This window comes from Sphaeramia orbicularis, chromosome 14 (genome assembly GCF_902148855.1).
Source record: "Sphaeramia orbicularis chromosome 14, fSphaOr1.1, whole genome shotgun sequence".
NCBI classification, from domain to species: domain Eukaryota; kingdom Metazoa; phylum Chordata; class Actinopteri; order Kurtiformes; family Apogonidae; genus Sphaeramia; species Sphaeramia orbicularis.
The window spans coordinates 18,290,049-18,434,227 of record NC_043970.1 but is presented as its reverse complement, the minus strand read 5'-3'; the positions used below and the strand labels follow the sequence as shown (position 1 = coordinate 18,434,227).

At 37.0% G+C, this 144,179-nt stretch overlaps 3 protein-coding genes across 6 annotated transcripts; 1 reads left to right on the top strand and 2 right to left on the bottom strand.

The window, feature by feature from the left end:
* Positions 1–26,678: 26,678 nt before the first annotated feature.
* On the bottom strand, positions 26,679–52,201 carry tmem248 (transmembrane protein 248). 2 transcript variants are annotated; one of them, XM_030153652.1, is made up of 7 exons: positions 51,840–52,201; positions 49,146–49,304; positions 46,011–46,299; positions 39,693–39,843; positions 37,258–37,441; positions 34,946–35,127; positions 26,679–33,112 (listed from the first exon to the last, which is right to left on the bottom strand). In XM_030153652.1, the coding sequence occupies exons 1-7, from the start codon at positions 51,840–51,842 to the stop codon at positions 33,016–33,018; spliced, it is 1,065 nt and encodes a 354-aa protein (XP_030009512.1). In that variant the 5' UTR covers positions 51,843–52,201; the 3' UTR covers positions 26,679–33,015. The 2 variants fall into 2 exon arrangements, with proteins under 2 accessions (XP_030009512.1, XP_030009513.1); XM_030153653.1 differs by having other exon boundaries at positions 34,984–35,127.
* Positions 52,202–54,202: 2,001 nt separating this feature from the next.
* lig3 (ligase III, DNA, ATP-dependent) lies at positions 54,203–84,946 on the top strand. Of its 2 annotated transcripts, none has more exons than XM_030153650.1 (21): positions 54,203–54,297; positions 56,434–57,014; positions 59,340–59,468; positions 61,013–61,231; positions 61,310–61,461; positions 63,142–63,308; positions 65,983–66,060; positions 66,145–66,313; positions 74,203–74,358; positions 75,462–75,593; positions 76,901–76,980; positions 77,091–77,178; positions 77,272–77,349; positions 77,467–77,590; positions 78,183–78,325; positions 78,420–78,494; positions 79,623–79,769; positions 82,502–82,649; positions 83,249–83,328; positions 83,534–83,617; positions 84,234–84,946. In XM_030153650.1, exons 2-21 carry the CDS (start codon positions 56,462–56,464, stop codon positions 84,465–84,467), a joined length of 3,036 nt encoding a protein of 1,011 aa, XP_030009510.1. In that variant the 5' UTR covers positions 54,203–54,297; positions 56,434–56,461; the 3' UTR covers positions 84,468–84,946. The 2 variants fall into 2 exon arrangements, with proteins under 2 accessions (XP_030009510.1, XP_030009511.1); XM_030153651.1 differs by having other exon boundaries at positions 83,249–83,330; positions 83,539–83,617.
* Positions 77,344–119,646, bottom strand: rad51d (RAD51 paralog D). 2 transcript variants are annotated; one of them, XM_030153655.1, is made up of 11 exons: positions 119,338–119,646; positions 116,942–117,003; positions 106,529–106,647; positions 94,938–95,019; positions 94,619–94,753; positions 94,441–94,536; positions 94,240–94,330; positions 92,148–92,218; positions 90,043–90,207; positions 86,557–86,671; positions 77,344–77,373 (listed from the first exon to the last, which is right to left on the bottom strand). In XM_030153655.1, exons 1-10 carry the CDS (start codon positions 119,417–119,419, stop codon positions 86,576–86,578), a joined length of 999 nt encoding a protein of 332 aa, XP_030009515.1. In that variant the 5' UTR covers positions 119,420–119,646; the 3' UTR covers positions 77,344–77,373; positions 86,557–86,575. The 2 variants fall into 2 exon arrangements, with proteins under 2 accessions (XP_030009515.1, XP_030009514.1); XM_030153654.1 differs by lacking the exon at positions 77,344–77,373 and adding an exon at positions 84,360–84,485.
* Between the last annotated feature and the right edge of the window lie 24,533 nt (positions 119,647–144,179).

Here is a 144,179-nt window from a genome sequence, read left to right as displayed (position 1 = left end):
AAAATGTCAGGATGCAACACATTCATCAGGCTTGTAGTTCACTGAGCATAAGACATCATTTTCACACATGGATTGACCACCAGAGTCCAGGCCCAGACCCCACTGAGAATCTTTGAAAATCAATTTAAATCATGAATTGGCCATAACAGTGAGAAAAATCCCAGCAATAGTTGCAATATTTCTTGACATTATTGTGTTATTATAATTTTGGCTCACTGCAAACTGGTTCCTGCTGATCTAGTTGTGTGACGACTATTTTGCTTCAGTATTAACAACATATGGAGACACTTTAACACTGTCAAAATGAAGACCAATGGGGTGTCAGACTAATTTGGCAGAGAAAGCCAAACCCTTTAAAGATCCATTTTGAGTTACAGAGTGTGCTTTTGGTTTTTGGCAGTCTTTTCCTGTATAATCGATAGTGCTGGTACACTCACTTTTGGTTTTAGACCCAAAAAAGGGGATTTAAATGATTTATCCCCCTGTTGGCAGTTTAATCCTCCAACTGTTTGCATTTCTTAGTTTCTCAGAGTTTGTAGCAGCAATGTTTTCAAATACGTTTATAAGTTGTGATTAATAACAGAGGTGGTGTCTAAAATTAAAAAAAAAAAAAAAAAAACATTTCTTGCATTATTGCTCAGTTTCTGCTGTGTACAACTGAATCAACCTGGAGCCTTCTAATCCAATGTGTCCTTTCCTCGTTGGATGACATTGCATCTCCTGGACGTGGTCTATCAAAGGCCTCCACGTGTCCGTAAAGCTGCTGTCATTTCCCTTCAACTTGGCACTGAGCCACTCCATTACCAGAACTGCAGTTACAGACTTACTGGAGGTTGAGGCTGAACAGAATATATATTTCCAGCTGAGATCATCACACATCTAGGACTTGGATTTTAGGTGGCTGCCATGATAAAAGCTGACATGAATGTTGTATTTTATCATTGTAGAAATAGCAATAACCAAAACTTAGACATAATGTTTATCTAGATAGATAAGATAGATATTATTATAGATCGGTGTTTTCCAACCTTGGGGTCGGGACCCTACGTGGGGCCACCTGAAATTCAAATGGGGTCACTTGAAATTTCTAGTATTTGATAAAAAAAAACAAAAAACCCAAACAACTCATTAATAAAAAATATATGGTGAGTTGAGAGAGACAATCCCAATACATAAAAGACATGACAAACTCTGAAGCTGAAACTGAAGCACTGTGGTACTGTTTATCTTTCAAATGTTCATTGTGGTCGGTTTCAGATGCTGCAGCTCTTTCATAATTCATAATTTGAGTTATTGTTTGTTCAGTATTAATTGTCAGCCTTGTAAATCCAAGCTGGACTGACTGTACATATCCTGACCAAGGAAAATCAAATTCTCACTTTGTGCAGTAATCTACATCTGGCTTTTCTGCCTCCATCCATTATAATATACATTATATAGACTAAATGTTGTCTAAAATTAATGTTTATTTGCAACACAGTATAGCAAACTTTTACATCACAGGTGTCAAACATGCGGCCCAGGAGCCAAATCCGGCCCGCCAAAGGGTCCAGTCAGGCCCTTGGGATGAATTTATGAAATGTAAAAATGACACTAAGATATTAACAATCCTTTTAGTTCAGGTTCCACATTCAGACCAATTCAATCTCAAGTGGGTCAAATCGGTAAAATACTACCATAATAATATAAAAATAATGACAGCTCCAAATTTTTCTGTTTGTAAATGTAAACATTTTCATGTATTTACACTAAAACAAAGTATAATTTCGTAAGTAAAAAAAAAAAAAAAAAAAAAAAAAGTGAATAACCTGAACAAATATGAACAACCTGAAATGTCTTAAGAGAAGTAAGTGCAATTTTAACAAGATTCTGCCTGTTATTAAATGTTTTGTGTATTTGTAGATCCACTGTGATCTGTAAGTTATAATGTACATGTGTAAATGATAAACTGAAACATAATATTGTTAAAATTACACTTATTTTTTCAGTTTGTTCATGTTATCCACATTGTTTGAAATTATAGTTTCTAGATGTAAACCTTTTCATAATGTAAATTAACTTTTTTCACTCTTAAACATAGAGAAAAGTTTGGAGTTGACATTATTAACATATTATTATGTTATTATTTTACTGGTTCAGCCCACTTCAGATCTAATTTGGCTGAATGTGGCCCCTGAACTAAAATGAGATTGACACCCCTGTTTTACATGATCAAAAAATAATTTTAGCAAAAAATGTCTTCATTTTGAATGTGTGGGGTCACCAGAAATTTGTGATGTTAAAATGGAGTCATGAGCCAAAAAAGGTTGGGAATCACGATTATAGATAGATATTGCAAGATTAAGGAGAACGAGAGAACTAGTAAAAAAAAAAATTAACAAAACTGAATATTCAACATGTAGCAGCATGTATGTGTACATATGGTGTCAGACACAATTATTTACTTAACTAAATAAATAGGAACAAATAGCTTTTTGTTGTAGCTGACAGGAAAAACAGGAATGACAGGAAAAACTCCAATTTTATGAAAAAAATACAAAATGGGAAGGCTGCATTACTATAAAACTTGGCAGCCACAAAATGGTTCTATGACCATAAGACTTAAGATTTTTAAAAAATTAAAACTTTTTTTTTCACACAAAAAACCCCCTGATTTATCCAAAATCTCAAGAATCAGTGTATCATTATCTGTTTTTCTCCATGTTCACACATCTCTGTAAGGACTGTCTATCATCACATTTTCTGTCAAATATGGTGAAGACATCTTGACGGTATGGACATGCATAGGTTCCAACTGCACTGAGTCAGTTTTGATGATGTTGATTGTGATTATTGATGATATGACAGAAGACATGTTTGCATGTTCTCCCCGTGTCTGCGTGGGTTCTCTCCAGGTACTCCAGCTTCCTCCCACCATCCAAAGACATGCACTGATAGGTTAATCAGTTAATCTAAATCACCCATAGGTGTGAATGTGAGAGTGATTGTTTGTCTCTATGTCAGCCCTTTCGATGAACTGGTGACATGTCCAGGGTGTACCCCGCCTTCGCCCCTAAGTAGCTGGGTTAGGCTCCAAGCGACCCTTGTGACCCTAGTGAGGATAAAGTGGGTTCAGAAAATGAATGAATGAATGAATGAATGACAGACGACGGAAGCAGAAGGATTCATTCTGAAGTGTATAGGGAAATACTTTCTGCTCAGATTCAGCCAAATGCAAGAAAGCTGATTGAGTAGTGCTTTACAGTATAGATCACAGGTGTCAAACCTGTGGCCCGGGGGCCAAATCCGGCACACCAAAGGGTCCAGTCTGGCCCTTGGGATGAATTTGTGAAATGCAAAAATTACACTAAAATATTAATCCTTTTAGTTCAGGTTCCACATTCAGACCAATTCAATCTCAAGTGGGTCAGAACCAGTAAAATACTATCATAATAACATATAAATAATGACAACTCTAAATGTTTCTCTTTGTAAATGTAAATATTTTCATGTATTTACACTAAAACAAAGAATAATTTTGCAAAAAATGTGAATTACTTGACGTATGTTAAGAGAAGTACAATTTTAACAATATTCTGCCTATTACTGAATGTTTTGTGTGTTTGTAGATCCACTGTGATCTGTAAGTTGTAATGAACATGTGGAAATGATAAACTGAGGCATAATATTGTTAAAATTACACTTATTTTTTCAGTTTGTTCATGTTATTCACATCTTTTGAAAGGATAGTTTGTAGATGCAAACCTTTTCATAATGTAAATTAACTTCTTTCATTCTAAAACATAGAGAAAAGTTTGGAGTTGACATAATTTTTATATTATAATGTTATTATTTTACTGGTCTGGCCCACTTCAGATCAAATTCAGTTGAATCTGGCCCATGAACTAAAATGAGTTTGACATATAGATGGACACTGACCAAAAACATACTGTAAATCACCAGATCGCAAGCGGATCAAGCTCAAGACAAAACTTAAGATGGAAACAACTAAGACAGCTGCAGCAGAGTCCCAACAAAGCATGACAAAGGAGGAAGCCCAGTGTTTGGTGATGTCCATGGGTTCCAGACATGAGGCAGTCATTAGATTCTCAACAAAGTATTCAAAACTAACATTTTACTCATGATAATGTTAATTTATCCAATTGCTTCTGAGCCTACGAAATAAGTAAATGTTGTATAAAAATGGGAACGATTCCTAAATGTTTCATGGGGTATTTTTGTTCAGCCCCTTGAATTAAACCTGAAAGTCTACGCTTCATTTGCATCTTAGTTGTTTCATTTCAAATCCAGTGTGGTGGTGTGTAGAGCTGCAACCGATTAATCTACTCAAAGTGATCCAAAAAAATCATTCAACCACAATTCTCCTGAATCAAAGCTTTGTTTCCTTCATTTCTCTGCTGTTAAACATTGGTTCCACTGTTGTGTTTCACATGGACACTTACTGTGACGCACAAAGAAGCTTCAATTCAGGAAAACTGCAACAGAATATTTCCCTTCAATCAATTCGAGTTGATTAATGGAATTGGTTGCAGCTCTAGTGGTGTGTAGAGCCCAAATCATGAAAACTGTATCGCTGTCCAAATATTTCTGGGCTTAACTGTATCTGCTGGTCATTTCAGACAATTTAATGAGCCACAGTGGATCATTTTTTAACATCTTGAATGAGAGATAGTCACACTTAAGCTAAAAGATTCACTATCCCTTCTGCACATCTGCAAGTGGTTAAAATTAAATCCTAAAAATCTGCTTATGAATCTGTCTTTTTATTCCTATCTCTACACATCAGTAATCACCTTTGACCGGATACAATGATTACATACTGATTCCCGGTTTCACTTTATCTATTAAGAATAAATCAAATTGTCAAAATCCACATCATGAGAAGAGGTAAAAACATTTTATTCCAGCGTTATGGGCAACAGTGTGTTATCATCATAACTATGTAATGTAGAATCATAAGGCATCTTTTTATACATAACACGAAAACCACCCAACATGTTATTCTAGACCTAGTTTAATATGTAAAACAATTTTATACAAGGGTCTTCGTTCCATCTCTCATCAGTTAAGAATCCTTTGCTTGAAAAGCTCCAGTATACTCTACATATTTGTTGGATTTATTACTGAGAAACAGAGCGAGAGAGTGGTTTTAATAGAAGTACCATCATCATAAATACTCTTCCTTCCATCATTCAGTAGCCTTTCAATATTCTGCCCTTTACAACTCTGCAAGCTATAGAAATATAAGTCTTAGTGGGAATTAATTCTAAACCTTTCAATAAAATAGACATTTTTAGTCCCAGGGAGTCATCCTGCTTGGAAAAAAACAAAGAAAAGAAAATGTGTGAATTTAAAGTATTACCTTGTGCTCAGTCCACCTTTCTGTCTCTGGATGTTTGGAGTGAATCAGCAGCTGCCTCCTTTTAAACAGCTGTGTCCATGATCATTAAGAAGAAAGTATCAGCGGAGACAGAAGAGGTATCAGACTTTCTTAACTCTAACTTCCTCCACAGCTACTGACTTCCCTCTGCTAGTAACTATTAGTTATCTTTTGGACACTAACAAGCAGCTTTGAACACAGCGGACTCCTAAAGCAGTCACTGTTTATTCAGTTGTTCTTCAGACATCTAAACATTCTCTGCCCAATTGCATGCCATGTCTGCAGAAAATCTGATTAATGGTCTCCTAACAAGTGCTCCAGGGAGGCTCTGCCACTGCTGCCACCGAGGAATTCAGTGGAAATGAGCAAGTCAAGGGTAAGTGACCTTTTCAAATATGCTGGTTCATAATGGCCCGTACTGATATGTGAAATTCTGCCCTTAGTTTGGGCTTCACTGTGAGAAACACGGAATGACCAAACTTCTATCAAATCAAATGTCATTAGGGCCATGGGCATTTAGATAAGGTGAAGATATTTTCACACAAACTCTGCAATTTATGTGCAAGATACTAAACTGACAACGGTTATCCCATAAAGACCCAAACATCCATTGTCGACCAAAACTATCTACTGATGTAAACTGTTTAACACCTGTTGATCCACTAATCCTGTCAATACATGTAAATAATTGGTGTCAGGGATGGTGGTGGCTAAGAAGCTTATTCTCCTAAAGTGGAAGTCTACCACTCCACCTTCCTTTGCTCATTGGCTCAGCGAGATATTATCAGTTATTCAAATGGAAAAACTGCGCCTGCACAAACCCAATGACCAGAATAGATTTGAAAGAATTTGGGGACCCTTCCTAGCTCTGTGTCAGGTGTGATGTCCAAGTCAAATTTTCACGTGGTACTGGCTTTAGTTTTATTACTGTAACTATGTTATATCTGTAAGTCTATTTATGTAGTTTATAACTGTCTGGCAGCCTTTATGTTTGTGTGTGTGTGGTGGTGGTGGTGGTGGTGGTGGTGGGGTGTTGTTTGTGGCGTGTTTTGTACAGTTTTTGTGAAGTTAAAAATTGTAAATAAAATAATAATAATAATAATAATAATAATAAAAAAAAAAAAAATAATAATAATAATAATAAGAAGAAGAAGAAGAAGAAGAATTGGTGTAAAATACAGTTTGTCATCTTTTCATGGTCATCAGATACGATCCATTTGGACGTTCAGAGGCTCCAAAGTGAACATGGAAACACCGTCATCTTCTACAACACTGATTCATCAGTAAAACCCATGGAGTTTGATAGTGCATAGAAACACTTGTTTTTATGTTCAGTTAATGACATCCTTGCTGTAAAAGTTCTGTTTGTGATATAATAACTCTCAACTTTAATCTGAATGTGTTTATAAAGATCTACATGATCAGTAATTCAATATAGGAAAATGCATGATTTTCACTGACAAAAGGCAAAATACAGAGGATAATATTATAATAAATTATGATAAGTTCCTTAACCCATAAAGATCCAGTGCTACTTATGTGGCAGTTCGCAAATGAATTTTTCTCCATATTACCCCTTTCTTAAGTGATTTATCACCGTTTACAGGGTGGGGAAGCAAAATTTACAATGAACATTTAGTTGTTTTTTCTCAGCAGGCACTACGTCAGTTATTTTGAAACCAAACATATATTGATGTCATAATCCTACCTAACACTATTATCCATACCTTTTCAGAAACTTTTGCCCATATGAGTAATCAGGAAAGCAAACGTCAAAGAGTGTGTGATTTGCTGAATGCACTCGTCACACCAAAGGAGATTTCAAAAATACTTGGAGTGTCCATAAAGACTGTTTATAATGGAAAGAAGAGAATGACTATGAGCAAAACTATTACGAGAAAGTCTGGAAGATACTATTAAAGAAGAATGGGAGAAGTTGTCACCCGAATATTTGAGGAACACTTGCGCAAGTTTCAGGAAGCGTGTGAAGGCAGTTATTGAGAAAGAAGGAGGACACATAGAATAAAAACATTTTCTATTATGGAAATTTTCTTGTGGCAAATAAATTCTCATGACTTTCAATAAACTAATTGGTCATACACTGTCTTTCAATCCCTGCCTCAAAATATTGTAAATTTTGCTTCCCCACCCTGTATTGTAATATTATCCTCCTTATTTTGCATTTCTTCACTAAAAATCTGGTATTCTTTTCTATATTTAATTGACTGATCATATAGATGTTCATAAAAGCTCAGAGTAAATTCAAAGGTCATTATATCAGACAGAGAGGAAACTGGAGAAAAAGTGACTTTTTCAGTAAAATGTATCATTAACTGAACATAAACCCAGTGTCTCCATCCACTGTCACTGATCCAGCTCCATGGGTTTTATTGGTGAATCAATGTTGTAGAAGATGATGGTGTTTCCATGTTCACTATTGAGCCTCTGAACGTCCAAATGGGTCATATCTGATGAGCATGAAAAGACGATAAACTGTATTTTACACCAATTATTACATGTATTGATAGGGTTAGTGGATCAGCAGCTATTAAACAGTTTACATCAGTAGATGATTTGAATCGCCAATGGCTGTTTGGGTCTTTATAGGTTAAGAAATGTTACATAGAGAGAAAAATTCATTTGGGAACTGCCACAAAAGTAGCACCCGGTTTCTTTATGGGTTAAGCTTCCTCTTAGATTTAGCTGTCACGTCGTTTGAGCTGTGAAATAGGTTCATAAAATAATAACTGGAAAATGACCAAAAAAAATACAAAACCAAACATTGCAGAAAGCACCTCTGGTTTATGGCAGGAAAAATTGTATAGACCCCGAACTGTTTCTTTTGCGGAGAAACATGACAGCTAAAAACAATGTAATAACTGCTGGAGTTTGGGTTCCTGAAAGAAGGATGTAAAAAATAGTGCCAGCAGTACAGTGTAAATCTATTCATTACTCACCAGCAGTTTGCTCGGCTACATGTCAAAGAGAGAAATAGTTGGCCTTAGAGCAGCCAAGTGACTCCTGTTTCTGTCAATACACAACGGTCGCGTATTGATTTCACACATAGCCAGTGAGGAATTCTGGGTAGCTAATGCATTACAAATATCACACTTTGGAGATAAGTGATCTAACATATCTAACGTACTACAACAGAAGACCTGGTATATAGATAGAAGAAACAGGCAACATGACAGGATGGTTATTGTGATGCCACTGATTCATGATGGGTAAGAAATTAAAGGAAAAGTAAATATAAATTGTTCACTCACTTGGTGGATAGAACTGCATAGGATAAACCTGAGTACAGCAAAAAAAATAGTAGAACATCCCCCCCACACACATACTCCTGGGGCTGACCAGTGCTGCACAGATCTGCAGTCTAAACAGTATTCATTTATTTATCACAGGATAGAGCAGACGTCAGGAAGAGCAGAGCCAAAACGACAAATAATTTAATTGTAATCGACTAAATCGCCTACTTACTTAATGAGTCAAATGCCCAGTGTGTACATTTTAGGGGAATTTAGAAGGCTTTAACTGCAGAAATTGGACAACAAAAATAAACTTTTCATCAGCTACTGGAGTAAAAATATCCATTCTGGACTGCATGTTGATTCTAGATGTGAAATTTCTCCAGCACATCAAGATACTGCATGAAGACCCTTCAGTGGGTATTCCCTATTTGAAGATAATATGCATTGTTGTAGGTGAAATTTGCTTACAGTATCCTATATTATAAAAGGGAAGTGGACTATGTCTGTGTGTCTCGGGCATCACACAAAATCCGGAAAGAGCTGACTGCTGTAGTTTGGCATACTTATGTATTTTTGGTCATGGAACAGACTAGCGAAAACAACAAGTTGACAGGACCAGTATCTCCGGAGATATTAGTAATTTTGGAATACAATAGCCTCCCATTGGCCAATCACGTTGCTATGCCCAGAATCATGGAATAATCATTGAAGTGGGTTACCTAGTAACAGATAAACAATAGGGCCCCGTTGCCATGGTATCAAATTTCATGTGCAGAGACAGACATGCCAGCTGAGAGGTTATTCAACTGAAAATGCAAGTGAAATTTACCAAGCAAGTGAAGGAATGAACTGTATCAGAAGATCTAGAATCCATGGTTCCCCATGGGTAAATGCGCTAGTATGAACATAAAACCCAATGAAGAATAAACCTAATTAGCAGAATCCATCCGCTGAGTTGACATTTTTTTCATATTTACTCATATTTACAAATAATTTCCTGCTGTAGGAACCAACAATAGTCACCATCATGTCTGGGTTGAATCCCTTTGGTCATTTGGTTCCATTTCAAAAACATCTGCATGAATCGTTCATCACTTACATCGTCCAAACTGGTTGGAAAAAAAAAAAGGTGCAAGTGGAGGAAATTAATTGTGAACAAGCATCAACTGTTCATATACTTTACTCATGTCTTCAACTGACTGATCATAATTTGAGGCTCTATAGTTGGTCAGAAAATGTTGCACAAATGAATCCAAGCTGTTAATCATAGAGCTGAGTTTTGAAGGGAATACAGATTTACCAGTGAGTTCTCCAATCTGGAGGCTGAATTTTCAATCTGTGGTCCAAAAAATGAAATTTATAGCATTTAGATTTGCATTAAAACATTTCCTTCAGGTCTTGAAATTCACCTGAATTTTGATCACAGAATTGAAGTTATAGAACTGAACCAAACTAGGGGTGATGTGGTGGTGTAGTGGATAGCACTTACACCTCACAGCAAGAAGGTTCTAGGTTAGACTCCTCATCGGACTGAGTATACCTGTTCTCTCTGTGCTATTTGGGTTTCCTCCAGGTGCTCCAGTTTCCCCCGCCATTATGGATGTAACCTTTCTGAAGTGATTTATTGAAATATTATCTTCTGTGTTCTATGTTTTTTGTGCAAAAAAAAGAGTGATATTTTCCTATATTTAATTTACTGATCATGTAGATGTTCATTAAAGTTCAGATTAAAGTTGAAGGTTATTATATCAAAACAGAGAAAACTGAAGAAAAAGTGACTTTTTTCAGCAAAATATATCATTAACTGAACATAAACCAAGTGTCTCCATCCACCGTCACTTGTCCAGCTCCATGGGTTTTACTGGTGAATCAATGTTGTAGAAGATGACATTGTTTCCATGGTAACTACAGAGCCTCTGAATGTCCAGATGGGTCACATCTGATGACCATGAAAAGATGGCAAACTCATTTTACACCAATTATTTATATTGATAGTATTAGTGGATTAGCAGGTATTAAACAGTTTAGGTCAGTAGGTGGTTTTGGTTGATGTCGGATGTTTGGGTCTTTATGGGTTAAAAACTGGTACATACAGGTTAATTCTCCTGTCTGTGTCCCTGACTACAGTGCTAATGAAGATCTGTAGTTGGTCCTAAATGTGGCTCCTAATATGTGCCAATGCTAATGCTAATGCTAAGTACTATGCATGTGTATATTGGGATGGGTAAAATGTAGAGACTGAATTTCCCTAATAATAATAAAACAGGTTAACCTCAACATTTCAAACTACGACTCCATGCTGGAGAAAGTCTGATTTCAGATTTGGAGTCAGTGTACCTGGTTGCAAAACCATTGTTGACCAGTGTAATGTTTTTAATTAGGACTTTGTTAGTGTAGAATTTTGTGGAAAAACGAACTGTTCTGCTTTCATCACCCTTGAATCACCTTTTTATGTCTTCAACAGGAGCAGGTCCATTTTATGGTCAGTAGTATCCAGTGTTATGGGGCTTTTTACATCCAGTGCATCGTCCAGCCTCCATCACTCAGCACTCCAATGATATGGTTTCCAAGGAGACAACATCATTGGTACTTTTTTTTTTTTTTTTTTTATTACTGAAGCATTAGGGGGTAAACTCCCATGTTATTTGTGTTACTTTCTATTACATCTTAACAGCCGTTATAACATCCATTCCTCTAGAAAGGTTTTCCACTAGGTTCCTTGGATTATTACAGTAAAAGTTGTCTCCTATTTGCTCTCTGGTTATTGCAGAACCTTCACAACATGCATCTTAATGATTTTGTCCCCCTGGGTGAATGTAAATAGCTGCTTGGCTTCTTGTTTTATCTATTTTCACTATCTGACTTCCCATCTATTTTAATGTGTATGTCTTTGTCATGCTTTATTTTATGAATCTGTATGGAGCTGTGTGCCGCCTTGACCAGGTCTCCCTTGAAAAAGAAATTTTACTCTGAAGGAACTTCCTGGTTAATAAAGTATAAATAAATATGTAAATAAAAAGTACCAGTCCCATTAATGATAGCGTTACTCATTTTCAGCAGCCACCATAGAGGAGGGTGAGGTGAGAGGTATTCTGTTCAAAGCAATCTGCAATTAAATATACAACACGCAGCAGAATTCAACAATATCTACTGTCCTTAAAATGAACATCTGTTGAAGTAGAAATAGTAATATTTATGATGAATGTTCTTTAAAATTAAGCAAAAATGACCAAAAAATTCTCAAGTCAAAGCTTTTCCCACTTGGTTTTCATTTAATTTCATCCTTTAGATGCAAAACAGACTTACACAGTTATCAGTTTTATTAGTTTTGTTGCCTTGAAAGTTCATCAGATTTCTTCCCTGAGAAATAGGTAATAAGAGAGTGTAATATATAACCCTGCCCTTGCATTATAAGCTGAATAATATACTTGAGCAAAATACTGCTTGTTGAAAATCTCCTCCAACCCCTGGCCTTCACACATAATATTTGTACAGAAAGTCAGTCTATCTGCATCACTGTTTTTTTTATCAAGGAAACCTGACGCCATTGTGAGGGTCTCATCCTATCAATAAGAATGACAGTTCACCTTCAACAGCTATGATTGGTCCCGTTTGATGACCTTAAGGTGTCAGAGATTACATTATTTTTCTTATTAGATTACTGCAGTTGGTATGTATTTGGTATTTTATTTATTTATTTATTTGTTTATTTGTTTGTTTGTTTGTTTGCTAGCTAACTACATTCAATCAAAGTATTTGGATTATATTGTCTGTGGAGTAATCTTATACATAGAGACCTTTACAAACGACTTTTATTAACCCTTTCATGCATGAATTATGAGAACTTCAATAAAGATTTTTTTCCGGAGTGTTTTTATTCCTCTTTAGGCATGAAAAAAACCCAAAACAAAACAATGTGATAGATTTTTTTATGAATCTATTTAATCACAGAGTAATAAAAATGTTCACTCAGCTGGTCACCATGCGTTTAATTTTAGAAGCAAAGAAACATGTATTTACTGATATACTACATGAAAACTATGAAATAAAAACATTTTTAATGCTGCTAATCTGATGTTTTCTCACATTTTAACATACCTGCACGGAGATAATATGCAAAAAAACAAACAACTTTTTGTTAAAAAAAAAAACAAAACAAAACTTTTTATTTCAGTCTAGTAACATTTAACAATATTTTCCATTCGAAACATGTTACTGCACATCAGGTTTATCTACAGCAAAGTTACAGTAATGGTATGAGTTGCAGCGTATGGGATGATGCACAAAACAACAAATCCATAAATATTTAAGGAAACACCTTTGATCAGCAGTCCACTGTAGTGACCACTATGCATGAAAGGGTTAAAACAATAAACCAGGGGTTGTATTGTCTTGAATATCTGCCCAACACAGACTGAACATTGACACTGTTCCAGAAGATCATCAGATCATCAGATCATCATATTCATCCTAAAATTCTACAGTTTGTCTTAACACAATGTTTCATTCAGGTATTTATGGCATTTTTGGTTCAAGGTTGAATTCATCCAAATCCAACACTTCTAAATTCTGTATATTCCAACATAAGATCAATCATTTCTATCGATATTTCATCAAACATATCCCCTTGGTAGCATAAAGCAGATCAGACTCACTTCACAATAGAAGACCAAACACAGAAGCATCTTTTATTTTGATGCTGGTCATATAAGCCTGCAGATTCAGAGGGAACAGAGCCATCAGATAGAAAATAAAACTATGATTTATTGAAAAACAGTATCATAGTGTTCTCAGTTTGGCTCATAAAGGGAATTTCTGTGCTGTGTGCTATCATCTTTTAAACATAACGTGCTGTGCACTAATACCCCTCGGCCAGAATGGACAGACAGGTGGATAGACGGACAGACAAATGACAGTTGGGCAAGGGGTAAAAATGAAGAAGTCATACACACAAAGCTTATCATTTGTCAACTTACTCTGCCCTCTAGTGGTAATAATGGGAATTGCTCTATTCCATATGACCCTGGTACTTGGAAATAAAAGAATAACACATTACATGTACACACAAATAAAAGCAATTCACAATGTTGCAAAGAGGAAGAAACATATGATATTAAAAATAACATATATATCATAACTTGCATCATCATCAAGTCCATCCATTCATTGTAAAAGTTGGTAAACCCACATAAAACGCAGCTGTAAAAGATCAATTAATAGTCCTTCACATGGGAAATTTACAATATTACAGCAGTAAAGAGCAAGAAGAACATAAAGAGTGAAAAAGGTGACCTCAATACAAAATGCAAGGGAATTATACTGTTAAAAATAAAATTAAAAAAACAGCCAAAAAAGTTATTTCACACAATAGTAGACATTGTACAGTATGATATGATGAAAGATTCAAATGACTAATCCTGATTTGTATTTGTTGTCTGATGCTGATATGTTGAATTGGCTTTCTAATGTTGAGACTTTTGTTTTGGCAAGATTCATAGATGATGCTGAGACAGAAGAGACTGTATCCAGCAGCAACATAACTAGACAATGATTTATGTACACTGAAAGTAATAAAATGCATTAATTTGGAATGTTAGGAACTGTAAATTACAACTTTTCATCTAGTTTAAGTGTTTTGTCAGTAACCAGAACACACTTAAGACCAAAACCATCAACAAATCAACAGTATGTATCAACACACTGTATCACTCACTGAATAAAGTATGGAGTTCATTGTTTACACACATCTGTATTATGACATCATCAAATGTTTTCCTTCAAACTAATACTCATGACTGGTAATGTTGACAGTCCATCAAAATAACATTGTGTCTAAGTTTAGTTTAGTTTATTTCAGACACAAACATGATACAAAACATGGGGAAAAAATTAAAACCAAAAATCTTATAATCTTCACATGCTGCATCAGCTGATAGTTTACATTATAGCTGTGTTAGCTTAGCTCTGGTTTTAGACTGAAAACAGCCACAGTAAAACCACAAATCACCTTTTGTTTTCTGTACAGTTTGTGTTGTCAGTAGCTAAACTAAAGATCTGTCAACTCAAGGTCAGAACTGTCTTAGTTAGTTTAGTCTGAACCATGAATCAACAAATAGCAACTTAACAAAGATAATAACATCATATAATAACTTTATACCTTCATAAACCTCATATTCAAACTCACTCATGCAGCAGAAACGTTATAATTTCATCATCAAACTCCATTCTTTTCATTCAGAGCTGTGTCCAGTGGTGAAAACAACAACAGTACTTTAAGCTTTTATCACTTTGTAACTTACTTTGACTCTAAAAGTTAATGGTTTTCATAGTGGTTCTCATCCCGTCTCCTCCCAGTGCCTTTCTAAGGCCATGTCCACACGAAACCCCATCTTTTCCTATCCGATCTTTTTCTTTGTCGTTTTCAAAAAAAGTGTTTCACAAACATGGAGTCGTTTCAGTAAATATCTGCGTCCACATGAAACCACTGAAAACCACTGAAAACGATGTAGTACTGATGCCAGGCCTGTATGTGGCAATTTAATGCTCTTGCAAAAAAACCAGAGAAGACACGGAGCATGCGCATAAAGCTTGCTTGGTTCTATTGCGTCTGATCCCATATTTCCTACTGGTTGCCCCACTGGTTGCCCCTCTCTGCGGTAGATCCAAGAGCATGTAGTGAATATTGTTAGCTATGGTTGTTTGTTGCTCATTGTAATGAAAGAGTAGCTAAAGATTATGATTCAATATTTCCAATAAGCTCAATAGCTGTTGTAGCACGAGCACTACTCTGTAGTCCACCACTGTTGTTGTTGTTGTTGTTGTTGTTGTTGTGAAGTGGCGTCTTGCTTCTGGGATGAAAGGTTAGAGAGGCGGGGTTGTGACATCATCATGTTAGAAAAGTTGCGGTTTGGTTGTACAGACAAAAATGTGAAACCGGTGTTTTATTGATCCACTCTAGGACCCGATTTCAAAAAGTTGCGGTTTCGGTGACTGAAAACGCCGGTTTTGTGTGGATGAAAGGCCTATCCAATACTAAACTTTTGTGGATACGAACGAAACCGTCCAGGGCCTAAGGTTCCTTGGCGTTAACTTTCCTCACCATGAAAGACCGTCAGAGTGACTACTCCCTCTAGTGGTCACACAAATTCCCTCAGTCTATCAGTATGAATAGATTCTGTTCATATCTCTACAATCCAATATATTGGTGTGTTTGGCATAACTTCACATCTCTTTATTCTAAATGTAACAGGGTCAATTATTTAGCAGCAATGTGGGTGTGTGTATTGTATTGTGTATTGTTATAATTACACAAAATCTGTTCATTTTATTTCCATTTCTTTTAGTTGGTACCTGACATTGTGGGCCTCCGGGTCAGTGTGTGGAACTGTTGGTTTTGGTCTGTTCCCTGGCGAGCAATTTACAGTGTGACACTGCATGTATAACCTGAGTTTTCACGCTTTTGCCTCCTGCCTTTTGTTCCGGATTTCTGTGGGAGAGAACAATAAACATAGACTGCCTCCAAGGACACACGTGCGGGTCTCGTCATTTAAAAAAAAAAGAACACAACGCAGAGTCCGACACCACCGGTTACATAAATACTCTAATGAGAACTTTAGGTCAATTTTTAATTTTTTAAAGTACATATATTAGAAACAGCCCCTTTAAATAATCCATCCAATGACATGTACAACTCATACAAGAGCATATGCAGTACAGACGTGTGACAGTAAAATGTAAACAGTATTAACATGACATCTGACATGTACAGTTTTGACATTTAATCCTCACAGGTGCAGGTGTGGGTGAACTATAGATAGTCCTGGAACTGGACCAGCTCTTGTAAATGGGGTGCATTCATGATTGGTAATACATCAGTTGTTTTTCCCTTTTTGTGAGATACAGTATCTGCTGTGAAAGACATCGATGTAATCAATGGTCTGCCTGTCCACTTAAGTCCTCTGACTAATAAGTACTTGAATTAGCTGATACTGTAATTAGCTGAGAATTGTAATTACTGTTTGGTGCTGAGCAGGTGGCGTACAGTGTATTTATCTGGGCCTGTGTTTTTATTTTTCTCAAACAGCTGCCTCCTACTGCAGGAAATGAGGTGGAAGAGTTGTGGGCTGGAAAACAATGAGTTAATTTAAAGGCACTAACAGGCTCTGTGGAGCTGCACAGTGGGGTTATCATCTCTGTGGACTATAGGAAGAACACCTTTTGTATCACGTTACACCAACTCAGCATGGCTTTTGGTCCGGCTTTGGACTTTCATACATTAACTAGTGGAATGATTTATATGGAACGTGGTGCATCTTAGAAAAATGTTTCACTCGTCACGGGCAATATTTAATTAAAAGAGAAACCTAACAGGAGTTGCAATCTAATGCTTTTAACCCATAAAGACCCAAACATCCACTGGCAACCATAAGTATCTACTGATGTAAACTGTTTAATACCTGTTGATCCACTAATCCTATCAATACAGGGTGGGGAAGCAAAATTTACAATATTTTGAGGCAGGGATTGAAAGACAGTGTATGACCAATTAGTTTATTGAAAGTCATGAGAATTTATTTGCCACAAGAAAATGGACATAATAGAAAATGTTTTTATTCTATGTGTCCTCCTTCTTTCTCAATAACTGCCTTCACACGCTTCCTGAAACTCGCGCAAGTGTTCCTCAAATATTCGGGTGACAACTTCTCCCATTCTTCTTTAATAGTATCTTCCAGACTTTCTCGTAATAGTTTTGCTCATAGTCATTCTCTTCTTTCCATTCTAAACAGTCTTTATGGACACTCCAAGTATTTTTGAAATCTCCTTTGGTGTGACGAGTGCATTCAGCAAATCACACACTCTTTGACGTTTGCTTTCCTGATTACTCATATGGGCAAAAGTTTCTGAAAAGGTATGGATAATAGTGTTAGGTATGATTATGACATCAATATATGTTTGGTTTCAAAACAATTGACGTAGTGCCTGCTGAGAAAAAACAACTAAATGTTCATTGTAAATTTTGCTTCCCCACCCTGTACCGTGGACATATACAGGGTGACACAAAAAAACAGGAACTTTTTAACAATCCAATAAAACCAAGAGTGATGGAAGAAAAATATTTTATTCATAGTAATTGAAACCTTAAAACATGCAATTTAAGAAACAATGATGGAATTTTCATTTTTTAAAAATTACTTCCTGTAGATGGCGTCCTCCTGTACGAATGCATTCTTGAAATCTGCTGTTGAGATTCCTCATTGACCGCTGCAACATCTCAGCTGGGATACTGTGAATTTCATCCTGAATTCTCTGTTTTAACTCATCCAGAGTTCTTGGTCGAGTCGTGTACACTTTACTCTTGAGATAGCCCCACAAGAAAAAATCACAAACGGACAAATCTGGCGATCTAGGGGGCCAGGGAACGTTACCGAATCTTGAGATCACATGGTTACCGAACAATCCTCACACAGCCACCAATGGTTACTAAGATGGGGGTGTGTTTACTTGCTCAAGGTCACTGTCTCGCAGTGCTGCCACTTGCTCATGTCTGCCAATACGCACTTCAAAAATTCCCGTTTTTTTTGGGTCACCCTATAAGATGGAGAGACTTACTGCAGAGGTGAACAATAAGAAGGACGTGTTTGTTACGCGCTGGAAGAAATGGATGGAATACATCATGCCACGCAGACCGGACTTTGATGCTTTTATTTTTGTATAGAAGATTAGATCCAGTAAATGCAATAACTGCAATTCACTCCCTAGTTGTTAATGTTCTTTTGTTTGTTTCATTGTTAAAAAAAAATGGGATATTCAGACTATTATACTGTTGATGCATTTAAAATGAATATCTTTGTCAAAATTGATGCAGAATGTCAATAAAAAAGCGAATTAAAAAAAACAACAAAAAAAACTGACCACATCTGGCAGCAATTTGTCAGTTTCCTCATATTTACATGATTTTTTAAAAATTAGTTTTTTATCATTCCACATGAAACAGGCATATGTATATTTTAGTTGCAAACCCGTGAAGACTCATGTGAACTGGTTTCATGCTCCTTATTTGGATTTTTGCGAGAATGAGCCTCCATATTTCCTAACTCCTCTGAGGTATTATTCATCATTCAGGGGCTGAGGACGGACAGACTGTGCCTTTCTCTATCTAATCTAGTGTTTGTAGTGCCTCTCCAGCTCCTCCAGTTTCTGTAAACCAGTATGATGTTGTGTTCATTTGCAGTCAGATCACTCCTTCTGAAATAACACTAGTATGCATGTCCAACCTCACGCCTCTGCTTGGATAGTTCTTCAAATCTCAATCTACGTCATCATTCTGTTACATATGTACGCACTGTAAGCCCGGAATTCATATTTACTAAAATGCTTTAATTACAATGCACTTAAATGATTTAAGTTTTATGATGTTACTATAAAATGTGAAGTATATTCTGCTAATTTGTAGACATAGTTGAAAGTACGAAAAAGTTTAAGTCGAATGGAATTAAATCACTTAGTTTTAGTCATGACCACACCTTTTTATCTTCGCATTGCATTGTGGGTATTGGGCATGTTGTTGAAAATGTGTTATTTTTATGTGCAGGGGTTCAGCGGGGTTGTGGTGTTAGTGTTAATTTGGATTTAATGTGTGTATGGCAGTGTTTATTGGCCTTTTTGTGTTTGTTTTTGTATTTTTGTAGAGCTGCACCATGAGTCAGAGCCATAGGAAGAACAATGGCTTTACTGTTCATCCAAGATTTATAATGAACTCTAGAAATTTAAATTACTTGTCAAATTAAAAACATATCTTGTATTGAAAAGTTACATTGATGTAACCTTCATTACTTTCTATAATATATTAGGTTGAATAGTTTCATAATTACATTGCTCAGGAATAAGATTTTGAGTTTGATTGTCTTAAAAAAAGTTGTTTAATCAATGATGAATTAATATGGCTGTAATTGAGAAAATTAGTCAGTGTAACCTAAAATGCTGAGTTGAATGGTTGGATAGTGGGGTTGATTTTACAACAGATTTACACGCCCAAATAACTTGTCTTTTAGTGTTTTCTACTTAATAGTTTAAGTTCAATACTTTTAGCATTAAAGTTGACCTACTTAAACCAATTGATTAGTCGACCATAACTCAAATCATTTAACCCATAAAGACCCAAACATCCACTGTCGACCAAAACCTTCAACTGATCTAAACTGCTGATCCACTAATCGTATCAATACATGTCAACAATTGGTATAAAATATAGTTATTCATCTTTTCATGGTCATCAGATATGACCCATTTAGGCGTTCAGAGGCTCCGTAGTGAATGTGAAAACACCGTCATCTTCTGCAACATTGATTCACCAGTAAAACCCATGGAGTTGGAAAAATGACAGTGGATGGAGACACTGAGTTTATGTTTAGTTAATGACATATTTCATTGAAAAAGTCACTTTTTCTTCATTTTTTTCTGTTTTGATACAATAACCTTTGCATTTCCTCTAAGGTTTTATGAACGTCTACATGACCAATTAATTTAACATAGGAAAATAGATGATTTTCATGGGAAAAATGCAAAATTCAGAGGATAATAGTATAATAAATGGTGATAAAACACTTAGGAAAGGTTAAATTGAGAGAAAAATTCATTTGGGAACTGCCACAAAAGTCACACTGGGTCCTTATGGGTTAAGTGCAAACACTTGCCTCAAATTTTTTGCGTAAACTCTACTTATCCGGGCTTACAGTGTGGAGTTTTCTTTCACTCACCACAGGAATCATTCTTATTTTTGACAGAAAGCAGAATACTGTTGAGTGTCTGACCTATCTCCACCCGTGTTTGTCCTTAAATATCCTGTTCCTATCAGCCTGAGCTGCTGCTGCTGCTGCTGTTGTTGTTGTTCCTGGTTGTTTACTGAGGGCAGAGAACCATATGTTCTGTACACTCCACTTTAGAATTGTTTATCATCTTTGCCAAGCTTCTAAATACAAGCAGAAATCCAAAGAACGACACCGCAGTGTTTTTCACCAAGACTACATCTTATAATGATTAAATGTTTTCATAACCACGTTAAGTGATGAATCCAATCTTAACCCAGTGTTCCTACAATAGTTACAGCTGATAACCACTTTGATCATTTAATTATGCTGATATTCACTGAAGAATCAAATTGCACAGAGCAGATTAAACATAAATCATAAACAAATACAGGAATAATTCAGATAAAAATCAAATAAATGCACATGATGATTAGAATGAGGATTTGACAGTATGCTAAAGTCATTATCCTTAACCCATGAAGACCCAGTGCTACTTTTGTGGTAGTTCCCAGATTAATTTTTCTCTCTTTTTAACCTCTCTTTTGTTATTTCATTTCATTTATTTCATTCATGGTTGTGCATTTCATCAGCAGACATTCAATAATCATCAGGTGAACAAACATGTACACACCCATGCTTGAAAAGGAGCAGGATGAAGAAAATCTGATATTTCCTGCTCCCTTCTAAATAATAATAGCCTTAATGGTTAGCTATACACAACTAGCTATAAAAATCATACTGTATACAGTCAGACAAACCAAACAAAATACATCCAAAGATAATACAAAATTAATACAAAACCAAGTGCAAAACTACATGTCCAGAAAGTACAAAACAAACAAAACATAGGTAAATATATACCTGATGAAATGATGCAAAACAATTACAATACCAGTCCAAAATAAGGAAATAAATATGTCACAAGATGCAAAACAAATACGAAACAAATGTAAAAACTTTTAACTGTTCATATAATCTCATTATTCTGTCTTAAGTATTTTATCACTATTTATCAATATATTGTCCTCTCCATTTTGCCATTCTTCTTTGAAAATCATGTGTTTTCCTATATTTATTTCAGTGATCATGTACTTTAATCATCATGCTGAGATTACATTTGAGGGTTATTATACCAAAAACAGAGAAAACTTGAGGAAAAATGACTTTTTCTGTGAAATCTATCATTTATTATATCATCCTCTGTATTTTGTGTTTTTAAGTGAAAAATTGGGTATTTTCCAATATTTAATTCACTGATCATGTAGATGTTCACAGAAGCTCAGATTAAAGCTGAAGGTTCTTATATCAAAAACAGAGAAAACTGAAGAAAAAGTGACATTTACAGTAAAATTTATCATTAACTGAACATAAACCCAGAGCTTCCATCCACTGTCATTGATCCAACTCCATGGGTTTTACTGGTGAATCAGTGTTGGAGAAGATGACGTTTCCATGTTCACTACGGAGCCTCTGAACGTCCAAATGGGTCATATCTGATGAGCATGAAAATATGACAAACTGCATTTTACTCCAATTATTTACATGGATTGATAGATTTAATGGTTCTAAGGTTATTAAAGATTTTAGATCAGTAGATGCTTTTGGTCAGTGGTGTATATTTGGGTCTTTATGGGTTAACATAAATACAAATGTATTTGATAAATGAAAAAGCTGAAACAGTTTGGACACCATAAGTCATCAGGAAACACTGCATGACCCAGTATGCTAAATAATAATACATATGTTGATGAGCAGCTATTTAAAGCATACATTCAGATTATATCATTTACATGTTACCAGCTCATGTCAGTACATGTTTTCACTGCTCCTTAATTTGTTTTCCACACGAGAAAATCACATGACTTAAAATCGGTCAGGTCATTAATCTCTGTTGAAGATGTGATAAAATATGGACCAATGGTTATCAAGAATTACTAACTGAAATTTGTGAGGTTGTCACATTCTGTCATTACATTAGAGTCCTGTGTTTTTTTTTGTTTTTTTTTACATTTTATTTATAAAATTTTTCGACATTTATAGAACTTTTCATTTAACAAGTATAACATTTACAGGGTGGGGAAGTAAAATTTACTATGAACATTTAGTTGTTTTTTCTCAGCAGGCACTACGTCAATTGTTTTGAAACCAAACATATATTGATGTCATAATCATACCTAACACTATTATCCATACCTTTTCAGAAACTTTTGCCCATATGAGTAATCAGGAAAGCAAACGTCAGAGTGTGTGATTTGCTGAATGCGCTCGTCACACCAAAGGAGATTTCAAAAATAGTTGGAGTGTCCATAAAGACTGTTTATAATGGAAAGAAGAGAATGACTATGAGCAAAACTATTACGAGAAAGTCTGGAAGTGGAAGAAGCAACAAAAAACGTACCAAACCTTTTATTAAAGCTCTCAAATCCAAAATCCTAAAGGATCCAACCAAATCCATGAGAAAAATGGCAATTGAACTTGAGGTAGACAACAAGACCGTTAGAAATGCAGTAAAATATGATTTGAAGTTAAAATCTTATACAAGAACACCAAAACACTTGTTGACAACAGCAACAAATCCAACTTTAGCAATTTTTGGGACTCATGTTTTATGGCCGCCTTCTAGCCCAGATCTAAACCCTCTGGATTATGCTGTTTGGGGCGTTTTAGAACATGCTACCAATAGAACATCACACAGCAATGTCGACTTTCTTAAAGATACTATTAAAGAGGAATGGGAGAAGTTGTCACCCAAATATTTGAGGAACACTTGCGCAAGTTTCAGGAAGCGTGTGAAGGCAGTTATTGAGAAAGGAGGACACATAGAATAAAAACATTTTCTATGATGTAAATTTTCTTGTGGCAAATAAATTCTCATGACTTTCAATAAACTAATTGGTCATACACTGTCTTTCAATCCCTGCCTCAAAATATTGTAAATTTTGCTTCCCCACCCCGTATAATTTCAAGCAATGTATTCATGATACAGAGATTGACACTGGACATAATAAACAAACAGAACCTAAGGGAAAAAGAAAAAAAAAACAAAAAGGCAACACAAACAAGACACACATAAAGACAGTCAAGAAGAGTCCTGTGGTTTTGATGTAGGAGATCAATCTCCCAATAGAAGTGGGTGGTACCTAGGCTGGAGGAGAACTCAACAAATGAACTGAAAGTCCATATATGACTTCCTATCAGTGCTCAATAGTAACTATATAGATATCTTTATACATTTCCATGTTATAAGCCATTCAAATATGAATCATTATAAGCGAAGGCAAACTTTTAACCCATAAAGACTCAGTGGTACTCTTGTAACAGCTCCCAACTGAATTTTTCTCTCTGGTCAACCTTTCATAAGTGATTTATCACCATTTATTATATCATTCTCTGTGTCTTGGATTTTTCACTGTAAATCATGTTTTCCTATACTTAATTTAGTATATTTAATTTAGATGTGCATGAAAACTCTGAGTAAATTCAAAGATTCACTGAAGAAAATGTGACTTTTTCCTCAAAATATATCAATAACTGAATGTAAAAACAAGCATTCCCATCCACTGTCATTGATCCAACTCCATGGATTTTATTGGTGAATCAGTGTTGTAGGAGATAATAATGTTTCCACTTTCACTACGGAGCCTCTGAACGTCCAAATGGGTCATATCTGATGAGCATGAAAAGATGATAAACTGCATTTTACACCAATTATTTACATGGATTGATAGGATTAATGAATGAACAGGTATGGAACATTTTAGTTGATGGTTTTGGTTGTCGGTGGAGGTTTGGGTCTTTATGGGTTAATATTTAAAAAAAAAAAAAAAAAAAAAAGAATTAGAAAATCTAAATTTCTCAAAACTGTGAACAAACTTTGTAGACATTATCCTAAGGAAGCTACATATACAATGAAATGAATCCAACCAGGAGTTTCTGAGAAGATGATTATTGAAATCTAGACTTTGGCAACCTTGAGTTTGATCCTTCAAGGTCAAAGGTCATGAACCCAAATCAGAGTCCATGTATGACTTCCTATCAGCGCTCAATAGTAATTTATTTTGATATATGTAACCATTTCCATGTTATAAACCATAAATATATGGCCCATTATAAGTAAAGACAAATCAATTTTTTTTACATTTAAGATATTCAACAAAAATCAACATTTGTACAAACACTTAACTTTGTAGACATTGTCCCAAGCTACTTATAAAATTTGAAATGAATCTGACCAGTAGATTCAATATCCTCTTTATCTTATTTTAACATGCTGCTCATTTTTAATCTTGCACTGTAGTATTTATACATATTTATTCATTATTTATTATTAGGTTTTATTGTTTTTATCAGATTTTATTATCTTTAACCCTTTCATTCATACTGGTCACTACAGTGGACAGTTATTCTACAGCTGTTCTCTTGTATATTCATGGGTTTTGTTGTTTTAGTTCCATATCAGCTGACACAGTGGACGCTTATGCATCATCCCATACACTGACATTCACACCATCACTGTAACTTTGCTGTTCTTGATAAACCTGATCTGCAGTAATATGTTTGAGTGTAAATAAATTGCTAATAAAAATTGGGAATATGATAAAATGTGAGAAAACATCCGATTAGCTGCATTAAAAATGTTTTGATTTTCACTCGGTACATCACTTTCTGATGTTTCATTCTCTGCTTCAAAAATTAAACACATGGTATCCAGCGGATTGGACTTTTTTGGAACTCCACGAAAAATTATGAAGGTAGATTTGTTTCTTTATTGCTTTAACCCAAAAAAATATTTTCAATAAAAAAACAAAAATTTAAATCCAAAAAAAAAAAAAAAAAAAAAAAACTTCAATAAAAAAAAAAACATTCTCAATCAAAGAAAAAAACTGTTCAAATTAAATACATATTGTTTTGCATTCAAACACTTTTTTTTAAATTGAATTTTTTTTAGTTATAGCAATAAAGAAACAAATCAACCTTCATAAAAAAATAGGTTCAATAAAAAAATTCAATCGTTTTGTTTTTTCATGCCTAAAGAGGAACAAAAACACACAGGAAAAAAAATCTAGAGTAAGGTTCTCATAATTCATACACTACCAGTCAAAAGTTTGGACTCACCTCCTCATTTAAATGGTATGAGATGGACCACAGATGGCCAACAAATGCTCAGCATCACTGGGAACTCCTTCAAGACTGTTGGAAAACATTTCAGGTGACTACCTCATGAAGCTCATCGAGAGAATGTCAAGAATGTGCAAAGCGGTAATAAAAGCAAAATGTTGCTATTTTGAAGAATCTTAAATATGTTTATGTTTATGCATTTGGCAGACGCTTTTTTCCAAAGTGACTTACAGGGGAAAACCAATTAAATCACTCAATCAATCAAATTTTATTTATATAATGCCAGATCACAAAAAAAATTATCTCATGACACTTTATATATAGAGTTGGTCAAAACCAGACTCTAAGCCAATTTACAGAAACCCAACAGAATCCTCCAGGAGCAAACACTTGTGACTGGTGACAGTGGCGAGGAAAAACTTCCCTTTAACAGCAGAAACCTGGAGCAGACCCAGACTCCTGGAGGATGGCTGTCTGCCTTGACCAGTTGGGGTTAAAGAGAGAGGGTAAAGAAAGAGAAAAAGAGAGAGAGAGATAGAGATAGAGACTGGGGGAGAAGGGGGGAGTAGGGGGAGACACATGTAGGCAGTTGAGGATAAGTGAGTGGTGATGATGAGGGCAGGGGAGAGGCAGGACCACCGCAGCAGGTCCAGAAATAATCCTGGAAGAATCTGTGATAATCCTGGGAAAAATCTTATTAAAATATTTAAGATGGAATATAAAACATACTCTGAGTTATGTCACACTTTTTTTGACTACATAATTCCATATGTGTTCATTCATAGTTTTGACGCCTTCAGTGACAATCTACAATGTAAATAGTCATGAAAATAAAGAAAAAACAGGTGAGTCCAAACTTTTGACTGGTAGTGTACATGAAAGGGTTAATATAGGATTCATTTGATAGGATTTTGCTATGTACATTGCTGGTCCTGAGTGCTGATTTCGTTTCATGTATGTGCTACATGTAATGAAAACAAAGTGAAGCTTGAACCCTGAAGATGACGACGACGAAGATGATGTCGGACACAGTGTCTTCATAACAGCTCATGGCCTATCGGCAAGTGTGATAAAAACCTGAAGTGGTTGGTGAAAAAAAGTCAGCACACAGCAAGAGTGAACTTTAGAGACAGTTTATTTCAACTTGAATTAATTTACAGCAGTTCCACTGGAAAGGAGAAGGGTTTTAATGACATCCTAGCCACATTAAACCTACAGTTCTATCTACTGTATGTACAGGGAGGAAGGATGCAGCTCGCCAGTGCAGAAGGCACAGAGTTGGCTTAATACTTGCCTGTAAGCGCTGCTAACATGACAGAAAAGATAACATTGGAGACTCGAGTGTTTAGCTTTCATGTAAAGCCGCTGGAAGTTGCAGCAACTCAGAAGAACTCGGCTGCTCTGACTTTACCGATATATTAGAGTAGTGTGAAAACTACAACAGCTAACATCAGCTCCTTTAAAACCCCTAAATGCACACCTGACAAAGCATGGGAACGCCAGCTCAGTGTAGCTCCGAAGTGATAACTATTGTGTCTGGATTTGTTTCTGTAAAGCCGGTGCAGTCACAATATGTGAAACTCCTTCAAAAGAAAAGAAAATCAGGACAATGTTAAGGCATTTTGCAATCAGAGGTGCAGATTTAACCAAAATCACACAAGGAGGCAGAAGTAGCAGGTAAATAAATGCAGGACACTGGCATCGTTAATGTCAGTTTGGCAAAAACAGGACATGCTTCATTCACATCTTCAGGTTCCCTTTATTCAACTACACCCCAAACCCCTATGGGATCAAAGAAGGGTCAATATTCCTTTTAGACAATTTGGAAAGTGGTGTGGAGAAAGAATCTAGATTTGCAGAGGTTTGTAAATGCAGAAAAACTGGACAAGACCTAAGACCTAAACCACTGCTGAATTTTTCAACCACTAATCCTATCAATACATTGAAATAATTAAGGTAAAAAGCAGTTTAGTTGCATAACGTGTCTGTTTTTTGGATGTTTAGAGGCTCTGCAGTGAATGTAGAAACAACCTAATTTCCTGCAGCAATGATTCACCAATAAAACACATGTAGTTTGATAAATACCTGTGGTTGTAGATACTTGTTTTTCTGTTCAATTAATGATGTATTTTGCTGAGAAGGTCACTACTTCTTCAGTTTTCGCTGTTCTGATAAAATAAGCTTTGAATTTACTCTGAGGTTTTATGAGCATCTACATGACCAGTCAATTAAATCTGGGAAAATACCTGAAAAAAGCAAAATGCTGAAGATAATACTATAATAAATAAAAAATTACTAAGAAAAGGTTAAATGCAAGAAACACATTCATTTGGAAGTCGCCACAAAAGTAGTTCTGGGTCTTTAAAGGTTAAACTTGCATGTAAATGAACATATTTGAACGTATTTCTGAATTTTTAACTTCCATTTTTCTGCAAATACAAAACCATTAGCTGTTTCCTTTAAGGGTTTTAAGCACATTTTTAAGTATAGCATTTAAAAGTTTTGACACACATTGAGGCTGTCTTTTTTTTTTTTTTTTTTTTTTTTTTTTAAGTAAATTTACTTTTGCAAGTAAATTCTGATGTAGTGAACAGCTGAAAAAGTGATCTGGTTATTTCAATAAAACGCAAAAACACAGCAACATTTACAAGTAGATCAAATCCATCTTAACTGATGGAAAAAAAAATCATAAATTTCACAAGCAAAACAAAATGCACTATTAGTAGGAATTAAGTTCTAGTTGAAATTTTGCTTCAACTGCTGGCCAATTCCATGGAAATACAGCTATCTTTAAGTGCCAATTCTTAAATTTACTGACTTTTTTTTTTGATCCCATACATCCCATAACCTAAATCTACCAAAGCATCCAGTTAGAGCTGCCAAATCTTCCAAAAAAGCATCCAACCATGAGCGCATGGGAGACAGAACAAGACAAAAAAAAAAGCAACAAATACATGCTCAAATATGATACACATCAGAATTAGGAAGACTTGCCCTATTATCAATCAAAATGTGGAAAAAAAAAAACCAAAAACAAAAACAAGGTATCACATCCATTAGGATCAAAACCCAACACGTTTCTCTCGTTCACAAACAAAACATATACAAATGTGTCTGATACAATGATGTGGCAAAGGATTCATTTTTTTGCCACAAGAAAATAAACTTTATATGAATACCACTCGAACACAAACATGATTCAAGTAAAGCCTTTCAAACGGAAAAAAAAAAAAATCAATCTACAGAGTCTAAAATCACTTGGAATTCTGAATGTTGCATCTCAGATTTAGATTATGCTGCTTTATAAAAAAATACATTCAACAGGTACATCAATTATGGAACAAATTTATAACAGAGGTAAGTACAATGTATCAGTAATTGCTATTGAAAAATAATCACACAGATTAAAAGCAGACTTAGACTGTTTTCATGCTCCACATTTTCTTTTTTTTCAGACTTAGGACACTAAATGTTTGAAGTTTTTCATGAGCTCATACTTCTTAAATAGATTTTACTTTTGGGTCAGTGCAGCAAACGGTGGTTGGTGACTCAGGGTTTGGACATTAACATCAGTATTTAGTCTTTTTATTATTGCAAATCTTACATTGGTTGCGTTGGGGCGGGTCACGTACACATTTAGAATACATGATTGTCAAAGTCAGCTCTCAAATTAAACCACTGAACGAACACAAAAGAATTGGTTAAAGCTACGATGAGAAATAGATTCAGAACGACACGAGTCACTACGATTCGAGTGGAAAAGTGCAAATTTTGCAGGAGGAAGTCGGGGGAGGTGAGCTCATGTAAATGCTGTGCCCAGTTCTAATCAATTCAGGCTGGTGTAACGAGAAAAAAACATTACGCAAAACGAGAAAATCTGTTCAATATGGGAAGAAAATCAGAGTCTAAAGCTGCCTTTATTCATCCAAACTTTACCCAAACTCACACACACACACACGTGCACATTAAGTGAGTTTTTGCACATTTTGTTGTACTACAAAATAATAAAAAATAAATGATTTAGTCATAAATACAACATATTAATATAATTATATACATATAATTATAAAGTAATATATAATTATATTGAATTTTAGGGAGATAACTAAACAACATCATAATGTTTACAGAGGATCGTGGACGAGTAAAATTCACAGAAGCAAATAATACAAAATGTGCAAGAAATCTAAAGGTGCACAAACTCAAACACTTGATATGGATTTGCTGAAGTAATTCCAAAACTAAACTCAAAGGGCCGATAGACGTGTACGTTAACGGAACAAACATCACAAATTTCGAGTTCAAACCACAGGCTTGTCAGACGAGAGAGAAGTAACTGAACGAGAAAGGAAAATGGCTTCAGCAGAAGAAAAACAAGGGGCCGATGAGTTAAAAGATGACAAGAGAAAAAAGATCTCTCAGCTTATTTTTCAAGCAGGTGAGTCCACCGTAGGTAAGGCAAGAGAATGTTCTGCTTCATCCAGGTGTAGTGGAAAATGTACTGAACATCACAGAAGTTAAAAAGTGGACGAGGACAGGCTGCAAAATTAAAGACACAAAGGCAGGTGACTGAGAAAGCCACGAAAAAGGGAGAAAAGGCAGAAAATGATACCAAAGTGAGACAGATCTGTTAAAGAACGGTTTGACAGAAACCACAGGAAGATGAGCAGCTCATTGAACTGCCCTTAAAAGTGGAGTAAGAAATTCCACAGCATGACTCGACCTAAACACACCCCTAGTGTTCAGCGCTCCTTCACATCCTCTGTTGGCTAAATTGTATATTACATGCATCACAGTCAATGGCAAGAGACAAGTTATTTTCTGATCCTTTCGATTTATCCCATCATTTGCACGAGATATTGGTTTACTTTCAAAGACTATTTTATGAGTTCAAAAAGTCGCAGTTTTCCCACAAATATATATTTAATGTCCTATTGTTAGCAAGTACGAAAGCGCTCACCAGGAGATGGATGTCTACTGAAGCTCCTACACTTGAAAATTAGATTGCCGTGATCCAAGAGATTTTTATGATGGAGAAACTCACATTTTCTTTACGTCTTGAACAAGTGAAATGTAAAAATTGTTGGGCAACTTGAATTGAATATATATCTTTAGCAAACCTGACTTTGACTGAACACAGAAAATGGTACTAACACTCTTCCCTCAAGTTTTTTTTTTTCTTTTTATGTGCTACTCTTATGTTCATAGTTACCTTTTATACTTGAATATCCAAATACTAAATATAAATGTGCAGTTAGGATCCTTTTTTTTTAATTTCTTTGTACTGTTATTATGAATACTACTTTGTTTGTATACATATATGCGTATTTGTGCAGTTTTCTTTGCCTTATTTCCTAGAGGTGTGATTGGCTATGTGTACAGGCTTGTTATTATTCATTTTCTTACTCACTTATTTACTTTATTTATATTACTTTTTTTTCTCTCTTCCTTTCAGTGAGCATTATTGGTATCCTTTTTTCTTTGCAAAAAAGAAAAAAAAGAGAAGTGTGCTTTGTGCCATTGATGTCCTGTGTGGTATCTTGTGACTGTTCTGAATAAAAATTTGAATTAAAAAAAAAAAAAGTTGCAGTTTGTGGTGAAACTGTTGATGTGAAAAAACAAATATAAAGACAACACAGGTGAAAGTCGTGGAGGTGGCGGCATTGTACCCGTCTCTCTCCACCACCACCTGTTCGCAGTTGCTGGAGGTGTTTGTGCAGCTTCAACATGACCAGACTGTGGTGATTTTCACCTCTTCATATGTTCTACCTCAGTCTCGAACACTGAGGTCAAATGTACCACGGTGACAACCATTTTAGTGTGTGCCAAAAGATGTAGTCCAATGAGCACTTCAACACAAAACCAGATGGTTCTCTACTATCTTTGCAACTAACTGCCTTGTAAAGTTATCTTTTAAACTGACAAACATATGTGTAAATGGTGGCACAATTCAAGCGGGATCATAAAATCATTTGTTTCTCGCCATATTTTAATTCCTATGGGGCACAGTTATAGGAGCTCCATTTATCAAGCCATGGCTGTGTAGAATTTCTTTTTTTTTTTTTGCAAACACAGAGCAAACAGTCCAGGAGATTCCCACTGGTTTAGAAAAACCACTAGGATTAGAATCATTGGCTCCACCTTCAAACCATATTGATGAGCCAGAGGGGCCCTACTGTTCATTTTCCTTGTATTCTGCATTAATGTGCACAGTGCAATCACCCAAATACACAAGTCCATGCTCATTGACATTGCAGACACAAAGGAAATATTCAGACCTCATTAGGGGTGGGAATAAAATCATCTGATCCACATCGTAATCATATGCCTCCAAGCTTATTGTTTCCGTTTAACAACGCTGGCATAAGCATTGTTTGTGTATTGCAAAAAGTCACATCACTCGTCATTTTTTTGTTTTGAGGGGCTGAATGATATGCGACAAAACACATTACAAGTCTAGATTTTGAAGAGATTTTTGCTGAGAAAAATACAAAAATGATCCAAATGAGTTGTAGTAGCTTCATTTTGAGATGAAAGATGACAACAGTCCAAGATTTAACATGTGTTAAACAATAATTTCAAGCAACAGCAGAAACACTAGTAATTATGAAGTTACTTACTTTGCAGGAAAACCATGTGTTTTTCCTATTTTGTTTAAAGAGCGGAAAACTGAGCAGGAATCAATGGTGAACAAAACCAATAATCAAAATAATTAACAGCATTTGTATCAATAAAATCCTATCAATTCCCATCCCTAGCTCTAGTACAGTTAAATTATTGCACAAAACATGTTTTTAATTGATTGTATACAATGTCCAATTCCTCATTAATTCTTTTTTTAGGTCTTAAATAAGTGCTGGATTTATTTTTTATTTTATATCCTGTTGAGGCTGCAATGACAAGATTTAATCACGGCTTCAAGCATCTCATCCTCAAGCAAACATCCCAATCAGAGTATTCAAGCAACTTAAACACGTGACTCAACATCGTGCTTTGTCCCCACGGGAGATTAAAAAAAGAAAAAAAAAAAAGAAATCCTAACATTTACAGCAAAAACACACTCATATGTGATAAAAGCTGCTAAATCTTTAAGGAAGCCGGTTCATTGTGGAGTGAAAAGACTTTACGCTTCTTATGCTTGAGAAATAAGGGCAGCTAATGAATGAACGGCTACAAAAATGGTTAGGAATTATGTGGATCACACCTTCTGTTTTTATGTACTGCATGTTCGGACATGGCACGAGGGGACGCAGGCAGAATAGTCAGAAAAAAAAAAAAGAAAAAGAAAAGAAAAAAGGTTTGCACTGAATATCAGAGTTCCTACAAATATTTACACCACAGATACAGGCACTTGTATATCTTTGGTTGGAGAAACCCAACATTGCAAGAGTAATGCATTCACAGAGCTTTTGCGTCCCTCGTTGTATTTCCAGGGTTCACTAGGCAACTGGTATGTTTAATCCATTTCTTCTGTTTCTTTGAGTTTGTCCACGTTACATGTTAAAGTTCTGATATAGCTTTGTGATGTCTTTTTAACCCTCTGACAATGCCACCTGCAAGGGAACAAATGAAGGATTTAAGGCCATGGACTCACAGTAAAATACTGTATAAATTAATCTTTCACACCCAAAACACAAATCAGCATAAATGAGGAAATATGGACAGTAGCAGTTCAAGAACAAAGCATGCTGACAGAAAAGAGGCTTCCAAAAATCCTTTCACCCCCATTTGGGAAGAACCACAATCTGAAAGTTTTCACATTATCACTAGATGGTGCAGAAAAAAATGATGATTTATGTCCTGTGTGAAGTGTTTTTAACATGTATTTAAGTTGTGTTACTGCACGGTTTAAGGGCTTACATTTAAGTTTTTTTTTTTTTTTTTAAATACCAATTATGCAATTTATCACCTACTTAAGACCTACTGGCAAAAAAGGGCTGTCAAATTGATTACTTTCAACAGATCTTAAGCTAGATATTGTAAAATGTTCTCTTATACATATTATCTGTCTATATCTGAAAAGACATCCTCTCTAACATACCTGTTTTTAGAGATAAACACTGACATATAAGGATTTAATCAGTGAAAAAAAGTTTTCTTCCCCAAAATAAAGGCTAATATCATATATATACATCTAATATCGTATCAAATGATGGTAAATCGGAATAGCCCTGACTGTCCTGAAAAGAACAATACATAGCATGTATGGTTATCTCTGAAAATGAACTTCACACAATGGGACACAGACCTACTGTGGAGGTGCTGCAGGACAATTATGGCAAAAATTATTATGTAAAAAAATGGGTAAAGCTACTCATCTGAAATGGTTATCGTGCCTATTAGTACTAATAAGGACCCTACAAACAAATTAGTACAAGTGAAATTTTGCCACCTTGGGTGTTATCAAATTCTGCTCTAGCCCATGGACTACATTAGATGAAAGTATTAACAGAAGTGGCCTTTAGTCATTACTTCTACTGTACATCTCAACCAAGACATCAAATCAGAGTGCAAAAGCTCAGTGTGCTCTGATAAATTCCTTGGGGTTGCTGGATCTCTGCTGGTTTTACTTATTCATCATTACATTTTTTTACCCTAAAAAGCCAGACTGGAGTTCATAATCCAATCAATTTTAAGCCTTGTGAAAATTGATTTTAAGGCATCTAAAAGTCAGAATATTGGATCTAGGCTTTTTAAGACTTGTAGGGCATGTAAAGACTAAAAACACTTCAACTATCAGCTGGAGGCCAAAGCAGAAGGAGCCCGATCAGAGTGGAGGACATTTTTCAGGATTTTACAGGGAAATTGCCCTTGAAATTCCCAAAACTCTGCAGTGTTTGGCTTGTACCGCAACTCTGTAAATGTATAATTTAGTCCTTCACCCAGCAGAGGAGAGAAAACATCTGCCTGGACTGGCCCAGACAGTGAGTCAGACCCTGGTGCTGTGACCTGTCTTAGAAGTATTCATCTGTGGGCTGGTGTGAATTGGCTCATCGTACGCTGGGATGAAAGGTGATCCACCGAGCCAAAAGTGTTGAAACTAAAGAGGACAGTTTTTGCTCGGCCCCTTGATGTGAAATATGTGAAAATATCACACAGCTAAGGCCCACGAGTCAGACTAAAATGTCTTCACAGGCCTAACTCACAATACAATAAGAATACTTTAACAAAAAAAAAATTAAGGATAAAACATAAATATCCTTATTATGTGTGTAATTAATGAGGGGTTCAGGTAATAATGTGCCACCACCTTGTTAGAAGCCTCGAAAGCCCAATCATTACTCATAGATGTCCATGCATTTGGACAGCAAGAAGGAAAACAAGCAGTGTGATTGGATCGTGTTGTAGACCAATCACTGGTCGGTCAGATGCTTGGCTCAATCTACCTGTCCACGTCATAAAGCACTGCTGCTGTCTGTTGTACCTTCTCAGGGCAGAAATCGGGGTTGGTTTGCCGTACTTTGCCAGGCCGCCCCTTGATGACTGCGTAGCAGAACATCGTGATGACCATGACAAACAGGAAGTAGCTAGTGTGCATCAAGTGCAGGTTGATGAGAGAACGGTCGTCCTGGTGAGAAGAAACAGATGTAAAGACCACGAAGGAGCTGCACATTTTCTTATAAGCAGAAGTCAAAGGTAGAATTAGAAGCGTGTGACTAATGTAAAGCATTAAAAACGTACATAAATCACACTACATGACTACAGATTTAGACAGTGGTCTAAACATGGTCTAACTGCTTTCTGCAGGATACTTTCAAAAGGACAGATGGACAGCTTTCAAAATCTTTCTCTCAAATTTGGACTTGGTAAACATGACTTTTTCAGATACCTCCAACTCCGTGATTACTTCGTAAAGGAAATACAATGTTCTATGACAGAGACTCCCTCTCATCTAATTCAAATACTGGTAGAAGCCTATAAAGGTTCCAGTAACAAAAACATCACTGGTAAAATTTATACAGCTTTGGATTCAAATGACAATGAGATATATTTTCACGCAAAAAAAACAATGGGAGAGGGACCTGCATGAGGGAATACCAAATGAGATATGGTCAGAGGGGTGGAAATCTCAAAACTGTACTACAAACTCACTATCATGGAGGGATTTTTGTTGGAAATGTCTGGCCCGTTTCTTTATTACACCTGCACGAAAATCACATTTTTCTGGAGTTCATTTTTACTGCTGGAGGGAGTGCGGTTCACTCGAGGCAGATCAAGCACATGTATTCTGGTCCTGTCCTGGTATTGTTGGCTTTTGGGGAGAGATGATTAAGTTGATGTATTCAGTTTTTGATGTTCATTTTGATATGTCATTGGCTACTTTGTTTTTTAGCATTCCCCCAGAGGAATTACAGGAAAGTGACATATATTTATTCAGAATACTGCTTGCTGCAGGCAAAAAAGCCATCACCAAATACTGGCATAAAAAGGACCCTCCCTCAATTTCCTTGGTGATAAAAATTGTCAACCAAATCCATTTAATGGAAATGATGACATACAATCTCCGCCGACAACAGCATAAGGGCACTAGAAAAAAATGGGACTTTTTCATTCAATCTGTGGAAAGTAAACAGTACGTAAATGTCTGAATGTACCTGCGACCTGTGACTGTTTCTGTTTGTTTTGTATTTTATATTAAAGCAATAAAAAATAAAGTGGCAAAAAAAAAAAAAACGTACATAAATCATTTGAGCTTTAGTTAAAACCAAGTGGAGAATTTCTAATTGAATCATTCGTCCTTCTTGGAGGAAAAAAACTCAGGTTTGTTTTTCTTAACTAAAGTCTGATTCATTAGTTTGGGTGAAGACTTAAGGCCCATTTATGCTCGATGTTAAAGACACATACATATACAAACAGAGCGTTCTGTCCGTCCTCTGCGTTCATTATGTCCATTCTCTGGGAGCTTGTGGATGCGAACCCCAGCGGAGAATACAGAACAGTACAATCATGGACCAGTGGAGGCAGTGTTAGATTTGAAGAGAATTATTCCTGAAATGGTGAAACTTTTCAAAGAGCGACTGTGTGAATTAGTGAAAAAGTACCAATATATTTATAACAACTACCCTTCTCAATACCAACATTAGTATCAACATTAGTAAAACCTCCTCTGTCGTCACCATGTTTGTTATTATGGAGTTTCTTCTTCTTCTAAAACAAACTCTACTTTTCTTGATGGTATTTGGTCAGTATATTAACACAGAGCGGTGCCCTCTGGTGGATTGATTGACAAACACTCATTATAATGCAATAGATGCATCTAAGTATAAAGGCAGTGACGCTTGACATCATCTAAAACGGACAAACCTATTTACGTATGTAAAGCAAGCATGAATGGGCCTTTACTCAGGACTCCCAGTGTGTGGACTGACATCACATGACAGTACAGGTGAGCATATATATTTAGGTTGTTTTCAGACTCACTGAAGCCAGCAGTGTGCAGTTGTGTCCTGTCAATGAGATCATTGTGTAACACTGGAACAATCTACTGCTGTCAGGACTGTAATGAGGCTTTGTGTTTGGCCACGTTTACCTTGAGTGTGCAATCCTATTCTCTGTCTGGAAATGACACCTGAATAGTACTGCAATAATATTTACTTATTTGTCTTTTCATGCAGCGTTAAACCTCAGAACCAGGACCTTTGTGATATGAGACTGAACAAAGTTTGCAATCTTAAAACTGAGCAGTGCAGTCACTCACATCAGGGACAATGACGGTCAGCTTTGGGTTGAGGGCATGGTACACCTTGCCGATTGCTCCTTTGTAACACCAGAAGGGGTTGTAGTCCTGACTGTACTTGGTATCCGAGTCACGGACTGTGGTAAACACCTTGTACCAAGATGTGGCATTGGTGTAGGTCTCTGGAACGCAGTGTGGTGGCTGCCTGTAAAACCAAACACATATTTGAGTGGTGGTCCCATAAAGGAGCATCTGACTGCTAACGGCAAATGTGACTGTCTCTGTACCAGGGTAATATCACTACATGAGGGGTGTCAATAAATATTCTATAGTTGATTGTGTATTTGAATCTAGAGCAAAATCAGACATCAGATTGTGAAAATTAATGAGCGATTGTTGAGCACTGCCATGGTTGTTGGTCTTGTGAGGTCTCAAGTGGATCTGGGCTGCTACCCTGCATGCGTGATGGACAAGAGTTAAAGCAGGGGTGTCAAACATGCAGCCCGTGGACCAAAAGCAGCCCGCCAAAGAGTCAAATCCAGCCCATGGGATGAGTTTGTGCAGTGCAAAATCATGTTAGTTCAGGGGCCACATATAGCCAAATGTGATCTGAAGTGGACCTGTACAGAGAAAAATAACAGCATAATAACCCATAAATGATGATAATAATGATTATTGTTTGTTTTAGTGTAAAAAAGTCAAATTACATGATGAAAATCTTTACATTTACAAACTATCCTTTCCCAAAAAATGTGAAAAACCTGAACAACCTCCAATTTCTTCAGGAAAATAAGTGGAATGTTAACAATATCATGCCCGTTACTAAATGTTTTGTGCCTTTGTAGATCCACTGCTATCTGTAAGTTGGAATGTACATGTGTAAATGAGAAGCTGAGACCTAATATTGTTGCATTTGCACTTTTAGAACTAAAACAAAGAGAAAAAAATTATTTAATTTTAATTTGCTATGATTTTACTGGTCCAGTCTGATCAAATGTATATTTCTTGTCAAATTCTTCATATTAGCTGAACTTTTAATATTTAACTTCAAACTGCTGTCAAAAATACTGTTATAAAAAAGTATAAACTTAGTCACAGTGTCTGAAATTGAACCTGCATCTCATTAACCCACTGTCTGTTTTTTTAAAGGTTATATGCAAACATAAACATGCATGTGGTCTACCTGAGTATCTTCTTCATTTGCAGTTGCAACGGGATACTCTTGGAACCAATCAATCAATGCGACACCTCCCAGTCACTGACATGGTGCAGTTTCATAACGCACATGAGACCTGAGCCATGAGTGTAGCATTACATACACTGGCCGGAGGTTTGAGTTTAACCACAGCCAACCGAAAGAAAAAAACTTTTTTGGCCACGCAAAATGTTTGCCAGTACCATTTGTCATTCTAGTTGACGGTCATGGAATTAAATAAGAAACCTGAGAAGGTAGACTTCTCTGGTTACAATGAATACACTGACCCAGCGTGAGTCTTCCAGTGGAATTAATTTGATATTTAATACTAACAGAAACTGCAACTGCGTGTTAGCGTGTAACAGTTTCGGTCTGTACACACACTAAGAATGAAAAGAATAGAGTTTGTTCATGTATTTTGGGAATGTGCTCATCTGAAAAGTTTTATTCTAACCACGTAAAAAAGAATAATAAAGCACCTTTACTTGTTAAATGTGCAGATCTAAACAGATACAGACCCAACAATGCAGTTTTGTCCTCTGTTGGGGACATGAGTTTCACAGCTTTAACTGTAAAAACACAGACACTGTCCACTGAAAAGGACATTCCATAAATAAACTAGAAAAGCACTCAGAGAGTGCAGACCTTCGCCAAGGCAGATCAGTGGCCTGGATTTGGATGAAAATTTCAGGAAATGTTGATACTGGCACAAGGAACAAATGATTAAATTTTGGTGGTGGTGGGGGGGAACTGATCTGCCTTGGCGGAGGTCTGTGCTGTCTTTTCTAGAAAAGCACTCATAGAGCACAGACCTCCGCCAAGGCAGATCAGTGCCCCCACCCCCCCACCACCACCAAAATTTAATCATTTGTTCCTTGTGCCAGTATCAACATTTTCTGAAATTTTCATCCAAATCCGTCCATAACTTTTAGAGTTATCTTGCACACGGACAGACAGACAGACAGACAGACAAACCAACACCGGCAAAAACACAACCTCCTTGGCGGTGATAATTAAAAATGAATCTGAAAAAGAGTTGCATTATGCTGTTTCCAAACAAGGCAATTGTTTAATAAAAAAAGTCAAACTTTTACTTTCCTGGGTCACAGGAGAACATAGGACAACAAACTAATCCCAATTATCTTCAGAAATGCTGTGAATGTACCGAGGGCAAATCTGAATATGTGATTGTGTCACCCAACTCTAGGCTGAGTTATACGGTGTAACGTGTCCCTGGAGTCATGGAGGACGTCCAACTCACACTGTGACTGGGAAGATATTGCTGGCTGCTGTGATGGTCATACAAGTGCTGAACACCACCTGCTCGCAGTGGCCGTGCAGCACACAGTCGTCAGAGTTCCAGGATACGGGCAGGGTAAAAGTGATGTTTATTTCTTCATGGGCTTCCCGGCCTGTGTGTAAAAAAACAACAACAAACAAGATCACAACAGATAGTTAGAAAATGAAGCCATGTTTCTGACTTGCACCTCAACATTCTTTCAATTGTTATGTTCACACGAGGGAAAGTTGCGAAACTAGCCTTGTCTGAGAAAAACAAACCTACACGGTGACAGAGCACTATCTCCCAGCTCTGAGGCAATTAAACGAGCTAAGGACGGCATGCATAACAACTCCCACTGCAGAGAGACACAGCGGCAGTGTTTAACAGCATGCCAAGCTGTGTCTAATGAAAACTTTGACCAAAAGCAGTAACACATCCCTGCCCTCCTAGCATGTGTGTGACAGTTGTGTGTAGATGAAAAGTAACAAGTAATATTAAAAAAACTGAAAGGAGCTGTGGGTAATGTCAACCGCACTAGTCAAAGGTCAATGTGTTTGTTTCAATGATTTCCATTTGTTCAGTTAGTACTTATTTCTACTGTCTGTACTTAAACAACTAACACTGTAACTTAGATATTTTGTAATTTTAGAGCTGTACATTTTTACAGTTCACCAAAAATATGAATGACTGTATGTTTAGGCAATGTCATATTAAAGTTAAAAAAAACAAACAAACCCTGATTCACTGTTAGCTTTTTAAAAAGAGATTTAGGACCTTTATTAGCACCATTTATTATTTGTTTTTATTTACAGACTGACTTGTGTTTTAGCAAGTTGTGGTTGTTGGTCAGGGTGTGTCCTTGTATTGACAATGTTTTTTTTTTGTTTTTTTTTTAAATTTTGTTGGTGATTAAACCTTAATTCAAAGGTTCTAGTAAAATCTTTTTGTTAAATTCCACATTAGGCAAATTTGTTCATTTGGATGGAACATTAAGATCATATTAAGAAGTGGATACTGTTTTGCATTCTCATTCACTTACAGCATTGTCCTCTCATCTTTTGTCTCATCTTAATGAGTACTATTTGGAAATGCTTTAAAAGAAACCCAAAGATATATGAAGGAGCTCATACAGTCACAGAAAAAAATTATTAGACCATCAAAAGTCATTAAAAACAATGGTTATGCCATCAAGCATTAACCCCTGTGTGTATCATGTGACTAAAACAGACAGAAAAGAAAACATGGAATGCCTAAAAGCACTGTTTTTGGCAGTACGATGCCATAGCTATTGGTGTAAGAACTGAAGGGATTTTGGTTATTATCAAGAAAATTATTATGAGCTATTTTTGTTGTTATTATTATTATTATTATATTTGTCCAAACCAATGTACCTTTAGTTGTACCAGGCATTAAAATGAACAAGAAATTGAAGAAAAAAAAAAGGGGTGATCTAATAATTGTTCTGCAACTGTATGTAAATTGCAAAACAGTGCAAACATTAGTCGAAGTCTGAGTTATTTTCCTTTGCACTGTTCTGTACTATTAATAAAAAATACAAACCTCTATCAAGTATTAGAACGCAAGTATTGGTACCAAATTGTAACAACACTGATGCATTAATACTTGAATAAAAGTTATTTGTGATTACTAAAGCTAAGCTCATCTCCCTCAGAACCTCAGCTAATATAAAAATACTTTAACTACAGCCAGAATGCTGCCTAACATACAGCACAATTAACTACACTTCATTGCTAATTTTAGTTTACAGTGTTATTTTTGTTAATGTGGAAAAAAAAGAGATGAATTCTGACAGTAGCCAAGAAAAGACATACCTTATCATTTCAATAAAAACTGAAAATTTTAGGCCCCAAATGTTAATTTTCAAAGTATTGTATTGAAGTTTCTAGTATTATTATTAGTAGCAGTGGTAGTAGCCTAATATTCCAGTATTCTCAGACCACAGTATTAAAGACAAGATATGTTTAGACATTTAACCAAAGCTGGGTAAATGTAGAAAATGAATAAAACATCCTGTTGAACCAGTATTAACTTTGTCTTTCACCTTTCATACAGTAATAAACAAAATTGTAGGAAACAAAAGTCCTCCAGACAGACCTAGTGCTACTTTTGTGGCAGTTCCTAAACGAATTTTTCCTCTCCATTTAACCTTTCCTAAGTGATTTATCACCATTTGGTTCTTTTATCCTCTGTATTTTACTTTTTTATGCAAGTCATACATTTTCCTATATTTCATTTACTGATCATATAGGTGTTCATAAAAGTTCAGATTAAAGGTGAGGGTTTATAATATCAGAAATAGTGAAGACTGAAGAAAATGTGACTTTTTTTTTTGCTAAAATCGGTCATTAACTGAAAATAAATCAAGTGTCTCCATCCACTGTCATTGATCCAACTCCATGGGTTTTACTGGTGAATCAATGTTGTAGGAGATGACAGTGTTTCCACTTTAACTATGGAGCCTCTGAACGTCCAAATGGGTCATATCTGATGAGCATGAAAAGATGACAAACTGCATTTTACACCAGTTATTGACATGGATTGATAGGATTATTGGATCAACAGGTATTAAATATTTTACACCGGTGGCTGTTTGGGTCTTTATGGGTTAATGGTTGCATGTGGTCTCAGTAAAAATACTGTTGATAGAATCTCCAAAGTTGTCGTCGTCTTTGTGCTCTACATATTCACACATTAGCATTTACTCAGCCTAACCCAATATTTGCATTGCTTCTTATTGACTTTACTTGTTAATTTGGAACACTTTAATATTTACCGGGCTCTCACAAGTTGCTGATCCTGTTACAAACACAAACACAGCCCTGAAACTATTCAAAGGTAGAAGGTTAAAAACCACAGAGCCAAACCGATTATTATCAGAGCACAGCGATGTAAAAAAAAAATTAATTACCTGACCTTACTGTACCTTGACCTTCTAATCCCCTCTCAACAGATTGAAATGTTACTGTTTAAGCTGCATACACTTTATCCTTTGGCTTAAATACCAAATACTTTGACACAAACACACATTTCATTTGTTTCAACTGGACAGGTGGGCATTCCAGGAAAACAGGCTATTCTGTGCTTCAAAGTACTAATTTGTCACACAGTACAAACAATACTCAGGGTTCCCACTCTTTCCCTGAAATTATTTTCCAGGACATTTTCAGTCGCTACAGAGACAAGTTATCACCTCATACACTAATCCATTCCCTGTCTCACTCATTGTTTGGAAGTGTTCTTCTCTACAGTTGTAACTTGCATTTACCCAGATTATTTCTAAGTTTATTACTCAGACATTTGATTGCAGTCTATGGCTATAGTTTATCTATGAAAAACAATTATGACAAATGTATCATAGAATAATACAAACACACACAGATTATAACATAGCACTTCATTAGCCTGACAAACTAGAGTTACAATGTTCAACTGGGCAATTCCAAACTCAACTTTCTCTTCTCTCTTAATTTCTCTCCTGCACTTCCTCTAAAAATATTTGTATATTTTCAATAAATCAGTGAATAAAACCCTTTCTTTTGTTTCATCTCAGTTTAGGCACACAAGGTCACGAGGCAGGGGGAGGATAAATAATTTTCCAGGATAATTTGACCGTTTCCAGGACATCTGACCTTTTTTTTCATTTTCCATATGTTTTCCATACTGAAAAATTGGTCATTAATTTTCCAGGTTTTCCAGGACGTGTGGGAACCCTGAATACTTCATCTGAAATGTTCTGCACTGCCTCTAATGGTGTTTAACAGACACATGTAAAACTTAGTGGTCACATTTCAGCCAGTCTGCAGTATACAAGGTGACAATTTATTTTCTAGTTTTTTGTCACTGTGGTCAAATCCTCTGCTGCTGACTTGTCTACTGTGTCTATGCAGCTTCATATGTCCAAACACCCCCTAAAACATACATCCTGTTTAGCATTGTGAAGACAGCCTTTCTTAAAGCTGTAATTTGTATGAGCATGACTGAACATTTGTTTTTGGAAATTTTCAAATTCATTACATTTTTAGTATTACTTTTACTATGAAAATGATGACGACAGATTAATGGAAAGTCTAGTATTCATCTCATGTAAAAGACCACAACAGGACGCTTGATAGAAACACAGGGGAAAATGGTGCATGAAGGTTTTTATCCTTCTACATATTTTCTCTCTAAAGCCAAGATACATCAGTCATGAAAGGGCAAGAAAGATATTCGTGCTCTCTAAAGTCCACAAATGTAACCAAGCAGTAATGATGTATTCAGAGGCTCAGAATGAGTGGGATTCACTTTTCACTTTCCTTTGCTTTGTGAAACCTGAAAATCTGAAACCTATAGGTGGACTGTAATGGAATGGCTTAGTGTTACACAACGCCACTACTGTTCGGTCCAACTCAAGTCACCACATACAGAGGAAAGATAAAACCTGTTAAAAAGGACACACTCCCACCCACAAAAGGGGAGAATTACCCAGTCAATAATGTACAGACAATATAGACTTATTCATTAGGAGGAATGTCAGCTACGCAGAGGGGTTTTCTCGACATCCAGGATTCCCACTGAGTGGGTTTTAGTGATGTCTCACTAGATTTGTAAGAGAATTATCAGGTCTAATGAAGATTTATTTTAACCCTTTGCTGCAGCTAATGGTTTGAGTACCACAGCACACCAAGGTAATCCACGTGTATGTATGAGTTAGAGACAATCAGGGTTTTTTTCCCCAAAATATGGCTGTTATAGTGGTCATAATAGCCATAATATCAGGCTTCTCAAATACAATTACTTGTTGTGTAACTTATTTCTGTTTAATGTCATATTTTGTTCTCAGTTGATCCAACACTTGCATCCTTGTATGAGTGCATATCCAGAGGGATGTGAGTAAAATATTTCTTTACCAGTATTTTGGGCAGCATAATTAATGGAACTGTAATCTCAAAATCAGCCTGTGAAATTATATAATCACAAAATGCTGCAATTTATAGGGTCAGATTTAGGAGGATTTAGGGTGATCTGCTTGCAAAATCAGGCAAAAAATAAATCTGAATCTCTTGTCTGGTGATAATGTGGATTCAGAGAGAGCCACCAGAGAGATGTACTGTCTAAAAATCAGTCAGACAAAGCTTTTCACCTACTTTATGCTAGTTTAAGCTTTATGCTGAAGTTAAAAAAATGCAAATATTTCTTTAGAATCAACAACTTGACACATCGCATTTACAATGTCACTTACAATAATCGCAATAAAATCTTTTTTAGCAAATCCTGCAGCCCTGACTGAACTCATTATGAAATAGTTGATGTGATTCTGCATTCGCCGTGCAGATCCATGCAGATGCATACCAGTGAAAATGCAGAATGTATCCACACCACCAGGCCTGAATGGGCCATGATGTTTATGTTTGTATGTCCTATGACTCCTCAGTGGTGTATTTTAGATCAATGATATTATCCATGTATAGTATTTCTTATTTACAACACAGGCTGCATGACAGGTAGTGTCATGTAGAAAATGGGAGGGATTATTATATTCGGTGAGGTAGGTCAACAACGCTGGCGTAAATACACTGTGAAATGACCCACTGAAATAAAACACGACACCATGCAGGAAATGCTTAATGACACGACCGCATTACTGCTCAAATTGGATTCTTCTCTTTTAATCTAAATTGATGCAAATTAATGATGACATGAAATCATATTGATGGCCAGTACTGAGGGGGAGCACCACAGCAGAAACTTGCTGTTGGTGTCGACACACACCCAGGTCCATTTTCAGGACCTCTACCACCCTCCTGGTGTATGCCAAATGTAACTGAAGAGTCTACAATTGCTTTTATCTCAATCCAAGAGTCAAAATGAGCACATAAACACAACTTTATATATGTCAACAGCCAAGGTTCATCTCTGTGGCCAACAGGAAGAGCTTACAGTTTAATCAGTCAAAAAATTCACATGATTGTAAGAAATACTTTGTGCTTTTTACCTGTTTTTAAAGCAGACGGCTCTTGGCTAGAAACCTGTCAGCATCACTAATTTTCAAGCCCTTACAAAAATGTTCACATTTCAGATTATTCAAACTGGGAATGTTTATTTCCTTCACTAGGGGAAAAAGCAGCGTGTCATCCATCTAAATCCCACATTTTCAGCAGTAGCACAATGATAGAAATGCTTCCACATTAATCATCTTGCTAGTATAAATGCTGCTATAGAATATGATGATAAAAAAAGGACTTTTTTCCTGAATAACAACTACAATTCAAACAAGTGATCAGAAAAAGAACCAACCAGTTAAGCCGACTTGCTGGCCGAGCACCGTGGCATAGAGGTGGGTGATATTGCGAGAGTATCCCCCAAATGGGCGCTGGGGGTCCAGTGTGAGTGTGATGGGCACTGAGATATTGATGGGACCCGAGTCCTCCAGCAGGAGAGGAGCCTGAGTGCTGGACCGGGCCTGACCGCTGGTCACCACCATGCTTTCTGGTGTAGTCGACTCGTTCAGGCCGTGCTTTATCGTTTCATTCTCTGACACACAAAAGTCCAGTTCATTGAAGCGCAGAAGAAAGGTGTTCCAGTCCTGAGGAGAGAGGAGGTGTTCAGCAATAGCAATGCCATATGATTTCCTTTACATATAAGATTACATTACATATGCAAGGTACATTTGAGACTTTCTAAGACTCACTAATAATACAATTTAAGATTCAGAGGTTCAGTGTGTAATATTTAGTGGCACATAAATGTAAATGAAAACTGCTGCTGCAAAAAGGCAAAAGCCCTTGTTAGAGCTACTGTCTGTTTGTCCAATCTGGGCTTTTTCGTTAAGAGACTAATAACACTAGTCCACACTCAAACATAGTAGGTGATGATAGGTTTTACCACAGTGAGGTTTACTATGTGGTTTTTGTACCCTTTTAATGTGGATGCATGGCTGAAATTTCTACCTTCTGTAACTTCTGCTGCTGCTGTCTTGGCCAGGACACTCTTACAAAAGAGATTTTTAATCTCAACAAGTCATTTTTTTCCTGGTTAAATAATAATGAGAATAACAATAACAATAATAATAATAATAATAATAATAATAATAATAATAATAATAATAATAATAATAATAATCATAATCATAATACCAGTGCTTCTCTGTTCTGGAAGCACTGGTATGACTGCCTCTTGAAAGTATAGAGGTTTTTTTTTAATGTTTTTATTGTATCTGTATTTATCTGTTTGCTTTTTAATGTGGACCATGAGTCTGTAATAAAGCTTATCCATCCATCCATCCATCCATCCATCCATCCATCCATCCATCCATCCATCCATCCATCTATCCATCTATCTATCTATCTATCTATCTATCTATCTATCTATCTATCTATCTAATAATAATAATAATGTTCAGTCTCAGCTACTACATTAATACGGTGGTGAATATGGATGAATACTACCCATTTAAGGTAATGAAAACATTTTACAAAGGTAAGCATACTTGTGAATGTTAGGTTTCATTTCTGCAATTATATTCCCTGGAAAATAAACATTGGATGTTATAGTTGAGTTGAGCTGGGGCAGGACTTTAATAAGTCTCCCAGTGTGAACAATACTGGATAGCAGGTGTGTGCTGGTGGCTTATGTTTTTCAAACACCCCATGAGACTTAACATAGCTTTATATCCCATGTTCCTCATTTAGTACAGGAGACTTCAGCCAAACACTAAATGAGCCTTTTTAAATCCAAATCTTTGAGATCCTGCACTTACTCAAAATGAAGAAAATAATAAAAAGTGAAAATAAATAATCCATTTTAACTTAGCATTTCTATAAACTGATATATTTGATGACAGGAGATGAAATTTTAGCCAACACAGCAAGTCATGACACACTAAATGTTAAAAGTTACCTTGCCTTATTGTTCCTGTAGTGAAATTCTGTCTGTGTATTTTACCATCCTAACACACATACACAGCACTGAGCATTAGCATTAGTATGACCCATTAGCATGAGCAGTAGGAGCAGTGAGCTGCCATTGAAAGTACTTGGGAACCAACTACAGATCTTCATCAGCATTGTGGTCAGGGACACCGGCAGGAGAATTAACCTGTATGTACCTGCTTCTAATGGAATCAAACCCGCAACTTCCTTGCTGTGAGCTGTAGCTAGGCACTAGCTGGGTATTGTCTAATATGTAATCACTGGACTGCAGTTTTAAAAGCAAGACTAAAGTAGGGAAGTAACATTAACTTAATAATACTCAAATTATCTTTAAAGACATTTTAAGGCCTAAAATTTACAGAATCTGATTTTACAATTTTCAGAACCCATGGAAAATCTGCACAAGCTCCATGCACCAAACATTTAAAGCAGAGGTCCATGTCCACCTAGAGAATATTACTCACTCACTCAATACTCTGCATTTGCCTATTGTATACTTCCTGTTAAATCTACATGCAAAGCTGTCTTTCCAAGAATCCACTCCCCCTTCCATCTGACAGTACATGTAATAAGCCAGCACATATTTGATTTGGCTGTTTGCTGTGTCCAATTAAATTCCACCATGTACAAGATAAAGCCAGATGGAGAAGAGGTCAATGTATGGCTTTCATTCACAATCACATGATCAGTTATTCAACAGATGTTAGCCACTAAATCTAAACACCGCTTTTTCTGCATGAGGTTAATAAAAAGAGGTGACATATTTGGCCATAATCTGCAGCTGTATCAGTTTTAAAAAGTATCGGATGACCACCAAATCATCCACAGTACATTAAGAATTTAACAGACTGAACTAGATGAACCTAAAAATACTACAGAATAAATGCAACATGGTTGAGCTTTTTAAGTGCTGGAAGAAACTGGGAGTCCATCCTAAATTTGCAGACCTGAACTCCATTGAAAATCTCTGGAATATAATCAAGAGGAAGGATGGATAGTCACAAAGCGTCAAACAAAGCTGAGTTGCTTTATTTTTACTCCAGGAGTGGAATAAAGCAGCCAAAAAATATGAAACACTGGTATAGATTGTGCTAACACACATGAAAGCAGAGCCTAAAAATCAGGGTCAAGTATTATGCAGCTTAAAAATTAATATAGCATCTTTTCTTTGCAATATTCACAGTCTGAAAACACCATAGTTTTTTTGTCATGTTGATCAGTTGTCATTTTCTCTAAATAACTGCTCTAAATAATAACAGATTCATTTGAGGAATATTGTTAGTAGTTTCTCAAACACGTACCTAAAAATAGCAAAACCAGTGGTCACTTTAATTTTTTCCCAGAACTGTTCTTCCTTCTGGGAAAAAGTAGGTCACAAAGGTCATGTACTGACATTTACTATCAGCAGTGACTACATCTGACTAGTATTTCTGGGTGGATTCCAAAATGAGGAGCATTTAATTTGATTTTATTTTTAAGGAAACAGGTTGGCGTGCCTTACCTCTGTCAGCTCCGGAGACTTGATCTCCTTAATCTTGAAGAAATAACCGATGGTCAGGAAGGCGATGGCCACTGCACTGACACTGACCATGAAAATGACCAGTGGTGGACGGTTGTTAATGTAGCCTCTCAGGTTCTCTATAGGATTTAACAAGTAAACCTACATATGGACACAAAGAAAAGACCAGCATTAAGACACTAGTCTTCAAACGTACAACTATAAAAAAACAAACAAACGGGCTTCTCATATAAAATTCACAACTCTGACCCCTCACTCAAAAGCCAGATCTAGTTAAACTGAAAGCTCTTACAACTAAATACATAAAAACAAAAAGTAAAAACAAGAGTCTATTTTTAAAATGCCTCTCATAATATGCATTAAAGGCTAGCAAATACTGTTTACTACAAAAGACAGTGAGGGCACCAGGTGCAGAGTTCTATCCTCTGGTAAAATAACATCTGGTGCTGTGAAAACTACCTATTATACAAATGATGACTTTACTTTAAGTCCTAAACTGATTCATCAGGATGTTTCGAGCAGCACAGGTAGTGAATTAGAAATGGAAATACACAGACAAGTATCATACTCAAGTATAAATACAGGGTTACTTGTACTTTATGAAAGTATTTCTATTCCATGTATTTCTGTACTTGTACTCTCTACATCTCAAAAGGAAATATTGTGCTTTTTACTCCACAGCACTTAAGACAGATTTAGTTACTTCTCCAATTACAGTTTGTCATTATCCAAGTGTGGTAATTTCAAATGGAACACTTCATAGATTAGCTTCTAAATGCACTGTTACAAAATTGACTTTTAAAGAGATAAGTGGTTTTCACAGGACAGCTACATTACAAACATCTAATGATCTTACAGAATATGATGCAATGCTGCAAATTAAGCTACCCAACAGTATATGAGGTCGTTGAAATGAAATCCATCAATGCAACACACACATCAATTCAGTAGTGATGTGAATCCAAAAATGTCATATACAATTGTAAAACACTGACAGGGACTACTTTATTGCACAATGATTTTTACTTTTCATAATTTAAGACCATTTTTCTGATTATGCTAACTAGTGAGACTGTGATGAGAGTTTTACATATAGTGGATTTTTAAAGGCTGATAAAGCAACGATAGTTTCTAACCAGGAAAAAAATGAAATACTAAATATTGCTTGTAGCAGAGTATTATCACAGGGTTTTATTAGTACTTTTAATGAAATGAAAGACCTGAACACTTCTCTCACCACTGTTTATTAGAAACACATCAGCGAAACTATATTTTAAAAGCACTCACTTAATATTTCCAATAAACCAGGAGGCGTAAGAACCCAAAACTCCCCAAAGGTTTACAACAAGTTTCCAAACTGGCACATCTCAAGGACCACTATTCATCAAATGTGGTTATGGTTAAACTAGCTAATATAAAAGTTATACAAGATGAGATAATCATGGAATAAATGACAGAACACAAGTTAATGGGGCTACCATAAAACAGACTGTAATACCTAATGTAAACCAAAACACTAATTTGAATGGGTGCTCAAAGAACGGTCCAGTAGTATGATGATTCTGTAGATGTTCCACTTGGTTGCTAGGTTAATTCTCCTCCCAGTGCCCTTGATGAAACTACTGGCTCAGATCTTGAATGGGTCACAAAGGAGCTGCAGCAGTTGACTACTCCTAATGTACTAAGGTGTCTTAAACTTTACTTTTTATTTACCATTAACAGATATCTGCAGCTACCTATTTAAGTAATTCTTAAAATGCACATTTTGGATATCATTTCAGAATTGCATGGACCCTTAATATGTAATACCATCTTTAATTCACCCTTTAAAAAACGGATGAATGATATGCAATGCAAACAGTTATTTTGACAAATTTAGTGATTGCTATATGATTCCTATTTCTAGTGGGAATGGTCATCTTTGGATAGCCTGTGGTCTGAAGAATATGTTTTGAAAGATCTTACCTTTAATGCCAATTTTGGAATAATCAGTTCTACTTTAAATTTGATACTATATGACATTTACACTACTCCCACACAGATGTTAAACATATAAAGAATTCTGAGTGACTGTTGTCTGAGGGGACCCCAAGAATGGGCCAATGTAAGAAACAACAGTCATGAAAACTTTTAAATTATGGCTTATCAACTGATTATTGTCATGTTACAGAGCAGAGATTACCATTTGTGGAGGCAATAGAAAATGTAGTAAATATGAATCTGTTTCTTTATCTTTATTACCTTCACAACGTATTAAACTTTGAATTAGCATTCATGGCAAACATGAAATAGCATGGGAAATACTGTATGGTTTTGATAGACTGAAATAGTTAAAAGAAAAAAAAAACATTAAGTATACAAAAAACACTAATGTGTACTGGAATGCAATAGAACAAAGCATCCATAATATAAGACTAAAAGTATCTCATGGGTCAGATGACGGTAAATAAGCTGCGACATCCTGCAGCCAAGTGTTAGGTATTTCTTTCAAGAGCCCACGGCAGGTGACAGACATTGCCAACCTTTAAACGCAGCTAACGTTACCTGGCCCTTGTTTGGAGATGTGACAGCTACTGACAAACCATGCAAACAGCTGGTGACAATCTGAGAATAAAGACATATAACGGCCAAAACAGCTAGCTAAATGAAACCTGAGTGTTAGATTTCCGTTCTTACCATTTTCTCTTTCTGTGCATGCGACGGATGCTAGCTGGCAGGTTTGATGTGGGCCACAATAAGACGGCAGGTTTGCTAGCTAGCTAGACTTGCTGCGAAGCTAGCTTGCTTGCTTGCTTGCTTTCCCGAAGCTACTGCCTGCTAAATATACCGCTGAAAAGCAAAAGTCGGTGTTCGGTGGAGACAGCCAGGCTTTCAGTATAAGAAAACCCACGGACGCTCCTTCCCATTCTTTGCTCTATTATCCAGTGCTGCTCTGGTGAGAAATATATCTATCGTACACCTTGGAAGAACGTCAATAATGTTACTGGGTCCTCCCTACCGACATCTCCTCCGCGTATCCCGCACTGCGTAGTAGCAGCGTTGCAGCGCCGCCCTCTAGGCATTCCCGTAAAATGTGCGCTCGAAAATTACCGTCCGTGCGTATATTGATGTTTACGACTACGTCATCTGCGTAGGCGACGGACTAGCTTTCGCATGTTTACAAATTGTTGAAGGCTGATGCTGCATTAAAGTACCGTCGAAAATACAATATTCCCCCAAGGTTGGAACAACCATCAGATATAAAGAGCGTGTCTTTCATGTCCTTGACATACAGTCTGTGCTCCTAACGTATATTTTTCTACATTTATTTTTTTTGTCTCCACAAAGTTGCCTACAAACTTAACTATGTGAAGGCCCACTCAAAAAACAAAGAAAATAATTAATATTTCTGTAAAATTTTGCATTAGCAATTTGTCAGTTTATATATAAAACGACAAAACATTTACTAATAGATTTAAATGAAAACAAAGGGTTTTAAACCAACTAAGCTTTGGTCAAGCGTCAAGCAGTAGACAATGCTTCCCGTTGTCGCTGAACGCCACATTATAGTTATTATAACCTGTAGTAACCTCTAATGAGGAAATGAATAGCAGATAGACTAAATAGACTTGTAGTTTATTATAGTATTTATATATTATAGTATATTTATAGTCCATATTTGTACTTGCATCTATCTATCTATTCATAGTACAGGTTTGTACTTGCATCTATCTATCTATCTATCTATCTATCTATCTATCTATCTATCTATCTATCTATCTATCTATCTATCTATCTATCTATCTATCTATCTATCTATCTATCTATCTATCTATCTATCTATCTATCTATCTATCTATCTATCTATCTATCTATCTATCTATCTATCTATCTCAGATTATAGTACTTCATACTATTGGTTTTAACCTCTGACACTGTTCTGTGTGTTAAATACTCCGGTTCACCAGGTGGCAGTAGCTTCGGTCTGCTGTATGTCCTGAGGACTTTCCTTCATTGTGTGGCCACCGACTGCAGCCCATGCTGTAGGAAGGGTATAAAGTTATTTTTTACAAATAATTGCAGAGCTTCCGGAAATGGACACTCTGTCTTTTAAAAGAAAGTAAAATGGTGCTATTGAGTTTAATTAGTGGTAGAAGTAAAAACTATTTGCATTGAAATATACATAAGGCTACAGAAGTAAATTGCAGATTGGCCCATTATTGAAATATATAATGCAGACTAATTGAATATTTATGCATTAATATCTTCCTCTTCAATGGTACATTTGGTAACACTTGGAATAATTTTATTGGATATACTGGATACAAAGATTACTGTACCAAGTGTGTTAACTTAATTGAATTAATTATTTTTGATTTTTGATTATTAGTATTATTTTTTCTATGAATCATTTAATCAAGATAGATAGACAGATAGATAGATAGATAGATAGATAGATAGATAGATAGATAGATAGATAGATAGATAGATAGACTTTATCGGAGTAACAGCAGCAAGACACACAATAAAAAATAGAATACAAGAGCAAACAGGAGTAAAACACAGAGCACAAAAACAAACCCTATACACTATACATAATAAATTAGAAGTATAAAAAGATCTGGGTAAAGAGGCTGGATAACAACTGTAATGTGTCAAAATAAAACTGTAAGGTGCAAACAAGCTGTAATATTTAGAATGAGAAGATACTAAATGAAATTTAAGTGCAAATAGCTTTACGACAAGACATCTGTTTATTCAGTTTTCATCTTGATTTTCATCTGTTTATCTCCCCCCTTTTTTAAAAAATAGTATTTTGTCCTAGTTGGTGCATGTCATTTCTTTGAGTTGCATTTCTTGTGTGAATGTTATACACTTAACACTTCTTTTTTTATGAGTGACTTTTAACAAGGTGAGAGAAAAACAGTATCTCAATTCTCTGTATTTTCTGTGCATCAAGTGAATTAACAATAAAGAATCTTTGAATCTTGAATAGAGGTGATAGTAGTGCTAGCGTAATACTGGTTTATTTTGGAGAACCAAAACGGAAGTGTGGTGAATGTAAACGTACTTGACGTCGTGGCTGTTGGCTAACAACAATGAGGATGGGTAGCTATATAAACTGGGCTGTTATTTTTAACTAATCTAAACCGAGGTAACTACAATATCTAAATATATGCAGAAGTATTGGTGAAAAATTATACTTTTGATTTAGAATTTTCAATTTAAGACACCATTTCGTTTATACAGCTCCTTTTTTTGAAACAGTGTAAGTAGCATTATGGCTAAAGGTGCTAGCTTTAGTTTGGCTAGCAAAGTTAGCTCAATACCTGCCTTCGTGTCATCAAACTTGAATCTTGTGTAAAGTCAGGGAACGTCTCTAATATGTGAAATGAAACTTTAATGAGGATGCTGCATTTATACCGCTGTCTAAAGCGTTCAGGTGTCAAATTAGCACTTTGAGGGTATGTCTGATATACTAGCTTATCTAATTAGCTTCTGTTGTGCACAGTTGTGATTGGCTTAAAAAAGGGCAGATGGTTGATTTGTTTAAAGTAATAAGGCAAATTAATGCGTGTTTTCACCGCGAGAAATTGTGGTTATATCAGCAGAAATATGTTTTTTTTAATCAATGAACCATCATCTCATTTGTCATAGGGATTCAGTTAATTGACACAAAACAGTTGTAAGAGTTAACCGTTTGGTTTCCTAATGTGCAAATTTTAAGTTAATACTTATGTAAAAACACAAATACCACCTTGTGAAAATACTGTAAAATGAGGTATAGTTATTCTTGCAAATCTTTATAAAGTAAAATACTGACCAGTCAGAATGCAAAAGCAAGAAGTAAGTTATATTTTACTGGTACTTGTAAAATGTTTCATGTCAGTGTTTTCCTGTCATACTGCTCATTCATGTTGCTCCTGCATCAGTGTGTTGCATTCTACTGCTGCGGATGGTTGTTTGGATCTGTTGATGTTATTTAACACCAGTCCATCATATTCAATTATAAGCGCATCATATGTCCTGTGGGAAACCTGGATCATGATCTCAGAAACACTGTCCTGTTTTCAACTTTGTGACAATGCATTTTCCAGTTTATCCAAGAGCGTTTTAGCATCTATGAAACTTAAGAAGGTGGAGAATTTCATCCTCAGTCTACAAAGAAATACTTCATTATGCACATTTAAAGTCAACACCTTTGGAGATAATGGGTTGTCACTCGAGAGGGAGTTAACGAAATAATCCAAAATATAACTGAAGAGGTCAGGTAGTGTGGTGTACTGAACAGTCAAGTACAGTATTTGCCTCACATGTAATGGAGTAGAAATATAATGTACAATGGAAACACTCAAATGAATAACAGTACTTGAGTAAAAGTGCATGGTTACATTCCATTGCTTTGTTGTGTATTACATGTATCACCATTTATTGCACTGTATTTGTTAATAGTCATGGCCAGTTATCAGTACCCAATATTTACAATTTTACAATTATTGGTATCTAAAATTTGACTCCATGAAGTTCATTTTTACTGAAAATGTAACATATATGGGGTCCAAATGTTTTACTTTGCTCACTAATGGTTGTTTTTGGACCTGCAAAAACATATTGGTGGACCCTAAGTATCTATACTATTCATGATGTTATAAGATACATGGATGTGCAGTAATTTAATATTTACGTTCTTGTTTATTGAGGGCATGTGTGGTGTGCATATTAAAAGTAGTCGATGAACTCCTTTTGAAAACCTTTGCATGAGTCATGCATTTGTCATCCTGCAATACAAAGGCAGCAGATGTTAAAATAGAACCAGCAAGTGGTGTGCATTTTCAGGTGAAGTAAAGTAAAACTGTGCTGGATTTCCTAAAACATCTTGAATGTTTAATTCACAAAATAAGTGGCTTTAGATAATTTTGGGGAAAGTCCTTATCACAAAGTGCCACTTAAACCGTTCTCTTACTCCTTTATATACTTATTCTTGTCCTATTTCACTTAAATTTTTAACTTAATCGTGATCAAATGCTCAGAAATGGTTTGTGAAAAATACAGTTAAGCACCAAATTTCACTAACATTTATTAATTTATAATTTCTGCTTTGTCCAGATTAGTAAATCCCTTTCAAGGTATGTTTATAGAGCTGATTGCAGCCTGTAATATTTAAAGCATATTCTGTTTACCTGAAACTACTTGAGAATGCACAGTGAAATGCACAATCAATCTTGCCCTTACTCAAATTGTACATTATAATTTATATTTCTGCTTTGTCTCTTTGCTTTGCATTGTCTAGATTGCAGCTTATCCACTGTTGGAACTGGATGCAGAGACAACTCATTTTATTAGCTCACAAGACTGTGTGTGTCAGCCTACACCCTCGTGGACCACTTGTGAGGCGCCTTTGTCTGTGGAACTTGCACAGAGCCTTTTCAGTCCCCTCATGCTTTGAACATCATCTCCCATCTGTCCGTGCCTTTAATTCTTCCCAGGACACTCGTCAATTCGTCTCATTGTCACATAAACACAGTCGTCTTAAAAACAATTTCCCTCAGCTTCCCCCTCGTCAGCGTTTCTCCACCGAGCCAGACATGGCAGAACAGAGGTTCCTTGTGGAATACGCCAAACGCGGAACTGCAGGATGTAAGAAATGCAAGGACAAAATCCAGAAAGGTATAGTGCGCATAGGGAAGATTGTGCCAAACCCTTTCAGTGAGTCTGCAGGGGAGATGAAGGAGTGGTATCATGTGAAGTGTATTTTTGAGAAGCTGGAGCGGGCCAGGGCCACCACAAAGAAGATCGAGGACATCACAGATCTGGAGGGCTGGGAGGAGCTGCAGGATGAGGACAAGGAGCTCATCAATAAACATGTTTCAGGTGCAACACATACGTACACAGTCTACATGTTTTTATTTTTTTGTATAGTACCATAAAGCAGTATTTCACTCTGATTTATGACAGGGAAAGAGCCATGTCTGTTAAGGTATTACTTAAGAACATGAAAGCACATATTTTTATTATTTTGGACACATGGATATTTGATAGTGAAATCTAGGCAGGTTTGAGAGGATACATATAAAAGCTCAATAGTATCATCAGTGGTCACATATTTGCCAAGTCAAACTGACCCAAGGTTGTGATACACAGAACACTGCAGTCAATCATTCATTTATTAATTCACTGAATGAAATGTGAGAAAAACACTATTTACTGACATTTATTAACAGTTTTTTTTCTTAACAGTGCGAGTTGCAAAAATTGCATAGAATGTTTTTTAATGTCACTGAAGAACAACATTCACTAAATATAGAGCAGCCATTGCTCCACAGAAGGCTGTAATTAAGCTGATTAGCTGCTCTAAACATTAAATACGAATATATATGTGATATAATATACCACATACTTCATAACTACATTGGAGTTTTCAGTAACATAACAAGGTGAAGAAAAAATAACAGATATTCAGTCAACAGATCCTCAAATAAGATTATCTTCAGCAAACGGTAAACTGTGATCCTCTGTTAACCAAAGGTTGGGTGCAGGTAAAAGGACTAAATCTGTACATTTTCCAAAAACAGATTTTCATCAACTGTACAACCTTTATTGGTTCTGTGAATGACCCCTGTAGTATGTCATGGGCAACTGCAACATCTGGCTCAAAAAACTTGTGATATCTTGATCTATTAAAGGTCTTACATCAGGGGTCATCAACCCTGGTCCTCGAAATCTACTATCCTATATGTTTTAGATGGATCCCTCTTCCAACACACCTGATTCAAATGATAAGCATATCCTCAAGCTCTGCAGAAGCCTGAAAACGACCGTCAGGTGTGTTGGAAGAGGGAAACATCTAAAACATGCAGGATAGTAGATCTGGAGGACCAGGGTTGGTGACCCCTGTCTTACATGAACAAAAAGCAAATAATTTTCATACATTTAGAAGCTGTCCTGTGGCTCCATTTAATTGAAATTCACACCACCTGAGAATCCCTTGGGAGGATTGAAAAGCTGTAATTATGACACGACTGGAAGAATACCTAGGACTTATGTGTCAAAAACTGACAAACTGAGGTTTTATTCTCCCTGCAGTAACATCTTCCTATTTAAAAGTTCTCCATGTCTGAATCAAACAAGTTGATGGAGCCAGTAGGTTATAACTGATTCTGTAAATATCTTCTCAGTGCTGTACAAGAGAATGTCAGTTGATTCCCTCCTTCGTACCATATGCTGTTTATATCAGTAGCTGGGTTTCCATTACAGTTTTCCGCAAAATAAAAGCGATATTTCTACAGTTTCAACAAAGTATAACACTTGTAGCTGTTTCCATTGAAGAATGTTTGGCTTCAGATGCGTGATTCTAGTAAAGCCATGTCTACCTGTCTTGCGATATGTTGTAGTTGTCGCGGGGGGGGGGTCACAGTTTCACTTTGTCCTAAGGCAAATATTTACAGAATATAATGGATTTCTGGGAGAGAATTGTACAGAATTCACCAACGAGCTTTGGATCCAGAATTTGCAAATGACCCAGGCAACATTTAATGAACTGTTATCTTATTGAACCTCTCGTGGCACTGGACTTGTCATCCCTGTGACTAATGAAAATGCACAAAATGTGTTTCCATTACACTTCTACGCAATACTTCTATGTCTCAAAAACCACCTCATGAGAGCGTAAAAACTTTTTTGTGATCTTTGACAGGTTTTGCCACATTTCTGTGTTTCCATTACCAGTTTTCTGTTGCATAATTTACATTTTGTGCCTTTCTGAGGGTAATGGAAACCCAACTACTAGCCTAATGTTTTTGAAATTTGAGGTAGCAAATAGTTGTTGAATCCTTGTCTGTTATCCACTGTAGGATAATTCCAATTGATTTAATTATGTAAATAAACCCAATTAATAAGACCCACTATATTTCTGTTTGCCTTGTGTTAATAATTAAACATGGCATATATGATGTGACTTCAATATGCAAGGCCCATTAGGAGATATTCACCCAAACTAAAAACTAAACCAAAAATAACAAAAAAAATATTTTGTTCATTCAATCATTTTTAGAAGTAGTTTTGATCCAATTCTTTTGAGTTTTTGGAATGTAAATTTATTTTAATAATGAACATTTAAACCAGGGGAAAGGGAGGCTGCACAGTCTGACACCTAAATATTCTGACATGTTATACCATTTTCCTTTCTTTCTATTGTAGACCTGATGGCCAAAGTCAACGCCAGTCCAAAGAAGAAGGTTCAGGCCAAGTTAAACACCACAGGCCAGCTCATGGCTCCTCCTGCTGACCCTTCTGTCAATGCTCCACGAAAGTTCTCAGGATTCACTGGTAATTTTATGTCTGATTTTATTTGTTTTTAATGCCACTGGAAATTAGACTTGTTGCATTTATGATAGTAAGTAGGATGTGAAAGTATATGCCTCTTCTGAGTCATTATTCTTATGTGAATGAATCCAATACTAGAAAAGTCTCTCTTGTTTTATTAGTGACTGTTTTAAAGGATATACTTTTATAGGCGCTGAATGCCACTTGGGTGGCATTCAGCGCCTACTATGTAACAATGCCTGCGTCTGCATTGCTACATAGTCCAGTGTGGACTTTTCAGTCAGTTTACACGTGACCCCTACATAACTGACAATAATTAACTTTTTATATCTCCAGGTAGTGTGTAGAAGAAAATACATCAGTAATCCAGTTAAACTCTGGAAATGAAAACTACTGTATACATGACGAAGAAAAAGACAATTTTTGTACATAATGAAAGAACTAAACTAAATACATTGCAAAACACCCAAATACTGTATGCAACCTCCAGTGCTGGAGTCCTGTGTGATACGACTGGTAATACAGATGCATAGTGGGGTGCCCTCTGCTGGTATAAAACCAGTACAGGTTACAGGTTTTGAAGATGGGCTTCATGGATTTTAAATGAAAAAGATTGGATAAAGAGAAAAACTAAAGTTGTCGTCAGAAAAGAATACAGAAAGGCTCATTCAGTATTGTTATATTATTATAGATAGATAGATAGATAGATGTACTTATTATTATTATACTCTTCTTATAAGGTGGTTTAAATGTTGTAGTTCATCAGTGGTGAGCCATGTTTAAATACTTTGCTCTCTATGGGGTAGATAACTGAAAAACTTGGTACCATAGATGGAAAATCTTGCCTCCATCTTAGCAGGGGACGACTACATACTGACAAGCTTCACAGCTGACAAATTCTTCACTTATAAGATGATTATGAGATTTGGCAGAACATAAATGAAGGCTGATGTACAGATAGAAACATCTGAGTGTGACATGACATCGTGAATTAATCATTCATTTTTTGGATATATGATGAATAATTTGCAGAAATTTATTTACAAACTCAAAGCTGTCAAATTTAGTTGCTTATGTCAGTGTCACACACTGAGAGGTCATACTGATTCACTTCTTGTTAGATGTTGGTGCTATGATAACATCTAATAAGAGCATATTTCCTGTCTCTTTTCATATCTATGTATAGTATTGCATGGTGCCAGACATTACTGTATGGCATATTTCTTTATGTAAAAAGTAGCAAGTTAGTATACATGTGAAAAAAGTGCAGTAAAAAGTATGGTTCTTCTATGCGAGATGTAGTGGAGTAGAAGAAAGTTGCACAGATTACCCATCCTTATGTAAAGGCTATTTAAATACTATTAAAGCACCGCACAGTATTCATTTCAATCCACCACTGCCAAACTGTAATGTAATGTAATGAGGCTTTTATGCTTGTATTTGTCAGAGGTGTATGAAATGTGTTTGTTTTGCTATAAATCCGAGCTGGAGTTCTCCCTTTGCCAAATCAGACTCATGATTTGTACTGTTCCACCTCACCATGTCAGCCGCTAAAGCCGGCAGCTCCTCCAGCAGCCCCGGACCATCCACACCTCCTTCCAAAGCCAGCCAAGGCAGTGCCCTGTCCACCCAGCTCTGCGACCTCAACCACAAAGACTGCCTGTTCAGGGAGTTCCGTAAGCTGTGCGCCATGGTGGCAGAGAACGCCAGCTACAACGTCAAGACACAGATTATAGAGAAGTTCCTAAAGAAAGGCTCAGGTGGAGGTGAGTATCCATCAGTTACGTGTCTGTTATTGGGTGAAGTAGATTTCACATTTCAACAGTGCTTCTCTTCCATCCTAGATAAGTTCCGTGGAGATCTGTTTCTGACAGTGAAACTCCTTCTGCCGGGTGTGGTGAAAAGTGTCTACAACCTGAATGACAAACAGATCGTCAAACTCTTCAGCCGTATATTCAGATGCAACCAAGATGATATGGTGCGCGATTTGGAGCAGGTGTGTGGATCCACATGTTCTTGCATATTAACATCATATCATATGTCTTTAAATTCTGTCTGGTTTTATAATTAAAACCTGTCTCATTCAGTCATACTTCACTTATACATCAGAAATCACATAAAAAGGAAAAAAGTCTTTGATGAATGCCGCACTTGTACAAAAACACAAAAAAGTATGAATAAACGTCTAAAATCAGGTGGTGTTTATGGACAGGACTGACTCAAATAAAGTTAAAATTCAGAATAAATTAAAGTCCAACATTAAGAGTTTAAGTCCAACTGAATCCTATGGAAAAAACCAGAAGATCTACCAATAATCAGAATGAAGTCTTCTATGTCTAGTGACCTAATTTGCATGTCTTCATTGCTATGCGACTCAAAGCCTATTTCCCTTGGCTTATCCGTGATTTAATATTTAATATAATTGTTCTCAGCACAATCAGATTTCTTCTGACTCCTTTTGGCTGCTGTCTTAGTTGTTTAGACTAAGTCATTGTGCATTTTAACTGTCTTCAACCTACTATTGACGGTCATTATAATTAAGTCAGTTTTAAAATGAAGAAAAGGAAAATATATACAAACAAAAGGCCATTTATATTTTTAAAATAATGGTTTTAGAATAAACAAGTGGTGACAGGCACAACAAACCCCACCCCTCGCACGTATTGTATTTTATTTTGGGATCGATCCAGCTGATGTCATCATGTCTATGCATGTGCTGATGACAGTGTATCAGTTGCCTCTATTTATGTGCCAAGTTTGAAGTAAACTGAAACAAAACTGGGGGGTGGGAACTTTCTGTGTGGAGTTTGAATGTTCTCCCTGTGTGGGTTCTCTCTGGGTACTCTGGCTTCCTCCCACCATCCAAAGACATGCACTGATAGGTTAATCAGTTAATCTAAATTGCCTATAGGTGTGAATGTGAGAATGATTGTTTGTCTCTATATGTCAGCCCAGTGATGAACCGGCGACATGTCCAGGGTGTACCCCGCCTTCGCCCATAAGTAGCTGGGATAGGCTCCAACGACCCCCCTGACCCTAGTGAGGAAAAAATGGGTTCAGAAAATGAATGAATGAATGATACAAAACTGATGTATTTATAGACATTTGAAATTTCGCCCATTATAAGTAAATGGGAGAAGAAAAGATTTAAAAAATTCATAAAAAAATTAAACTTTGTCCTACTAATCCCAAAATGTAACCACATCTATTCTGGATCACTGGGAATCTATAAACCCAATTTGGTATGAATTCAACCAATAGTTTTGCTGCTAGAGTGTTCACAAACAAACAAACCAAATCAAAAAATAGTTCCCCTTGCCTCCCCTTTGGTAGGCGGGGTAATAATGATTAATCTCTAAAAAGTAGAGGTTGGGAGGTTTAATATCAAATATCCAAAATGGCTAAAAGATACGAGTACTGATTTCTGAGATGGCTCTGTATTTTGGTCTGTCACTCAGGTGCACTAAATGTAACAGTCTTTCCAAATTCAGACCTGACTGAGAAGCAATAATTGTACATGAACGTTTTATCGGGCAGTTATTAGTTTGTTTAAGCAGCTTCACGAATAGATTTACATTTAAACATCTATTTTTAGAAATCATCTGAAATGACAAACGGTCTGCTTTGCTTACAGTCTGAACAAAGCCTCATACTCTTTTGATATTGTGTTTTTTAGGGTGATGTGTCTGAGACAGTGAGGATGTTCTTCGAGGACAGCAAATCATTTCCTCCATCTGCCAAGAGCCTCCTCACTATCCAGGAAGTAGATGCGTCCCTGACCCGGCTCGCCCAGCTGACTAAGGAGGATGACCAGCAGAACGAGCTGGAAGTCATCGCCAAAAAGTAATGCAGGCTGTTCATCATCATTTTCATATTACTGCTGCTGGGCAATGAAATAGTAAAGCTTATTTGTGCAGTAAAATGAAATTCCTGTAGCCAGCCTTTTGAAAAGCAGTGTGAGCATGTGGCAGGAATGAAGCATTGGCCTTGTTTATTGACCCAAAGCAACACAGTTAAGTGAGGTGACTGAGGTGAGCCAATGTGTGACCACAAACCATTACTGTGGGAAATACTATCATCTGACAGTGTCACATAACACCCACAGAGCACAGAGCTGCATTGATATGCAAAAAATGACAACAAAAATACTATTATAACCTTAATTTATAAAGCATTAAGATTGCATAGATAAAACCAATATAATCGATGACAGAGAAGATTCCTGATGTACGACTGCTGTATCCTTTAAAGGAGTGATATTTAGCTTTTTTTTTAAAAAAAAAAATGGAATTATACATTTAAAAACATTTCCCTGTGGTCTACATAAACTGTAAATGCTATGCTTGGGCCTGAATTCTTCATTAATTCAACTCCACAGGTCCATCTTCAACTCTATTTCTAAGTAATGACACTAGAAAGGTCGTTTTGAATGCTGGCCCTTTAAATGCAAATAAGCCACTTCATGCCCCACCCCCTCCAGGTTGTTGGCTGTGCTGCTCTGTCCTGTTCAGTCACTTATGTTAATTAATACAACCAACAACCAAACATTTTAAGTAATCGGTTCAAAGTTTGGACATATTTTCCGTTTTTTACTTCAGCTGCTGCTGCTGACAGTTATGTCATACTCGGAGAAATGTTCGTTGGAAGTCTTGACCTTATATGTGCAAATGTCGTGATGTAACTAGTTATAGACCTAACAAATTAAGCAGGAATTAAAACAGGTTGTAGAAATCCACTCGATTTTTGCCAAAATGAATATGAAGAGAGCTTTAGAGCACCTGGAACCTGCACCATTTTGAACTATTAAGGTCCCTAAATACACAAATAAATGTACCAAAGACCAATAAAAGTGGGTTTAGCAAAATACGACCCCTTTAAGGTGAGAGCAGACGGTTAAGCTAAAGCCTGTGTTTCTTTATTATCAGCAAACGTATTAAAACTATTAAACTGATTTACACATGTAAAAATACTGTTATTAAAGTGAAAAGTACTTGAGATAAATGTCCTCAAAGGTAAAAAGAAACTTATTTAAAGGAATAAAAGTTACTTTTTGTTATTAAAATGTTGATCTCTTTAGTTTGTAGCCCTTCACAGCACAACTTCTGTCAGGTCTGAGACTAAGTAATTACAGGATTAACTGAGTTAAAATGCAGTTGATAAAGAAGTCGATTAAAAACAGAGCTAAGGTTTCCCTGCTCATATTTAGAAAATACAAGATATTAATTTATTCTCTGTACCCTGTAAACCAACATCAGAAGAGATGCTGACTTTTACCACTGATACATTTCTAAGTCTGTTACACAGGTTGAATGATTTGAAGTTTTATAAATGAAAGTTGATATATGTTCAACTTCATCCTCAAGTGACTCAGACTGGGATTTAGATTCATTTTACATGTTCACTTCTGTGTCTTTTCATCTTCATCATGAAGCAGCAGACAGTGTCAGATCACATCATGAAATAGAAGTCAGTGAGACTTTGTCACAAGTTAAACTGCCTCCTTCACAAAAAGACAAAGCAAAACTTAAATTTAGTCAGGTAAAAGTATAATTACTACTATAATTACTACTACTAATGAAAAAGCAGTCACAAGTGTAAATGTAATTTCAAACATGTGTATCACTTCTTATTTTAGCTTTGATGTAAGCTGCTCGTTGTTCAGCAGTCTCAGGTTTGAGAAAAAAATAAATAAATCAAATGCTCCAAAACTTTTGATGCAACATCAGAACATTTGAATGAGAAACTCTTGAGGCAGCATAACTAGAAGAAAAAACAATTTGTAGTGCTGCATATTCCAAAACAAAAGAAGTTAACACATACAAATGGATTCCTTTGAGGTTAGGAACATCATAACACCTGTTTTTAATGCATGCACATATTTAAATGCTTAAATGCAAAGAAAAGGAAAACGATGCAAAAGAAACACAAAAAAATCAGAAGCAGTTAAGGAACACAATATCCAGAAGTGCAGCGGAATTTGAGATGGAAAAACTGCCTTCATTTTAATACAGAACATGTGGGTGACTGTTGGATTTCACACTGTTTATTGTTCAGCTGTGTAAATGCTAGAGATGCGGAATTCTACAGATCTTTTCACATTATCAAAATGTTTTTTCACACTGTCTTTTTTGGTGTTGGTAATTTTTGTTGTTTGTTTTGTGCAGTTCTTCTCTTTCCTCAGATTTTCTGCCTTAGGCGTGTCTAACACACACGTCAGACTTCAGTATTAGAAATTCTTCCCTTTTTCCATGAGCATGACTGTGTTTATTTGTTCCAAATTGCATCTTGCAAGGTGTACATCTAGACAATTATTATTTTGTGCTCAAGAGAATAGGCGATTTGTCGCTTTGTGTGTCATGAATATTGGAAGCTGGCGTTGAAGTTGATAGTTATCTAGAAAATGAGAACTCTTGGTCTGTTTTAGACTTTTCCTGCTTGTAGCCATTTCCAAAAACACATATTCGACATATGACATATTCTGACAATTGTTTCACAGTGAATTCTCTCCTCCTCACAGATGCACCAGTAATGACCTGAAATGCATCATTCGACTTATAAAGCATGACCTAAAGATGAACGCTGGAGCAAAACATGTGTAAGTCTGGTGGACCTGTTCAGAAATTAGCAGACGCTACATTCTGTCACTACTTTTAATCTGTAATAATGGTCCTCTCTGCAGGTTGGATGCTGTGGACCCAAACGCTTACGACGCATTTAAAGCCTCACGAAATCTGGGTGATGTCATTGAACGGGTGTTGAGGAATCAGCAGGAGGCATCTAACGGTTCAGGACCCAGGAAGCTCCTGACTATAGAAGCCTCGCTGATGACCCCTGTTCAGCCCATGCTGGTGAGAATCAACCACTAATCTCATGTAAACCTTTTTACAGGACATTGAAAGAGCTCGGGTATGAACCACAAATCTCTGCATTTTTAGTCTGACTGGTAATACACATCAGTGTTATCTGCATAGTGGGTTAAACATTGAGTAGTAACTCAAAAGCACATCTAAAATCCCAAAAGTGTAGAGGAAGGGTTTCATTCTGTTAAAAGTATACAGCAGCAAAACATGTAAATGGAGAAAGAATTATTAAACACAGTTACAATAGTGCATTCCATCATGGATTTATAGTAGTATTGACATTAGAGAAAATATAGAGATCTGGTTATAGTGATTCTTTAGATTCCGTTAGGAGTGAAAGTGTTAGGTTAGTCCACTCTAACCAGCAGGAGTTTATGGATCTTTTTTTTGTCTAAGAAGAAATTATTCTCATCTTTATTTATAAAGCACTTTAAAAACAACACAGTTGGCCAAAGTGCTGCACACAGACATAAAAAGAAATAAAACACATAAAAGAATTAATAAAAACAATACAAGTTATTATACATTAAAACAGTAAAAGCCAGCCTCTCACACTGAGTTAAAAGCCAAAGAGAAAAAATGTGAGAAGATGTAACCTCATAAGACCCAGCTGTGGGTTTTCTGTCCACATTTGCGGACAACAGTTTCACAACTTTATACAAAAAAAGAAAAGAAAACTGTCCACCACAAAGGACATTCCATAAAAATTTAAAAACTGCATCTGAAAAAACTGTTGCATCATGATGTTTCCAATATAGGCACTTACTTAATAAAAGACAAAGAAAGCTTGTACTTTGCTGACATTTCCTGGGTCTTAGGAGGTTAAAAACGTAAATGGAGTCGTTCTGCCTGATGTGCAAAGGTTGTTCATTCCACAGTTTGGAGGCGGTGACTGAAAAAGCCCTGTCACCTTCAGTTTCCTCTTTGTCTTAGGGACGACTAACAGTGACTGATCTGCTGATTTTAGAGAGTGTGAAGGAGTGTACGACTGGAGCAGGTCAGACAGATACTGCGGCAAGGACACTGAGGCATTTAAAAACCATTAAAAGAATTTTAAAATCAATTCGGAAATGAACCAGGAGCCAGTGAATTGATACTAAAATTGGAGATGATATGGTCTTGTTTTTTGGCACCAGGGTCCGATCAAGTGAAAGTGAACATCACCATAATGTAGTGAATTTGCACAGATCATTTATCAAGTGGGCTCATTTTTTAGCTAAAGATCTCTGAAGGAACTGTTATCCTTTTTAAAATACCACTTGTAGAAAAAAAGTTACAACCAACTTTATCGATTGTACTATTTACACCATAGCCATAGCTCGAGTTTGACGCTAAAAATTATATCTAAAAAATGTGGTAATTTATTCAATCTGTTGATTATATAGATGATTGTTAAGTTTCAAGCATTAGATTTTCATTATTTTGTGAATATTATTTATGAGTTTAAACATTTGTGAGTTGCTTAAAAGACCCTACACATGTTACCACTAAAATACCAATTTTTAATTTTCAAGTTACTTATAATTCAGATATTTGAGTGAAACTTTCAGAAAGTAATGATCTTTTAATACATTCTGGGTGATGCGTACAATGGTAAAGAGTCATCCGTGTGTTACTATGGCAGCCTGTCCACGTGTTACCACATTCTTATATCAATAAAACAGAGACTTTTCAATATTTTACTTCAGAATGTATTTTCAGCATAGTTGAACATAATATCTAAAAGGTTTTGTCCTACTTTATATCATTTTTTGTCGAGAATCGCATGTTTTGAATGTTTGTGTAAAGCCTAAAAAAATTGAAGTCCGTTTAGAGTTCACGTGTTACCGAGCAGTAATTTGATATTTTTCACCTAAATATTTTATCTCCCCAAACTTTGTAATATATAATGTTAAAGTGCTTATAAATACCTACTCAGATATTTATAATACATGCATATAAGTTACTCTGCTTGCATGACAGAGACTATTGAACACCAAATGTGCCCACGTGTTACCACTTGATCAGACCCACCAGTTAAAAGTAGAGAATTAAGGCAGACAATAAACATGTTCAGACTGGCTCACTGCAGTAACTCTGCATTATTCCTCATGGAGATACTTTTGTGGAGCGACAAAACTATACAGATGTTTGTCAGTATGAGAGGAATAGAAATATTTTTGTTCCATTACGACAAATGACACCGTTACATGTGGAAAGATGTCAGCACTGTCAGACTATGGAACACAAAATCAAACATGAATCTACCCATTCAGACCGTATACCACCCACTTATAGTCCATGACTGGCTTCTGTAGTAGTATCCATACACTACTGTATATCATTCATGTCCCAGTGGTTCATACAAGACAGGAAAATATGGGAGAAAAAATAATAAAGTAAAACTAGTAGTAGTCAATTTCTTAAAACACTCAAAAACGCTCTGATTATGGGTGGGTGGGAGTGTGGGTAATTTACCAGTGCTGTAATGGTACTATTTGATGTGTGATGTTGTGGTATGTTTGGAAAAAGTTAATAAAAAATGCAAGTCATTAAAAAAAAAAATCTAACCCCAAGCCTTTAGTCTAAATAAAATAATAACGATAATGAAAATTTCCAAACTTTAATAACTCCCTCTCCTGACTATATGAAGCTATTTGGTGTAAACAGGGTCAGAAAGAATTCATGCCGTTGTTTAACTGCTAATTCATTACGCTGTATATGATGTAGCCAGCAGGAGGCCAATACTCTAATATTCCATTTTTGCTTCAGGCTGAGGTATATGGGTTATCAGTGAGAATGAACTAACTAAATTAAAAATAGATTTCCAATAAAAGACTGTAATTGTTGCCTCAATTGCTGGGGTTTTAACACTAGGTTAGAAATAGGATCCGACCTTATGAATTATAAAACTAATTCAATGCGATGTCTTTGTCCTAAAGCTAAAGACACAATGAAATCCCTTTTTAAAACTTACTTGGAGTAGATTTTCATTTTGGTGTATTCAAAGAAAATAAGGCTCTGATAAAACAAATGTGATTCCCAGTTCAGAGCGTCTGCCTTCTCTTTATTCATGACTGTACAACAACAAAGATGATTGTTTAGGGAAGATTAAAGCGTACCCTTTCCAGTTCAGAGTCATGTCAACAACAGGATATTTCCCCTTGTTGTGCTGTTGAGTTTGACCTTTGCTTCTTGAGATCTATGTCATATAAGTGGAATAATAAATCACAGTTTTCCACTATAGCACCACAGTTATAAACAGAAACACTTCAATATGAAACCGTGAAGCTTAAAACATACACAGTAATACTACAATATATTGATTCATTTGGTAAAATACTTACGTGTGGAACTTGGTCCTAGTTGATTTAGACCCTCGGTATAATTTATGTAGTATTCACCTGCTACATTTTGGTAAAAGCTGTAGATGAAGATGGTAATGATTAAACATAATGTAATATGAGACCCTTGTTCAATTATATCTGTTTCCAGTGATGGATGAAGTACACGGATCATTTATTTGAGTTAAAGATGCAAAACCACACTCCTGCATGTCTCTACAAAGCCTGGTAGCAATGCTGACATATCTGGTTTTTAATCCTGTTTTTCTGATATTAAAAGATTGGGATTTTGAAGATTTTTTTTTTTTTTTTACATCTCAACAAGTCAAAAACATGTGGTTATCACCCCCCCAGACTCAACAGTTGGTGTGTAAACAGTCTGGCTGCTTGTACGGGTGCCTTAGGCGACTGTGTTCATAATGAGGCACATAGTCTCGCGGTTATTTTTGACCTTGGTCTGTCTTTGGATGCGCTTAGTGATGAGGACGATGCACTTCTGATTCACTCCGCTGAGACATCTCACCACCAAAATCAGGTTCCATCTCTCCGAGGCAGGTTTAAAAAAAGTCACTCAGTCTGTTATTACATCCAGACAAGATTACTGCAGCGCTCCGTACGGTATTAGCAGGTGAAGCTTTCAGAGACGCCGCTGCTGGGCTTTTAACTCACAACAAGAGACGTGAGCACATTACACCGGTCCTCCCTGCCCTTCACCGGGCAGGGAGGAATTGATTTGAAGATTTTACCACATGTTTTTGAAGCTCTTAAAGCTCCTACTTTATACATATGTGTGTGACCGCCGCCCCCGCCCCCCCCCCCCCGCCCCCCCCCCCCCCCCCCCCCCCCCCCCCCCCCCCCCCCCCCCCCCATCAGACTGACCACTGCCTGACATCCTCTGGTCAGGTCCTACTAATGGTTCTTAAATCATACCAGGTTACTAAAGGGGGGCGGGTCTTTGTTGTCCGTGCTCCTTAGCTGTGGAATATTCTACCAAAGAGTCTCAGCCAAACTCGGTATTTCCCTTTATGTTTCTTTCAAACACTCACCTTTAATGTCCTTTCATATGGGGTAAGGTAGCTGTCAAAATATTCATGTGCATATTAGCTTGTAGTTGTGCGAAAATAAATATAGTTGTGCAAAAAAGAAATATTTGTAAACGCTTGAGTGAGGTGGCTATGGCTTAGGAGGTAGAGTGGGTTGGCGGTTTGAATCCTGCTCTGTCCTAGTATGTGCTGTTGTGTCCTTGGGCAAGACACTCTTTGCCTCCAGTGTCACTAACACTGGTGTATGAATGCATATGAATGTTTGGTGGTGGTCAGAGGGGCCGTTTGGCGTGCACTGGTGTCCATGCTTCCGTCAGTCTGCCCCAGGGCAGCTGTGGATACAAACAGTTTACCACCACCAGAGTGAGAATGTGAGAGTGAATGAATAATGGATCAATAATGTAAAAGCACTTTGGGTGTCTTAAAAAGCGCTGTAGAAATCTAATCCATTATTATTATTATTATTATTATTATTATTATTATTATGAGTTCATTGTGTGTATTTTATCTCTCAGAATAGGAGTGAAAAAGGTTTGACATTGAGAATTACAAGCATGAAATGCAACTTTACAATTCGCTATCACGAATGTAAATTCACCAACATGACTCTACCATCAAAAATACGTCACCACTTCACAGGCATTATTGAGCAGAAGATACATCGATTCCACAGACTGTGCATGAGTTCAGGTTCCCTTTCCGTGGCAAGATCGGGCAGGTCAAATCAAACCTGCATTGTTCTGACCACGGACAAGGGACCTGAACTCATGCACAGTCTGTGGAATCGATGTATCTTCTGCTCAGTAAATACTGCCTGTGAAGTGGTGACGTATTTCTGACAGTAGAGTCACGTACGTGAATTCGTATTCGTAATGGAGAAAGCACAATCATAAAGTTGCATTTCGTGTTTGTAATTCTTGTTGTCAAAACGTATTCATTCGTATTCTGACAGATAAAATACACACAATACATTTTATGTACGACTGAACCCATTGAAGAGTTTACAGATATTAATTTTTTGCACAACTATAGACTAATATGCACACATTTCTATCCTACACACATGAATATTTTGACAGTAACCTTACCCCATACTTTTAGATCTTATATATATTTTGTGTTTTTGTTATTGTGAAGCACTTTGTAACTTTATTTACACAACCACTATGTAAAATACAACATGCTAAAGTACAAGACCAGAAGTATCAAGTAGAAGCACCACAGAAGACCCTCCCATTGAATGAAAGTGTTCTTCGGCGCTATGGAACTTTTTGTGTGATGGCTTATCACTAAGGAGCCAAACAGGCAGCTGGACCTGACTGATAACTGTAAACACTCATGACAATCACAATCCAGCATTTATCCAGCCTGATTTACTGTGCTTTCCAAAAAACCTGCAGAGCATTAAATTGCACATTACCCAGCACACTTTTAATTACACAGGATAAAACTGAACACAAGTTTGCCGCAGCCACAGAACAGTTCAGTTTACAAATGACTGGCACGGTCCACTTCCCTCTGACTGCAGTGTTTTCAGTCTTTCCTGTTCTTTCCTGTCGGCAGCGTTGTCAGACTGCCCTGCTCCGACTCGGTATTTGCAGGGTAGCACAACATGAACACATACCTCATCCACAACGGAACCTACTGTATGATGCTGACTCAGGGCAGGTTTTCTCGGCTGGAAAACAGCTGCTCTCTGACTTTCATTATCATTATGGCTTTCTGCTTTATTGAGAGTGCCTCACCCAGACTATTCAGTGACCTCCTCACAGTTTATGTTCATTTAAAGTGCAGCTCTCTCACTACTTTTAAACAGAAACTTTAACCTACCTACCTACCTACAAATGTTTAGTATACGTTACACAACCCACATAATAATGGAATCACTGTAACTACAAAGGCTTCTTTCTGTTCACTGCATCTGACCTTTTTAGTCATGTTTTATATTATTCTTTGTAAAGTGAATACCATCCTTTGTGATTAAACATGCTTTCTAAATAAAGTTCTAATATATTACTCTTGATAGCATAAAATCCGACGTGGCATGAGCGTAAACTAAAAAGTAATAAAAAAAAAGTAATATAAAAATAAATTAAAAAGATAGTCAGTGGTGCATATACCTTCACTGACTATCAATGCCCCACGGGCCTGTAAATTAATTAAACCACCTACCTTGCAAAGCTATAAAACGTGGAATAAAAAGTCCAGTATCCATTTTCCTGTATCCCCTTGAAAATGTAAGGAGTTACTCCTGTAGTAGTCATTATGATTCTACCGTAGAGACATACTCTTCTCTGTTTTTGTATCTCAGGGATGTATTAATCACCATATCCATCTGTCTGCCCATCAGTATTTTGGTTCCAGACCATAACCTCCCACCACACATGCTACAGTTCTTCACTCATTTGTTGTTGTTTGCTATGTATTGGGTTGTTTGTCGTGTTTATCATTTTATTTCCAGAGCAGGACTAGAGGTATATTCAGTATTTTTCCACTAAACTGCTCAAGAAGAAGAGAGAAGAGAAAACTAAGCGAACATCAGTACCAGTGGGGATCTGCCACCCTTTAATGCAGGCGTGGCAGTCATTTTAGTTTAGGGGCCACATACAGCCCAATATGACCTCAAGTGGGCCGAACCAGTAAAATAATAGAGAAGTAGTCTATAAATATTCTCAATTCAAAAAAAAAAAAATTATGAAAATGTTAAAATGTCTACATTTACAAACATTCCTTTTACAAAAATGTAATGAATAACCTGAACAATCTGAAATTTCTAAAGAAAAATAAGTCAAATTTTAACAATATTATGCCTCAGTTTATCATTTATACATGTGCACTATGGATCAGATCTACAAAGGCCCAAAACATTTAGCAACAGGCATAATATTGTTACATTTTGTAGTTTGGTATTTGGAGTTATTATTTACAGGTTATTCTGCTATTTTACTGGTCTGACCCACTTGGGATCAAATTGAGTGAAAATGACTTTGACACCCTTGGCTGTTAATGTTTTCAGTGCAAATTTTGCACTTTGCAAATTCATCCCGCGGGCCAGACTAGAATCTGTGATGGGCCGGTTTTGGCCCATGGGCCGTATGTTTGACACCCCTGCTCTAATGGCTTTTGTCCTGTTTTATAGTGAGTGGCGTCTGGCATGCATTTCTGTCCACCTATGTTTAAGTAGAGTCATTAGTGTCTTAACTGTAAACCCATGAATAGCTAAAACAACACAAGTCTTTTTGAGTTTTTGCAGCCACTGTAGGGGAGAGTGAGACGAGGGGTGTTACAGTCTGCAGCTGTATGTGTCTCAGGGTTGCATTAGCCGCCTCTCATGCTTTGTACCAATAGATTGTTGTGACTTAACTGTCATAATCTAGAGGATATGATTTAAAGAATAAAAAGAAGCTTGTATGTGAATTTGTGTGATGAAAATGTATGTTGTCACACACTACACTAAGCTATATAGATAGCATGATACTTTGTCAATAACAGTTGTCCTTTGTGGTTTCAGGCAGAGGCTTGTAAATCCGTCGAGTACGCCATGAAGAAATGCCCCAACGGCATGTATTCAGAGATTAAGTATGACGGGGAGCGTGTCCAGGTCCACAAGAACGGAGACAACTTCAGCTACTTCAGCCGCAGCCTCAAACCGGTGCTACCACACAAAGTCAGTGTGATCATACAAACATACTGCACATGCACACACACACACACACACACACACACACACACACACACACAGGCATCAGTGTGACAATACTTGTCGGAAAGGAGTTTATCCCCTGCAGGATTAAGCAGCTTAAAGGTATTCTACCTGCATGAAATTCAGATAATTCTCAGAGTGATGCTGCAGCTTTGGCTTTTTCTGCACGAGGCCAGGAAACATAAACACCCCTCATTGTTTTCCAGAACCTGTTCTGGCCAGTAGAGGTCACTGCTGCACCTCCCAGTAGCCTGAGAATGCATCGACTCACCTCAGTTCATGCCATGTATTGGGTTGAAAAAAATCATGTGAAAAATTCAGAGGACCTTGCAATATTCTATCTCTACTCCAAATGGCTTTTATTTAAGTTTGATCCTCAGGGCTAAATTTCATTAGAACTATTTGTATTTTCAGCTTTGTTCTAAACTTACATTTCCATTAGATTGGGTTGAACATCCATGACACCCTAAGGATCATTCCATGGATTTCTGTTTGTAGTTGTCTGTGCCATCCTTACAGGCATTTTATGGCCAAAGCCTCTTTGCCATCGTGAGCGTTGCCCCTCCCTCTACAACTACACCTTGACATTTTACTGTCTGTATAGAATTACTAAGTTAATTTAACCATCTTCTGGCTTTGGCTTCATATGTAACACACACACACTGAGTTTATGTTCTCATCTAATGCACAACAAGAAAGCAAATACATGCATTTCCTAAAATGACAAACTATTTCTTTTAGAAACTGCTTTCCTTTTAGAAGTGTAATTGCCTGCACTACCATCAGTCAAATAGCCGATTACACGCTTTCATCTGCTGAATGTTTTTGTTTTTTATGTCTTCTTTTATTCTGACAGTCATAATGCTACAAAACATTTCAGATCATCTACCACATGGTGCGAACACAGCAGGAGTTCTTTGAGAGTTAACCCACTGTAGGAATTAAAATGTGTGGTCTTTGTTATGTCAGTCATGCATAGTCACTTTTTTAAGCCAAGTATATTTTTATGTTTTTTTTTGTTTCAGGTATTTGTTGTATAGTACACAAACTGTGTGTTGCTGTTTCAGGTGGCTCATTTCAAAGACTACATCCCCCAGGCGTTCCCAGGTGGCCACAGTATGATACTGGATGCTGAAGTCCTCCTGATCGACACAAAGACAAGTAAACCACTGCCGTTTGGGACTTTAGGAGTACACAAGGTGAGACAGTCGACACTTCAGAGAATGTAAACAAAACATGTATGATATAAAGTTTACAAGAGCAATATCTGAATGTCAACATAACAGGGACGTTAGAGACGTAACTATAGAAAGAAGATTGAAGATAATTCACCTTCTGTGTCTAGAACATCACAGTACACAACTTCAGAAGAGGAAACTCATCCATAAAACATGACGTTTTACAGACACACACATACACCACACAGACAAAACTACAAGTTTTTGGGGCTTACCTTGTATCACAAGCAGTCATTTATACACTTAAAATGGCTTCAAATCAGAGCTTTACATAAAGGTTCCCATTTATCTGCTACTACTGATACAAGTTTTTTTTTTTTTTTTTTTTACATGAGTAAAGGGAATCCACCTTCTGAGAAACAGTTAATCTACAGATAATACAGTACAACACAAGTTTTTTTTTTTTTTTTTTTTTTTTTTTACTTAAAGGGGTCATTTTGCTAAACCCACTTTTATTAGTCTTTGTTACATTTATTTATGTATTTACCCTAATAGTTCAAAAAGTTTGACTTTGAACTCTCCAGGTGCTCCAAAGCTATCTTTATATTAATTTTGACAAAAATTGAGTGGATTTCTACAACCTGTTTTAATTCCTTCTTAATTTGTTATGTCTATAACTAGTTACGTCACAACATTTGCACACATAAGGTCAAGACTTCTGACGAACATTTCTCCGTGATTGTTTGTCAGCAGCAGCGGTTGTAGTCCATACTGAAAATATGTCTAAACTTTGAGCCAATTACCTAAAATGTTCAGTTGTTGGTTGAAAAGGACAGATCAGCACAGCCAACAACCTGGGGGGGTGGGGTGTGAAGTGGCTCATGTGCATTTAAAGGGCCAGCGCTCAAAATGACCTTTCTGGTGTCATTACTCAGAAGTAGGGTTGAAGATGGACCTGTGGAGTTGAATTAATGAAGCATTCAGACCCAAGCAGAGCATTTACAGTTTATGTAGCCCACAGGGAAATGTTTTAAAATGTATAATTCATTTTAAAAAAAGCTAAATATCACTCCTTTAATGATGAATATTACATTTTCTGTGACCTGAAACTCATGCACAGAAAGAATTACTTTTTCAGAACAGAGAGAAAAACCCATTCAGATCAGGTCAGTTTATTCAATTTGAAACAGTTACACAAGAAAATGTGATGTCACAATTTTTGCCCAATGACACCAAAAAACTATTGTGCACTAAATTTTTAAGTCTTCACAACAAATTGCATTAATTATTTCTGATGTCATAAGTTAACCGTTTCCATCCTCCTGCAGAAAGCTGCTTTCCAAGATGCCAAAGTGTGCCTTTTCGTTTTTGACTGCATTTTCTTCAACGGTGTGAGTCTGATGGAGAGGTATTGTTTTCAATCCCCACCTGCAGAACTCTTCATTCATAGAAGCGTTGGTAAACATGAGTCACTGTAGACGATGTCTGACATGTATCCTCTGGCATCTTGCCCTCCAGGCCTCTCTCTGAACGCAGGAAGTTCTTACATGACAACATGGTGGAGGTCCCCAACAGGATCCTGTTCTCTGAGATGAAACACGTCACTGTAAGTCCAACTCTGCATTTAGCTTTCCCCTCACACCTGCTACAGCTCCGTACAGAAAGATATTGACTTTCTGTAACGCTTTGTGTGTGTCAGAGGGCAGCAGACCTGGCTGATATGATAACCCGTGTCATCAGAGAGGGACTTGAAGGACTAGTGCTCAAAGATATTAAGGTAAAGCAGAGTCCACTGGATCACCTGTAAAAAAATATATATATTTCAGAGTAAAAGTACCAGAATATACGTGTTGTGCGGTATAAAACATTTGAATCCAGGTTGTTTCTGTTTCAGGGCTCTTACGAACCAGGGAAACGTCACTGGCTGAAGGTGAAGAAGGACTACTTGAATGAAGGCGCGATGGCAGACACGGCTGACCTGGTGGTTCTCGGGGCTTTCTACGGAAAAGGCTCCAACGGTCTGTAAAACCTGAACCTTCCTCTACATTTTCCTCTGCATTACTAATGCTGTCATATTCAAGCCTTCTGTCCATCCATCACCCAGTAATGTTCACATTAGGAGCACAACCAAAGTCAGACCCTGATTTTCCTGCATATCCTTCCTCCTTTTTTGCCAGTATGGGCATGAAATAGGGCTTAAATTGCATTCATGATGGTTTTAAAAAGACCTAAATTTAACTTATTGAATCCTGTAGAAACCTTGTGAATGAGCAAATACAGTTTCTGCCCTGTGAGGAACCAATAAAAAAAGAAGAAACTGTATATAGACAGGGATACATTCAGGAAGTACTCATATCTGTTAATTTAAAAAAAAAATAAGTAAAATAAAGCTATAACGGTACGAGTTTACGAGAAACATGCTGATAGATGAAGTAAGGACAGACTGTTGGTGGGAACAGCAGACCAGATGTGGGAGGCTTTATTGTGAGCATAAAACACAACAACTGCGTAGTAAACGCAAAAAAAGGGACACCCAGGTCATGTACTGTGTTCCATGAGGGGGGCAAATGTCCCTGCTAATGCCCTCTAATGTGTTCTTCCACCCACCAGGGGGCATCATGTCCAGCTTTCTAATGGGCTGTTACGACCCTGACTCGAAGAAATGGTGCACCGTCACCAAGTGCTCCGGAGGCTACGATGACGCCATGTTGGCCCGACTCCAGAAGGAGCTGGATGTGATCAAAATCAGCAAGGTCAGAGAGGATCCACTTAGATCCCTGCCCGGAATATTGAGCTGCCGCAATAACATACTAAATTAATCGTTTGTGTGTGTGTTTGTATGTGTAGGACCCAAGCAAAATCCCTGGCTGGCTGAAAATCATCAAGAATTATTATCCAGATTTCATTATCCGTGACCCTCAGGTGAGATCTCACACCTCTGTGTGTTTGGATTTCTCACTGCTTCTGCTCATGCAGCCTTCATGTTAATCTAGTCTTAATATCTGCTGCCATGGCAACATAAGTAAACAAAATCAGTTGGAAATGTCTCTGAAACTGGACGCTCAGGCTACAGTCACTGAGTTCTGTTTTCAGGGTTTAGAAAATGGAGCCGCTGATGGAAGATTTCAGCCAATCACAGGTCTTTTCAGAAAGAGGAGGCCAAGAAACAGATGATTGACAGCTGTAATGACCAATTGCTGTTAAGCCTCAGTGGCTCATCACAGAACCAGCATGGCAGCTCCCCTTATGATACTTTGGCTTCAGTTTTTCATAGCAGTGTCACAGGTCGTCCATCTTTATATTCAGTCTGTGCTCAGGACAAACAAGGGAGAGGTAGTAGGAGTGTACTTTTACATTTTCTGGTAGATAAAAATTCTGTTAGCGTTCTCATCAGAAGTGAAGCCGCAGTTTCTTCCCTGTTGGTTGAATGTCAGAGATCAGTGCCATGTTTGACAGTTTTTTTCTTGTTAAACCAGAACAATGAGGAAACATGGGTTGAGTCGGTCCCTTAACTTTCTTTAAGATACTTGAGTATATTTATTCAATCTGTGATTAAAAATATCCTCTAGTATAAGGTTAAAGTTGTACTGGATCATGTTTAACATTAGTGTTAATAAATATGTATATGTTTGTGTGTGTATATATATTTTTTAACATAATTTATAGTTCAATCATAATGTAATTCACTTTTATTGACGCAACCCAGTCATAATATATAATGTAGGACTTCTGTCACATAAGTTCTAGTACGTTCTGCATAATCACTGCTTTTACTAAACATACAACACACATTCTGTCTTTATCTGACCCACCTCTGCAGCTGTTCAGACTTTTTTCTTACCTTGTATACTGTATGGACTATAAATGACCACAATCATGCCTCAAGAGAAACATTTCTGATACTGGCCTATGTAATATATTTAATTTACTCTAAGATAAGAATTATAACATGAATATTCCAAAGTTCCAGTCACAACTTGTTCTTTTTTCACTTTGACTGGAAACTGTCAAACTGTAATATTGTCTCATTTGTTGTTTGTTCTGCTACAGAGTGCACCAGTCTGGGAGATCACTGGAGCAGAGTTTTCCAAATCTGAAATGCACACAGCGGATGGCATCTCAATCCGCTTCCCCCGCATGACGCGCATCCGTGACGATAAGGACTGGAAAACCGCCACCAACTTACACCAGCTTAAAGTAAGACATCCAAACATTTCACCTTTTTCTCTGTTCTTAACTAAAGGCTGCAGAGTACTGTTAGAGCTGATTATACAAAGAACTGGACCTGTTAGTTACTGTGGCACAGTATCAGCCTTCATCTAATAATAAAAAATGTTAATAATGTTAATAATGCAGTTGAATCCATCCATTCTGAACTGAAGCCATGCTATTCAGATGTTTGTCATTCCTATCTTGCACTGTTTTTGCTCAAATACTGTACTTGATCATTTCGGCGTATATAAAACTGTATATTTGACTACATCTCAGAGGTCAATATTGTCCTTTTTTCCCCACTACATGAGTTCAGTAAAAACCCACATTTCTAAATGCAGGATTTCTGCAGATGCTTAGAGTCTAAAATCCAATTATCTGAACTTGGAGCTTAAAATGTCTTCAGCTCAGCTTTGACAGGTCTTAAATACTGATTGATTGTTGGTGCACGGTTAAAGCTTGTTGAAAATAATGAATGTGAAGATCGCTGCAGCTTGTGCAACAAAACACTCAAATTAATACGTTTGGCTGTAAAGGCAATAGAGTGGCAGAAAAACATTAAACCACAAACCCACGGATGCCTCTCCCATCCCTCCATATTGTTAATATTCACATCAGGAACATCCCCAAAGACTGGGCCCAGCGTCACATGGTCTGAAGTAGATCTGAGAACAGCACTCACAGGTTTGAAAAGGGAAAAGACAACTTGTTGAAACAAAAACCCTGGCATGTGATGATAAACTATGGGATTAAGTGTTCCTTTATGAGTTTAGTTTCAAGTGATCTTCCTCTGTAAGATATTTAAACTCTGTAAAAACCCTCTTGGATTAGCTGGAAAACTCAGTCACAAAGCTGAAAACAGGCATATTTGTGAGCGCGTGTGTTCTTAGTAGACGACAAACATGATGATCTAGAAAATGATGCGTCGCTGTAGATCAAACTACCAGCAGTTCAAACAACTACGGCAGCAAGATGCAACGAAGACATTGATGCATGAATCAAAAACATCCAATATAATAATAAACCCCAGCGCGGACCATTTTACAGCAGGAACACTGCTTTGATTTTCATACATAACTAGATTTTTCTGCTAATGCTTAAATATCTAAACAAGGCTCTGGATGGAGAACCTGTAGTGGAATATTTTCATCCTGAAGCAGCACTACTTTTAATTCAGTGGAGGATCCAAGAACCCTTTTTAGTGCTGTCAACAAAGTGTAGAGAAAATACAGCTGAGTATTTCCTTTTTGTTAGATGTTGGTCCTTCAGTGACTGGCCTTATGACCATATACTACCACAATCCCATTAAAAAACAAAAAGAAACAGACAAATAGGGAGTAAAATGTAAATTAGAACAGAATGTCATGGTTTGCTAATCTCATAAACCCATATTTTGTTCATAATAGAGCATAGAATACACATCAAATGTTAAAACTGAGAAGGTAATTTTGAATGTGATGACATTAACGCTATAAAGAAACAGCTGGAGGAACATTTGGCAACTAATGAAGTTAATCTGCAATAGTCAGTGACATGATTGGGTAAAGAGAGTCTCTAGGAAGGAAAGATGGGCGTAGGTTCATCAATCTGAAAAACTGCATCTACAAATTATGCAACACTTTTGGATTAATATTCCTCTATATGAATGTGAGGACTTAGTATTATGTATAGCTGACCGAATCTGGACAAACCTCGGAGTGCAGAGAGCAAAGCTAAAGCTCTGTATCGGATGCAGATGGTGCTCAGTCCCTCAGGAAGCACTGCATGAAAACCAGATAGGATCCTCAACAGAAGTCACTGCATGGGTTCAGGAACACTTCCAGAAATGACTCCAAATGGACCGAGGCACTGTTGGAACTGGTTTTGTGCTCAGAAGTTTGAAACAGGGCAGCACAGAGGTGTCGAACTCATTTTAGTTCAGGGGTCGGACCAGTAAAATAATAGCATGATAACCTATAAATAATGACAACTCTAAACCTTTCTCTGTATTCTAGTGCAAATGCCCAAACTATCCTTTCATAAAAAATGTGAATAACCTGGAAAAACCTGAAATTTTTAAAAGAAATATTAAGTGCAATTTCAACAATAATATTCCTCAATTTATCATTTCCACATGTGCATTATAACTTACAGATCCCAGCGGATCTACACATACAGAAAAACACTTAGTAACAGGCAGAATGCTGTTAAAATGTTGGAGTTTAGAACTAAAATGTGTTTGACTCCCCTTGACTGTAAATATCTTCAGTGTAATTTTTGCACTTTGCAAGTTCGTCCTGTGGGCCAGATTAGAACCTTTGGCAGGCCAGTTTTGGCCCGGTTTGACACCCCTGATTTAGCATTATGTACACGTCTGGTATATTTTCTATTTTACTGAAAATAAAATATGGGATATTAAGATTTGCAAATGATCACATTTTGGATTGTAAGTAGAAGATTGTGACGAATACGATGAATCATATAGTAAAACTATAAACTCATGTAAATGACATAATAAAGCCTGGTATCCTAGTAGTGTGCGATGTAGACGCTGAACTTCCTGGACTAACTCTGCAGCCGGAGTCTTCCTGCAAACATTGACAAATGAGGTGAAATATTGGCTGAGGCTGTGAAATGTTCCTGTGCTAAATTATTCAGATCTTACACAGGCCTTCACTCCACAGTGACACAGTACATTCCACTTCTTGGCTAAAGCCCATGTTGTCATCTCATCTCAGGAGCTGTACCGTATATCAAAAGAGAACTGCGACTTTCAAGTGACAGCCGGCCCGTCCACGTCCAATGATGACAAAGGCTCATCGGGAGGGGACAGCGGAGGAAACTCCCCCTCCTCGTCTAGAGCCAGCGCTCCACCCAAGAAGACCGGTGAGTGTACAGACGTGAGGTTTACCCTGATGTCCAGTCTGTCTGGAGGCGTTTCTGTCACTGTTAGCAAAGGTCAAATGAAGTCTGAGGTTACAGTTTCTCCACCTACATTGAATCAAATATACAAAATACTCAGTCTTCATTTAACTTTTCACACTAGAGCTGAGTTAAAGTGACCAGAGGTAGTAAAATACATCCAACTATCTTCATCTACATAGATGTAAGGTTATGTAACATTATGTAAATTCAGTGAATAAGCTGTAAAATGGCTGCATATAAAGGCCTGTTTCTACTTTCATGTAGTTGTAACGTACACATTTTACTTACAAACTTTGTACAGAATTTCAGCTCCTCAGTCTGGATTACTCTGAAGTTTTTTTCTTTTGCAATAACAGAAATCAAATAAAGCCATAAACATAATATACTTTTAGATTTATACTACATACAATATCATCAGATCACACATCCCTTAACTATGCTAACGTCCATTTTTAGGACATTAAAGCAAGAACAGTGTCACATGTTAGTTTTTATTTTCTAGTACTTAGAAAAAACACACAAAGTTAATTTGAATGTTAATGTGACATCTATCATTACAGGTAACAGTACTCCAGCTAAACCAAAGGCTGTAAAATCACAGCCTCGTACACCTGGACCAGAGGCAACAACTGCCAAGAAGGTAGAGTGTTTACTGTTAATGTACAGTCATCATATTCAAACTCCACCACCAACATGACTGTCAGTTCACACCTAGTGTCATATACAGTATTTGTGTTTGCAAGTGAGTCACTGAATGGTCTGAGATTTGCATCGACTACAGCAAACCTGTTTGGAGGCGTAAAAGGAAATGTTGAAGTTTTACTGAAGTGACTATTTCCCGTCAGGTGAAGAAGATCGAAGCCGTTCAAAGCAATGGACAAAGTAAGACCAAGCCCACGTCTCAGCTGCTGGAGCCGAGGAACGACAAGGTCGGTCAATAACAAAGGTCATGCCATTAACCATCTGTTATCTGGGTGAGCATATTATGCACACTTCACAATTTGGTTAGAATTCAAGTCTGTTCATTTTTACATGATTTTTGAAAATCCTGACCCAGCAACTAAAATCAGCACATTGTAAATGACGGAAACTAACTGCACTAACACCCTTCTCCGAAGTGAGTAAAAAAATTGACATTGACTCATTTTAGCATTTAACATTTGACCTAGCATGAAAAATAATAATGCACATTAACCAATGTGTAGTTAGTTAAGTTTAATTTTGAGCACATAAAATCATTAGATAAAGTACCATACGACATGGTCAAACAAAATTTTTCAGTTGCTGTTAATCCTTGACATATGCCAGGGTGTGAAAAAAAAAATGGTTTGTTTACTTTACAAACATGGCATTTAAAGGGTTAAAAATATGAGAGTTATTGAGTATTTGGTATTTTTGTTTTTGGTTCGGTGATTAGAAGGGCCTGTTTGGGCTGGACACCGGACGGTTAAACCATGGTTCACATGCTGATCTGTCTCAGACCAACAACTATGCGAGTAAACGGTATACAAGCATCTGTTAACAGTCGCTGATCTCCTCCCGCAGACGCTCCTGGACATCTTCAGTGGTGTGAAGCTGTTCCTGCCGGTCTCGGTGCAGGACTTTGACAAACTGAGGCGGTACTTTGTGGCGTATGACGGCGACCTGGTCCCAGACTACGACGCCGCCTCGGCCACACACACGCTGGCTGAACCAGATGAGGACAGCCAGGCCCAGAGGGTCTCACCCAGCTGGATCTGGGAGTGCATCCGCAAACGTCGAGTCGTACCTCCCTGCTGATCGGACGCCGTTACCCATCTGATGACAAAAGACGACGCAGTGTGTTCAGCCATATCAGTACGGGTATCTCTTTGTACCGTGTTTGACAAGACTGTCTCTGGTCACTACATTTATGTACAAACTCTGTTTTTTTAATTTGGAAAACAATAGGGCTACATTTCATTTGGGGTTGTAGGTTTTTTTTTTAATTGACTAATTTTTGCTCAAATATAGAAGTAGTGTTTGAAGTTAAGACGATGTCTGAGTCGTTATTGAAACGACTACCTGTTCTTCAAATCATGACATATTTTATGTTTTCAGTTGCATACAGAATGAAATTATGCAGCTGAACCAAGATATGGGATCTGTGGTATTTTTATTGCCTCCATGAAACACGTGTTGTATTTAACGTCAGCTCATGGTGGGAGCGCAACCAAATCAGTGGGCCATTAGGAATAAACTAAACTGATAACGCTAATAAAAACGTCTCCGTACCATCATTCAAATGTGATTTATTTTGTTATAAAATGTGAATAGTTGCGCCGCATCGGACTGGAGGAGATGAAGGCATTCCAGAAATGATGGCGATAACACCTTGTGTGAGTGAAGTCCAACATTAAAATTTTTCCTCCTTCAAATACCTAAATGTTGTCTTTGTATGATCTGATGTTGTTAGGGTTTTTACTTAAGCTTTTGACATTTAAATGGCTACATCTACATAATGATTCTGCAAATTATCATCCAACCACAAAACTAATGTGAACACAACTAAGTAAATTATTATTTATAGCAAGGATTCCTACTCATTTTAATTCAGTAATAACTCCAAATGTTTCTTAGTTTTAGTGCTAAAACACAAATGAATTCATGAATGTTTTTACATTCGCAAACTATCCTTTCACAGAAAACTGAATAACCTGAAACTGAAATTTCTAAAGAAAAATAAGTACAGCAACAAACGGCACAAAATAGGCAGGCGTCTGTATGAGGTTTGACCCCTTTGACCGTTAACATCTTCTGTGTCATTTTTGTATTTTACAAAGTCATCCCATTGGAACCTGTAGTGGACTAAATGTGACACCCCTAATTTATCAGTACCTTCAGTTGGGAGTGACTGACTTTTTAACGCTAAAAAATATATACATTTTATATTTGTGCCTAAGGCTTTATTTCACTATTTTAACAACTGAAACTTTAATTCCATGGGTTGAGTCTGATGTCAAAGTCTGAAATTTTATGTGTAACTTGAAGTAACATCACTATCAAACCAATTAACTGCAATGAAGTGACCACTTTTGGACACGATTGCAGAAACATATCCAGAACTACACTTAAGCGTCTCTGACTTTGGCTCCAAGTTACCTGGAATATTTACAAATTAAACTACTGTGCCTCCATTTGAAAGAAAGAGGGACAGAAAAATGATTATATACCGAGGGGTCACTTGTCATTTCAACCATTAGAAGTTTCTACAGGGTGTCCCATAAGTCTCCATACATGGGAGAGATAATACATTCCATACATATACGGTTCTAACATGTATTTCTTTATATTTCTTCTTTATAGTTCTTCAGCAGTGGAGGACACGCATTGAAATGTGTTCCAGACAAAATGGCAGTCATATAGCGCATATTATATAAATAAAAATGGTTTATGTCAAGAAACGTTTATTTTTCCTATGTATGGAGACTTATGGGACACCCTGTATAGATAATAGAAGTATGTTAGTGGTTTGTTTTTGGATCGCCCATTTGCATCAGTTTGGTAGAAAGTTACGAACATCTCAGTGGATAAACTTGCTGGTGTCATAATATACATTTTAAGAATTGAAGTGGCGTGTAGGTGAAACTAACAAATCCAGATAACACGACCAGAGTAAATGACTGAAGTTTCATGTGTAAGATTTCAGAGAATTAGGAGGAGGACCTAATTACAGAAATGGAGCAGAATATTCATAATTATGCTTTCATTAGTGTATAATCGCCCAAAAATGAGAACTGAATTTTAATTACCTCAGAACTACAGATCACACCCTAAACCTTTCGTTTCAGTACTCGGCTGAAACATTACTGTAATTTACCGTTAAAGTCTGTCAAAAATATAAGCGTACCTTTAAAATGTCTGACGCTTTAAGGATCTGTCTCATCCAATTTTCTTTTTCCTGACGCTGCTTCTTCAGAGCGACTCCACCACCTCAAGTCCAACTCCTCTTTGACGTTACCAGGCTGAGAAGCAGAGCAGACGACAGTGTTGATTCAGACCTCAAACTTTTCTGCTGTATGAAACATTCATCTGGACTGTGTTTGTTCTGAATGTGCTCGGTCAAAATGCTTTGTTGTTTCTGGTGACGGTTTCTGGTCTCCTTTAAAACGGCAAAACACCAAATGTATAATTAATGCTTTTACAGACTGTTATTTATGAGAAGAGGAGAAAAAAAATGAATTGGGGATGATGCAACTTTTCATGTTTTCCATATAAAGAATGTGCAGATAAAAGAGTCCAGAGGGATTTCACAACTTTGCACAAGAGACTGACAACTCCAATATTGCAAAAACATGTTGACAGAAGTAGAACATGAAGGAAAAAAAAAAAGACTCCTGACTATGAAGAGAAAGCATTTAAAGTTGGGTTGATTCAGTCATGTCAATTAGACAAACAAAACATAAAAAAACCATAGCAGTAAATGTTATATGTAAAATGCCTGTAAAAAGCAGGAATTTCTAAATGGATTTGGACTTATTTTTGTAATTCAATGCAAACATTATGAAGATGAGATATTTAGCATTCCATAATGAGCTTGGACAGGGCTGTTTATGACTAGTTATGAAGTAAAAACTTTGAATAACTAGAAGCACTTGGAGAGCGCAGACCTCTGCCAAGGCTGATCAGTGCCCCCCCCCCCCCCCCCCCCCCCGTGGGCCCCCCCCACGCCAAGGAGGTTATGTTTTTGACAGGGTTTGTTTGTCTGTCTGTTTGTCTGTCCGTTAGTGTGCAACATAACTCAAAAAGTTATGGACAGATTTTGATGAAATTTTCTGGTCTGCGCCCCCCCCCGTGGGCCCCCCCACCCCCGATCACCACCAAAATTTAATTATTTCTTCCTTATCCCATTTCCAACAAACCCTGAAAATTTCATCCAAATCTGTCCGTAACTTTTTGAGTTATGTTGCACACTAACGGACAGACAAACAAACAAACAAACAAACAAACAGACAAACAAACAAACAAATAGACAAACAAACAAACAAACCCTGGCAAAAACATAACCTCCTTGGCGGAGGTAATGATGTGATTCTAATCATGATATGGTAAAAAAAAAAAAAAAAAGGGAATGGCGGAGTCTCAGGATCACTAGTTTGTTACAAATCCATGACAAAAGAAAAATTATTGAAATATGTAACAACAGTGTTCCTAAATGTAAAATGGGAAGGGATTTGGATATTTCTGTTTTTATTGTGCAGAAAACAATCAATAGACTCAAAGGTCTGGAGGAATGGGTGTCTAAACTGAGTACCCATGATGCCTCGGGTGGCGCTGCGTCGCAATCCTAAAGCTGACAGATCCACCTGGGCTCAGGACTACTTCTCTAATGCTTTTTGCTGATACTATAAGGCATCATTACAACCTGAGCCTGCACTTAAAAACCCTCTGCCTTCAGTCCACGCCAAAGTTTTTGCACATACGGATGGACAGACAGATGACCAACTGATGATAATACCCTGTGGTGAGGGCCGAGGGGGTAAAAGCCACTTAACCTTAACTGTGCAAAGAGAGACCCTTATGTTAAGTGTCCAGAAGCACCGTGGACTGGTCTGGGTTTAGAGGCATCCGTCACACTGTGGACCAGATAAACAACAAGCACAAAGGTACATTTAGAAATCACTGCTCTTCATAAATGACTCGGGGATATTTAACACTGAGGTCTAAGGCTATTTTCTCCTTTTTTTTTACATGCTTTCTTAAAGTTACCTTTTAAAGGTAAACACAATACCCAAGTGTTTTATATCAGCGTCTTCAGGATCATCTCAACTTTATGTAAACTGAGCCTGTTTTTGTCTTAAAACACTGTAGGATAAGATTTGTCCAATTTGAAAAATTTGTCCAATTTGTGAAAATGTTCAAATCTCTTATAAAAAAAAAAAAAACAGTCACTTGTGTCAACAAAGTACTTTGGTGCTTGAAATAGGTTTACCAAAGACTTAGCTTCACAAAAGTAGTGAATATATGAATAAACCAATAGGTAAGTGTACAAAACATGATAAATTGTGATATTGTTTTTTGAGCATAAATGTCTGTCATTTTATTTTCACCAAATTTCTCAAATGTGAGATAAATGAGGCTGATTCTAATCATATGCATCAACCTCAGATGTGGGCAAATGAGAAATGTAAAGTTTTCTCCAAACTAAATATTTACAAAGCCCACAATATTTACCATGTTTATTACCCCCGCTAGGAGATATTGTGATCACTTTGCTTTGTGTGTTTGTTTGTTTCTTAGCAAGATAACTCAAAAAGTTATGGACAGATTTGGATGAAAATTTCAGGAAATGTTGAAACTGGCACAAGGCACAAATGATTAAATTTTGGTGGAGATGGAGGGGACAGACGACTGATCTGCCTTGGCGGAGGTCTGTGCTCTCCAACTGCTTTTCTTGTATAATACATATATTTTTTTTTTTTTTTGGGGGGGGGTTAAATTCATGCTGTGCAGTAAAAAACAGTTGCAGTCCAGCTGCACAAAAACCTTTCCACCGCAACAACATGACCACTAAGTCCATCCAAGAGTTTTAACGTCTGTGCCAAATCTGAAGAAATTCCCTCGACCTTCCTGAGATACTGTGTTCCCAATAATGAATAGACATTAGGTCACTGCGAGTTCGATCTCTGGCATCCACGATCGTTTCAGTTTATCTTTATGTCTAACTTTGTAACATTCTGTCAAGCCCTGGCTGAGTTCTGGTGTTTTAAATGTAATGAGGACTGACCTGAAGATATTAACTCATGCAAAATAACTCCCTCACTCTCACTAAATGCTTGAGATAGTTTCTGCCTTTTCCAAAAAAAGTTGATACACACAATGAGACATGGAATCTACATTTCCTAGTTAGGTCTGACATTTAATCACATGACTAATCAACTGTTTTTAGCGTCTTCCTGCATGCTCCTTTAAATCATAAATAATACAACAGGTTGTGGTGACTGATAAGGAGATAAAATTATTCTTCACAGCTATTTTAGACAGAAAATACCAACACCACAGCCATGTGTAATGCACAGTAATCCATAGAGGCCACAATACTTTATGTGCATTTCCTACCAGTTTATGGAAATGCACATAACTTGCCTTTTCATCTTTTTTCACTTGACATTTTATGGAAACAAGGCTTATGGTATTTCCCAAACCGTTAAAAACTTGCTGAATGCTGCTACAAAATGAAAATAAAGAGTGTTTTTATCATATCAGCCCTTTGCAGAAGTGCAAACACCAGCTCAAATTCTCCAGTTTAACAAGACGTTTTGACATTTGCCTCTCACCACTTGGACAGAATCGATGCGGACCTAGCTGATGTGCATGTCAATGCTGCCTGCAGTACCTGTCTGGAGGATTTGATCAGTGTTGCAGAGCGTCGGCTGCAGTAGCTGGCGATGGACCGCTCTGTTCGCTCCAGAAGGATCCTGGTTCTGGGAATGTGACTCCATGACGCTCCGAGTCCTGGCTGCACCTCCCCACCGGCGCTCCTAGTGACATGGTTTGTTACCTGAACACCACAAATCATCCTGTTGAGCCTTTCTTACTTATTCTCTCCAATTATATTTTTACTTAATTTTCTCATTATTTTAAATAATATATTACATTATTATATTCTATGTAGTGTTGATATTCTAAACTATCACCAGCAGAGGGCATCATGCACCAGAGTACACTCACAGCTATAAAAACCATAAACACGTTTATGCTTTGTCAGATCTCATTAAGTTTTCTCCTTCAAATTAAAAGCTCAGTCAAAACAACATGGTACAATCTGTGCTGCGTCAGCTGATAGTTTACATTATAGCTCTGTTAGCTTAACTCTGTATTTAGACTGAAACAGCTGCAGAAAAACTACAAGTCTCTTCTGTACAGTTTGTGTTGTCAATAGCTGACCAAAAGATCTGTTTGGAATCACCCAAACAAGGTCAGAACTGTCACAGTTTAGTCTGAACCAAAGTCAGTGCTTCAGTTTTTCCCATTAGTTAGTTTTCGTCACTGTGGGAGACCAGCAGAGTGACTCACTACTCCCTCTCGTGGTCACATACATTCACTGACATATTGGTTGTGGCTGTGAATTAGGGGTGTAACGGTACAGAAAAATTTTGGTTGGGTATGTTTTCACATAGGCTACATATATTCATGCGGTACACCTCTGTATTGTACTGAAGGCCCTGAACCATAATGGTCCTGTGTAAACAAGTGCACTGTTACACCCCTAGTGTGAACAGATTCAGTTCATACCTCTGCAATATTTTACACTGATATCTAAGACAGTGTCATAGCTCTTTATTCTTGACACTGTGATGATACTTTTAGGTGTTTTTTTTTTTTTTTAACAGTTTAAAGTAGAAATACCACATACACTGTACTTTCCGGGCTATAGAGAGCACCTGACTATAAGCTGCACCTGAATATAAGCCACACCCACCAAATTTTAAAAGAAAAAAATATTTGTACATATATAGGCCGCACCTGACTATAAACCACAGGTGTCTCGCTGTAACATGAGATATTTACACAGAAAAATGGTAAACAGAAAGATTATTTAAATATGTATTTCCATACCTTAACTGCTTCTTTTCCACTAAAACGGCAGTAACACAGCTGGTTAAAAAACCCAGAAAAGTCATTGATTACTATCTTCATCTTCCTTCTGCACATTGAAACCACTGAAGTTGTCTTCTTCAGTGTCGGAGTTGAACATCCTCAGAAAGGTTCCATCACACACCTTCTATGTCTCTCTTCCGTTGTTGCTCAATGGCACTTACATGCAGCAGCTCTATTTCCATCTTAGACAACCACATCGATTGGTTTTAACTTAAAAGCTGCATCATATGCATTTCTTCATGTGTTTTCCATGATGAGTGTTTGTGCATAACACGCAAAATGATTGTTAAAAGTTAAGCTTAAAACTTCTCTTTGCATCACTTCTTCCACCTGTCTGTCTCACTTTTGCGCTTCCTGCTAGAACGCCCCCTGGAGGCCAGTAGCCCGTAAAAATCTATACTTGAGCCGCAGCATTGTATAAGCCGCACGGTTCAAAGCGTGAGAAAAAAGTAGCGGCTTATAGTCCGGAAAGTACGGTCGTCATTTGAGGCTGCAATGAAAAAATAAAAACTAGAACAGCCTAACTGTCCTACTTTTAGACTCCCATCAAAAACCCATATGAAATTATCATTATCTCACTTCCATTTACCTAATTATTAGATGAGAAGGTGGCTATTCTTTGGTGCAGGCTTTAATTGTGATTAGTTCCATTTTTTTTTACATATCTATAATCCCCAGTAACACACCTTTATAAAGAGTTTTGTTGTATAATTTCCTGATTCTGTCTTCACTTCATGTCTCAAAGGGATGACATGAAGATGTGTGAAAGGTTGTGAGGCAGTTCGAGCATGTTCAGCCTGAGCTCAGAGTACAACTCTGCAGGGACGGTGTCATCCTTACCAAAGCAGCTACGTTGAAGTCTTTTGCCATTGTCTTCAGAACGCCTGCCACTTGTATCATCAAGGACATGCCTGCAGGCACAGGAAGTTGTAGAGAGGTTTGTCCGTGTAGAGAATACTTGTGACGCCTTTCAAAGCTACTTTGAAAACAGTATTCAGGACTGTATTATTCACATTATCTACACAGTTCATCTCAGAGCAGGTTTCTTCTGACCAGTAGTTTCTGCAATGCTCCAGTCACTTTTTCAGGTGTGTAGAGGCTTTTCACAAAATACTTATCACACACTATAAGAAAATAGTATAATACAAAATGAAATTTAAAAAAAATGTTCAAGTCAATCTTAATAATGAATGTACTGATCTAACTATATGAATTACTGACCGTTGTATTTCTACTTTTGTCCTTTGTTTATTTTTGCTGTCATATGTATTTCATGTATTTTTCATCTGTAAAGCATCAAAAGCAGGACGATGCAATTTGGTGATGACTATACTATGAATATTGTGGGCTACATTGCAACTGTAACTTGAATTGGAGTTATCTAGTAAAATGCAGAAATGACTCATTTAAAAATGTCAAGTCAAACATGCAAAAGAAACATTGTGGAGTTTCATTTAGTCCATTTTACTAGTAACTCTCTCTACCCAGTGCCATTAAATCTAAAATGCAATATGACCAGGCAATAAAGGTGGTTTATTTTTTCCATTTATGCAAAAGTTTGGACCTTTAAATTTTAGCTTTTTGCAATTATACAACAGCACAGGCTGACATTATGACTGTGAATGAATCAACTGTGCAAAGAAAAAAAAAAAAAAGAAAGGCAATTTTAAAAAATTAATATCACAGTTTTATAATATATTGATAGATAATCATAATGATAATTCTGATAGTAAGAGACAAGAGTGGATAAAAGATTTAGGAACAGATGTCTCATTAAATGAATGGAGTACAATTTGTTCAGTGACTCACACTAGAACCATCAATACCCGATTAAGATTACCGTAGTACAATTTAACTGGGTAATGCGAACTTATGTCTCCCCAGTACAATTAAATAAATTTGATCCTAATATACTAGACTTATGTTACAAGTGTAATAATCATCAGGGTTCATTACATCACTGTTTGTGGAAATGTGATGAGATTCAAAAATTCTGGAATTCTCTGTTGAAATGTGTTTCCCAGATTACATCTTGTCCGATACCTGTGTGTCCTAAATTATGTATACTGGGCATTTATCCTGTAAACTGCTCTTTATCTGCTAAAGAAAGAAAAATGGTTGATTTATGTTTAGTACAAGCTAAGCGGTGTATCACTTTGTGTTGGAAAAATATTGGTCGCCCCTCTTTTGACTTCAGGTTAAATAATTTAACCTCAAGTTTGGCTCTTGAGAAACTGACATATATGGTTAAAAAGAGAACTTCGGAATTCTATAACATTTGGAAGATGTTTTTGGATTTAATTAAGAGTGGGGATAATGAAGGGGCAGTGAGTAAGTGACACACTGGGACATTTTGTTTGATATGGGAATGTACATGTATAGTATTATTTCAACTCTATACCTAAGTTTTATTTATTATGTTATTTAATCAGCTGTTTCTATGTAATGCTGTCAGATTAATGTTTGTCACATCTTTTTGAGATTTATTTTATTTATTTTCATTTTATGTATTTATTTTTGCTTTATTTATATATATTTATTTTCATTTATTCATTTATATATTTATTTTTTCTCTGCCATGTTCAAGATGTTCATGATGTTTAAAGTTTTGTATGAATGAAAAATAATAAATAAATGTTTATAAAAAAAAAAAAATAGGCAATTTTTAAAAAAAACTGTTGTACCTTTACACACCTAATTGCAACATTTTAATCAGTTAGAGATTTATGTTAACCAGTATGTATTAAGTATCCAGTATAACTGATTATTTCACATAATTATTGCTGGAACTATTTTATATGTCAGCTTTCTTGATATTCACTGATATTAGTGACTGTTATTTTACAGATTCATGAGCTGAATTTATCGACCCAGGTGCAAACATAGCCTCAGGTATGATAGATTCTGATGGACTAGCAGAAAGAGATATCACCTTCATTTTGTTTGCCTCCCAGTAGAGGAGAGATAACGGCCGACACAGAGTCCACGATCACTGCCTTGACAGAGCCACCGCCAACAGAAGCCTTGAACAAAATGTGACAAAATTAGACTGCACAAAATTTGATTTGCCGCTCCCTGAGGTCCGCACTGAGTTGCTGATTTACTCTGAGCAAAAGAACACAATGTAAGGCACCTGCTGAAGGCCACTGCTGCGAAGACCATACAGGCAATCGAGTAAGGAGAAGACGTCAAACAAACGATAGATATGGATTCTCTGAAGAGCTGCCATCTGTAAACAGAGAGTTTGTCTCATATGGTTTCACATCATACATCCTTTAAGACTTGTTTAAACTTCATTGCTGTCACCTCACCTGCTCCTCTGTGTTACTGGTTTCAGTTTGTAGCATTTGGAGCAGTCGGCTGGCAGACAGCCCGCCTGTGGTATCGATATATATTACGCTCTGTTTCAGCTGGTAAGAAATGTGAACTGCAACACCAAAACACACCTAGAAGACGTGACCAGCATACGAGGGAACAGTTTTAGATCCAGTAGGTCATTTGTATTTGCTAAATGGTAAGTCTTCAGCCACAGTACAGCAGTATTCTACAGGAGAATGGGGAATTCTAAAAAGCAGGGATTTATGAGGCTGAAATTATCAGTGATGGAGAGAGAAGGTAGAAAATACTCACCTGAGATTTGCCACTTCCCGGGCCTCCTGACAGCTCTGTTATCTCTCCAGTATACAAGCCAGAATCCAGCAGTTTATCTAAGCTGTAAGAAACAAGGTACAATTCATTACTCACAACTGCCATCCGATGTAATAAACCATTAAGTCCAAGTGTACCTGCAGCCCAAACACAAACTGCAGTAGGGGAAGCATAATACACAGCTCACACTGGGTTTTATTTTTAAAAAGCACCTTATTTCGGCTGTTTCTTATCAAGCTCGGCTACTGGCTGCATCAGCAAAGTTAATCTATTAAGCAGAGTGTGCACTTTATTAGTCTAAGATATGTTTAGTATGGGGCTGTGTGTGCATGGGGATCAGTAGTGACAGGTTTAATGGGTGTCTGCTGAATATCTGCATCTATATATAAATGTCTGGGTAATAAATAGAAGTTTTGAAAAAAATAACAATGTGATGTATTACTTTAAAGTAGAAAGTCATGAAGTGAAGTAGGTGGTTTTAGAGAAAAGGACACTATGTTAAATGGTGTTTTTGTTTTTTGTTTTTTTTTTAAGTGAAATTCAATTCTTCTTGCAATCCGTACAATGAAATATACTAGTATCGAAGGCTGCATGATTAATCAATTTTAAATCAAAATCAGATTTTTTCATTAGGATGTTTTAAAAACGTTAATAGTCAAATCTAATTTCATCTCTCTCGTGTCCCCAGGCTGCTCGCCTCCGGGCTACCGTAGGCTCCTCCTACTAACTGAGAGCGGTCTCTACAGTGTTTGGTCTCCACACACCAGTACACAAACGACATTTGCTAAGGCAATTAAGAAGTTCGTGGATAAAAATAGCAAGAGCAAGTCGGTTGTGTGGAATTGGTACAGCTGCGAAGTTTCCGATGAAGACCAAACCATTCCTTGCTGCAAACTCAGCCTGAAGGCAGTATCTGTCAAAGACAGCATCACAACCAACTTATTTCAGCTCCTCAAACAACATCAAATGCCAGATTGGGAGCAGTGCATTGCATTGTGGGCTGCACATAAAACAACATCCTGACTTCTGTTGTCTTTTATAGTTTTACCCAGAAATCGAAATCGAACATCAAGTTTTTAGAGGAGGAAAAAAAAAAAAAAAAAAAAAAATCGGGATTTTATTTTTGGCCAAAATCGTGCAGCTCTACTAATATCTATATATTTTAGTGTTCACTTTAAAGCTCAACACAGCTGGTCATGGTGTCCAGTTTTACAAATGTTGCTAATATCTGACATCACAGTGTTTGCATTTTTCTTGGTTGTCAATACACTTAACTGATATAATAAATTGCTGGATCTAGACCCTTCAAACTGCTGAGTTCCATCAGTCATGCATAGTTTCTACTTCATTCTGTTCTTGTGCTCTACAAATACTACATGTTTAAAGTTTTGTTTCTTTTTTTTTTCTTCTTTTTTTTTCCTCTTTTCTTCTCTTTATGGGCTCAGCTGGCTGACAGGCAGCTGTCTGTACCGATAAGGCAGCAGCCGACACCAACTGTACTAAAGTTTAGTTTCAATTAAGCTTCCCCTGTAAATGCTGGGGCCACATTAAGACTGTTACGAGCCAGGGTCATAACAAGACCAATATGTACCATACATGGCCTTGATTAGCACATAAATCACAATCAAATCATAATTAAAAATTTCAAACTTGAAAATGGTCACATTATTTTTGAGAACATTTGCCAGAGTAAATGCATATAGACGAAATGGAAACACTTTTTCATGCAACTCGATCAGCTGTTTGCAACATCTTCCCAAGTAACAAAGTGGGAAAATATGTTTGATACAAGAGGTAGTATGAACTGATGAAGAGACCAGATTATTCCAATGTCTAACCTGTGAAAAACAGACATTATAGCCACATTAAATGTAAAGCAACAATACAACAATCTACTTCTTCTACTCTATTAAAACCATGTGCATCACACCTACACTACCCCCTGCTGGCGACTCAACACAGCCTGGATTATTCTGTCCCGAGTTTATGGAAACGCATAGGCTATTATTCGCATTTTCATTTTTGCAACTTTTCAAAAGTTCACTCCAACTTCACTTGACATTTTATGAAAATGCAGTTACTGACATGTGACTGGAAAGAAGTATTCAGAGTTCGCAATTTTTGCAATCATACAAAAACCAAAAATCACATATACATATATATAGCTGAGCCTCAATTGTAGAAACATTCAAGACAGTTCCATCTTTCAACTTTACAGGAGTATTTGCTCAATAGCACTGAAGCAGTAACCACTTAGTGTTTTTTTTTTTTTTAAGGGAAATATTGCATTTTATCATAAGATGATTTATACAATAGAAAATAAAGACTGCTTCATCTGAACATGTGAGATTTTGAAGTTTCTAAACATTTCTCTTAGTCTGGGTGTGTAAACAGACTCGAGGCTGCTTTAAGTGTTTTATCAGAGAAGTGTGGTCTGTCATAACAGCACTAGAGCGTCCTGATTTGTCAGTGTTGACGCTCAGCGATCTGTGCATTTTGTGGAATCTCATCATCTTTGCCCGTATGTGTGATGATGGATGTGACAGCGATGCGGTTAAATCTACATAGTCAAGGTCCTCCAGCTTGAAGGTCAGGCATCAGTGGAATCCTGCGGTTGGTTGATCGTGGTTCTTGTCACTGATTGTGAAGAGGGGAATTAGTGGGGACGGACATGACACTGACACTTACATTGTTCCCGTCTACGCTGACGATGGGATACAGAGGGTGGAACAGCAGGATGAGAGTGTCCTTGAAAAACCACAGATCGGGCATTTCCCGTGGGGTGCACAGGGTTTTTTCTCCCCATTAATGAAGATCATGTGAGATGACATTACTGTGCAGTCTTTGGAACTAAGACTCTTCATCATAATGATTGATGTGATGTGAAGAAAATGAAGAGGTTAAGGTTTGCTGGTCAGTTTAGGTTTCTTTTCACTTTGACTTTTTAAGGACTACTTGAGATTTTTACTTATCGAACTAATCAATTTGCGTCTCAGGGAATTAAAACATCAGCAGGATATTCATCATTTCTAGAAATACAGTGAATTAAAAATCTCATCTTTTTCCTAATTTTACTTAAAAGCACATACTCTGTCATCTGTTAAACCTGGCTGTGGCAGATCCAATTAGAGAATATGGGAGCTCTATCTTTATACTATTTCCTCAGAGGTTCGAATGTCTGCTGCTTTCAACTGATATAGCAGCCAGGATGAAGAATCAGCAGATATAAGGCTTCTGCAGACACATGCCAGCTGATAATTAAGAAAATAAATGCAGTACATTTATTATACAATTTATATCCTCATTTGTGTCATGTTTCATATCCAGACAGTGATACATTAAGACACCACTTTTTCTGTAAATTCCAGTAAAACCCTATTTCCTGTTGAATTTGGAAGGTATTATTTCTATTAATTATTTTTCTTTTTTTTTCAGTGTGTGAATTTTTGAATTAGACGTGCACCAAAATATAAAATATCAATGCGCAAAATACATCTAGAGCCATCACAATTTGTAACAAGTTTGTGGCCATCACAAAGTATTAAAAGGGTCCTTCAGTACCATTGATATAATTAAATACAATGGCGAGAAAAAGTATGTGAACACTGAAAATTCACATTTTCTGCATCAATTTGCCATTAAATTTGATCTGATCTGTATCCAAGTCACACGCATCGACAAATACAATATTCTTAACCAAATACCAAACTATAATATTTCATGTCTTTATTTATTAAAGACTTACAGTGTTGCTGGAAAGAGTAAATAAACCCTTGTATTTAATAAGTGGTTCAACCTCTTTAGGCAGAAATAATCTAGAAAATAGGACATTTCAGTTTTCTTCCCACTGTAGTTAAATATATCAGGGCTGCTAAAGGACTTGGAGCTTGCACCAACCTCTGATAGCTCTTGATATATTTTCTGCATTGATATTTCATATTTTACTGCATGTTTAATGTCTCAGTTTCTTGCCACTGTGTGCAGTTGGCTGAATAGTTAGCTTAATTACAGAGTTTGACAACAGAAGAATCAAGTACTTTCTCTGGAGAGTTTACCAGTAGTTTATATGAAAGATATGAAATATGTTTGTAGTTCTGCTCCAGCAATGAAATGATAACAACATATAAAACACAGAAAAGGAACCACACTAAACCAGAACTGAACTGTGTACGAAAATTGATGAAAAAATGTTAATTTATTTTGTAGGTGTGTTCGGGAAACTGAAAACATATGTATTCCAGCAACCCGTTGTTGTGCCCAGGTTACTCCAACAAATACCATAAATTTAAGCAAGTCTGGTGAAAAATGTAGTTTTTTTTTTTTTTTTTTTAAAGGAAAACCTTTAGAAGCAAACACCATAAATTAGAACTGCGAATACCAAACATATGGTAAAACACTAGCATAACAGTACAAGTGCTTGAACTGTGGCCGCAAAAATCTGGTTATCCAAACTGATGAAAAGTTCCTACATACTGCTACAAAAACCATTGAGCATATGAACTTATAACGGTTTTTCACACATTATTCATCATTATTTTGTACAGCCATAATGCCATTTAGAATATCTACAAGAGAACACACTCACATTCATTCTAATGCCATTTTCTTATCAATTTCTCCAAAACAAATTAAAAAGACTATTATTAAACTTGCATTGTATCATTGGCCAACATATCATTATGTTGGCTGTAGGAATTCACACACAATACATCAGCTAACATCCCTATTGGCACATGGTATTTGACTGATAGCGATGAATAATATTTATCTATTGTGTTATAATAAAGGTTTTTTCATAAAAATTGAATTGGTGTTAATTCAAGGATAATGTACTCAAAGCCTGACAGACTTTAAAGGGAATACGTTAACTTATTTTTCTACATTTAATGAGGATTTCCCTGGCACAGAGGTGAAAAACTAAAAACAAAATAAACAAAACAGAAAAAAACAAAAAGCCAAAGTGATGTTTTAAGTATTAGCATTGGCCTAGATTTGTACATTTGCTGTAACTCTAGTTGGCATTAACAATGGCAGGTTGTTATTATATGTCAGAACGAAACAAAAACTGACAGTCTATGTGATACCAAACTAAAAAAAACTGTCACCTATTATGAACCTCCATCATAATATCTACAATATACATCATCCCTTGCCTTTCCATATGCTTAACTTATGAAAAAAAATACGTAAGTGCCATTTATTATCCATTATCACACCACTTTTGTAAGCCCTAACACATTTCACTGAACATAATGGTTTAAGTAAAATGCTGCAGCTGGCAGATTTTCTCTATTTGATGATATGCAATTTAATGACAGTCAATAGAAATATATGTTTCATGAGAATGGTAAAATAAGAGAATGTCTAAATTAAAGAGCTCATGTCTTTATTTTGAAGTAACAGCATTTGTTTACACTTTTCAAACCAATGCCATTGCCAATGTCAATGACTCCTTTTAGTGCTCTTATTACTTAAATTACAAATGAAAGCAAACTATAAGAAAGTAAACAAAGTAAAGCCAAGGAGGATTGAAATACACAATTTTCTTTTGTCCAAGGCCTTCTCTGCTTTGAGTAGAAACTGAAAAGAACCCTACAGAATAAGGTGATCATTTTATGATTCAATATTTCGTCTTTAACCACAAACAATAAATATATGGTTTCACTGTGCTTAGTAATAAAAGGACTGAATATCTGAATAAGTCATAAATTCATATAACTGTCATAATTATGTTTTCATTTGCACATAAGTACACAACCATAACAACACTTGTGTTTTTGTTTCCTAAGAGAGAGCCATTTATCGCTCTAATAACTGGATATAACTACCTTACTGAAGGGGAGTGTAAGGTGGGGGATAATGGCGCTGGCTGTAATCTATAACCTCACCACTAAACGTCACTAAACATTTCCTTTAACTCTGCATGCTTAACCCAGGAAGACCCAGTGCTACTTTTGTGGCAGTTCCCAAATGAATTTGTCTCTATTCTACCTTTCTTAACTGATTTATTGCCACTTTTTTGTATAATATTATCCTCTGTATTTTGTATTTTTTGGTGTTGATCATGCATTTTCCTATATTTAATTCACAGACAATGTATATTATTATGGACGGCGGCAGAAAAGCCAGGTGTAGATTACTGCATGAAGTGAGAAATTATAATAATATAAATATTTTCTTTGGTCAGGATATGTACAGTCAGTCAGCTTGTATTTACAAGGCTGACAATTAATACTGAACAAACAATAACTCAAACTATGAATTATGAAAGAGCTGCAGCATCTGAAACTGACCACAATGAACATTTGAAAGATAAACAGTACCACAGTGCTTCAGTTTCAGCTTCACAGTTTGTCATGTCTTTTATGGATTGAGATTGTCTCTCTCAACTAACCATATATTTTTTTATTAGTAAGTTTTGGTTTGTTTTTGCTTATCAATTAATAGAAATTTCAGGTGACCCCATTTGAATTCCAGGTGACACCACACAGGGTCCTGACCCCAAGGTTGAAAGACACTGCTGTACAGAAAACAGAGGTGATTTGTGGTTTTGCTGTGTTTGCTTTCGGTCTAAAAGCAAAGGTAAGGTAAAAGAGCTATAATGTAAACCTACTGAGTAACACAGTAAGCTATGTGAATATTACAAGACACATTGTTATTCTGAGTCTGACTGTCAAAATAATCACTTATGAGTTTTAATTTGAAGAATAAATTTTGATGATCCCATAATACAGATGTGTGTGAGCAATGAAATTTATGCCATATTCAGTGAGTGATACAGTCTGTAGATACATAGTGTTAATTCATTGTTGATTTTTATAGTGTTCTGGTTCGTGGTCTCCCCTTGTTGTAGAAAGTTTGGAATATCAATGCAAAGTATATACTTAAGAACAAGAAAGTTCACTGGAAATGCATTTCCTTTTTCAGTTTCATGCACGTTTCTCCACTGCCCCTAAAGTCACCCAAGTATAAATTGGACTTATTTTCCACAACTCACATATCTTTTGACCATTCTGATATTAAAATGACATTTTTAAGATGCACAGGTCATGTGAAAATGAAATCTGTAACAAACTTTTGCAAGATGTTGTAACACAAATCTATGTGGAAGATATGAAATGGAGTGGGGAATAAAACACCGTTATTAAAAAATAATGTTAGTTACCAATGAAATATGCAATACCGGTGGGTTTTTTGTATTTATATCTTCTTAATCTATATTTTCATACACACATCATTCTCAACCCTTCTGATCGCACCCACTTAGGAAGCAGCAAGTGAAGTGCTTCTTATTGGCAAAAGGAGGATTGCAGCATTTTGTTAATAAAGGATCTTTACTTTAATGAAATCAAAAATAAAAACTAAAACTAGCTATAAAAAACTAATTTCCTTTAAAGTGGTCATATTTTGTTAAACCCCCCATTTTATTTATTAGTCTTTGGTACATTTATTTGTGTATTTGGACCCTAATAGTTCAAAAAGTTTGAATTTGAACCCTCCAGGTGCTGCAATGCTATTTTTATATTCATTTTGGCAAAAATCAAGTGGATTTCTATGACCTGTTTTAATTCCTTCTTAATTTGTTACATCTATAACTAGTTATGTCATGACATTTGCACATAAAAGGTCAAGACTTCCAAAGAAACATTTCTCCAAGTATGCCGTAATTGTTTGTCAGCAGCAGTGGTTGTAGTCCATACTGAAAATATGTCCAAACTTTGAGCCAATTACCCAAAATGTTCAGTTGTAGGTTGTATTAACAAACACTAGCGGTTGAACAGGACAGAGCAGCACAGCCAGCCAACAACCTGGAGGGGGTGGGGCATGAAGTGGCTCATGTGCATTTAAAGGGCCAGCGTTCAAAACGATCTTCCTGGTGTCATTACTCAGAAATAGGGTTGAAGATGGACCTGCTGAGTTTAATCAATGAAGAATTCAGACCCAAGCATAGCATTTACAGTTTATGTAGACCACAGGAAAATGTTTTGAAATGCATAATTCCATTTAAAAAAAGCAAAATATCACTCCTTTAAGTGGAATAAAAAAACAAAAACAACAGTGACCAATGCACAATGAAACACACCTACAGAGAAGTGGCTTTACACAATATAGGACCTTTAATAAACAACAAATTTGTAAATCATATTTTCTGTCATACATTCATTAATCCTGTCTTTTCAGGATGTAAATCAAGGCTTTCCCCATAATGTGCTTCCTGAAAAACTCTAAAACTAAAGAAAAACACAACTAAAACTATTTATTCATTCATTCATTATCTGAACCTGCTTTATCCTCACTAGGGTCATGGGGTCGCTTGGAGCCTATCCCAGCTACATAGGGGCGAAGGCGGGGTACACCCTGGACAAGTCGCCAGTTCATCACAGGGCTGACATATACAGACAAACAATCACTCTCACATTCACACCTATGGGCAATTTAGATTAACCAATTAACCTATTAGTGCATGTCTTTGGATGGTGGGAGGAAGCCGGAGTACCCGGAGAGAACCCACGCAGACACAGGGAGAACATGCAAACTCCACACAGAAAGGTACCACCTCCCGTCGACTGGTGTTGGAATCGAACCCAGGACCTTCTTGCTGTGAGGCATGAGTGCTAACCACTGCACCACCGTGTCACCTAAAACTATTCATGTAATCATAAAACTAAGGAAAAATAAACTGAAGTAATTCTAATCACCACAAGCCCTGGTAATATAAAAGTTTCCAGCTGACAAATCAAATGAAAAGTGCCTCTCTGAACATGGAGCATTATTCATCAGTTCCCCTTTTCACCAGTAGAGCGCAGCCACGACACACTAAAATCACACTGGCTTAGCGGTTGATTGAGTTTCATATCACAAATCCAATGCACTGACTAATTTATGAAAACCACTTAAAAAGAGACACGGAGAGACATACACACCTGTGGTCATTAATTATGCTGGAACAGTGAGTTTAACTGTAGAAAAGGTAGCTGCCCATAAATTAAGTCTTTCTAGTCCATTTCACTGTTGTGCAGAGCGGTCTGCATTCTGGCCAAGGAGCATTTTCAGTCTAAAGGTGGAATATTTTTCTGCTAAAGCTTTATTCACTGTCTGCTAAACCCAGACACCACAGCAGAAATCTACATGCATGAGAGCAGCAACATATAAGTTTACAACTGGAATACAGCCAACAGCTGGATTCTTGACTTTGTTATCATTACATTTTGATTTTCACATGTACCACAAAAACATTTTTAAGTGTTTGTCGCTGTTTTTTGTGTGCCTGTATAGAGTACTTGAGTTGTGGGCAGAGATAAAGCACCCCATGTATCAGGGGCCACTTTCAGCTGGATTCAGGGGCCAAATGGAAAGGAAAGAAGTTTGTTTTCACTGCTAAAAAATGTAGCACATAAGCCATTTCTAAAACACTCTGTGCTGCATGTGGTATTTTTAACTACAGAGACCATGCTCCAGATGCAGACTGCACAGGCATAGGTCAACACAAACTCAATTGAGACAATACTGAAAAGATTTTAGTTTGATCAAATGAGTCGATGCAAAGGAATCTGATTACAAACTATTTTTGGTAACGTGCCACACTGTCGACTAAAAGCACTATGTAGTTAGATTAATCTGAGAGCACTAAACACACAGGAACTGAAAACTGCATAATCAAATGGAAATGTATTTTATAGTACATTCTGAATGACCGATGTATGTGGGACACACACTGAACGATCATCAGGTTGAATGTGATTTGGATGAGACAACAAGTGGTTGACCGATAGTGTCTTTTTAAAGGTCAATATGATAATGTCAGCTTAGAGAAGAAAAAAGCAGATCATTGATTAATCAGCTGGTATCAACTCCAACCTTCCACCAAAATAACACTGAGAACTACAAATGGGTATAGTTAAGATTTTATCAGTACTACTACCATTATTGATCTGCTGCCTCTACGGTATTCTAACAGGGTTCTACAAGTTAAATTTAAGACTTTTTAAGACCTTTTCAAGACTACTTAGAACAGAATTTAATGCCCATTAACAGCCTATTTCACGACCATACTGGCAAAAATTTGTGACTCCTAGAATTTAGGAAAATGTATTTATTTACTCCAATGCCTTTGCCTTGATTCCAACCTTTCCAAGTTCCTTCTCACTGGCGGCTGCAAAGTTAGCGATAATTGGTTCCAAATTTCAATATAAATTGTCGGGTTGCAGCTGAGTAGACTAACGTTACTTTCTTTGTAGCTTGGACAATTAAACACAATACAGCGAACAAGTTTATGGCAACATAACTGAAGACCTATCATATCAGACGTAATACCTTTTACAACATTTTTTAGGGTATTAAATGCAGATTTGTAAATTCTAGACTTTTAAGACTTTTTAAGACTCTGCGGGAACCCTGTCTAATCAGTTCTTTTTTGGATTAGTCTTAGGATTATAGTTTAGGTTGATACAATTAATATTCTTTATTAGGAAAGTGCAAACGAATTGTTTTGAAGGAATCACTACCATACATTTGGATTTCATTAGCTACTGGTCACTTTAAATTGTTAACTTATGTGTGTACTTGGGCTTCAGACTGCTAACTAACACCACACAACATACACAGAGCAGGTAAACTACAAACTAAACATCCTACTGTTCATTTCAGCACCAGTGTTTGATAGACTTTTGTTATGTTCTGATGTTCTGACTGAATATGTAAGAGGCTTGTTGCTCTGTGTTGTCAAGTTTAATGTCCACTTTTTGTTTAGTTCTCTGGTGTGTATTGAGCTGCTCGGAGCTGCAGTGTGTGACAGAGAGCTGACCTGCCCCTCAGAGACACAAACCCATGTGGAATCTCAAAAATAAGTTAACATTTGAGCTTACTGATCCTGAAGTATTCAATTATTTGGGGATTGGTAGCCATACCTCCTTAAAACACATTACACATCTGAAATTAATCTTTGACTTTAGGAACCAGATAGCTGTAATAGATCAATAAATGTGGAACTGCACGTCATATTGCCTGTAAAAATCCAGGTGGAAATGATTTTTTAAAAATCTTTTCAGCTATTGTGAAGTTCCTGTTTCCAACACAATAAACACTCCTAACTTTGCTGATAGTTTGTAAACCACCCTATCATCACCCCTTGGAAACACACTTCAACAATGTTGTCTGGGCTCCAATTCATCACATATCACATTATCCAACATACAGCTCTCATCATCCAAGTGTGCTGTATTCTTGGGTTTGTTCTTCTATGAACCAAAGACTAGAATCTGCTCCAGTTGTTGGAAACACTCAGGTTGTGCTCTGTATTTTTACGCTGGTCCTGAATTGTATCCCCAGCTTTAAGCCTGGTTATTTACAAAAACGTCAATGTTCCCAGGAAGCTGTGATTAAGAGGCCTCTAAATAGCCACCAAAGTGTCTTTCAATTCAATATGCAGGGAGCTGTCTTCAGGAATTCATATTTGATTTTGGAGGTGAACCTTCCTTTAAGCTCCTGCGGCACCGAGCCAACCTTTAAATCCCCCGGCCCCTGAAAGACAAAGCAGTGTGCTGTGTCTGCTGTGTGTGCAGAATTATCTTTACCTGGGATTTCCAGTGGAGAGGATGGCTGTTGAGCTCAATAGTTCTTCATACAGATCAGCGCCTGACACAGGAAATGCTGTGTGCTGGGCCAGCAGCACCCGGCGGATGGCAAACAGAGCCTGAAATATAAAAACCACAGCATATGAAGCTTACATGAGTGCTCCATGGATCAACCACAGCACGTGTACCCATCTACCTGAGCCACTGAAGCCAGACCTCTACCCTCATGGGTCATTATGAACAGAATCCAATGGCACCCAGTAAAAAAAAAAATCTGCCTTTATAATGCGTTCACACGGATTTGTGAAAATTGTTTTTTTTTTTGTTTGTTTTTTATATTGTTATCAGCCCCACACTGTTAGCCCTTTAAATGCATTCTCAATTTCATTCACAATTTGGAAATGTGTTTGCTTTGTTCTCTTACATTCAGACTAAAATTTCAAAGTGAGACAAGCTTAAAACTCCCAACCTTTTCCACAATGCAGGTCTACAATATTCTGAAAAGCTGCCAGTTTACTACTCTATTTCCAGTCTTACTGCCACTTTTCAGGCTTTTGCAGCTTGATATAGTTTGTACCGTCTTAAAGTATGAATGAGGACAGTGGTAGCAAGTTACTTACTACAGGTACATTTCTGATATTGGGAAAGAAAAAAAATGTTTTTATATATATATATATATATATATATATATAAACAGAGTGAAGAAGTTGCCCTGTCTTTCAGTGTTAAGAGGGTGACAGCTCTAATAAACACAGAAAACACACAAACAATTGAGACAGGATTTTACCAGGAGAATAGGTGATAAGAATGTTGCACTTTGGGGTAACAGACACACTACGCTTCCCTATTTTAGACCTACAATTTTTTGTTTACGACTTTAGTTGAAAAAGTATTTTCCATTTATATTTCATATCAGGATGTGAGATTTTTGGTCATATCACACAGCTCTATGATCATATCTTCAGGAGAAATATAAAGTTATAGGAGGTGACTGGGTAGATATTTGGCACAAATGCTGAAAATGGTGAAAACACTCAGCTTGGCTGAATAAGCCTGTATAAAAGGATATAAACACACAATGGGAACCTCCATAGAGTATAGTGCAGGTATGGGTAAGCTAGTCGTAACAGACATAATATAATGGTACAGGGTCTGAACATCTTGGCTTCCTTTATGACAAGACAATCACATTGTACGTATGTTTGTACTTGAACATACTTTAGAGGTTATTTCTAAATCAAAAATATCAGGCGTCCTTCATGTAATGAATACAATTTCTACAAAGCCTTGCAGCTAAAAGGCTGATTCTATAATTTACTACTAAAAAAGGCATGAGAGTTATAACTATAAAACTGTATGAAAACACAATAAAAAAAGTTCCACACAAAATGGAAAAAACGCTTCTTCTCTACTTCTTAGGAATGGGCATAGGGATGTATAAACCAACAAAGTCTGAGACCCACATAGAAGTACAGTGATGTCTTTACACTGGCCAATCTGGATTGCTACATTCTAGCCTCATTTCCATCATTTTGAATATGAGAACCAAAGGTTGGCTTCTTCAACATTACTGACAGAAATGCCAGACTACGCCAGCTGGACACTGTTTATGTAGCAGCCAGGGACGGGATAGCAGCTTAAATAGAGTGCAGGCAACATGTTAGACAGTGACACTGCATCTCAATCAGTTGATAATCAGATAACAGATAATGTGGATGATGTGCTTAACTGTGGGCGGATCACAGCTTTCACATATTAGCAGACAGAGAAGAAACCTCTGCTGCTTTGGACAGAAATGGCTTATGGATTGTAGATTAAAAAAAACAAAAACAAACAAAAAAAAAAACAATCAGGTATATTATGAAGAGAGCATCAAGTTCAATTGAGTCTTAAACCCTGTGGACACCTGACATTAAACAGTGTTTTTGTTGATCCCATTGCTAAGTGTGCATCAGTTAATGTTTTTAGGGCAGCTGACAATAGAAATAGAGAATTAAACAGTTGGGCCAATTCCAACTGGTGTTGACAGTGGATAAAGTTAAGGCCAACAGTAACTAATAGTTAATGTAAGGTTGGAAATAAAGACTGAGGGAAAATGTCAAAGAGAATGAAAAGAAAAAAACACTTTCACCTACAGCTGGATGATTTTGCCTAATCTTACGGGTAATTTATTATTTTACTTTTTTGTTGACAGAATGTTCTCCAGAGAAATAATCTTGATTTTCACAATTTTTGGAAAGCAAAACCTTGATTAATCAAATTAAATCAGTATATTGCTCTACTCTCTCTCACTCACACTCTCACTCACACACACACACACACACACACACACACACACACACACACACTTTTAACAGTTACTCAAATGTATTTACTGATGAACTACTGCCTAATTGCTCTAGGTTTAAAGTGTGGTTCAGATTTATTAAACATATTACTTGAACTTTCAGACTGAACCTGGGGTGGTATAATTAATAATCAGCTTTTTCCTTTTCCAAACTGTTCTCATATTAGTCTTTAAAAACATTATCATCCAACCTCTAGCTGAAAGACAACTGATCACAGGAAGTTGTATTGATCAATCTGATGCCTTCTGTTTATCATGTAGTCTTCAAAAGTAGCAGTGCAGACACTGATAGTGGAACTGATATTTTTACCACAGTAAAGCAATTTTATCTGTTGATAGAGATGTTTCTTATAGGCATCTTATTGATGTTTTAGAGAGTGCAAATAGAACTATTTAGAGCAAATATCAGCCGGTAATGATGAGCAGCCGATCGATCAGAGCACTAACTGATTACAGGTGGAAAGCTCTAATGACAGGAAATACCAAAATAATTAAGACGTGATTCAGACCACATTCAAAATAAGGCTGAACAACACACCAAAAAACAGATAATGCAGTCATTTTTGACAGATGTGATTTTATCCACATACAGCCTTCACATTCTGCCTATTGAAGCTCTTTTATTCTTATGAAGCCCTGAATACATGGAACATGCATTCAAACCATTTGGCCTCAATCAGATGAAGCCCCGGGAAATGTTGGCTTCCCACTGATTAACTGGAGGCAATTTGGTGGTGACAGTAAGGTTGTGAGTAGTGCGGCGTACCTAAACCCATGTTCAGGTTCAGGTCTGGACTCAAGTCTAGAGGTTTAGGTTCAGGTTCGGACTTATAAGTCATATTTTTTAAATTATTTTTTTTCATTGGAAAAATACTGGTTCCGATCCTAAGTATGGCATGTTAATGTAGGGCTGCACAATTTTGGCAAAAAATAAAATCCCGTTTTTTTCCTCTAAAAACTCGATTTTCGGGTAAAACTACAAAAGACAACAGAAGTCAGATGTCATTTTCGTTAGCAGCCCGCAATGCAAGCCACTGCTCCCTACCTGAAATCTGTGATGGTATCTCGTGATGGGCCCACAGAAGTTTTATTTTTTCATTTTTTTTTTTCATTAAATCTTTATTGAATTAAGTAGAGTATACAAACAATGTATACAACAAGAAAATAACTGAACAAGTTTGCCAGGAGGAATTTTATCCCTGGAGCTGGTGGATGTGTCTGGGCACAGGGCTGTCTGGGCTCCTCTGCTGAGGCTGCTGAGGCTGCTGACCCTGCGACCCGGATCGGAAGAAGACAGTACGGTACGGATCCGGGACAACATAAGATGAGTGATCGATCCCCATGCAGCTACACTATATTGCCAAAAGTATTTGCTCACCTGCCTTGACTCGCATATGAATTTAAGTGACATCCCATTCCTACTCTATGGGGTTCAATATGACGTCGGTCCACCCTTTGCAGCTATAACAGCTTCAACTCTTCTGGGAAGGCTGCCCACAAGGTTTAGGAGTGTGTTCATGGGAATTTTTGACCATTCTTCCAGAAGCACATTTGTGAGGTCACACACTGATGTTGGACGAGAAGGCCTGGCTCTCAGTCTCCGCTCTAATTCATCCCAAAGGTGTTCTATGGGGTTGAGGTCAGGACTCTGTGCAGGTCAGTCCAGTTCATCCACACCAGACTCTGTCATCCATGTCTTTATGGACCTTGCTTTGTGCACTGGTGCACAGTCATGTTGGAGGAGGAAGGGGCCAGCTCCAAACTGTTCCCACAAAGTTGGGAGCATGGAATTGTCCAAAATGTCTTGGTGTGCTGAAGCATTCACAGTTCCTTTCACTGGAACTAAGGGGCCAAGCCCAGCTCCTGAAAAACAACCCCACACCATAATCTCCCCTCCACCAAACTTCACACTTGGCACAATGCGGTCTGACAAGTATCGTTCTCCTGGCAACCGCCAAATCCAGACCTGTCCATCAGATTGCCAGATGGAGAAGCGCGATTCGTCACTCCAGAGAACGCGCCTCCACTGCTCTAGAGTCCAGTGGCGGCGTGCTTTACACCACTGCATCCAGTGATTTGCATTGCACTTGGTGATGTATGGCTTGGATGCAGCTGCTCGGCCATGGAAACCCATTCCATGAAGCTCTCTGCGCACTGTTCTTGAGCTAATCTGAAGGCCACATGAAGTTTGGAGGTCTGTAGCGATTGACTCTGCAGAAAGTTGGCGACCTCTTCGCACTATGCGCCTCAGCATCCGCTGACCCCGCCCCGTCAGTTTACGTGGCCTACCACTTCGTGGCTGAGTTGCTGTCGTTCCCAAACACTTCCACTTTCTTATAATACAGCTGACAATTGACTGTGGAATATTTAGGAGCGAGGAAATTTCACGACTGGATTTGTTGCACAGGTGGTATCCTATCACAGTTCCACGCTGGAATTCACTGAGCTCCTGAGAGCGTCCCATTCTTTCACAAATGTTTGTAAAAGCAGTCTGCATGCCTAGGTGCTTGATTTCATACACCTGTGGCCATGGAAATGATTGGAACACCTGATTCTGATTATTTGGATGGGTGAGCCAATACTTTTGGCAATATAGTGTATATTTTAGTGTGCTTCAGACTGTGAGTCTATGGGTTTTACCATAAATTAGCGATGCTGACAGTGTCTTTGACTCTTTGTCTTGCATTCTTGGTGCAATGTTTTGCCCCTTGCAAAAGGTAACGCAATACGAACGCAAGAGTCAGGACTCTTGCGTTTGTATTGCGTTACCTTTTTGGGACTCCCGACGTTACTCTACTAATACATGCTTTGATGCTACAGCAACAATTACAAAAAATTCGGGCTATCAGACACCTATTACAATTTACATGCCTATTTTCCTGAACTGAAAATCCTCAAAACGTAGGGCAAAACTCACCTTGATAGTTGTTATTTTGCCCACCAAACATTGCCGTCAATGTGGCAGAGGCAGCATGTGGGGTTGTCTCTATGTCGTGGTGGCGTCTCAAGTGTCTTGTGATTTTTGACGTTCCCCCAGCGCACTGGATCTCTTTCCCACACAGTTTGCACTTTGCTTTATCGAAAGGCAGCTTCGTCACATGGTCCCACACTTTACTGTTGGTACGTCGCGGCATTGTGTTTACCTGACCTGTGATCTGATATCCAATATGGCAACCATACGTAAGTGTTAGTTTGTTTTGCAAGTCCAGTACCAGTTCCCGACTTTACGGTTTTTTTGGACTTGACCCGAAACATTTTTACAAGTCCAGAACCGGTCCATCGTACTGGTACGCAGCACTAGTTGTGAGTATATTTATCCCATCAGATGACCAATGCACTGCTGAGCAATGTTAGATTTTCATTTTGTACATATCTGTAAACAAGACATGTTTGAGCCAATGTTTTCATTGTTAACGAAACTAATGAAATAAAGGTGTTAAAGAAAAGAAATAAAAAAAAAAACAAATGAGCATTTATAAGAAATGATAAATTCTGTATTGTGTTTTTACAACCAAGATACACTGAAATTACAGATAAATTTCTTGTTATCTTGGGTGCATATATAACTTATCATCCTATTTTTTTTTTTTTTTTTTTTTTTACATTACAGCAATAATACACTAGCAGATGGCTGTCCATCACATGTCTATGTCGCCAAACTGTCCATACCCACATCATGGCAGCGAAAGTATGAAGAAAGTGCCAGAGTGAAAAGCAAAGGGAAAGTGATCAAAAAAACTATGTAACATTAATTTCTTAAAGGGAGACATCTCACATGTCTAAAAACCAAATTAAGAAGTTCATACATGAAGACTAACCTTCTGACCACCTTTTCTCTAGAGTAAAAAAACCCACTGAAAATAGTAAAAAAAATAAATAAATAAAAAAAAACAACAACAACAAATTAAGCTTTGACACCCCCCCCCACTACACCAGTTAATGTGCATTAAAAACAGAAATTTAAAACAAAAAGTCAAAATGAAAAAGAAAACTATTGAAAAATGCCCAACTGTTGTAACCCTAGTTTGTGCAGCAAAAACACTTTCTCTGTTCATTGTACTTATGTTACTCTTCTGGGCAAACAGCATTTCTTGCCAGTTCATGTTCTAAAAAACGTATTTAGGAAAATACGGCAAATCTGTTGGGTCTCAATTAGCTGGATTCTTACTGCCCCCATTTGGGATGTGGACTCATCAGATAGCTGTGCTTTTACATAACAACGATGCCTGGTGCTGCTTTAATTGAACTGTGAGCGACTGCCTTATACAGCCAACATGTCTGTGTAGATGACCTGGCATTAACTCCTGCTGGTTATAATATGTGTGCACAACAATGGTTGGAATCAACAGCAGAGGCCTGGTGGACCAGAGGGACACTGCTCATCAGCTCAGGGGATGCCTGCAGGCTCAACAAGCCAGTCAGGAGGACAAGCTCTGTCACTGGGCTGAGTCTGGACCTGCTCCAGGCAGCGATGGAAGAAAGAATATGCGGAAAATTTAATCATTTCTACTCTTTCTATGCTAATGAGTTAAACACTTTCAACTCTAACCACCCTCATTCAGGGTGCACTTGACTTCCACATCCACATTTTATGAGTTAGTGGGTGTAAAGTAATAAAATATATAATGACCAAAAAAAAATGTGCAGTGATATGAGTTTAGACATTCACCATTCCTCTCTCAGGGGTTTCCTTTTTTCCCTTAAATGTGCACAGATTAAAGGTTCCACTGAGTGAAATCCTCTAAATCAAGGATGTTGAGTTTCACATCTATACTGTTCACCCACAAAATTATTCACCCATTCATTTCTATCTAAAACAAAGGGCCTCTGCCGGGTCTCCATCCTATATTTCAGTGTCCATCCATGATAAAGTTTGGTCATAATCACTGTGTATGAACCATAAAAACATATTTGCCCATGATATCAGAATGGAATTAGACAGAATATTTTTCATGATCTCTGCTCTGTTCATGGCTACGATTCCAAAAAAGCTCAAAGCTGAAGAGGCTGTCCTCCTTTAGTGGTTTCAAACTAACATGAATGATCTGTTGCAAACACTATGATTATATTTCTTACTCTTTTTACATAACTGCGTTTTATTGAGCTACTCAACATTTCCTGTTTATTAGGAATTTAGAATGCAACATCTGTGAAACAGAACTTTTCTTTGTGAAACTTTTCTCTGTTTTCTGGCTTTTTCCCTCTCTTCAGCTAGTTCAACTACATCTGCCATCTATAAATTTTACCTTTAACAGTGGTGGAAATGTTTACTTTCAAGGACGCATCACTATACCAACATTGTATCTCTAATTGTAGTACACTTCAGAAGGATTTACAAATTTTTTGTAATGTTTATAAGCTGAAGAGGCTCACACAGATGCTGGTATTGAGAAGATGCAGCGCTTTATATTATGGAAAGTTGCCAGGGGTTTGTCAGCTTTCAACTTTTACATGCTTCAGAGTATATGAGTTATTGACTGGTGGATTGTAATTGACCGATTGGCGGACTCCACCCTACAATGGCCCTCGTCCAATCCTATGATAGCAACCGTTACTAGGGAGCAGAACCTGCGACAAGCAATTAGCATTGAGCAAGATGGTGAAGCGGTGTGCCTATGGAACCTGTAATTCCGATAGCAGATATCCTGAACGTTTGGAAGGAGGTGTTCTCTTCCACCCATTCCCAAAGCCTAAAACTCAACTACAGAGATGTCTTCTGTGGATTAAACATTATGGCAGACCACAAGATCAACATCTTTGAAACATGCTACTTACAGCTTGCATTGTTCGTAGTAGCTACCATTTAACCTATCATCCTTAGCTTAGCTAATATTTATTGTCATTTGTTATTTGTACTCTAATGAGCGACTGATCTCATGAAATGGTGTTGTATGTCACACCAGTTCTTATGGCATTTGGTGTGCTATACGTATGCATTTTCAACCTTTCACATGTTACTGAACACCATTTGATCACGTGTCAATTTGCGCCAAGATCTCCGGTTCACATAATCATAACCCTCAGTGCATGGTATTTGACATGGCGAGAACATACATACAGAAAGCTTATAATTCGTGTAATACGGCATTTAAAAGTGGTGTGTATATTTACACAAGTCATGATATCACGATGTCTAATGAAGATGCTACAACTTTTCAATTAGGACAAACATAATTATGATTTACACAAACTCTTCCCCAGCAGTGCAAGAGCATGACTGGTCCAGAAGGGTTTGCTGATTGCATTTGATATTCAAATCGTGGGGCTTCTCCTGTTTCGATAAGGACCGGAATGCTTTTGCCTCCATCAGATTTATGTCCACATCCTTTCTGAAGTTGATGTTGTGGATGTAGCTCTTGACTGCTTATTCCAGTCCCTTCTCCCTCAATCTTGATGAATTCTTGGAGCTACTACTCCAAAAAGCATCACTGACATTTGAAGATACAGCCGCCCATGCCATGACAATCAACTTTCACAGGAGCTTCAGAGAACGTGCAACAATAAATAAGAGTCATGGATTTTCAAGGACCAGTTCATTAACGTTCCTCTATAGAATGCATGGTTTAGTTGTAAGATATGTCGTTATTTCACAGAGTAGCAGACATTCTTTTCATCAATGTGTCGCATTTTCATTTTAAATCCATGGAGAGATTCTGAAAGCGTGTCACAGACCAACAGTAACTAAGGTAGCAGGGCCCCGCTGATCGGTCAATTCAATCTAATCAGAAATTTCATCACCTCTACCATTTGCACAACAGGGTTTTTGCTGCTATTATAAGAGTAGTGTCTAAGCTACAGAAAAAAAACATATAAAAAATTAACCTACCATTCTGTAAAGAAAAATTGCTATACTAGCCCCCCTTCCCCAAAAAAGTGGGAATTTTTCTGGAAACACCTTGTCAATTCACAAAATCAGAATTGAAAATCAACTGGGGCCAACATTCTTGTCTCTACTCACTGGGCTGTATACCAATGGAATTTCTGCATGCCAAAAAAAGAAAAACTAATTTTCAAAGCTTCACACTGAACAGCCAAATCTGAGTTGACTGAAAAGATCTGGGGGCAGCCCTGCTGTTGACAATATCAAACATTCATTTTCAATGGGATAATTTCAACTGAAGAGGAATATGACAGTGATTCTTTGGTGTTTGGCAGCACCAAAAGTGTTACAGTAGCCTTTAGCTTGTGGGAGTTTTTATGTGTTTTTTTTGTTGCTGACGAAATAAAGTGATGATGACTGCAATACTTCATGATGAGTCAAGTATCTTGACAGTAGAAATGGACTAAACAAGTAAGTGTCAGACACTCTAAAATGACAGCTGTCACATATGAAAGATTGAGAAAAGAAAAGATTGAGAGTGAGAGAAATCCTGAATAAGTCTTGTTTTACAAATGTCAAACGTAAAGAATTACTTGAGGACACAGTGTTATATCAGTCAGCAGCTTGGTTTGGCCTTCCTTCTAGCTAATGTTTAAAATTCCACATTGATATCTGTCCGAAACTATGAGAGAATGCATCACATTCAGTTAGGAGTAAAATCTTAGTGGAAAAGAACCCAAAACCCCACAACCAAATGACCTCTACCTCTAGAATCCTAGGAGAAAACAGGAATAACTACAGACAGTACTATAGTTGCAACTGCAATACAGCCGCAATACAAAGAATACTAAAACAAAGGTGACCCCCAGATTTGTGATGTGAAATAAATTCACCTCCCTTTTAAACACCATGACTTTCTTCCCTGTGAAGATACTTGCAAAACAAACCCTGTGGGAGTTCTGCTTTCATCAAAGGTAACTTTTATTTTAATTGAAGCCTACCTAATGCAAACGACAAACCTCCCACTCTGCACTATTTAAACAAAGTATAATACGTAGGAGGTCGGTTTTGTCTCCATTTTATATAATAAAAGAAAGCAAAGAAAAGAGACAAATTGATAATTATTTTTTAAAATTCAACATTGTTTTACCTTAAGTGTTTTCTGCACAATACTTTTGTACATCTTAGTTACTTATGAAAATATTTTACTTAAGTGACTGTGTGGCTCATGTATTGTGAAAATTACCTTATAGGACACTGAACATTTCTGAGCAACCTCCTCGATGTCAGATGAGACCAGATCTTCCACTGTGAAAACCAGAAATTGTAATTGTCAGTTACTCAAATATACTTCATTACTGCTTGTGCCTCAAGTTTTTCTAATCCATTTCATCTCAGAGTTAAATATTGTACTTCTCACTCACTACATTTGACTGACAGCTTTATTGTCATTAAAGGTGAAGATTTAATACTATGGACATCTTGAGAATATAATAGGATTTTAAAATATGGGAGCAGTAGTTTCTCACATTTTCCTCTTCTGATGTCTAAGTAAAAAGCAGTGTGTGGTCGGCTCACATTTCAATCGCTGCATTGTTAATGGCTTTACCAAACGCTGATTTATTCCTCTACACGACTCACATGAATTCACTTCAGTACATGTTAAAAAAAATCATCCAATATGCCATCAAAAATTGGAGATAAGAGCAAAAGGTCACAAACTAAAAACAGGTTTGTGCAACTGAACATTTTTCCCCTTCTTTTGCCTCCCATTCATGCAATTTATCTGGCGTATCAATGCAAAAATAACATCCAAACACAGGCTGATATTTATCTATTGCGTTATCTTAATTAAAAAATAAATAAATAAATAAATAAATAAGTAAGTAAGTAAACATTTCTATGATTGAATTTGTGCTCATTCAAAGATAAAGTGCTGAAGGACTGGAAGACTACAAAACAGTCAAGTAAATCTTTTTTATTTATAGTGAAGATTTCTCTGGCACAACAGGGGCATAATTAAACAACAAAAAGAAAAAAAGCAAACAGAAGTTAATGTTTATTGGCCAAATTGTCATTTTAAGTACTGGTATTGGTCCAGAATTTTGTAATCATTGCATCCTTAAGCTGGTGTAACAGTACATAAAACTGACTACAAAGCATTTAACTACACCTGCACCTGCTATAGCAGTAACATGCAACACTGACATTTCAATATTAATAAATAAATGATATGAAATACAACAATATACATCATTCAGAGTTCCAAAGCAAGAGCTCATACTTCAATACTACTCCAACTACATAGGACTTTCCTGCAGGATGTGCTTTCACCTCAATAAATGTTCAAATCATACAATATAATTGAAAAGGAGTGACAAACTGAAAACAGGTTTGTGTATCAGACCTTTGTTGTCTGCTATTAACCATGTGATAAATTCTTTAGAATACAGATGCATCAATATGTCTATTAAGTAAATATTGGCCACACAATCAGTGAAATGACATCCTACATGCTTGTGCTGATGTTTGTGTGACATTGAAGGTATTTTTCATACATTTCAGATTGATTTTATGCTCATCCCTGCTCTCTTGATCACATCACTCTTGGAAAAATGATTTTCAATCTCAATGGGGATGTCATCTGGTTAAATAAAGTATATATAGGGTGTCCCATAAGTCTCCATACATAGGAGACATAATACATATGGTTCTAACATGTACTGTATTTCTTTATATTTCTTCTTTATAGTTCTTCAGCAGTGGAGGACACGCATTGAAATGTGTTCCCGACAAAATGGCAGTCATATAGAGCATATTATATAAATAAAAATGGTTTATGTCAAGAAACGTTTATTTTTCCTATGTATGGAGACTTATGGGACACCCTGTATACAATGTCATGAAGGGCTGAAAGACTTTAAAACAATTTTGCTATTTAAATAGGGTAACTTAACACAAAGAGATGGTATGTAGTGACCAAAACAAAATAAGCAAACAGAAAATAACATCAGTTCTAAGATAAATTGTCAATTTCAGTAGTGGTATCAGTACAGAACTCTGTAGTCGTGGATTCCTCATCTGGTGTCCCTGCACCTATGGATAAAAAGTCCTTTAAAGTAAACCCACATCCAGCTGCTACAACAGTAACAGGACATAACAACACTGATGCTTCACTGTTAATATTTTAATTATGTCAAAGGGACATGTTTATACTTCAGTACTACCTACACAAGTACATTATGCTGTTAAATACTTATGCACTTACTCAAGTACAGTTTTCCGTGCAGGACTGATTGAGTATTTTTACATAGTTGCACTGGTACTTTTTCCTCAACTAAAGGATCTAGACACTCCTATCATTAAACTTTCTGGTCTGTTAATCGACAGAGTGTCCCATAAGTCTCCATACATAGAAGACATAATACATATGGTTCTAACATGTATTTCTTTATATTTCTTCTTTATAGTTCTTCAGCAGTGGAGGACACGCATTGAAATGTGTTCCCGACAAAATGGCAGTCATATAGAGCATATTATATAAATAAAAATGGTTTATGTCAAGAAACGTTTATTTTTCCTATGTATGGAGACTTATGGGACACCCTGTAGTTAATGCCGCTTAAAACCCCATATACTGACCTGTTTTGATATCAGCAGCTCGCAGGCCTCGGACTAAATCTTCGTCTAGTCCAGGACACATTCCTTCTCTCAGGACAACCATGGTCTTTCATTGTCAGGTGTTCGCTGACCTGTAATTTAGCGTCTGAATGTAAAATCCTGGCGGAAACTAGCATCCATTAGCAGCCGCTGCTAGCTAAACTTTTCTAGCGTTAAGTCTCGAGCGACTTCTGTTGTACTTTAACCAAGTCTGAGTGTAATGTATTTTGCTAACTTCCCCTGATGTACACAGATAAAAAAAAATATTACAGGCACTTGCTAACCACTCAGTACAGCACGAAGCCTACAAAACTATATGAACTTCAGTTTCGTTGTCGTAAAACAGTACACGCCACCGCCACTTTTCAAACTTACGCAAAAGCTTACGTTTCTTCCTGCTTTCCGTAGTACACACGCAATGCCTTTTGGGTAATGAAGTCCTTCTCCAGCCGCATCTACATACTTTCTGTTTTTTTAAGCAGTGAAAAAACGTCACCTCAAGTAGACCTTCATTTAGTCTACTTAATTATATTATTATATAGTCCGTGTCAGGGTTTCACTGTTGAACATTATGTATTTTGATTTATAGCTGTTTGTGCTGCATTAATGTGTAGGCTATTCTGAATTTTACTGCTGTATATGCTATGTTCATTTTAATGATTTTATATGGGGGTAGTTTAATCTACAATATTGTAGCACATGCTTTTAGCCTAAGAATGGTCTGGGTATGGTCAGAAAATGTTTATCTTATTTGAAATTGAACAACCAAAATACTCTAAATCCATTTTCGGTCTAGGTTACAGATTATCCTAAGAAACTCAAAAGGAAAACCACATATCTCTAATAAGTCAGCTTTGCATGAACTCTGAAAAACAGGTCATATTTTTGCTTTTTGACACCATATTTCCGGCTAAACCAAAAGGATTTTTAAAGAGATTACTCGGTTTGAGAAGCAGGAGGACTTAATACCTACCCAATAAATAACGTCATCCTTCAGATAATCACAAACATTGAAAATAAATACTTGGAGATATGCAGCTAATATAAGAAAGGAAGGATATGAAAAACTGAAACCTGAAAACTAAGAGACCACAATTTTAAAAAAAAAAAATTGAAAGAAGCAAAAGTTTTCTTCACAGTGTTTTAAAAGACAAAAATAAACAACTATATTTATTTTATGTTAAAATGAGCTAGTCGTTTAGTGTGATATTATGTCAGTTTTCTATGTTTCATAATAGCAAAGTTAAGACTGGGTTTTTTAGCACGCACCCATGGAACAGATTTGGTCTAATGTATTAACATTCTCTCAGTGTTATCACTGAAAAAGGTTTTGGGTTCACCTTGTTCCTTCTGCAAAAATCAGTGTCCAATCTCAAGTGTCCAAGTTGTCAGGACACTGGGGAAGCTGAGAGTACTTATCTTCAGAGATCCCTCCGACTGAATAATACAGTGATCATAAGCCCTGGTACCTCACTGAGAATGATGCCCTGTCATCATCTGGATAGAGTGGAAATCAGGCCTCAAGATTCTCAGATTTTGTTTGTTTTTTCTCTAATGTTTTCACTCCAGTCTGCACATCTGATCGCTTAACATACATTTATCCCTCTGGAAGTACCAGCTTTAAAGCTGTTAGAGTACTACAGTTTTCTCTTTTAGATCTCCTTCACTCTGGTACACTAACTCACAAGTCATTTCCTCACTTGATGTGTCCTTGAGTAAAACACTGAATCCCACTGGCCCTCTATTTTTACTCACAAAATTATCTTTTATAGTCATACATTAACTAATTTAATGCTAATCTCTCATTCAAGGTATTATTGTCCCATACATTGAATTTTAATACAATATCTGCTTTATAAATAAAGTTTGATTTATCTAAAGAAGAAAAGGAAGAATGGGATAAGAGATGGAACATAATTCTCTCAGGGATCAATAAAGAAATAATCATTAATATGCTAATTTAATTCTGCTGGAATAAATTGTATTAGAGTTATGGATAAAGAGTTGATACCATATTAATCATCTAACTGCGCCTGCATGTATAAGTAATGGTGTTTAACAGAGATAGTGTTGGATGGCTGGAGTTCTGAATAAAGTCATGCTGCTCCATTGTTGAGTCTGAAAAGTTATTTCTGTTTCCTCAACTGTTCTGAAAAGACACTGGACGGGCATGACTGGAGAAGAACCATGAGCCTTCAACTTCATACCCAGGCCAGTCCAGACTGAGCATAAATATTTATTTCTCTGTCTTTTTTCTTCAGATACAACTAGAAAATAGAGGAAATATGTGCACAGCCTTTAAAGACACGCCAAAAACTGAATAAAAGAGGCTCTAGGGGTCATTAAAGTCATTATTTAGTGTGATCCCTGACCCCATGACAAGAAGCAGCACAAACTGTTACAAACGTCTGATGTGTTGAATGAAACATGGAATAGAACATCAGAAAATTAATGCAACAAATCTCATAATGTCAGATAATCTTAGATGTAAAGGGAGGTCACATTAAATGCTACCACAGTGGTTTATAGAAGCTGTTTTTTCCTATGATACTTTTGTTTTTCCTGCTGCACATATTTCCCATATATCCAGATTGTATATTAACCCTTTTATGCATAGTGGTCACTACAGTGGACAGTTATTCTTCTGCTGTTCTCTTGTATATTCATAGGCTTTGTTGTTTTAGTTCTGTATCAACCAACACAGTGGACGCTTGCGCATTATCTCATACACTGCCATTCAAACCATTACTGTAACTTCCTGTTCTTGATAAACCTGATCTGCAGTAACATGTTTTAGTGTAAATCAATTGCTAGTTGTTATTAGACTGTAATTAACAGTTTTCTTAAACAAAAAGATTTTTTTGGAGGGGATATTATCTCCATGAAGTTAGTAATAACTAGCAGTAGAGTATGCTAAAATGTGAGAAAACATCAGATTAGCTGCATTAAAAATGTTTTTATTTCATAGTTTTTGCACAGTATATCACTTTCTGATATTGTGTTTTAAATACATGTTTCTTTGCTTCAGAAATTAACCCTTTCATGCACGAATTATGAGAACCTTAATCAAAATTTTTGTTTTTATTCCTCTTTAGGCATGAAAAAAAACAATGCCATTGAAAAATTTCCTCTGAAAAATAAATAAAAAATAAAATAAAATAAAATAAAAACTATTTTAAAAATTCCAAAATACATAAAAAAAATAATAATGGAAAAAAAAGAATCTTATGAACCTATTTTTCATTAATTTGCAAAAATATCCACTCAGCAGGACACCACACGTTTAATTTTTGATGCACAGAAACATGTATTTACTGATAAACTATGTGAAAACTATGGGGAGGGCTTGTGACTCTGGGGGTTTATGCGCAGGAGAGATCTACATAATGTTACTAATTCATGTCAGAAAAGATATGTAGTGTCTTAAAACTTTAATAAAGATATGTGTAAAAAAACAAAACAAAAACAAAACAAAGAAAAGAACAACAAAATCCATGAATATACAAGAGAACAGCTGCAGAATAGCTGTCCACTGCAGTGACCAATATGCATGAAAGGGTTAAACGTGTAGTGTCCAGCTGAGTGGACATTTTTAAAACTCCATAAAAAAATAGGTTCTTTAAAAAAAATTTCAATCACACTGTTTTTTTTCATGCCTAATAAAAACACTCAGGAAAAAAAATCTTGACCTAAGTTCTCATAATTCATGCATCAAACGGTTAATACATAAACTGACAAATGCATGTGTGGTCATTAGAACTTTGCTAAACAAGCAAACCTAATGTCTATGACTTAATAAGTGTTCTTTTTTTTTTTTATTCGCATTAATTCCCAACCAATGTATATTCCTTCAAACCACAGACATTTACATTATATCTAAACAAACCCTAAAATAAATTTCATATAGAACACATCCAGACATATGTACATCAGTATAATAATGTTCAAACCATTCTTTTCAACCGTGTTTACCAGCTCTCAGTAATGACTGCAATGGAAAATACCAGTAAAAGCCCTGAACTTGTTTCTTCTTTCCTCACAGGATGTTCTTTTGTCTGACGCAGTGTTTTCTCTACCTGTGTCCCAGACCTTGATATACAACTGGTTTGAGCTGGCTCATATCCCACAGATACCGGAGCTGTTTGATCCACCTTACCCTCCCATGCATATTTTCTCTGCTACAATAACCTAAAATCATCTCTTTGCTCAACACTCTACAGACAGCGTTGCGCTCCATTTGTCTGTCTGAACTTACAAGAATAAACCACACAAAAGACAACCCTGACTCTTCTTTATCTGTGAATCTCACCAAGCCAAATGTCTACAACATTATGTTCCTATGTCGATAAATTTTGCAGTTTCTGTGGTTTCATTCAGGCACTGACAGCACATGTTTAGGATCAAGGAAACACTGGGGCCAAACACTTATTCAATGAAGTTGAATGCAAAGCACAGTCTTTCTTTAATCTTAACTGTACACACCTATGGGAAAAGTCCAGTTTCTGGTTTTTAAGTCCTAATTTTCAGGGTTAGTTTAAACCAGGGGTGTCAAACTCACTTTCTTCTGGGGGCCACCTTCAATCCATTTTAATCTGCAGGGGACCGGACCAGTACAATAATAGCATGATAGCGAATAAATAATGACAACTCCAAATTGTTTTAGCGCAAAAAATAACATTCAATTATGCCAATATTTACATTTACAAACTATCCAAACAAAAAGGATGTGAATAACCTGAAAAAAACGAAATTTGTTAAGAAATATAAATACAATTTTTTCAATATTCTGCCTCGACTTATCATTTATACATATGCATTACACATCTGATCTACAAAGGCACAAAGCATTTAGGAACAGGCAGAATATTCTTAAAATTGCACTTAATTTTCTTCAGACATTTCAGGTTGTTCATATTTGTTCAGGTTATTCACATTTTATTGTTAAAGGATAGTTTGTTAATGTAAACATTTTCATAATTTAATGTTTTTTGCACTAAATCAAAGGGAAAAATTGGTGTTGTCATTATTTATAGGTTATTATTATATTATTTTTGAGTTTGATGCCTTAACTTGCACTTTGCAAATTCATCCCGCGGGCCGGATTGGAACCTTTGGCGGGCCGGTTTTGGGCCCCGGGCCGCATGTTTGACACTTGTGGTTTAAACCATGGGTGTCGAACATACAGTCCAACCTGCCAAAGGGTCCAATACGGTTCGTGGGATGAATATGTAAAGTGCTAAAATTACAATTAAGATATTAGGGTGTCAAACACATTTTAATTCAGGTCCCACATTCAGACCAATGTGATCTCAAATAAAATAATACAAAAAAGACCTATGAATAACGACTCCAAATTTTCTTCTTGTTTTAATGTGAAGAAAAAATTATAATATTGACGACTACAATTTTTTTCTCTTTGTTTTAGTGCAAACAACAAAATGTGAATAATCTGAACAAATATGGACAACCTGAAATGTTTAAAGAAACTTAAGCCCAATTTTAACAATATTCTGCCTGTTACTAAATGTTTTGTGTCTTTGTAGATCTGACCTGTAAAGTACGTGTATAAATGTTAAGTTGAGGCATAATATTGTTAAAATTGCACTTATTTTTCTTGAGACATTTCAGTTTTTTCAGATTATTCACATCCTGCTTTTTTGGATAGTTTGTAAATGTAAATACTTTCATATTTTAATGTTGTTGTTTTTTTCTCTAAAACCAAGAGAAAAATTTTGAGTTCTCATTATTTATAGGCTATTATGTTATTGTTTTACTGGTCTGGCCCACTTGAGATTAAACTGGGCTGAATGTGGCCCCGGACCTAAAGTGAGTTTAACACCCCTGGTTTAAACAGTATATCACTACATACTCTGTTAAAACATGATGATATGCGGCATTTTCCATATTAATTTCACCAACATAATACTATATGTATCTGTGGAAGGCATAGGTGTACAATAGCAATTTTTTTTTTTTTTTTCTGGTGACTGAGCTGTCATATAATCTAATGTAAAGCGCCTGTGTCTGCAGAGGTTAACCCAAGTAGATATGGTACACAGGCTGTTTTTTCAAGAAGCATCCTCTAGTAAACAAGCACTTAAGGTACAATCATACTCATGCATATTCTGAATCATGTGAGCATCTCAGTAAGTCAATCATGTTTACAGAAAATGAAAATAATTATGTGATCTAGTGGAAAAAGGAAAAGCTATTCACAGACACATATTTTAAAAGATATAATGACAAAGAGGAGAGGTGGAAAAAATTAACAGACCGCGATCAATCCTTTATTTGGACAGGTGCGGGTAGTCTGGTTTAAGCCTGGAATTCAACATCACTTACTATAATGAAATGTATTATTCAGATAAAGTGTTTGAGATTGTCCCATCCATAATAACACAGGCAGATTTTTCACTGCTGGAGTTAAAAATGTGTCGTGCTGCACTGCTGATCGTGACTGCTCACATAAAAAAAGTGCCATCACACTGCAAACAACTAAAGAATCCCACAAAATAGCAACCGACAACCACTCTTCAACCTGTATGTAACTATGACATTAAATATGAAGAATAATTAAAAATGGAACACTGGCTGGAATAATAAAGGTTTTCACACCCTCCGAGGAATTCAGCAGTCAGGAGGAGAAAGGTACACATACAACGCTCAGTTTTTAGCAAAAGCAAAAAATAAATAAAATATATTAGAATAAAACTGCAAAGGAAACAGAAATGAGGCTAAGTGAAAAACTACCGCAGTTCAATGTTCCCAGTGTGGCTGAATGTGGCCCTTACAGTGCCCTATGGATTCTCAGTTTGACATTTACACTTGCAGAAATAAATAATACGCAGATCAATAATCGTATCGGCACCAGTTCTTGGTTGAATTTCCACAACAGCTTCCCTTACATACAAAACACAGCAGAAAACATTTACTTAGAGTAAAATAAGTAGAGTATTTAGGCAAGATTCATTTATATTTCTTAAATGACATTTAACTGAAACATTTGACTTGTTAAAAACACAGAAAAACTTGAATTAAATTTGAGTTAAATGTGAATAACCTGAACCAATATTTGAATATTTGTTATGCCTATAACTATCATTTATACATGTGCATTACAGAGCCGACCTACAAGGACCCAAAAAATTTAGTAACAGATAGAACATTGTTAAAATTGGGCTTATGTTTTTTTAACCCAGTTTTTCCCAACCTTTTTTGTCTCGTGACCCCAATTTAACGTGACAAATTTCTGGCGACCCCAGACATTCAAAAGAGAGACTTTTTTTTGCTAAAATTAATTTCTTTTTGATCATGTAATAGTTTGCTATACTATGTTGCAAATAAATGTTAATTTTAGATGACATTTAGTCTATATAATGTGTATTATTATGGATGGAGGCAGAAAAGCCAGGTGTAGATTACTGCACAAAGTGAGAATTTTATTTTCCTTGGTCAGGATATGTACAGTCAGTCCAGCTTGGATTTACAAGGCTGACAATTAATACTGAACAAACAAGAACTCAAACTATGAATTATGAAAGAGCTGCAGCATCTGAAACTGATGACAATGAACATTTGAAAGATAAACAGTACCACAGTGCTTCAGTTTCAGCTTCACAGTTTGTCATGTCTTTTATGGATTGTGATTGTCTCTCTCAACTCACCATATATTTTTATCAGTAAGTTGTTGTTGTTGTTTTTTTTATCAATTACTTGAAATTCCAGGTGACCCCATTTGAATTCCAGGTGACCCCACGTGGGGTCCTGACCCAAAGGTTGAAAAACACTGCTTCAAACATTTCAGGTTGTTCATATTTGTACAGGTTATTCACATTTACATATTTCTCCATGAAAATAACCTTAATTTGTGCAAAATCACATTAATTGGGAGTTATCTTAAAAGAATTTAAATTGGTTGCTATGGTAGAGCTACATCTCTGACACCTGGAAAACAACAAGTGTGTGGAAAATTATTCACAGACTCTAATGCACAAACTCAGGACTTAGAGTAAAGTAAAAGAACACATTTGGCAGTTTATACAAAACAGATCAGTCTAAAGACAATCAGTGATTCGCAGCAACAAGTAGGAAGAAGGCAGAGACCCAAACATGCCTGAAATACCAACAAGACTGACACTAGGAATAATGCCAAATCAACCCTGTCTCACAAATATTATATGTATAAGCAACAAATCCAATTGCTTTGTGTAATAAACAAAATGCAATCTGTGTTATGTTTATAACAAACACAATCAGTGCCTTGATTGGGCTACATGGAAACATGATTTGTCAATGAGGGAGCCACAGATTGTTGACTGGGCTGGATGGTTGATTCACAAAATCCAGGACTTTGCCCCCAGAGAAATGAATTCATATTCTAACACCATTACTTCTTAGGCTTAGGCAATGACAGAGCTTTGGTTAGATTTTGGAGAAGACTGTGGTTTGGCTCCAATTAGGAAACATGTGTGGATCTGATCCAGAAATGCCAAAAAGTAAACATAGAAAAATGACACTTTTTACTGAGCTATCTGTCCACATGTAGAAAAAAAGACACTTTTGGCACGAAAAGTGCACTCTTTTCATATTAAAGGTGTTATATATAGTATTTCTACTTTCAAATAAGATGATGAAAAAATGACCTAAAATGATCATTACAGTGCTTAGAAGTTATGCCAAAGATAGATAGACAGATAGACAGATAGATAGATAGATAGATAGATAGATAGATAGATAGATAGATAGATAGATAGATAGATAGATAGATAGATAGATAGATAGATAGATAGATAGATAGATATTTTATTCATCTCATTTATCATCCCATAGGGAAATTTAGATGCCAGTGCCAAAGATGCCAATGTTATGGATTGGAGAGATAAGAAATGAATATACACTGTTGCCCATGAAGTTGCAATAATTTTGTTTTCAGACCCATTCTTCTTTTTATTCCTATTTATACACATCAATTATCACTCTCTACCCAGTGAAATGATTACATAATGAATCCCAGTTACACATTATCTATGAAGAATAAATCATATTGTCACAATCATTTAATGAGAAGAGATAAAAAAATATTTTCTTCTAACTTTATGGGCAACTGTGTATTTATCCAACAGAATTATATGACCTCTAACAGGAGTAGTGAGTCACTCTCCCATTTTTGAGGAAAACTAACACCAAAACGCCAGAGTTATACTGTAAACTATCAGCTGATGCAGCATGTGACATTTACATGGGACAGTGTTACTTTGACCGACTGTCAAAATAAGCGGCTACGAGTTTTAGTTTGAAGAGGAAAACTTGATGATGCAATAATACAGATGTTTGAAAACCATGAGCTTTACATTGATGGTTAGTATGTTCGGGTACACAACTTCCCCTGCTGTTGAGGGTTTGGAATTTAAATACTACATACAGTAGAACCACTTTAAAATAGCCCTTGTTATCTTTCCCTAAACATATGCATAAAAAAGTGAAGTGATGTTCTTACAACCAGCTGGTATTTAAATTGTGTTTTTTTTTTTATTGACTGAGCAACATAAATTGTCTGATAACAATTAAGATTCAGAAGCAACATTTTTACCACTTAATGTTAACTGACAACATTTAATTATTTTGTTGAAAAAAAAAAGTACACTGCTCGGCCAAAAAAAAAAAAGTCGCACGTGCAATATTTGACTGATTACAGGAGACATTCACTGTCACATCTTTTTTGCCACATAATGCAGTGTCATAATAAGGTTCAGAATATTTTTTCCATCCATAATTGCATTAATTTGTGATTATTGATGATGGAGAATTGGACCGCTGCATCAAGTCTCCATCACATCCCAAATTAGAGTCTGGACTTTATGGAGGTTAATCCATGTGTGAAAATGATGTCTCATTCTCCCTGAACTATTCTGTCACAAGCCTGATGATCCTGATCAATCCTGGCATTGTCCAATCTATTTGACGTTAAAGACATGAGAGGACACTTACTGCATCAGTTAAATAGTTAAATAACCCGTTCAAGCCGAGATATTATTAACCACTGCAGTACTTACCAATGGAAGGATTTGAAGTATTTGCTTAATTAAATCCAGGCAGTTATTTTTTTTGTCCAGGCTCTTTATTTAACTCTAACTGCACTAAGTGTCCTCTCATTTCTTTAACGTCAAACAGATTGGACAATGCCAGGATTGATCAGGATCATCAGGCTTGTGACAGAAGAGTTCAGAGAGAATGAGACATCATTTTCACACATGGATTAACCTCCATAAAGTCCAGACTCTTTTCGGATGTGATGGAGACTTGATACAGTGGTTCAATTCTCCATCATCAGTAGTCAAAAATTAATGCAATTATGGAAGGAAAAAATATTATGAGCTTTATTGTGACACTACATAAGCATTATGTGGCAAAAAAAGTTGTGACAGTGAATGTGGCAGTCAAATATTGCATGTGCAACTTTTTTTTGGGGGGGGCAGTGTATATCGAAAATATCTGAGATTACTGTTTTTGAACATAACATTTACAAGGTGGTATGTCCACACAAAAGTAAACTTGGAACATGCAGGTTTTTGGAGAAGAAGCACAGTGATACTTATATTTCTCAACAGATTTCTGTTCTTTGAATTAACATTAATATAACAACATTTATTGAAATGGTGAACACGAACCACACGAGGACAGGAAGTGAAACATTAAGCCATGTGAGGAAAAATAGGAAGATGAATCAAGATCTTCTAGATCATATGAGCTGGAGAAACATATGTTGAGATGAATCATTCTCTTCAGCCTATACTTAATAAGCAAAATATGAACATGCAGATGCACCAACATAGGCCGAAAGAGATCTTTTACCTCGGCCATTAGTAGAAAAAAAGACTCTGCTGCTGGCTTTTTTCATGTTTTTTTGTCATTTACACACAAATGCATATGGGTGCTTCTATGAAACTGGTCCCTAAAAACAAGACATGGGGGCTAAAAATTCAAATCAGATGTAGACTAATGTTATGAAGCAAGTTTGCAAGCACTTCAGGTCTATTCTAAACATAAATACACTGAACAAAAATATAAACGCAACACTTTTGTTTTTGCTCCCATTTTTCATGAGCTGAACTCAAAGATCTAAAACTTTTTCTGTGTACACACAAGGTTTATTTCTCTCAAATATTGTTCACAAATCTGTCTAAATTTGTGTTAATGAACACTTCTTCTTTGCTGAGATAATCCATCCACCTCACAGGTGTGGCATATCAAGATGCTAATTAGACAGCATGATTTTTGCACAGGTGTGCCTTAGGCTGGCCACAATAAAAGGCCACTCCAAAATGTGCAGTTTTATCACACAGCACAATACCACAGATGTCACAAGTTTTGAGGGAATATGCAATTGGCATGCTGACTTCAGGAATGTCCACCAGAGCTTTTGCCTGGGAATTGAATGTTCATTTCTCTACCATAAGCCATCTCCAAAGCTGTTTCAGAGAATTCATGAAGAAGACTGTGCGAGGAAAATGGTGGTCACACAACATACTGACTGGTTTTCTGACCCCCCTGGACCACCCAATACAGTAAAACTGCACATTTTAGAGTGGCCTTTTATTGTGGCCAGCCTAAGTCACACCTGTGCAATAATCCTGCTGTCTAATCAGCATCTTGATATGCCACACCTGTGAGGTGGATGGATTATCTCAGCAAAGGACAAAGGAGAAGTGCTCACTAACACAGATTTAGACAAATTTATGAACAATATTTGAGAGAAATAGGCCTTTTGTGTACATAGAAAAAGTTTTAGATCTTTGAGTTCAGCTCATGAAAAATGGGAGCAAAAACAAAAGTGGTGCGTTTATATTTTTGTTCAGTGTATTTACTGAGATAAAAGAGAAACAATGTTTCAGATAAAACACATTTTTATATTTTTTTTATATTAATTTTTACATAAAAATCCACATGTACCATGGTAAAAAGGACAACAAAATACTATTTTTTAATATCTTTTTATTCTCTCACAAGTACATTTTGGGAATCAAACTAATTATGCACAATCACTCATGATTTATATGTGTTTAACTGGGCAGGTTCCGCGTGTAACATGAATGGACACAATGAGTTACAGGCAAAACCTGGAATGAGACTGCAGAGTCATGAAAAACCTGCATGTCTGGATTAGAAAAACCAATAGGCTCATCAAATTTAACACAGTGTCTTTATTTATGGAGGTATATAAGACCATTCCAAGCCATGTTTTCGAGCTCAAATGCACTGACACCTAGGTAGCTTTTCCTGTCCTAATTTTGGTCCTATTTTTGGGCCCAGTATTTTATTAAAAATTCATTAATTTTGGAAAGGCTCAGAGAAAGAGTTTTTTTTTTTTTTTGCATTTATCTGAGGTCATCATTAGGTACAGCCTGGGGGCAAATATGTCCAAATTTCTCTTTTATCATTGGGTCTAAAAAGCTGGAAAATTGCCAGGTACCAAAATGAACCCAGTTTCATAGAAGCACCTATATATGAGCTGGATATATGAGATTTCAAAGTAGAGATCTTTTAAACTTCTTAAGAAACAGTGTAACCTGAAAGTACTTTAGCTGCAGTCAAAGTGTTCATTTTCACAGGCATCTGCAAAGAAAAACATCAAAATTTGCATTGGAAATCTGTAAACACTGAAAAAGGTTGATTTCAGTAAGTGAGTTCAGGTAAACCTCGGGGCTTCAGCTCAGTAACATTTGGAGTAAAACACAGCACCACCTCTGCTCTACTTCCACCATTACCAGTGAGTACATATTAATAATGCATAAGGCAGTTTGAAAACTTTAAATGGCTTCTACATTCTACACAAAAAAAACCAGACAACATATGAATCCCATGGAGAAACCACTGGCCCAGTCCCATTTTTACCAAATGGAGTCGAATAAACCTCACATACCTGGCTTTTTTTTTTTTTTTTTTTTTTTTTTTTTTTGTTTAGCAAACTTGCACTTGCTGGCAACACGTTTCAACCCAATTTCACATATTCAATGCATTCCAGATTGGTGTCTAAGATAGTGTCAGCAACCATCAGCACAAAACAGGAAGGAATGGTGTCAGCACTGTCTAGGAAAACACCAACAACACCACATACTTGCCAAATGCCATGATGTTACAATTTATTTTTCTTTTGGGTTGTTCTGATGTATATGCATATCCTTTATTTGTTAAATCAGATTTTGGTGTCAAACTTACACTTGAAGTTTTTCCATAGTTTGTTTCATTTCTTTTGCAGCCTGCACAGATGTTACATGCGTATTCTGCAGCCAGCTGCATAATGGGCAAAAAAAGAGTTTCAGTTCAATCAGACAGTTTGGTCCTTTTGTCACACTGTGGTTTGTGTTTTTAAGTGAACTAATCTGATAACTGGGCTGCAAATTAGTCCCAACAGGACACGTTAAGGCCAAGATATGTAAAAAATAGCAAGGAGAGTGAATAAATATTTAACACTTAATGCAATGATTCCATTTCCAATAGTCAATTACCTGAATCGTTCAAAACAAATGAGGACAAGTAATAAGAAGAACTGCACAACATGATACAATAGGCTATTATTGACTTAAGCTGCTCCTCTCAAAGTTATTGTCTTCACAGAGCAGCACAGCCACGTTGCTTTCTGTGATGATTTATTGCCTCTAAAATACAATAAATGTTTGTATTGTTTCCAGATCATTTACTCGCTAAGTATGGACTCTACCCTGCAGGTAGCTTGCGTTGTTTGATGATACTTATGAGTAACAGAATTAAAAGTACTACTTCACATAAGAGCGCTGAAATTATTCATAGAAATCCAAGAAGTGATTAATGTGGTGGAAAGGACCCATAGTCCATCACCTCAGCATGAACCTGACTCTTTTTAATCCTCAGGATGACGACAGCGCTCAGAGGAAGTTCACCTCATTACCTCTAAATCTGCAATTGAATGAATATTGGGACTTTTCGTCTGTTAATTTTGTCCAGAGCGAAATAATTCAACTTCAAATGCACCAAACATTCTTATTAACCCAAATCTGCTTTCAACTCAGGTGTGTTGAAGATGAATCCACTTGTTTGTCATGATCTGATCCCATGTTGACAGATGTAAGTGCATTATTTCTTGCATTGGAATGTGTTTCCAAATAGTGTTTCGAGTGATCACCTCTGATCGGGGCTCACTTCCCCACTTTATATGCTAATAAACAAGCTCATCTACAGTCTTGTAATGCTTCTCAGCAAATACATTTCACCGCACTGAGCACCGTGCAGACTACCAGATAATGTGGATAGAGTTCCTCCAAGCAGACAAAAAACAGAAGTGTCAGGACTTCATGCAGGTGTGTTGAGGCACCACTACATATATGAAGCATCACCATTACACCTTTGTGGGCTTTCTGGATGTTACAGAAGTCTGGAAAGCATGTTAATGACATGCTATTCTGAATTTAATAGGACGTGCATTGAGTTTTATCAGCCCTGCGATGAACTGGTGACATGTCCAGGGTGTACCCCGCGTTCACCCCTGTGTAGCTGGGATAGGCTCCAGCGACCCCCGTGACCCTAGTGAGGATAAAGCGGGTTCAGAAAATGAATGAATGCTTTGAGTTTTACTCAGACCACATCAGCCTTACCCAAAAAGACCCGGTGTTACTTTTGTGGCAGTTCCCAAATAAATTTTTGTGTATTTCTACCTTTCTTAATTGATTTATCAGATTTTTGTTTATATTATCCTCTGTATTTTGCATTTTTGGGTGTAAATCATATATTTTCCTATATTTAATTCACAGATTATGTAGATGTTCATGAAAACTCAGAGTAAATTCAAAGTTAATTATATCAAAACAGAGAAAAATGAAGAAAAAGTTACTTTTTCAGTAGAGATATTGCTAACTGAATGTCAAAACAAGTGTCTCCATCCACTGTCATTGATCCAACTCCATGGGTTTTACTGGTGAATCAGTGTTGTAGAAGATGACCGTGTTTCCATGTTCACTATGGAGCCTCTGACAAACTGTATTTTACATCAATTATTTACATGTGTTGATAGGATTAGTGGATCACCAAGTATTAAACATTTCAGATGGGTAGATGGTTTTGGTCTCCAGTGGCTGTTTGGGCCTTTATGGGTTAAGAGAGGGTACTTCTATTTTCACAGAATACACTTCTGTTCAAACTGCTCAGAGAATATTTAAGACCACCTCTGAAGACATCATCTATGCATTTTGTGTGTGTTCACGGCTTGTATTAGAGCAGTCTGTGTGTGATCAGACCAATTTATAATTAAACACCTATTAATCTGCAATTAGTACCATGTGGTGGAACTGCAACATTTGATTATTCTAAAAAGGCAAGTATCCAAAGGACAGGAATAAATGGGAAGAAAAACAAAAAGATGAATGAATATTTATGCACACGTGACTTAAATGTATGTGATGTAATAATTTATTATATTTGTGGGAAAGTTATTACATTTGTGGGATTATTACGGTAAAAGCTGCAAATTTTTGTTATGTTCGTTGTTTATTATATTTGTGGGGAATTATTATGTTTGTGAGGTTAACTCCAATAAAGTCAGGCTAAATGTGGCTAAGAATGTAAAACAGCGGTTTTTGTTGAACAGCTCAATGGACTGCATTTCTTGTCCCATGTGATACATGTCATGACCGTTACCTTGTCACATTTACCTGTGGTGAAAGTCATCTAACACAGTCGATAGTTCATTACTTTTACCACAAACTTTCTTGACTTGTAAAATGATCTTTTAAACTAAAAAATACGTCATAATGGAATAAAATCCAAAAATTACTTACCGCACTAGAATTTCTTCCAAAATAAGGTCCCATGGGGCACCACTGGAAGGCTTCAGCTCTCTATAACAATTCCCTCTGTAGATAAAATGTCATGTCAATTTAAATCAGGAAAAGCCACTTGAGTATAGTTTCGTACAGTTAGCAGTACTCATCTTCTGAAGATTACCAAAGATTTCATTTGAGTGGATGTGGGAAGATTGATGTAAAGATGTTGACCTAATGCTAGTCTCAGAACAGACACCACTGAGTTTTTGATTTTATGTGAAAATTAATATAAATGAAACTTGTTTTTGCACAAAGTGTCTGTTTCTTGCAAACACAAGATTCATTTATACTAATTTTCACATTTGAGGATAAAGTGGAAACTGTTCCTTTTCTTCTGGAAAACCCTTCACAAACCCACTGAATTATCTCTAATAGGATAAAAACAAAGACCTTTCTTTAGTTTCACATTACAGGAACAAAGTACTCATTTGACAGTGTAATTCTTAATTATTATTTAATGTGTCTGTATATTATGTCTAATGCCTGTAAACTGTACTTTACCTCTGTAGTAACATTATAGGAGATCCCATTGCTACAACCCCACTTTCCTTGGATCAATACTTTAATCATAGCCCAGTAAACACACTCATTTAGTTACCATGTTACACAATATTGGCAATTTATTACACAGTGTATTTTTTGATATGAAATTACTTAAAACTGCATCTTACCTGAGAACAAAAGGCTCATTTTATGGTTTATATAGTCACACATACAGGGAGATAATAATGATAACATGCATGAAATTGATGACCCAGTTCCTCAAAGCTTTAAAATTCATTCAACCTTTATCGACTCCCATAATATACTTATATTGAGGGAGCATCCTCGTTTATAATATGGCCAAGAATCAGCAATAAACAGTGGTGATAAAACAGTAAAACTTAGATCAGTAAATAATAAAATTTGAAGATATAAGTGTGGTGAATGGGAATATCACCATTACCATAAAGCAAGAGTAAAGGTATGATTCAGTTGGACAGTGAAGGGTTAACATACGTGTCCTGCAGTAGCTCTGTAGGAGGTGAATCATGTATGATGTAAAAATTATATAAAATATGACTTCAATAGTAATATCATACTGTGTTTGCTCATACATGATGGTGTGTTATGACCTACAGGCAGATCATACACACCAATGGAATAAAAACAAGTACTTTTACTAAAGTACTGTGTTTAAGCACAGATTTGAGGTGTTTTCATTTCCATTTTATGAAGTTTCACTATATCTCAGAGGCAAAAGTTGTAGTTTGTGCAGCATGATTATGTGATCTCTCTTTTATTCTTCTTTTACTACTACTTTATGTTGTTTTTATGTTCGTTGTGTTTTATATGTGGAATTGTTTTCTATGTGAGACTGACTGCAAATGCCTGGTAGTGGAGATCATCTATGGGACCTTACTGGATAAATACATTTACTCTGCAGGGTTTGTCTACCACACAAAACATATCAAGGGTTTATATAATGTATTATGAAGTTGTGAATGAAACCACTGAGAAGATTATACAGGTAGAGCAGAAAGATGAACCCTCAAAGACCTAAACAGCCACCTGCAACCAAAAGAATCTACTAATCAAAAATATTTAATAACTTTTGAACTATTAATGCTATCAATACATGTAAATAAATGAGATGAAATGCATTGTGTCATCTTCTCATGGTCATCAGATATGACCCATTTGGCACCATCTTCTGCAACACTGATTCACCAGTAAAACCATATAGTCCAGTGGTTCCCAGCCTTTTTTGACTCATGACCCCATTTTAACATCACAAATTTCTGGCTACCCCAGACATTCTAAACAGAGACATTTTGTTTTGCTAAAATGAATTTGTTTTTGATCATGTAATAGTTTGCTATATTATGTCGCAAATAAATGTTAATTTTAGACGACATTTAGTCTATATAGTGTATATTATTATGGACGGAGGCAGAAAAGCCAGGTGTAGATTACTGCACAAAGTGAGAATTTTATTTTCCTTGGTCAGGATATGTACAGTCAGTCCAGCTTGGATTTACAAGGCTGACAATTAATACTGAACAAACAAGAAGTCAAACTATGAATTATGAAAGAGCTGCAGCATCTGAAACTGACCACAATGAACATTTGAAAGATAAACAGTACCACAGTGCTTCAGTTTCAGCTTCACAGTTTGTCATGTCTTTTATGGGTTAGGATTGTCTCTCTCAACTCACCATAGATTTTTTTATTAGTAATTTTGGGGTTTTTTTTCAATCAATTACTAGAAATTTCAGGTGACCCCATTTGAATTCCAGGCGACCCCATGAGGGGTCCCGACCCCAAGGTTGAAAAACACTGATATAGTCTGATAAATGACAGGGGATGGAGACATGATTTTTCTGTCAGTTAATGATATACTTTTTTGAAAAAGCCTCGTTTTTTAGTTTTCTCTCTTCTGATATAATATCCTTTGCATTTAGGTACATTGAGCTTTTCTGAACATCTACACAATCAGTAAATAGATAAATATTTGCTTTTCATTTAAAAATGCAAAATGCATCGGATAATATAATAAATGGTGACTAATTACTTAGGAAAGAAAGGAAAATGCATTTGAAAGTCACCACAGAAATATGTCTGTCTTGAAATGTAGGTCATTGAGTGGATTGGCTGGAATTTAATCTGTTTCACTCATTCAAGTAAAACAATCACGGTTTGAGCATCTTAAATGTGAGACTTTGCTAGTTTTCAATAATTTTAATAAATGTCTGTTTTTCAATATAATATTCTGATGTCTGGACAAAACAAATGAATGTTACCTTGGCTCTATAGGTTAACTATAACAGCATTCTTACAATTTTCTCATTTGCTACAGACAAACAATTAGTTTAACTAGAAAAGCACTCGGAGAGTGCAGACCTCCGCCAAGGCTGATCAGTGGCCCCCCCCGTGGCCCCCCCCACACCAAGGAGGTTATGTTTTTGCCAGGGTTTGTTTGTTTGTTTGTCTGTTTGTCTGTCCGTTAGTGTGCAACATAACTCAAAAAGTTATGGACAGATTTTGATGAAATTTTCAGGGTTTGTTGGAAATGGGCCCCCCCGTGGGCCCCCCCACCCCCGATCACCACCAAAATTGAATCATTTCTTCCTTATCCCATTTCCAACAAACCCTGAAAATTTCATCAAAATCTGTCCATAACTTTTTGAGTTATGTTGCACACTAACGGACAGACAAACAGACAAACAAACAAACAAACAAACAAACAAACAAACAAACCCTGGCAAAAACATAACCTCTTTGGCGGAGGTAATAATGGACAAAATACTCAGCAGGTTAATTAACACAAAAAAAGTCCAGAAAATCTAACCCACAAAAAAGCTATCATTAGTTGCAGTATTAATGCATAAATCACTGGGGATATCATTCTGCACACATCATTTAAATAAGCTTTTGAAGACAGACCTTTTACTTGTAATGTGCTATTTTCACAGTATGGTGTTAGGAGGAGGATGTACAAACTCCATCTTTCAGTGGCTCTTCATAAAAACCCATCCATCAGATTGTAATGTTCCCAATCTCATTTTACAGAATTGTGTTCATCTCGTTGCTTTAGCCCTGGTAGATCTGACAAATGCCCCAAACAATAACACACCCACTTCTAAGGGTCAGTATGGTTCAGTTCAGCATTGTATGAGATGGTGCTGGGTATAAAAACTCATATAATGGGTAAAAATTCCCTGTAGATCGATGTCTGGTGGCACAGGATGTACCCCAATATACTAGATTGGATTACTCAATAATACCTGGTGTTGACATTTACTGTACATTACAGGTTGCTTGTGAAATAAAATCACCAGACTATAGGAAAGAAAATCATTATTGATTTTTACCCCATCTTCTTTCACCCTTTGATGGATCCCATTTTAACAAAAAGCCTCTTGATATAAATGTGTGACAAACTTTTAAGAGACAGACAAATCTAAGCTTTTGGAAAAAACTGACCAGGGTATGTTATTATCAAACATAATATATTTATGATGATGTAGTGGAGGAAGAAGTATTCACCTTAACATCAGTAAGGGAACTAAAATCACACTTTATGCAAAAGTTCGGCACTAAATGAAAAGTATGTGCATAACAAGCTGTGTAGTGACTTTGTGGAACAATCTAGAGCAGGAAAGTACAAATATTAATATATTTAAAAAGAGGTATAGAAAAAAAAAGGTTTCTAAATAGGAATATGGAAGATGGGGGATACAAATAGTATTGTCCCAAATACCATTCTTGGTTTCTTGGAATTTAGAAAGAGTAATTATAATTTCAGAGATTTTCATATTTGTGAATGGATTAAGGGGAGAAAAAATGTGAAGTCTAGATGGACTGGGGTTGTGGGTGTGAAATTATGGAATGGACCTGATGATGAATTTAAGTTATTCATTCCTTTGCCGAAGTTTAAAAAAAAAAAAAAGTGCCTTACGTTTAAAATTATTTAGGAATATTGAATTGAGATGGTAGGTATGTTTCTGTTGTTGTTGTTTTATGGTGTGAATGCTGGATGCTGTACACATCTAAGTTGATGTAAGCAGTGTATCAGGTGAAAATGATGGGCAAAAAAATAAGCTTTTGCTTCTAGCCTATTCCTTTTTTGGTTATGTTTATTACGATTAATGTACTAAGTGCAATGATTGATGTACAAACCAAAATAAATAAATTCATTCATTCATTCAAAGACCTTACTTGAGTAGAAGTATGTTAGTATTGGTCTGTATAATATCTCTGAGACATTTTGAGTCAACAGACTGGACCTGGACGACTTGTCATTACATCATCTTTTTGTGCAATTATTCCATCTGGTAAAATGCAATAAAACTGAAACTTAAGTACTGTATATTCTTCTATTTCTGAATATTTTCTTAAGTTGTATTATATTCCTATTTCTATTTGTCCTTGAATTTGTGTATTCATACAGTCACGGACAAAATTATTAAACCATCAAAAGTCATCAAAAACAATGGTTATACAATCAAGTAGTAACTCCTGTGTGTATCATGTGACAAAACTAGACAGAAAAGAAAACATGGAATGCCTAAAAGCACTGTTTTTGGCAGTACAATGTCATAGCTATAGATGTAAGACAATAAAAACTGAAGTGATTTTGGTTTTTATCAAGAAAACATGGAAAATGACTAGATATTAGCTCTTAAATGAAACTCTTATGAGCTACTTTTGTTATCATTATATTTGTCCAAACAAATGTACCTTTAGTTGTACCAAGCATTAAAATGAACAAGAAATTGAAAAAAACAAAGGTGGTCTAGTTATTTTTTCTGTGACTGTATTTCACATTTTACTCTTGGAGTATCTGCAACATTACAAATTTATAACGGGTTAGAGGATGTTGATATTTTATTAATAGAAATTCTTAATGAAACAGAAAAACAACAACCCAACTGGCCTCAAACAAACAACAATAAGATTAAAAAACAAATAATAGTAATAAAACTACTAAATGCAGCCTTGTGGTGAGTGACCTTCATGATCTCACGACATGGATCCTGCCATCTGCACAGGTAAGAGGAGGGGTGAACACAACATAAAATGAGAGCATTAAGAAACAAACATGGATGTAATTTGACCTCTGCTGACATCCACCAAACATATGGCCAGTCCTAAGCATTAATGCATTTATTCTAACAGAATGTCAAAGGCTACAGAGACCTCCCTGCCCTTTCCTTCACTGCTCCTGCTGTGTCCTCCATGCTAAAGACCCCATCACCCCAACCTGAACTCACTCTGATGAGCAGCAAGACACAACAACACACCACAAACACAACCAGACCCTGTTCAAAACCATCTAAATGAATAGTCTGATCAATAACCAACACCTACACTAGATGACAATGTTGGGTGAAAAGGAGAGTAGAGCGCTAAGGCTACATTCAGACAGGCAAATGTGGCCCAAATCTGATTTTTTTTGCCCATATGTGACCTGTATCTGATCTGTTAAAGACAGTTTGAACAGCACAAATCCACTTTCATATGTGGTCCTAAATCTGATACGTATCTGATATTTTGCAATGCAACTTCAGTCTAAACGGCCAGGTCACTTTTATCCAACCTTTGCGCCATTGAAATGCAACAAACGTCACAATTTTGCATCCCAGGAGTGTTACTTCCATAAACACAGTGTGCACCTGCGTGGTCCCATATTAAGTAAGGACCTCTTTTAGGCATGCGGGTCACGTCAGGGTCACATTCTGTTCATACTCAAAACTGATAGAAGTCGCATTTTATGTGTAATATGAACGAGCACACAAAAAAATGGGATTTCACAAAAAAATCTGAATTGTGCATTAAGATCTGCTGTCTGAACATAGCCTAAAATATCAGTGTTCAACTGTTTTTAGTAATGTGCACAAAGACAAAACCATTTCAATTATTCAGTAAAGATAAGAAAAGTTAGCATTTTTTACAGTATTTAAAATTTTTTTGTCGAAGTACATCAGGGGTGTCAAACATATAGCTTTAAGCTAAATAAGTTGATAAAACCAGTATATTTCTTTTGTATTCCCTTTTATTATGTTTTCATAATTGTTTTTTTTTTTTTTTCAACTATACTTTTTCTTTTTCTCTTACTTTTTCTCTCCCCCTTGAACTGCCACCTTATCGTGGTGGGGGAGTTTGAGTGCCCGAATGATCCCAGGAGCTATGTTGTCGGGGGCTTTATGCCCCTGGTAGGGTCTCCCAAGGTAAACAGGTCCTGGGTGACGGGCCAGACTAAGAGCAGTTCAGAAGCCCCTATGAATAAGCACCAACAGAAGAACGTGACGTCACCCAGTATGGCGCAGCCGGGGCCCCACCCTGGAGCCAGGCCTGGGGTTGGGGCTCGAATGCGAGCGCCTGGTGGCCGGGCCTATGCCCACGGGGTCCGGCCGGGCCCAGCCCGAAGGAGCGGCGTGGGCCCGCCCTCCGATGGACTCACCACCCATCGAGGGAATCATAGGGGCCGGGTGCAGTGTGGATTGGGTGACAGTCGAAGGCAGGGAGCCCGACAGCCCGATCCCCGGACATGGAGTCTAGCTCTTGGGACATGGAATGTCACTTCGCTGGGGGGGAAGGAGCCAGATCTTGTGAGGGAGGTTGAGAGATACTGTCTAGATATAGTCGGGCTCACCTCCACACACAGCTTGGGCTCTGGAACCCAACCCCTCGAAAGGGGCTGGACTCTCCACTTCTCTGGCGTTGCCCGTGGTGAGAGGCGGCAGGGTGGTGTGGGCTTACTCATAGCCCCTCAGCTCAGCCGCCATGTGTTGGAGTTCACCCCGGTGAACGAGAGGGTCGCGTCCCTATGCCTTTGGGTCGGGGACAGGTGCCTCACTGTTATTTTGGCCTATGGGCCGAACAGCAGTGCAGAGTACCCGGCCTTCTTGGAGTCCCTGGGAAGGGTGCTGGATGGTGCTCCGACTGGGGACTCCATTGTTCTCCTGGGCGACTTCAATGCCCACGTGGGCAACAACAGTGAGACCTGGAGGGGGGTGATGGGGAGGAACGGCCTCCCTGATCTGAACCCGAGTGGTGTTCTGTTATTGGACTTCTGTGCTAGTCACAGTTTGTCCGTAACAAACACCATGTTCCAACACAGGGATGTCCATAAGTGCACTTGGCACCAGGACACCCTAGGCCGGAGGTTGATGATCGACTTCGTTGTCGTATCATCAGACCTCCGGCCGCATGTTTTGGACACTCGGGTGAAGAGAGGGGCAGAGCTGTCAACCGATCACCACCTGGTGGTGAGTTGGATCTGCTGGCGAAGGAGGAAACCGGACCGACTCGGCAGGCCCAAACGGGTTGTGAGGGTCTGTTGGGAACGTCTGGCAGAACCCGATGTCAGCGCGGTCTTCAACTCCCACCTCCGGGAGAGCTTCTCCCAGATCCCGGGGGAGGCTGGGGACATTGAGTCCGAGTGGACCATGTTCTCCACCTCCATTGTCGAAGCAGCTGCTCGGAGCTGTGGTCGCAAGGTCTCCGGTGCCTGTCGTGGCGGCAATCCCCAAACCCGGTGGTGGACCCCGGAAGTAAGGGATGCCGTCAAGCTGAAGAAGGAGTCTTATTGGGCCTTGTTGGCCCGTGGGACTCCCGAGGCAGCTGATGGGTACCGGAAGGCCAAGCGTGATGCAGCTCGGGCGGTTGTGGAGGCAAAAACTCGGGTCTGGGTGGAGTTTGGGGAGGCCATGGAGGAGGACTATCGGTCGGCCTCGAGGAAATTCTGGCAAACCATCCGGCGCCTCAGGAGGGGAAAGCGGTGCGCCACCAACACTGTTTACAGCGGAAGTGGGGAGCTGCTGACCTCGACTGGGGATGTTGTCGGACGGTGGAAGGAATACTTCGAGGATCTCCTCAATCCCACTGCCATGTCTTCCATAGAAGAAACAGAGGCTGAGGTCTCAGAGGTGGACTCGTCCATCACCCAAGCTGAAGTCACCGAGGTGGTTGGCAAGCTCCTCGGTGGCAGCACCACCGGGGGTGGATGAGATTCACCCTGAGTACCTTAAGTCTCTGGATGTGCAGGGACTGTCTTGGTTGACACGTCTCTGTAACATCGCGTGGCGGTCGGGGACAGTACCTCTGGATTGGCAGACCGGGGTGGTGGTTCCCCTTTTTAAGAAAGGGGACCAGAGGATGTGTTCCAACTATAGGGGGATCACACTCCTCAGCCTCCCGGGGAAAGTCTATTCCAGGGTACTGGAGAGGAGGATCCGACTGATAGTCGAACCTCTGATCCAGGAGGAACAATGCGGTTTTCGTCCTGGTCGTGGAACGCTGGACCAGCTCTATACTCTCCATCGGGTGCTCGAGGGTTCATGGGAGTTCGCCCAACCAGTCCACATGTGTTTTGTGGATCTGGAGAAGGCGTTCGACCGTGTCCCTCGTGGTATCCTGTGGGGGTTGCTTTGGGAGTATGGGGTCCGGGGCCCTTTGCAAAGGGCAGTCCGGTCCTTGTATGACCGA

Coding starts and splice junctions, on each gene's coding strand:
- rad51d (XM_030153655.1), bottom strand. CDS start 119,419: ATGGTTGTCCTGAGAGAAGGAATGTGTCCTGGACTAGACGAAGATTTA. Junction 94,537..94,618: donor CCAGTAACACAGAGGAGCAG/GTGAGGTGACAG, acceptor CTCTGTTTACAG/ATGGCAGCTCTTCAGAGAAT. Junction 90,208..92,147: donor ACTTCAACGTAGCTGCTTTG/GTAAGGATGACA, acceptor TGTGGTGTTCAG/GTAACAAACCATGTCACTAG.
- tmem248 (XM_030153652.1), bottom strand. Junction 39,844..46,010: donor CCAGCAAGTCGGCTTAACTG/GTTGGTTCTTTT, acceptor TTTTACACACAG/GCCGGGAAGCCCATGAAGAA. Junction 33,113..34,945: donor GTGCTTTATGACGTGGACAG/GTAGATTGAGCC, acceptor GTTCCCTTGCAG/GTGGCATTGTCAGAGGGTTA.
- lig3 (XM_030153650.1), top strand. CDS start 56,462: ATGCAGAGACAACTCATTTTATTAGCTCACAAGACTGTGTGTGTCAGC. Junction 63,309..65,982: donor CTGGAAGTCATCGCCAAAAA/GTAATGCAGGCT, acceptor TCCTCCTCACAG/ATGCACCAGTAATGACCTGA. Junction 78,495..79,622: donor TCATTATCCGTGACCCTCAG/GTGAGATCTCAC, acceptor GTTCTGCTACAG/AGTGCACCAGTCTGGGAGAT.